This window comes from Apodemus sylvaticus, chromosome 9, assembly GCF_947179515.1.
Source record: "Apodemus sylvaticus chromosome 9, mApoSyl1.1, whole genome shotgun sequence".
NCBI lineage: Eukaryota > Metazoa > Chordata > Mammalia > Rodentia > Muridae > Apodemus > Apodemus sylvaticus.
In genome coordinates this window covers 35,335,592-35,479,770 of record NC_067480.1, presented here as the reverse complement: position 1 = coordinate 35,479,770, position 144,179 = coordinate 35,335,592, and positions in this window count along the sequence as shown.

The following is a 144,179-nucleotide window of genomic DNA, read 5'->3' as shown; positions in this document are numbered from 1 at the left end:
GGAATCATTCAGGCATCTTGGATTCCCTGGACTCTAAAAGGGCAAGCTGATAGTTACATCCGCAAAAGCATCTCTAGAGGAAATGAAGGAACCACAGCTTGATCTTATTATCTGAGACTTTGTAGCAAGGATGAGGTGGCGTAGTACTACCTACAGCTGGAGGTAGGAAGCAATCCAGGCTCCTGCTGACACATGTTAATTTCTAGTTTCATTCAACATGAAAATGTCACTGCAATGCTTCCCCCCTGGGGAGCCGCAGTGGCTAAGTAACACGGTTGACCCATGACAAGCTCGGTACCCTACCTGCCCAGGTCTCCCTATCTGTAAAATGGGGTTAATAATACCACACGGGGTAGTGAGAGGATACATGGGATAATAATATGCAAAGCCTTTTTTGCTTTTTCCAGAAGAAAGACACTATCTAAACCCAAGGTGTTATTATCATTCATTTTAACTTCGGAATAGCATCATCTTGTCATTTTTGATCCCGTAATTACAATACATCAGGTAAGCACAGATTTTAAAATCAAGGGAGCACCGTACAACACATGGAGACGTGAAAACTTTGTCACAGAGAACAGCCTTGACAACTTTGAAAGTGCCTAGAGCTGCATCCATTTCCATATTAATGCATGCCACATGCATCACAGAGTCGGAGGCTCCTGGTGTTTGCTTAGCCTGCACCTCATATTTGACAACCACTCAGAAATGGCAAGGGTTGGCTTTGTCAGTGGTGCCTGCTGCCAAAGAATACTCTCTTTTATTAAGACCGGGAGTGATCCTGAGTTTGGTCTGAAGTCACAGAGCCCCAGCCTACTTATGACAATCAGAAAGAAGTCTCTGGCTTTAAAGCAAAACTAGGAATGGAAGGAAACATAATCTCTGCACGCTGTTCATCCATATAGCTTATCTCAGAGCTTTTGAATATGGCCGTTTTCAGAAATTCTTTGTATTGCATCCCCAGTATTTTACAGGTCAGGCTTTTTATTTATTTATTTTTTAACTTGTCGTGTTTTAATTTAACCATTTATTTGTCTGCCTTTGTCCTTCTAAGGCCCCTCAAAAAATCACACCATATTGGGAGCAATCAGAGGACCATGGCTTTATTCTAATACAATGTGACCTCTGTTTCTCTGATCGATGAAATGCAGGTGTAGAACAGAAACCCCGTATTCCTCTGCTTTAGTCAAGAATTGGCTATGACCTATGGATTAAGAACTGCGGGGATTAGACGAAATGTCCTTTCCCGACTTCCTTTGCTCAGCAGTACATTTTGAGTGCCCAGGATGATTTTTGGAATCACCATCCATGTAAGGAATGATACTGGAAAAGGCTTTGGTTATTTTTTCTCCCTGGCAGAAACCCTGGAGTGTTCTGCGGCTTTAATTAGCAGTGAGATGCTGTTGCTTTGGATGGAGACCAAGGTAAAGGCCTTTGGGTATCTTTTTGGCACTCACTACAGAGATTGTGTGGTGACTCCATCCTGATGGTCCTTAGGCATGGCAGACAGAGATGGTGAGCTGAAGGACGAATAGGAGCAATGGGGCAATCTTTACAGAAATCAGTATTTTAACCAGGACTTGCAGCTGTGTGAGAAGAGTATCTGACATGTTCTATTAATTGAGCCCATCGTGGTACCAGGTGTCCCTTTCATCTCCCCACACTCAAGTCCATGGGTCAGAGGTCACCCACTCTTCAATAGAACTACTGGGTGGATAATGTCCACTCAGCACTTTTCTCTTGTTAGTTTCAGTGGTTTAGAGTGTAAATGTTGCCGTTGGCCTGATTAATGGGGAAAAAAGGGTTACTGAATAGTGGGCATTCTGTGTGTGTGTGTGTGTGTGTGTGTGTGTGTGTGTGTGTGTGTGTGTGTGTGTGTGTAGCAGAAATCATGGGGATTTTATGCCGTAATTTTACCATTCACTTTCCTGTTGGTTTAAAAATCTAGCAATTTTATATTTTTTTTAAAAAGGAGGAAATAATGAGTCTGTTGATACTAATTTAAAATTTTTATTGATAATCCCTGAGGTATCTCTTGATTAGAAAATTATCCCAGTAATAGAAATGACTCTTTGCTTTTACCCCATATGGGCAGATCAGAGTAAAAATAGTCCAGTGGTATAATTTAGCTATTCTCTGCTGATTCAGGAGCAAGATCCATTAAACTCATTATGGGCCAGACACTGTGGAAGGACCGTTTACAGACATTTCAGTTCATTCTCTCAACCCTGTCCTATAGCATTAAGAGAGACAAGGAAGATGGAATGAGTTACTAGCCTGGCTCGACTGGGACTGGAAACCAGGCTTTTGGGAATCCACATTCAAGACTCTATTGCACACATCATCCAGGGCAAACAGTAATTCCCTGCGGTATTTTCTACCTTAAAGAAAGATTTGAACAGAAAAGAAGAAATAGGCATAGGGGAAAGAGGATTGAATCCGAGGTGCACCCCAAATACATCCCCACAGCATTAAGGCTGTTCTCTGGCAATTGATGTGTTCCTTTTTCTGGAACTCATACATTGTAGTGAAGACTGTGATCCTTTTATTAAAAATGACTTCTTTACTTTATTGATTTTTAATAAATGTATGCAGTCACCTGGCATCTCAACAACAAGGATTTAGCCAGTAATGGTGGAGCCCCTCACTTTTCTCTCTAAATCCTCTTTCCTAGATTCTTAGTAACAGTTTATGCTTATGATTATTGAAAGAGTATTCCCTGCTTTCTTCATCATTTGAACCATTGTGCCTATAGATAACACGTTTAATTTTTAATTGTCTTTTTAACCCTTCCTGAACAAATTCTTGAAAAGTTTACTCTGTACACAATTTTCTTGTAACTTGGAGGATAAATGCATAACCTCATTTATATGGAGATACTTTTTAAAATGTCAAATACTTAGGGACAGCATGGTAGTGCTGTTTAGCAGAATCCAGTGTCAGGAGAAATGAGGGGATGGCAAAGGGCACAAATTTGAGTGACACAGGATGAGTCAGTTTAGAGACCTCATGTACAACAGGAAAACTATAATTAATACTACACTCTATGTTGGAAAACCTAGTTTTTGTTTCCTTAGGAAAGCTGTGCCCAAACTTAATGGCAGATAGCATTTAACCCAGAGAAATGCCCCAAAAGTTCCTAGTAACACAGCCTCATGCTCGAAGGCTCCACAATACCTGCTCTGTTCTCTCCTACGCTTCTCTTTTGTGTTTCCCCTCTCAGTTTCTCTCTGCATATGTCTCCCTTGCCTTTCTGATCCACTGTGCCATCCATCCCTCCTTCTCTCCCTGACTGCCATTCCGCTCACGTACTCCACTCCCAATCCGTGATCCTGTGCTTCACACAGACCCCCAGGGAAGTTTGGTGACTGCCATTAATCTCATAGGGAACAGGCCCTGGAATGTTAGTGAATAAAATTCTTCATCTCATTATATAGGTTAATAAGCTCCTAGAGCGTGTTCAGATGCTATGAAATATTAACGGTGTGACCCAGAAGTTGGAGGCTGAGGGTGTCTTCCACTGAGCATATTAGGAGCCCTTGCTGACTGAACATCAATCAGATATTAAAACAAAGAATTTGCAAGTGAATAATAAAAGCCAGCAGAAGAATATCTGATTTCAAAATGTCGGCTATATGAATCAGGTTCTTGGGGTGAACATCGGTTACTACTTAAAGGAATGCATATTCAAAGCTAAATATGTACCTAAATGTCCAATGAGGAAATAAATAGCAGAAATCACTTTAGAAATGAAGAAATGAATCATGAGGTTCTTGCTTGGTGAGAGAGTCTCTCTTTACTCACCAGTATCTGTTGGATAGTGGGTAAGAAGAATATCACAGAGATTCACTTCATTTATTTTATTAAATTTATTCCTATGTATATGTGTGTGTGCATGTATGTGATATGTGGAGGAGAACACACATACACACACACACACACACACACACACACACTCACACACTCACAATCGTGTGCATGTTGAAATCAAGAGATCCACCCTGTGGATTCTCTTCTCTCCTTCCACGTTTACATGGGTTCTGAGGATTGAACTTAGGTCACCAAGTGTGTGTGCCAATAGCCTTTACATGCCAAGCCATCTTACCAGCCCAGTTTTCAGTTTGGGCTGAATGGAGTCTTGCATCTTCCCCTGAACTCATGTGAAGCAAGAATCTGCTGTACCTTCCAAAACAACAAAGGTACAGAAGTAAAACCAAATCCTTCGTGATAAAGATTGTATGTGTTTCTCAGATATAGACATAGAGTTATCCTTTCTATCCAAGTGTTCTGATTGACCTCAGATGATAAGAATGGAGACTAAAGCAAGGAAAACATAGAGGGGTTCATTTCTTGGCTTTATTGGGTCGTTTCTTTATTCTCTTTTGGGTGTGATAAGACACTTCATTGGTGCAAAGTTGCTATTTTAGGAGAGATAGCTCACTGGTTCAGCTAAGGCAAGACAGAGCCAGAAGTTTCAGGAAATTTCATAACTGTTCACTTGGATGTGCGTAGCCACAAGCATCACCTTGCCAAAAATATTTCCTTTGTGACTAGATGTCTTTTCTAGCTACACATTTGAGTTCCTTCTACAAATGTGTAGGTAGAATAGCCAAGGTTTGCCAGCGAAGGCTTAGTCAGAACCCACAAGTCTTTCCCTTTTTGTTGACTCTCACGTTTACATTTGAGGGGAGAGCCTGGAGATTTTTATGATTTTCCAAACTTGTTGCCCACATAGAAAAATCCAGAATTGTCACATGCTACAAAAACGGTTTTCCCAGGCAGTTTTTGGTAAAGGACCGGGTGAGCTCAAATGGTACAGAAAACATTTCATTAAAGAAAGAAGATCTGTGACAGATCCTACTTGGTAAATGCCATCAGCTAGGTCAGAATTTGTGTTCCTGACTGAGAGAATAATGGGTGTGGTACTTGAAACTTCAAACAGTAGACATGCATGTTCCTGGACTGACTCAACATCTCTTTCCATTCACTTTCTTTCCCAGTGTTACTAGTGGCCATAGATAGCCATTTGACATCACAATGTTACACAGGACTATGATGAGTAGAGAGAAAGGTCTTTTTTTACTAGTGGCAACCAATAAAACTTGCACATACCCTTTGGCTATGCCTTGAATCTAAACTCCATGACCAGAGATGAAAGAACTCTCTGGTCACGAGGAACCAAGGTGGAAATTCTAAAGATCTAGCATCATTGGGCCATGAAAATAATGCCAGTAGTCTCCTTCAAGGGGCATGATGATAATGAGAAGAATCCCTGTCTAGCAGATCCACTGTGGTATAGAATGAACATGAAATATTCCCCCATGGGCTTGAGACTTTAATGCTCGGGCTCCAGGTGGTTTTTTGGAAAGTTCTAGAAATTTAAGAGGTAGAGAGCTACACTGGAAAAAGCAGGTCATTGGTGGACAGGTCTTTGGGGTTATATTATTTTTTAATGTTTCCTGTGATGTTCTCATGTTACTGTCTACTATTCTACAAACAGCTGTCCTCAACCAAATCCTGTTTTGTATGCATATACATTGTCTTCATCAGAGTTTTACTGCTGCGAACAGATACAATGACCAAGGCAAGTCTTATAAATGGCATTTATTTGGAGTTGGCTTACAGGTTCAGAGGTTCAGTTCATGATCACCAAGGCAGCATGGCAGCATCCAGGCAGGCGGGCAAAGCAAATGTGGACCAGACTCATTGAAACCACAAGCCAGGATACATATTTCCTCTCTTAAGGTTTTCTGCTGCTATTTTGTCATGAGGACTTAAAATCACCCAACAACTACTTTATGATAGGTTGTCCATTACTGATGCTGAACAGACACAGTATTCCGCCTGGTACTCAGTAAAAAGACTTTGAACTAGTAAGGTGAAGAGAGCCATGGATGACAAGACTTCAAGAGTTATCTTAATAACAATTATTTAAAAACCTTCTGTTCCAACTAGCTTAATGAGATTCAGAGCTATGTACTAATTGCTTAAAAGATAGCCCCAGACCAGCCTGGTCTATAGGGTAAGCTCCAGGACAGCCAGGGCTAAACGATCACCAAAAGGTACCCTGAGATGGATAACTTGAGGCATGGCATCTCCAATTCTTTTACTAACTAATTTTTTTTTTCCGCTAAGTCTATTTGTTTCATATATCAGGACTTATTCAGACCCATCAGTGATATACATAACAACATAGCTGCTTTTTAATATTTTATATCTTAGGTCTTTTTAGCCAGGACCATCTCCTAGCTACTTTAAACTTAACCTTGCTAACTAGCCTATGTCCTGCCACATGGTTAGTTCTACCTCTCTGCTCTGTTCTGGTCCATCCATTTACCTTTGGATCCACTGGCTGAATCTCTCACGCTTCATTTCTTCTCCCAGCATCCCTCTCTCTCTTTGAAGATGCTCCCTCCACTTCCTGCTCAGCTATTGGCCATTGGATGTTTATTACAGCCAGTAACATCCAATTCTAGATTGCCTTAGGCAGGTGAGAGAGAACGAATATCTGCTAAATAGAAAGCCTGTTAATGGACAATAGAGATGGCAATACCAGAATCCTGCCAGCATTTAACTCTCTACCAGTTCATAATTAACTATTGAATATGCAGAGACACACCTGCACACGAGATACTCCGACAGTTTCAGTCCTTCATATTTCTTATCTATTGCTCTATGGCACTAGGGCTAGAAGCCAGAGTCTTCTGTACACTAAGTAAATGTTCTACCCTTGAGCTATATCCTCAAACCAACTTCCTAATGTTAATTGATAATCGCATGGGTTTTTAACCATTAAAGCTAGAGTATTATCATTCAGTAGTAGTCTGTTGAGCCTAAATGATATCAAAGTTCAAGACCCATAACCTCCTCTATCCTAAAGAAGTTTTGTTTCCCCTTCTCTTTGAGTCTGGAGCACAGTCACACAATGAGCTAAAGGTACAAAATATATAAACATATGCAGTTATCTCTATCCCCATTTACCCTTTATCCTCCCATTTCTTTAGACTCAAAACCAAGGGGAAGGGGAATGAGAAGGGTGTAAACCCTGCCCCTTTAGGGCTCTGCCCAGCTTCTTGACCTTGGGAAAGAATGGTATTCCTGCAAGGGCAGAAGAACCAAGCATCTGGGTGTATTCAGAAAACAAGATGAACGTAGGGTCACATGTCTCAGGGGGAGCTATGTGAGGACCAAATCACTAGAGATGTTTGTTTCAGTTTTCAGCTAATATAGCCTAACCCTATCCACCTAGGGCTATCAATATGCAGCTCCTAATCTGTGGTCACAGCAAACGTGTCAACACTAGTCAGAAATAGCCAAGATACAACACTATCAGCTAGAGGAAACACACATGCTGGTAAGTGACTAGGAAATGTTAACCAAAGTTCATTGCAGAAGCTCTGGCCTCTAGCTGGTGTTGCTATTTTAGAAAATCCTGGAAACTAGAAGGAGGGTTTTAGACAAGAAAAAGAGGTGACTAGGGATGTGTGTATTCAGAGCTGGATCTTGTCTCAGGCTGCTTTCTGTCTTTCTGCTTCTTGTGTGATGTGAGTTGAATTGCACAGCACAGATGTAGATGTAGATACATAAATCCGGAGAACTTTTAATCCCACCTCTGAAACTATGTGACCAAATGAACTTTCCTCCTTTTTTCGTCCAGTATTTGATCACAGCAAAGAAGGCTATGGCCAACACAAGAGGGATGAAAGATCCATTCCTAAAGCAGGATTGGAGTAAACCATAAGGCTGACTGGATACAGGGTTCAGAGTGTGTTCAGACTACTCTTTGCCTGTCACCTTCCCTCTCGGGACTGCCAGCCTGCTTTTCGCAGTGGCTCAGCAGTCACTTACTTCTCAGCTCAGACCCACGGATAAAGTCATAGAGCAAAGCAGATCCCAGTGAAAAACTCTAAGTTTGCTGGAGCCATCGAGGCCGGCCTTTGTATACATATTAACAATAACTGTTCGCAGCCACTGGGTTTCTAAGATGACAATCCATATACTGAAGTAATGAAGTAGGGTTTTTTTTTTCCTCTTCAAGCTTTTAAGTTCAAACTACAGATCTTATTATTTTACCCATAAATCTAATAAATTTTTTAAGAGGCACTTTACAATTTTGGCAATTAAAGTCCCTTAAACTGCTTTTATAAATGTAATACATATGATTTTCTTTTTAAGTACTTCAAATACTCGACTAACAAGCACAACTTTCCCAAGTATTGAGCAGTTCTTATAAATCTAATAAACTAAGCCTGGTGACTTTTCAGTTCTCTTAAACCTTTCAATGCTGTTTACAAACTTAGCTGACTGTTCTTAGAATCTTGGACTCTGAAGATTTAACCTGAAATCAACTCCTTAATTAGACACACAAACTAGAATCACATTGGCTAATTACTAAGTTGACTGTGCCAGAATCTCTTAAATATTACAGATCCTTTATAGACATTACAAACGGTTCATTTGCCAGACATGCAAGGATAGACTCATGTTTAACATGAAAACTTTAGAGGTGCGGACTCTGTCAACTTCAGTCTCTTTCTGGTTAATTCTACAACCTTCCCACGTTAGAAACATCAGAGAAGTCCCTGGGTTTTTAATTTCTAGAGCACTGAAACTTTGTTCTCCCTTGCTGCCATTTCTCATTAATCCTGGATTTAGACATAGACCCCAGAGCTCTGGAGCTAAAGACATCAATTCTCTCTGCTCAGAGTTACATGCCTTTGTAAACATCTTGCAGTCAACATAGCTGGCCTGAGTCCTACCAGTGAACTACGTTATAGTTGGAATTAGTCTCCTGAGCTGAAATTAAACTATTAATTTACTTCACCCTATTTCTTTCACTGATTTTTCATCCAGCCTGAATCATGAATTTAGTAACCTCTCTTCTACAAATGGCTTCACTGCTTGACTAAATTCACCTATCTACTTAATTGGTTTTCATGCTTGCTAGATAGTGGTCTGTAGCTATTGACAGGGATGTGAGCAACAAGAACTCTGGCAATTTGAGTTAAATGACTACCCATCAGGCTAGATGAGTTGAACATCAGGTTATAAGCCCTTTGACCCTGAGTCCTTAGTCAGGGTAAGAAGAAGATAGAGAAACAGTACTACTGGGAATGGAAAACAATATGCAGCTGCCTGTGAAGATTGTCCCTCAGCACTCACACATGTGTTCACCAGTTTGCAACCCATGACATCTACTGATGTGTTCCTCCTGAAAATCCTCTGGCAGAGGACCATCATTTACACTTGTGGGACTATGACCCAAATCTTTAATGGTTCATAAATTCTCCTATAACAGCACCATTAGGCCTAATAAGTCTAATCTCTTACCATTTCTCAGGTTTTGGTGCCTCTGTTGGCAATAATCAATGACTTACTATTCTTTCTCTACTGTGCTGTAAGTTTCCATTCATTCCTTTCTTCATACACGTGCAGATGTTTACCTACAACATCCTTTCCTGCCTCGTTGTCTATGAAGTTCCCATTATCATGGCCGGAATCCATTCCACAATCCACCCCCTTACCACCACTCTGTTCCTTAGCTGGACCATCTTCCGGGTCTCCCTAGCATGCTTGTAAGTTTACTACTTAACCCACATCTCAATGTTGGGCTGCTGTATGTCTTGTCATCATGTCACTTACCATTAAACTGTCAGATGTGGTGTCCCTATCAAGCTCTCAGGGATCAGTTCATTAAAGACCTCCGCCATGAGGCCTCTAAAACAAATTTGAAGGCAATATAGGAATGATTAAAATGAGTCCTAGTATACAATGAAAACTGGTAGCTTGTGTTTCAAAGGGAAAAAGCTTAAGAACAGTAGTTAAGTTATTGACTATCTTATCCAGTCAGTGTTCTGTGAAGAGACACAATGACCACCTCAACTCTTAAAGAAGGAAAACATTTAATTGGGGCTGGCTTGGGGTTTCAGAGGTTTAATCCATTATTGTCATTGAGGGAAGTATGGCAGCATGAAGATAGACATGATTATAGAGAAATAGCTGAGAGTTCTACACTTGTATTTGCAGGCTACATGAAGGGGATAGATGCTGGGCCTGGTTTGAGCATTTGAAACCCCAAATCATGCCAGTGTCCCTCCCAAGATACACTTCCTCCAACAAGGCAGCAGTCACTCCAACAAGGCCACACCTCCTAATCCTTATCAAGTATTGCCACTCACTAATGACCAAGTGTTCAAATACAAGAGCCTATGAAAGCAATTCTTATTCAAACCACCACAATGACAGGTCTCAGGTCAAGTTGAAATGGCATAATTAAAGGTACCAGTGAATCTATGGACTAAGTCACCTATATCTATCAACTGACACTTGAACGGTTGTATTATGTATCAAAGATCAGCCACTTTAGATTGTACACTTTAGTACCTATGTTTCTTTTACAAAATTCCTTTGACATAGACACTGCTTTTCTCATGTTTTTATCAAGGAAGAAGTCAAGATACAGAGGTTATGTAAGTTGCCTCCAGATTCACTCCACTTACCTATTAGAAACATGTAGTACTCTACCTGGGGCCAGGTAACAAGTCAGTGAATGATAAAGCTAACTAGGAAGATAGGAAAGAAGAAAGGAAAGAAGGAGGGAAGGAAGGAAGGCAAGAAAGAGGGTGTGAGAGAAAGGGGAATCCAGAAACAAAAGACACCAAGACCTGAGATCCTGTTTTTATTTACAAGCAGGTGATCACCTCTGCATGGAGATATTTATTAATATTATTTCTGTCTCTTCATATATCTGAATGAATGTGTTACTTCCAGTTCACATGGTTGCTTAATGAATGAAGTATGTTAATTGATCATACCCATGTGATATGTGTGGGCCAGCAGTCCTCTAAGGGACTTGCCAGAAATATAGTTAGCAATCCCAAAAGTCCCCCTTAGAGGTCCCAGCTACTTTCCACCTGAATCAACTGTTTAAACTAGAATATCACTAGATCAGCAAACATCACATTCTATCTGTAGAGTCACTGGCCAATCATCCAGATCTCTAAGCTATCTCCTTGTGTCCTCTTTGGGGGTCTTTCCAGCATTAAGCTATGACATTAAGTTAGGCCAAAGATTGAACAAGTCCCCATTTCCTGCCTCTAGGGTTCCTTGCTACTTTCTTTGAGTCACTTTCATAAAGACAAAGGCTGTCACGCCAGCTGATCATCCTTTCAGTGCTCAGTCCAACAATATGACAAAGTTGCTAGCTAGCCAGTCAAAAGCAATCCAATCACTGATGGCCCGACTTGACCCTCCAGACACTCTGTGGGATGAGTTTCTCTATTTGATGGCACCACTTGGCACCAGCAACAACTCTGGGAAGCTGGAATTAAGATGATAGAAAATAGAGCCTGGGAAACAATGCCTTTCTGTTTAATCATGTGCTTGCACATGTCCCTATGGTCTCTTTAGTCTCTGAAACAAGGCTATTTCCCTGGCTACAAATGTAGGATGAATATGCTTCTGTGGTTGTTAGGTTGATGAATGCCAAGTTGTGAGTGTGTGTGTGTGTGTGTTGCTTGGAAACTGTGAAGATGCTTATAGTTAATGTTTAAATTAATTTGATTTAAATTTGTAGTGGGGCTAGTCTTTCCTTTCTTGAGGCTGGCCAGATTCCTTCATATTAGGAACTGTGTGCCCATTTTTAATGCTTTGTTGTTGACAAAGCCTACTGAGTGGTCTTGGGCAAGCATCCTTTTCTCTTTACTTTTTTGGTTTCCACCTTTGAAACAAGGGGCTTGGAGCAAAGTACATATTCCTCTTTTTTAATCTGTACAGTTCTAGAATGTGAGGTGATCTACAAGTCCTTAATGATTACAAATACCTTTCAAGTCAAGCACTGTTAGAGGCCAAAGGACAAGGATAGCCATGAATTCTTTGGTTTATGCTACACGGTAAGATCGAGGCCAGGCGGATCTACATAGAGTTACTGTCTCAAGCAAAACATCTTTCCATTCATAATGCCCTTAGCTGTCAAGGACTAATTTGTTTAGAAATAACTGTCTCCAGGTACAGAATGAAAGGATGTGTCCTTTTATTTGTTGGTTGCTCTTGCTTTTTTGGCTGAGATTTAACACCAAGTCTACAGATCAAGCATATGGGAGAAGCAAATTCATGAAAACAGCTACAGGAATGGCCAGAGGTATCACAGGCTACCTCCCCTCTGTGTATCTTCCTTTATCTGTTGGAGAGTATGTCTTTGGAGCCCTTCTGAAGGCTTTTCCAGAAGGAGGTCTATCCTTCTAGAGTTTAATCCTCTTCTTTAGTTTTCTGATAAATTAAGGTTCAAAGGAGACCCTATGACTACTGCAGGCCTTTAACAAGATCTGCAATGGCTTATAAAATGGTTGCATAAGGTGCCAGCCTCTTTCTTGGGTGTTGTGACGAGATGACTTTGGCTTGTCAGGGAAGTGTTTTGGGTTCTCGCTAAGGCTGAACTCCATAGGCAGAAAGCAAGCGCACAGCATTCTCCCGGAGCCCCCGGGCACTGCCTTCATTAACTTGGCAGCTCTGTCTGTTCTGGATTCTGCTTTATACACTGCTCAGAGCTCTGACACCTCTGTTCAATATGTCTTGTCATTCTTGGCTAATAAAATTGGCTTTATGCCAAGTCAACCTTTCTCTCAAATCCTGGGTGTCCCCTCTCATCATGCTTTCCTTTTATCATCGAGCAAAGTGCCGAGCTGTTCGACCGCTCCACTATGTACTTCTTTGTTCGGTCATACAAACATAAACTTCTTCCAACACACATCAGGGCCATTTCCCAACTGTGACTCTGTTCCTTCCAGTTCTGTAAAGCTAATGTAGATTCTAAAAAAGTGATTTCTTTCTGGAGCTATGTGGTGCCTTGTTCTCTTTGATCAGAATAATCATACAAAGATTTCTCATTTTCTAGAAGTCCAACCATATGATTAAGGAACTAGAATATCACCAGTGGTCTACTGGGGCATCTCATTGGGGATTATTTTGGTGTACACTGTAGATCTGAATGTCTAACAACCTATTCAACCTTCCCGATAACTCTGCCAGCTGGGAAATCTGTATGACATAGTCCTTTTGCCATATCACTCACTACATTTTTAAATCAAATTATAAAATGTTAAATGTGATATGTATTTATAACATCACACTTACATATTTATAGCATATTTATAACATTTATGCTTATAAAATTTTTGGTCTAGGCCAGTTTAGTGTGGATTTTAATTTTTCTCCTTTCTGGCCTGTTTTTAATCTTTCATTATTCCCACCTTCTTTTCATGCAATTTCTGTATCATCTTGACCACATCTCTCTCTCTCTTTCTCTTTCTCTCCCCTGCCCCTCTCTCTGTGTGTGTGTTTGTGTGTGAATGTACTTAATTATAAAAGTGCATAGAGAGCATACAAAATCAGAAGAATAAGCCTCTACCCCAGGGCTCTTAAGATCCTCAAGTCTGAAGGAAGGAAGGAAAGGAAGAAGTGGCCACTGGAGTATACATGCTGCTAACCTGTGATGCGCAGGTTAATATAGGGAGAAGGCATATCACAGAGAGTTCAATACAGTAAACAGTATATAAGCAGATGAAGAGGGCCAATAGAAAGTGCCTCAGTCCATGATCTGCTGCTGCAACAGAATACCTGAAAGTTGCATGGTTCATAAAGGAAACAAGTTTACTAGCCTCATAATTATGAAATCCTGAGAAGATGGCTATACCATCTGCTTGTGATGACAGCCTGGATGCTCTGTCATCCCATGGATGCCCTCCCCCCAAGGGATTTGGTTTGATGTGGAAGAGAGAACACCAGGGGCAAATTTGCTTTTTTTTTTTTTTTTATTTTTTTATTTTTAATATTTACTAAGTTTATTTTTAAAATCTAAAAGATTTCTTACAAAAGAGCATTATATTTTATGTGTTTATCTATATGTATATATGTGTATCACCTGTGTGCTTGGTGTCCTGGAGTCCAGAGGAAGGCACTAGATCCCTTGGAAGTAGAGGCACAGATGTTTGTGAGCCACTATGTGGGTGCTGAGAATGAAACTTGAGTCCTCTGGAAGAACAGCAAGGGATCCTGACCGCTGAGCCATCTCTATAATCTGAATGTTAAAGTCTTTTTTTTTTTAAATATTTTTATTTTCTATATTCTTTGTTTACATTCCAAATGATTTCCCCTTTCCCAGATCCTCACTCCCCATATGCCCCATAAACCTTCTTCTCTCCATCTATTCTCCAATCACCTCCCTCCTTTTTCTCTGTCCTTATATTCCCCTCCAATGCTAGATCAATCCTTTCCAGGATCAGGACCCTCTCCATACTTCTTCATGGGAGTCATTTGTTATGCGATTTGTGCCTTGGGTATTCAGGGCTTCTGGGCTAATTAATATCCACTTATCAGAAATTGCATTCCATGTGTATTCTTTTGTGACTGGGTTACCTCACTTAGGATGATATTTTCCAGATCAAACCATTTGCCTAAAAATTTTGTGAATTCATTGTTTCTAATTGCTGAGCAGTATTCCATTGTGTAAATATACCACATTTTCTGTATCCATTCCTCCTTTGAGGGACATCTGGGTTCTTTCCAGCTTCTGGCTATTATAAATAAGGCTGCTATGAACATAATGGAGCATGTGTCTTTATTGCATGCCGGGGAATCCTTTGGGTATATGCCCAGGAGAGGTATAGCAGGGTCCTCCGGAAGTGTCATGTCCAGTTTTCTGAGGAACCGCCAGACTGATTTCCAAAGTGGTTGTACCATCTTACAGCCCCACCAGCAGTGGAGGAGTGTTCCTCTTTCTCCACATCCTCGCCAACACCTGTTGTCTCCTGAGTTTTTGACCTTAGCCATTCTGACTGGTGTAAGGTGAAATCTCAGGGTTGTTTTGATTTGCATTTCCCTAATGACTAATGATGTTGAGCACTTCTTAAGGTGCCTCTCGGCCATCCGAATTTAACTTCAGGCCAATTTCCCTTATGAATATTGATGCAAAAATACTTAATAAAATTCTTGCCAACTGAATTCAAGAACACATCAAAACGATCATCCACCATGATCAAGTAGGCTTCATCCCAGGGATGCAGGGATGGTTCAATATAAGGAAATCCATCAATGCTATCCACTATATAAACAAACTCAAAGAAAAAAGCCATATGATCATCTCATTAGATGCCGAAAAAGCATTTGACAAAATTCAGGATCCTTTCATGCTAAAAGTCTTGGAAAGAACAGGAATTCAAGGCCCATACCTAAACATTGTTAAAGCAATATACAGCAAACCGGTAGCCAACATCAAACTAAACGGAGAGAAACTTGAAGCAATCCCACTAAAATCAGGGACTAGACAAGGCTGTCCTCTCTATATATATCTTTTCAATATAGTACTTGAAGTTCTAGCTAGATCAATTAGACAACATAAGGAGGTCAAGGGGATACAAATTGGAAAGGAAGAAGTCAAATTATCACTATTTGCAGATGACATGATAGTCTACTTAAGTGACCCAAAAACCTCCACCAGAGAACTCCTACAGCTGATAAACAACTTCAGCAAAGTGGCTGGTTATAAAATCAACTCAAGCAAATCAGTTGCCTTCCTATACTCAAAGGATAAGCAGGCTGAGAAAGAAGTTAGGGAAATGACACCCTTCACAATAGCCATAAACAATATAAAGTATCTTGGTGTGACTCTAACCAAACAAGTGAAAGATCTATACGACAAGAACTTCAGGTCTCTGAAGAAAGAAATCGAAGAAGACCTCAGAAAATGGAAAAACCTGCCATGCTCGTGGATCAGCAGGATTAATATAGTTAAAATGGCCATCTTGCCAAAAGCAATCTACAGATTCAACGCAATCCCCATCAAAATCCCAACTCAGTTCTTCACAGAGTTAGAAAAAGCAATTCTCAAATTCATCTGGAATAACAAAAAAAAAAAAAACAAAAAAAAAACAAAAAAACAAACAAAAAAAAAAAAAACAAAAAAAAACCCAGTATAGTTAAACTATTCTCAACAACAAAAGAAATTCTGGGGGAATCAGTATCCCCGACTTCAAGCAATACTGTTAAAAACTGCATAGAATTGGCACAGTGACAGACAAGTGGACCAATGGAATAGAATTGATGATCCAGAAATGAATCCACACACCTCTGGTCACTTGATCTTCAACAAAGGAGCCGAAAACATCCAGTGGAAAAAAGATAGCCTTTTCAACAAATGGTGCTGGTTCCATTGGAGGTCAGCATGCAGAAGAATGCGAATTGATCCATTCTTATCTCCATGAACTAAACTTCACTCCAAGTAAAACCTTGTAACTTACAAGACCTCCATGTAAAACCAGACACACTGAAACTAATAGAAAAGAAACTGGGGAAGAACCTTGAGGACATGGGCACAGGGGAAAAGTTCCTGAACAGATCACCAATAGCTTATGCTCTAAGATCAAGATTTGACAAATGGGACCTCATAACATTACAAAGTTTCTGTACGGCAAAGGACACTGTTAAAAGGACAAAATGGCAACCATCAAATTGGGCAAGGATATTCACCAACCCTACATCTGATAGAGGGCTAATATCCAACATATACAAAGAACTCAAGAAGTTAGACACCAGGGAACCAAATAACCCTATTAAAAATGGGGTACAGATCTAAGAAAACTTGCTTTGTAACAGTCTCCCTCAACATAATTAAACCAGCTATGTAACACCATGAAGTCACTCACTAGAGATGGGCACTAATCAACTGGTTAAGAGATTAGCCAGTTAACTAGTCAACTTAAACAACTGATTAGTGCCCATCTCTGTGACTCAAACACTTTACCTAGACCCCATGTCCTTACAGTGTGGTTCTATGAACAAAGTTTCCCACACATGAATTTGGTGGGGAGTGGGGGTATAGGAGGCAATGGGTGTGGGGAGGTATAGGTACACACAGCAAAGCAGAGAGTGTGGTCAATCTTTCTGGTACTGGTGGCAATAATTTATCTTTGCTTCATCAGATTCTGAGAGCTTCTAGAACACAAGACTCTGTAGTTCATCTCCCTATCTCCAGCCAGGTACACAAAGGTTTGCCAAATGACATGTGAGAGACTTGAGCAGGACTGCCCATCTTCACACTTAACTGCACTCACCAGAGACCACAAGAAAGAAGCCTCCTGCATCTGAGCCCAAAGCAGAGAATGCCCATGATGCCACCATCCCAGTCATTGGGAATGCCATTGGGCCTTGGCTACTCCTCCTAACTGCCATCTCTTTTATTCACTGAGGAACAGAGCCTAGGAAACTAGACATCACAATGAACCATAGGCAGGAGCAAAGCCTGCCCTTGGAGGGACAAGAGAGGTAAAGGCCACAGGGGTGAGGGTGGGGGAGGGAAGACTGGTGGAAGAGCATCAGCTGGGCTGATGAGGACTCGAGGACCATGTTGATTATTTTTATATCCACTCGATTATGAGTTTCAGTGTACTATTTGCCTAAAGCATGTTCTCCCACTACGCCTGGACCTCTTTTTTCTCCCTCATTTAAAAGTAAAATTAAGTATCTCATGATGGTTCTACTTATGCTCAAAAGGTGCAGAAGAAATGAAGTGAACATCTCAGGTCTCTGATCATTGTTTTTCCCCTGAGGGAAACTTCCGGCTGTCTGTTGATTTATATGTTCGGTTGCCTTGTTGAACCAATGTGAGAGGCTATAGTTAGAGCAGATCACCCCTTTGTGAAGGGTAGAGGCCATACCTCTGTGAATGCATATGACAACAGCCTGGGAATATTTGAGAAACACTTGGTGATGATCTAACACTTGATGAATAGGGGAAGAAACGGTGCTTATTGGACATAAAGAATGGGAAGTAGGAATTTTCTCACCATCACTAATGAACACTTTCATTCTACCCCAAGAAGTCCATATTCTAAATGAGCAACCCTTGCTTGATCTTCTGGCCACATGGGTTACGAGAAATAATGAACTGTTAGCTTCTGGTAGCACAAAGTTCATACTAACTGTAAGCCCTACCCAGTTACCAAATAGAACTGTAAGAGAATAAGCCACTGTGGCTGAGTCCTGTTGGGTGATGGAGGGGAAGGTGTTTAGGGGCATCTTTTGCCTTCTGAACCATCATAACCGCTCCAGAGATAGCTGAAACCCAGGCACAGAAGCAGGTCATATGTACTCTGCTAGTGTTCTTCCTTTATCTTATTTTGATATAGCTGAATAGCCACTGTGATGAGAGCCCTGTAGGGAAGAATGGCCTTAGATGGGTGTTATTGTGTACTGACACTGTGTTATAAAAGCTTTAAAAGTAAGCAATATAGTTGGAAACTGTAGTGGGTTTGTCTGATGCTTAACTGGCCTTCACGATCTGGTTGTCCCCAATGAGCAGATCCTCACATACAGCAAGTGATACTATATAAACCTTGCTCCCCAATTTAACTGTCAATAAAAGGCTAGAGCCTGTGATTGGACAGTGGAGGGAGAAAGGAGGGGCTTGAAGATCGAGTGAGGGGGTTGTAGGTAGAGAGAAGAGAGGAAGAAAGGAGACAGAGGTGGAGGAGGCCACCATGAGAGGAGATGGACCATGAGCATATGACCAGAAAAAAACATCAAGTAACAAGGAACACTGTGGCTGAGATATAAGTTAGAATAGCTCCAAACATGCACAATGTAGGCTTATAGCTTGTCAATTAAATACCTGGATCGTGAGTCTTTTATACAGGATAGCTAGAATTATAAATTCATTTTACAGGAAGCATCAAAGCCATACAGGCTGCACTGAGAGCCCACGAGCAAGCATGGCAACAGTGAAGGACAAAGAAGTGCCAGTGACTTAGGAAGAGGCAGCCACCTGTCCAGGGATCTGTCCAGAGACTGTTCTCTGCCTGGGAGAACAATCTGATTGAAAAGTCACCATAAACACTTTCCATTTAGACTTTGTTTAAGGAAATGATTTTAATGAGCTGTGACTATCTCATGCAATCATCTTAAAATAGGATGGGTATTAAATGTTGATAAAAACAATCTCATAGAACAATGGTGGGTGGCTTTGTGCATCTCAAGTATATTGTTTAAAATAAACACAGGTAAATATGAAGAGGGCAGAACTTATTTTTAAACACTGACACAGTCATCCCTGAGTCTTGATTGAAATTAGGAGGTAAAACCCATGGTTAATCTGAGCTACATAGTGAGTTTTGGAGCAGCTTGGTCTAAATACAAAATTTCAGACTTTTCTCTTTTTTTTTTTTATTGTGACATAAACCACCAACCAACCAATCAAACAATATCCTCGATTAAAGGGATTTTATGTGCCCTTTATATATTTAACAGCTGCTTCTCCTCTGTTTCTAGATTCATATTTTATATTAGCCACTAATCTGTTAGTCTGAAAAATATTTATTGAGTATTTATACAGAGCTAGTTATGTCCAATAAGATCCAATTATAGATTGTGAGCATGTCTCCCTTTAAGGTGATTATACTCTATTGAGTGTTGCAATTAACCATACATAAGGTACTTTGGTGATTATGGGCTCAATTCTAACTTGGGCTTTGTGCATGGTGAATTTTACCTTTGATGCCCACCAAGACTTGAAACACTCATCAGCTGGAAAAACTCCTTATGTTTCTGAGAATATGCAGATGCTAAATAGGACTTGATCTTTCATTTAGAAATGAAGGCAAGATTAAGCTGCAAAAAGAGCATTCAGGATTGTTGGTAAACCTAACAAAGTTAACTTTAGCTGGATTAAACAAGAGGGTATGGTGCCAGAAGGTTTATGTGAAGCTGGAGATACTGGGTTCTAGAGCCATCTGTAAGCCAGTGTAGAGCCTGTAACGGGTGGACACGGGTGGACACTTGTTGAGCATGAAGCCTCCCAAGCTAAGCAGAGCTAGTGATAAATACTCAAATAATTTTACTGTAACTCTGGTGGAAGGAAAACAAAGGAGCACTGGGTGCGGCCATAAATACCCTGGGAGAGACACACAGAGAAATGGGATTCCCATGTGTGAGTTATGACATCTTTTCAATCTTCTGGATTAAATGTCATTACTAGATGATAAAATTAATCTGTTGGTTCAGAACCAGCATCTTTTATAAGAGAAAGAAAAGGAAGGGGGGAATGTATGCATTCAAGGTAAAAGGGCTACATTTTCTTCAGTAAGCTCATTTCTCATTATATTATGCATATATGAGTATATATGCATGCATATCATCTATTAATCTATCAGATAGATGATGGGTAGATTTATCTTTGGACATGTGTCACGATGTTACAGATACTCAGAAGTTATTGATCAGAATTTCCCTACAAGGAAAGAGAAACAGTTCACATAAAGACACGGAGTGGGAGATGCCCAACCCGGTAGAGAGCTGCAAAGAAGTTGGTCTGGCTGCAGAAGAGGTTCCTGGAAGAAAGAGAATCAAGTGTGTAAATCTTTTATCACAAAGGAAAAAAGTTTACTCCTTTTTAAAAAAATCCTTGAATGCATACATCCCCCTTCCTTTCTTTCTCTTTTAAAAGATGCTGATTCTCAATCAACAGATTAGTTGGATGCTATGAATAACAGAATAGGCAAATGGTCCCTACAAAAGGTGTCCTGATCAGCTGGAAAATTTGTGCTTGGGTAAGGACAAGCTAATGTAGAAGACCAGAAGAGTGAAAGACGAGGGAAGAAACCCAGTTTAGAGGGAAATATTTATTTTGAGTCATAATTAAACAAGTTTCCATTCATAGCTACATAGTTGGTTGGCCCACAATTTTTGGGCCCATGGCAATACAAAACATCATGGTGTTTAGCAGTAGAGGCTAAGAAAGACAGGAGGAGAGAACCAGGTTCCTAGTAGTCCTCCAGAGACCATCGCAATGGCCTCACACCCTCTAACTACACCCTACCACCTAAAGGTTCATCCAACTCTCAATAGCACCCCTAATTGGACACAGAACCTTTTTAGCACATGGACCTTTGGGGACCACTTAAGACAATATTCATCTTAATTCATTGGTTCTTTGTTTTCTATTATTTGTTTTCTCCTATTTCCAGCCTTTTGAACAACAAAATTCTATACTAAGAAATGCATTACAGGGCTGGAGATATGGGGTTTGATACTCTTTAAGAGGTCCTGAGATCGTTCTCAGCAACACAGAAGGATCTGAATCTTCAGCTAAAAGGGGTCCAACCCTCTACTGGCCTTGGTGAGCACAAGCACAACCTTACTCGTGTGTATATACATAAAGAAATATTTTTAAAAAGCAAAAAAAAAATGATGTAAAGAAATACATTGCACATAGCCATCCCATGTGCATATCACATACAAATCAAATGAAACATTTTATAGAACAATAAATAATGTTCCTCTGTACAAGTCCCTCTGTCATTTTCCTCTCTTTTCTATTTATTTAGTTTTTAAATACCTGGAGCACACTAAATTGATTTCATATCCAAGCACTGGCTGGTGACTAATGGTTTGAAAAGCAGTATTAGATCATATGCAACTCTACTGAGATGAATAATAGGGTGAACAAGTACAGCTTCTTTTACAGCTAAAAGGAGTAATAGCCTTCGTTGCGGTATAGATCTACTTTCATACACCCTGTACGCCAGATTTGACTTTGCAAAGCCAAGATAATATCTGTATGTGTAAGAAAGTAAGTTGCAGAGGGAGTATTTTGTATTCTGATCTCCACTTCAGCTTCCCAAACCTTGCTTAGAAATATGCTTTTAATATCATTCAGACTGGTAGTTGTAAAGCTACTTTATAAATTTGTCTCTTGACTTACAGGTTTTTCCAGTCACAATATTTTGTAAAATTGTGGTGATGGAGAGAAGTGGAGGATGGGGTGGGGATTGGCTCTGAACTGGAGGATTTCTCTACCTGACAAAGAAGATTGAGAGGGATCTCCCTCCTTTTTTGGAAACAGAGAGAGTTCAATGAACATTCCCAACAGCCTCACCTAGGGTAAGAAGGAGAACACATTCGCTAAGCTTTTATGACACATGTACATGCATTCTGTCTTGGGGGCTGAAATGTTTAAAAGTAAGAATGACAGTTTTGAATAATTGAATAATTACTTTGTTCTCTTTTGAGAACTTTGCAAATAAAGACAATTAGATGTTATTAAAGTGCTTTCAACCCCAGGTCATAGTTAAGGCCTTGTGAGTAATCAACATCGGAAAAAGCATTTTAAGAAAATATCTGTTTTATTAAGTTTAACTTAAGATAAATTTGGGCAAAGATTTTTTTGAGAAGTCAATATATTTCCTTGTTTTTTTTTAATTGTTGTGAAGGATATCAGCCCTTATCCAGTTGAAGAATTGCCATGACTTATACAAAATTTATATGAATAGCTTTGTACTTCTATTACCAATATTTTCAAAATATAAAAATACCTTTGTGATATTATAAATTATGTGACTATTCTATAGTTTTTAGAGGAGAACCTTTTCAGTTTTGCCTGTAGGAAGGGCATTTCCCAATATCCATGAAAACACAGTGACATATGAAAATCATATTTTAAAATAAAATGAAGAAGATTAAACATTTCTAGTGTTTAACTCCTTATAAGCAGGATAAGGCTTGTTTGTGTATAATGGATATTACTGACTATAAAACTCTCCTAAGTGACTTCTATGAGAGAGAAGGATTAAGTGACTCTTGTCATCACCTCTGCAAAGCATGCTGACTGAACATATTCACCTAGGATGCCATTCTCCAGTAGAGACATTTACTTCTGACACCTATTAATCATGTGCCAACCCAAGCCAGGCAGGCTTACTCCTAAACCCAGGGAAACTGTTTGCCCATCTTACAGTTAGAGGGAAATTCCTTTTCCCATGATTCTCCAATATGGGGTTTTCCCAAAAGCACAGTCCAAATCCTTTCTTCAGTTTATGGATGGTTAAGTTGGAAAGAACATCCAGAAAGCCTGGCTCAGCTTGGCTTCTCTTCCGAGGATGACTGTGCTGTGCTCTCCCTCAAACTTCTGGTCCCTGTGAAGGAGCAGGAGCCCAGGTCCCTTGAGATGAAGTGGTCAACTCCAGGACTCACTTCCAGCTGCACCATCAAGTTGAATAAGGTACTAAAGCCAAAATCTACATCGCTCCTATATAAGGGACACCTGGCCTTGTCATCCTTTGCCACTGTTTCATTGTCGCCAATTCAGAACCTGGGTGGGGATGGGTGTGATGGAAGGCAGGCAGGCTCCTTTGTAGGTTCCAATAGTATTAATGACATTGGGTAATTCAACTTGACTTAAAGTGGTAAAATATGAGTTTCTTATATAATTCAACTTAACTTAAAGTGGAATTGTTGATTCAACTAAGCTGAACACTCCTGAAGGTAAGACAAAGGTAAGCATTTTAATAAGTGTTATTAAGTGTGAGCCTGAAAATTATAAATGCTCACTGGAAATAAAATATGATGAAATAAAATAAAAGTGTAGAATTCTGCATTCTTATTGCTGCATCTTTGAATTCTTTTATTTGAAAATATTTGACTATAGAGCTATTTTTGTGGGTTTTGGGAATACTGAGGATTGAATCCAGGATCTTGCACATGCCAAGCAAAAGTTCTACCACTGAACCGAATCACCACCTCCTTCTACTTTTTACTTAGAGATCTTGTCTCACTAAGAAGCTATGGAACTTCTTGTATTCCCTATATAGCCCAGGCAGGTATTGAACTTGTGATCTTCCTGCCTCTGTATCAGCCTATTAAGTAGTCAAGACTATAACCCACACCCCAGGTCCAGCTTGAATCTGGAATTATTAGTAGATTTTCTTAACAGTATATGTGTTATGCTTGAAGCACAAGCTATCAATTAGCTTGTAGAAATATGTGGGTCTTCCTGTCCTCACGGACTGTCAGCTGATACAGCTCACAAGGGCAGTGGGAGCAGAAATGTTGAACAGGTTGTTCGGAAGCCCTATGAGTACATACTGTTAATGATCACACAAGGACTGCTTGTCAGTAGGCTGATCAACTTTATTTAGGGTGAGTAAAGGCTTATAAAGTTTTGGGGGACTAAGGGCAGGGACATCCAGGATGGGCAAAGGTCATTCATTGACTTGGAGCTTAGGGTGCCTGGCCTGCCTTATTAGTTAAGGGAAGCATTTCAGGGATCTCAGTGCTGGCTGAACAAGTTTTGTCAAGAGAAAGGAAATTGATCCTATAAACGATTGAGGCTATGTGACATTCCTCAGGTAGAGGTAAGTGTTGGGGCTTAGAATACCTCAGACAAGGTCAGCAAAGGAGAAACTTTGCTAATGTGGGAGTCGCCCATTTCATGCTGAGCCCCTGAAGGCTATCTGGTCAGTCATAGACTTCTACCTTAATTAGCAGTTTTCCCATAGAAACATACAGGGGGAAAAGTCTTACACCTTTATCAAAAAAGACACAATTTTGATTCTATAAAATATGTATAACATTTATGTCATTGAAAGTATGCTATGTATTGGGCAGACTAAGGCAGCCAAGCCTGAAGGTGGGGAGAACAGACAGGTGATATCATCAGTGTCCATAACTTGCCAGATTTAGAGGAAATTCTGGAGTAAGTGCTAGCAGAATGCTCTTTTAAGTTCAGCACTCACACTACCAAGATTCCCAGGAGTGATTATTTTCCCCCATTGTAAAGATTCATAAACCAAGCAGATCAATAGTTCCTGATCCTGGCTCAGAATGATGTATAGACATTGTGCACAGACTGAAGAAAACAAGAATAAAATTTATGACCTTTACTAATACATGTTAGAGTAATCAAAAAATACCATCATCACGGTTTGGATATGGCTTGGCCCACAATAAAACATCACTTGGGAGTGGGGCTTGGTCCTTTAAGAAGCGATAATGATATTTTCACATTAGTTGTTGCATGTAGTTTTAAGATCATACTACCAGCCTGAGCTCAGGAGCTGATGCCCAAGCTCTGTCCCTTCCTAGCTCCTTTTTGTTTCACGTGGCTTTGCAGAATGATATCACAAGCGACCCACTCCTGGCTGCCTTTTCTACAAGGCTTTGCTCCTGGAGGAGTCAAGTTACCAGCCCACTCCTGAGACTCTTGAATCCAAGGGTAAAAAACAAGCAGACAGCTCCCTTGCCTTCAGAACTTGCTTCTGGGCACAATTGCTGGGCACAGATACCTCATGCTTGGAAATGCACACCCTTATCGATTTATTATCTCCATCTCTCTGTCTACCTTAAATTTCGTGGCATGTATCAGCTAGCCTCAACCCATCGAGAAGGCTGTAGGCCCCAGCTGCCCTGAGACCTTATATGATTCCTGTTTTCTTCTCATTCCAAAGCTTTGTGGAAAAGTCCCTCTCTCTTGCCCTGCATCTCCTTTTCCTCTTGGGACCCTCAAGTCCCACCTGTATCTTCTGTCTAGCAATTGGCACTTGGCCTTCTTTACTGACAAGTCAAAAGCCAATTGGGGAACAAGACCTTAGTGACAGAACCTCCTCTTATATTAGTATGGCTTGAAAGAACTGGGTTATTTACCATAGGTGTGAATTTTTAAAAATTGAGCCTTTGGTCTCTTAAGCATATCCTCACCCCTTACACATTCTCTTATGCTTTCTCTTAGGATGAAGGTTGCAACATAAGACCTTCTTCAGAAGCCAGGAAGATGCTAATTCTCTGGCCTGGACCACCAGCACTGTGTAGGTCCATTTGGTTTTTTAATTCCTTACTGAATTTCACATAGTTTATTATAGCAATGCAAATCAGGCTGAGCCAGCTGCAAATATTCCAAGGGCTTATGAAGCAGTATGACAATAACAATAGGACACATCCCACAATGACGACATGAGGAGTAGGACACCTGCAGGGGTGGAACAATGCCAGGCATTCAGTGAGGATCCCGGAAGTCTTAGATGTTACTGTAATTACTATTATTATAACCATTACAACCAGTAAAAATTCCAAAGCCAATCAGTTATAGAAATAATTGAAACCTGAATTCTATACCAAATTTGGCAAGAGATATCTTCTGGATTAATTATAAGCACAGATTAAAGAAACAGAGATTTATAGGGATAGTGCAGACATATAAGTACTTGGTCCAATTGACTCTGAAATAAATAGCCCAGCAGTCAGAACCTTACACACACACACACACACACACACACACACACACACGGGATGGGTTGTATCAGGTTATAGAGGTGGGGAGTAACAGCAAGTGAGGGGTATGGTGAGCTTCTTTTTACCATATTTTCCCTTCATCCAACCCCCCACAAATAACCTAAATAGCAAAGAGGGAAGAGAATGATGGTCTTCTAGGAGCAAAAGATATACTCTCTCTTTGTGTCCGAAGGATGCTTGGATTGTATCTAGAACAGGAAGGCAACACTGAAACCATTAATTCCCTCTGAGTGTCTGGATGAGAATCAAAGGAAAGTGCTTTTAAGGCAACACAAAGAGCTCTGGTTAGTTATGTGATCCCACGTACACAAGTCTAAAACACAAAGCTGGATATGGTGAGCACAAGGTTTTGCTAGCTTCCAGAAACAAGCTAAGTATGGGAAACTATCACATGCCTTATCACTGTCCCCCCACCACTCAAGTGAAGTCTGCACATTGGTAATGTAGGTATCAACTATGAGTTTGGGACAAATACAGTCTTGGGCTCCACCAAAACCTCCTAAATTGCAATCTTCATTTTGATACGGTCCTCAGATAAATTATTCATATAAGTTGTTATTTTGGTCTAAGAAGCACTGCTTTAGACCATTAAGAATTAAGCCAAAGCTGGGAAGTGCTGGCTCATATCTTTAATCCCAGCACTTGGGAGGCAGAGGCAGGAAGATCTCTGTGAGTTCAAGGCCAGCCTGGTTCAAGACAGCTAGGGCTACACAAAGAAACCATATCTTGAAAAAACAACAAAACAAAATAAAACAAAACATGCCTGCTCTCGCAAAAAGAAATAAGTTGGGTGAAGAAAAGTTATGAAAATTCTTGCCAACTATCTGTAGTCTATAAGGGGCAGAGATAAACAATGGGATTCCATCTACATCAATAATGCAAAACAAAGTGATTGGCCAGTGATACATAATATGATCCCTTAGTCAAGTAGCCGTGGTGTCAGTGAACAGACTTGGATGAACTGATCCTCTAGAAATCCTCTTGAGCTCTTTGCTACCAGCAGGAGTACAATGTAGCCAATAATATTGAACAGCATTGCTGTCCTCTTTCCCAGAAGTCAGGGGAATGGTTTCACACAACACATCTGGCCCAGCATCACACATGGTTCTAAAAATGTCTACCTTTATTGCATAATAAACTAAGGCCCAGAAAACAAGAAGCAGGGTGTGATTTTGCAGCTTACCCAGACTAGTCTCTGTTTCATGATAAGGCAGAGTGGAGAAGGGAAAGCATTTACTAGGCATGGATGATGGAGGGGAGGGTAAACTGGGAGACCAAGGTCCTGCTCTGTATACGAAGGTGTAATGGCATCCGTCTAAGCAAGCTTTCTGTGGTTTTAAGTATTTCCCCACAGGTACTTTTTCTGACCTATACAGAAACCTTCCTGCATATATTTTTATTGCTTTCACCAATTTACAGTCACAGAAAATATAACTTTGAGAAATAAATCATAAATCAAGTTGCTTTAGATGTCCAACTGTAAAGCCAGTTCTCAGTCAGGTAGATAATTGAGGAGATGGTGTTTTTAGTAGAACAGAAAAAAAAAAGAGGAAGGGAGAACAGTAAGAAGAGAGATGCTTTAAAAACTGCTAGGAAAGAAGAGTAAAAGAAGAGAACAAGAAAGATCAAAAGAGAAAAAGATGCTAATTTTTAATTGTGATTTTGACTAACACTTAACCATATTGCATTAAAAAGCTTTATTTACCATTTATATATGGGCACTTTGCTTATATTTAGGTAAGCATACTGTGTGTTTGTATGGTGCCTTACGGAAATCAGAAGAGGCTGTCACGTCCCCTGGAAATGGAGTTACAGACTGTGGTGTGAGAACTAGAAAATAACCCAGGTCCTCTGCAAGAGCATCCAGAATTCTTAACCTCTGAGGCATCTCTCTGGCCCCACTTCTTCTCTTTTTAAATGGACCTTTTGCAATGTGGCCCTACTTCCTGTTACTGTTGACCTGACGTAGTGGAATTTCAAAAACGTGGCCTGTCCCTCCTGCCTAAAACGACAGAAACGGAACCAAAGCAGGTTTTCCAAAAATCTCTTTCTATGACAGTTTGCAATGGAAGTCCAGTTTGGATTTGCTTAATCCAAAACTTTGATGGCATTTCATCTCAACTGGATGGTGGATAGTGGTTTTACAGTGATTACTCGGGGTCTGACCTGCAGAGAAGGGACCATTACTTAGTGAGAATGCATTTAAATGGAGGGGCAGCCATGGTGACAGCTTCCATTCACAAAGAGAATCACAATCTTAAATTGTTAATGTTTTCTCATTCATCTATGTCTTGTATGGGGGAGGTGTGCACATCACACACAGAGGTCAGAGAACAAGCTGGGAGAGTTAATTCTACTTCCACTCTGTGGGTCCTTGGGACTGAACTCCAGTCATCAAGCTTGGAAAAGCACTTTTACCTGCTTAGCCATCCTGCTGGTACCTAAATGTATAGATTGGCAACAAAGAAGGAATTAGAGATGACCTGGTCCAACTACAAAGGTTTGTTTGCAGGCATGGCAACTGACAGAAAGATTTGCTCAAGGTCCCCAAAATTATGGCTTTATTAGAACATGACCCCAGATATTCAGTTTATAGAATGTAATGATATTTCAAACAAGCTGAAGGGTTTCCTTGGTTGTTGGAACCTAAATTATTCCCCCTGCCCTCTCATGATAGAACCTGCTGTTCTATTTTTAGCCTAGAAGATCAAAATAAACTATATCATGTCACTGATATATTTCTTCCCTCATGGAACAGCCACGGGGCCCCAATAGTTTCCATGGCTTTTGTTTCTTCTCATCTATTTAGATGAGAAGATTCTCATCACTTCTTCAAGCTCATCACAGTCTATCCCTGAATTCAGCAGTGGACTGATAGACTTTTTATCTGGGACCCTTTGATACCCTCTTCTACCAGGTCTTGAGTAGGATCTGATGGTGTCCGTGTATTCTCAGGACCTGACACTAAGGCAAAGCTTTATGGTCCTTGCTTGATTGACAGGCTTTGCTTAGGACAAATACCTCTAGGATTATAAGAGCTTTATGCAGAAAGTATTAACTGAGTGAAGGAGGACCCTCCGTCACAGTGAGTGTCCCTGTCCTCTTCAATGGTCAGCCCAGATATAGAGATCAGAGGCACAGAGCAGCATGTACCTGCCTTGTCTTCTCCCTAAGGGAATATGGAGGTACTGCTGTTGCTCTCTGCTTCTGAAACAAGGCTCTAGCTTCCTTAGCATCCTCCCAAACCCCATGAGCGCAGTACTCACAGTTCTCCAGGGAACTTCAGGTCTTCAGCATCATGGACTGAGGATCCATTTTATTCACATTCTCTGGCAGGTAGAGGGCCATTGTTGAGAAACCTAGCCCCAGTCATGGAAGTCAAGCTATTAGATGCCCCTTTGTAATATGTTTGCACATTTTACTATTTCTATTCCTCTACAAATATATCTCAGAATATATCCTCTGAGCATATATTCAAAGCCGGCTATTAACATTTTACCAAATGGTAAGATGCATCTACCATTAAGTGGTAGAATCTGCATCTACAGAGGATGAAATGGAGGGTCCTTGAGGTGGACCCACTTGCTTAAAGGAACCCCATTAGAACACTGAAGAACCCTCTCTGAAACCCAGCCTGTTGCACCTATACCTTTGTAGCTTCCCTGCTGGGAGGAGCCAGGAACACTGACTGAACCTTGATGAAAACGGCTAATGTAGCATACAGAAGGATCCAGTGGAAGATATGTCACCAACCTTTTAAAACTCTATACCAGTTTGATAGCTCAATTGCTTGCTAGAATCACCTTGAAAGAGAGAAAACTGCTGGAGGGTATTGCCAGAGAGATGCTGACTAGGACTGACAAGAAGAACATTGCTTTCCTAACCCCCACTGCCTCCAAGTCCCATCAAAGCATGCAAGGCCCCCATCTCTTACACAAGGCCACCAGGCCAAGTGGCTGGCTGCCAGCCTGCTGTAAATCTGCTTTTGAATTTAACCTTCTCTCTGGCCTCCCCATTAGGATCGCTGCACAAGCAAAGAAAACAAGGGGCATCCCTCTGTGACTGTTACCACCGGAAGAAATTCAGAGGATGAGACAGAAAAGGAAAATCACAGCAGCAAGGCAGGGACATGCATTTCAGGAACCAGCGAGGGGCTTTCTAAATAATGAAGAGATAGAAACAGGTTAAAATGGAAATAACCATGGCCTGCAAAATTATCAGTGTTGCTCTACAAAGGAAATGTTTAAATACAGCCAGAATCTCTGGAACGTAACCAAAAGACTCCTGTTGTCTCTGAAGCTATTCACAATAAATGGCCCCAGTGACTGCAATGTGCCAATTAAATAGCTTGTTTCTGCCTCAGCCTTAATTTGGCAGACAGCTCTGTTGTAAATCTGCACTCTGGGACCAGGGTAAGTTGTTTCTTAGTGGCATCCGCCCCCCCCCCCCCCCCCCAGAGTTGACTCTTTGCTTAACACCGAATGTAAATATCTCACTGTGTTGACTGGGAGTCAAGTAAAAAAAAAAAAAAGCCAGTTGAAAAGAAATAGCCAAGTCTCAAATTAAGAATGCTTGAAATGTTCTAATTTACTATGATTTAAGTGCCAGAGAAGGTACCAGGACCAAAATGGCTCTGATGATATGGAACAACTTCAGGGCTTGTTTTTTTGTTTGTTTGTTTGTTTTTTTTGTTTTTTGTTTTTTTTTCAACTTGTGCTTGTGTGTGTGTGTGTGTGTGTGTGTGTGTGTTATAGTGGAGGATGGGCTGTTGGGCTGTGGTGGTCAAAGGTCAAAGGACAACTTGGAAGTCAGTATTCTCCTTTCACCACTTGGGTTCCCAGTATCACACTCCTATCATTAAATTTAGTTGAAAAAAAAAGAAAAACTTTTCCTGCTGAGCTATCTCATTAACCCAACTTAAGGACATCTTAAATTAATTAATTAATTATTAATTATTTCTTTCATATATTACATCCCAACTGCAGTCCCCCTCTCTTTTCTCTTCCCAGTTCTGTCTGTCTCCCCCAGATCTACACCTCCTTTGTTTCCCTTCAAAAAAGAGCAGGTCTCCCAGGGATATCAACCAAATATGACATAAGACATTACAATAAGACTAGGTACATCCCCTAATATCAAGACTGGATGAGGCAAACCAACTTATTTTTGAAAAGTTGAACATTTGCAGGAAAACTGAAAAAAGAATACAGAGTCAGAGATAGCCCCCATTCTTACTGATAGAAGTCCCACAAGAACACGATGCTACACAACTAAAACATGTATACAGAGGACAGAGGTCAGACCCAAATAAGCTCTCTGATAGTCATTCAGTGAGCTCCTATGAATCCTGGTGGGAGGTGTTCTTGTGGTGTCTTTGAAAGGGGGGAGGAAGGATTGTAGAAACTAGAAGGGTCAACAACTTCAAGACTTTTAAGGTAAGATCTAGCAACTCGGCATAGCCACCTCATCACCAATGTACAGAGTTACATCTGAAGACTAGATGATGTCCGTCAAGAAGTAAGACACCATCAAGGACATGAGGAGCTACTTGACATAATTCAACCTTGCAAAGTAACCATATTTAATATTTTTTGCATATTGCTCATTTCTATTACTGATTTTGGGTTTAGCTATGTGAACCACAAATGCTCTCAGCTGGTTGGAATGTTGTTGGCAGCCTTTATGGAGAGAGTCCTAATTTCACTACAAAGTACTCTGAAACAATCCTCTAGAACTCTCTAGAACACAGAGATCTTTGTTGTAAACTGTAAATGATTTTTTTTTTGAAAAGAAGAGAATTGAGTACCTTTCACCATGATTCCTAAATGAGCAGGCACAGTAAATGTCGGTTTACACTAGGAGGGGGTGCATCTCAACCAGCCAGTGACCATGTTAGACTAAATCACAAGCAGCTAGGAAAATCTGGTTTCCATTTATCAACTAAAGACCTGACATGGGACAGAAATGAGAATGGGGTAGTTCAGCCTGGATTCACATTCTAATTTCACACGAGTCTAAAACTACTCCTAAGCCACAGTCCCCTCTGCTTGGTCTGTGAGTGAAAAATATCAGTGGGCAACTGCAACAAAATTATTACTTTATTTTTGAAAAGTTGAACATTTGCAGGAAAACTGCAAAAGGAATACAGATTTCCTATACAGTCTAGTTTACATAACCAAGGTATCTTTGTCCAGCATAACAAATTTTCTATAAGGAAAATTTGTCCTTCTTTTCTGATTTGTTCAATTATTTACTTATATATATATATATATATATATATATATATATATATATATATATATATATATATAAATACACACATATATATATATATATATAAATACACATACATATATATATATATACATATATATATCAAACTATGGGTTATAGCTCAATACTATTATGGTTATTAATATTGCCATTATTCTGGTTGTTCAAATTTTAACTTTGGCCATCTAGAGATCTTTAAGTTAACTCCTTTATCTCTTTCTTAAGTCCCATTCCTATAAGATTTTGAGCCCTTTTTTGCTGTCTGTTACTGTAACACAACCAAGGCTCATATTATCCATGCCAAAGTCCCAGAATCACGCATTTCTCTAAAGAGTCTTGACTCTAATTACTTGGAGAAAAGTATTTTAAAAATCAAGATCTTCTTGTTGAATGCACTTTTAGCTATTGTGTGTCATTAGTTAACAGAATGAAGTACTACATAATTGTATTGTATGTTACACAACTGTGCAACTGCACAACGAGAGGTAAGTATGTGTACATCTGTCTATCTATGCTTATATGAACTTAAACATGAGTTCATACTTATGTCTCAGACTAATCCAGTAAAACATGGCCCTCCTGACCCTCCCTCAATGTTTATCTTCCTTTCCCACTCCAATAGCAAGAAACTTGGCTTTCATCCATTCTCCATTTACTTACACATCTAATACCAATATACATATCATGCACTTTCAGAATTTAGCTCGCATTCTCAGAGGCAAAATGACCAGCTAGAACCCAATGTTAATCCTAATAATTTCCAGTGCAAACATTGCCTTCTCAAGTCATTTAGGGGCAGCTCTAAATGACTTTACCACCCAGTCCCATAAATTCATCATATACCATTTGTGATACAGTTTGATTTGTGTGATGTAATCTCTACTGCATCCTGGTTATTGTTTGATCTTGCATATATTAAAGTTCACTTGTCAAGATGTATTCGTCTGTTGCTTTGAGACAATATTTTATTTGTATTTTTGTTTTCTAAACACATGTAAATTTCAAATTGGCTAGTAGAAAAAGGTGAAGTTTGAAGGAAATCCTTTGTGGTTGGAGGTCTGCTACCATCATCTGTCTGACTCAGATTATTTGTAATAATCCCATCTACAGTCCAGGAATAAAGTATGATCTGAGCTGGCATACCACCTATGTTAGTCAGGGCTCTCCAGAAGACTTTAACTGAGAGAAATTATTTATACAGATGTGTGTATGTATTTTCACATATATATACTTCATATTATATATATATATATACATTATGTTCAAATGATGTGGTCTTGGTATTCTAACAATGACTCTCTTCATTCACATTGAATAAACTGAAATCTGATAGCTCTCCAGTCCATGAGGCTGTTTGTCTAAACAGTCCCAATCTAGAGCTAAAGGCCTAGAGGATCCTCAAAGAACCGGTCTTCAGTTCAAGTCAAAATGCCAAAGAATCTGGACTTTGATATCAGCAAAGACTAGCAGTAGCAACAGCAATAACAACAACAACAACAACAACAACAACAACAACAACAGTGTAGACAAAACTCATTAGCAAGATGAGAAGACATACAGGGAAAAAAAAAAAAAAACAAATGTTTTTGCTTTGGTTCTTCTTCTATCAGGGTTGATACCAGAACAACCTCCTATATTTAAGGAGGGTCTTCTACTTCAATTAGCCTAATTAGAAAATCCCTCACAGGGATGACCAGAGGCTAACAGTTAGCCACTAAACTAATATACATAATTCCCCATGGGTAATTCTAGATCCTGTCAAGTAGACAATTAATATTAACCGTCACACAACCCAAAGGGAAAATAAAAGGCATCAGTTAAAAATGCTAAACAAAGTCTGGGGAGATGACTCTGTAGATAGAGAGGTCTCCTTGCCATCATGAGAATGCAAGTATGAATCTCCAGGACATGCTAAAAGCTGGATGTGATAGCATTTGTCTGTAATCATCTTAGTGCTCCTATGGCGAGATGGGAGGTGGAGATAGAGAATTACCAGAAGGTTCCAGGTCAGCTAGCTCGGCACATACTGAGAAAGTAAGAGAGCCTGTCGCAAACTATGTGGAAGTGGGGGCCATGCCACAAAGACATCTCTGGCCCGCTGAACCAATGCTGACTTCCAGGTCCAGCATGGATCTCATTCTGAGACTCCGCTCTCTGGGGGTGAAAGGTCCCAAAGTGAAGGTGTGTGCAGTAGGAAGCATGGCAGGAAGAAGCGAAAGAAACACTGGGCTCCGGATAAGGCGTTCCATTCCCACTCTTGCCCTGAGCTACTCAAATATTTTAGGAATGGGTCATGTGCTGGTTAATCTTGATTGTCAACTTGACTACATCTGGAGTTAACCAAAACCCAAGTTGCTGGGCATTCCTGTGAGGGATATTCTTAATCAGATTACTAAACCCACCCTAACTCTAGGCTGCATCTTCTCTTGTAGGTCTACATAAAAGGACATGGATGAAGGAAACTTTGCTTTTGGCTTTCTTGCATTCACTCTTGCTGGCAAATCTATCTATCCTGTTGCTGTCAACCCTTTTAGGATTCCAACATAAACTAGAAATTATCAGCTCTCTCTAAATTCTCCAGGACTCCAGGTCCAGAATGGGATTGCTGAGACATGCAATCTTGTGGACTGAATAACTATCAGATTCCCAAATTCATCACCTTTTCATTAGTACTCAGTGATTGTTTACATATGCATACACATACACATACACATATGCATACACATATACATATGTAATGTAAGTTCATTCTTAGTTACAGTTCTTTAGAGAACCCTGACTAATACAGTTGACGTGCTATGCATTTGCAATACCTTATTTGACCCTTAAAACACACCTGCATAGTTTACACAAAATATTGAAGAGCAACAAGATTTAGAGTTTGTGTCCATCATGTAAGAGACACAGCGTATGCACAATGGAAGATGGGGTATTTTGAGGAAAAATTCTGTTAATTAAGGTTGAAGTCTACTATGACTGGATAGCCTCAACACAGTATTAGAGACTCCCTTTCATTAGCAGAGCTTCTCCTTCTCTGACCTTGTCTGGGGAATTCTAAGCCCCACATAAGCCTCTACCTGCGGAATGTCATGAAGGCTCAATTAGTTTATAGTGTCAATTTCCTTTCTCCTGACAAAACCTCTTCAGCCAATTCCTGAAAATGCTTCCCAGTGCTAGTGAGCCATTCCAGGTACCCTAAACTCCAAGCCAATGGCCTTTGCTCATCCTGGATGTGCCTACCCTCAGTCCCCCAAAACATCATAAGCCTTGAGTCACCCTAAGTAAAGTTGATCTGCCTAATGCGGCTAGCTCCGGGATCTTCTTTCACCATAAGTACTCACGAGGCTTCCAAACATCCTACCCCTTCCATTACCCATCTCTGTTCCCCTTGTGAATTGCATCAGCTGACTCTCCACAAGACTAGGGAGACACATAGTATTTATTTAACTGTGCACTTAATCCTGTGGCTATACCCTTAGTTTATGTTTCAGGACCAATAGGTTACATGACTCCACTATTTTGGGCCTGTGTATTCCAGACTTGGGACCACACTACCTCTGTACCTATACCAGGTATCCTTGGCTGTCAAAGAAACAAGCGCATATTCACACAACAACTGCATGGTCACTGTGCCTCTTGCCTTGACCCTCCTTCTTCTGCTATTTGAAATTGTCATTAGCCAGCTGTGTGGGCTCTTGACCTTTACAGCATCAATGGTCCATGTGTATGCTTACACTTTAGAATCCATGTGTCTTTCATCCTGGAGGTTTAAACTGGGTACATTCATTCTTAGGGAAATGACAGGTAAGCCCTTCCAGGTGGGAGGGCATGACATTTCTGCCGAGTGCCACCTCAGCCCCTCTTGACTCCTCCACAGAGAAGTATTTTAATAGAAGGTTAATGGAGGGCACGCAGAACAAAAGGAAAACCAGACCATCGTTATTCCATGTTTTACTGTAATAGAGGTCAGCCCTCCTGGTTCCTTCCTCATATCCATCTTCAAAATGAATTGTTTAGCCTATGAAAACAAAACTAGTTTATTTATGATGCCAGAGAAGCTGTAAATGTGCTTCTGATCTATGCATTGACTAATTAGATTAATTAAGTCTGCATGCATTTTGGAGCAGGCAGGCAGGTGGCAAATAACTTTTGAGATGATTTATATGATATATTCCATCAAGCTTGCGGTTGATGAATAATATTGCATTCATTCCATTAAGATATCGAAGTGGAGGAAGGAAACAGTGCATTCTTGGCTCTGTGTTCTTACCATCAGAGCAACTGTTGGGGTTACTATAAGAGACATAATTCATGCTATTTAAAACAACAGGGAGAAAACACAAAGGCCAAGTCTCAGATTCAACTTAGTCTTGGGAATCTCTTACCTTAATACAGGCATGATTGTTTACTGTGGATTTTGGGAAGAGAGATGGGACCAAAAGCTTAGCAAGTTATGACTGTTTTGCTATCAAATTTTACTAGAAATTTTTATGTCAGGTTTTTTACTAATAACCTTACTTTCTCTGGATAGCTCTAGGAAATGAAGGTGATATTGGGCAGATACCAGCTCTCTTTCTCTGTGGTCCTAAGATGCTAATATACCTAGAAGTGACTATCAATGCTTATACAAGTACACAGTCCTGAGCCCTGCTCCCAAGGAGGTCTGTATGGAGCCCATTCCAGTATTCTTTTTGTTCTTATTTTTAACCAACACCTAAAATGTCAATATTACTTCATACTATTTGAATCTTGTCATTTGGTCTTGGCTTGCTGGATTCTCAAGTGTGTTGGATATTTTAGCCCTATTTCACTCCACGAATACTGAATATTTATTAATTACTATAAAATAAATACAAATAAAAATTCAGGGTTTCAATCTTCACTTGAAAACTCTGAATCAAAAATCCATATCGAAAATAAGGTCCTCTGTAGTAAAACAAAGCATTCAGGTGATTCTTATGTGTACTAAAATTCAACATCCACAGTCTTGGGGCAAAGAACACTATATATGGTTGACACAGAACCTGGAAGAATGTGTCCTGCTTCCTCCCTATAGGTACCATCTTACTTAGAAGGCAAAGATACATGTCTCACCCAGCCTAGGCCATCATGTCTCAAAGGATAAACTTAGACATTAGTGCTGGAGTGGCCTGACCTCTAGATCACCTTTTGCCTTCCTGCACTTTCTGGATAAGTCAAGAGGCCTGCACAATTGCTTCCATCCTGTTGAGGGCTGCTCCCAGCTTGCCTCTAGGACAGACAATAGGGAGGGAGTGATTCAACAGGAAATCCCACCATCTACTGCTGTGGGAGTATAATATTGTAACATTTACATGCTGTTATAGAGACTGAGAGCAGAAACTGATACTTGAAATGGACCCCAATGCAAACCTGATATTTTACCCAGCCCAACTAACCTCCCCCTTCCCCCCCAGGGTTAACAGGGAAAGTGGAAAAGAAAAGCCTTCACTGAGGAAGCTGGAATGTGGCAGAACCAGATAACAGAGGAAAGAGTAGAGCCTGTCTTCTATAGACAGTAGAAGCTAAAGTCAGCTATCCACCAAAGTCATTTAATGATGTCTGTAGTAAAGCTTTGTACCACTGAAACAGGAAGAAAGGGTAATCCAAAAGCCATAATGAGGAATCTAATTATAAGATGCTATCTTATCATTCCAGACTGCACCAGACCGGCACAAACTGGATGGAAAAAGAGAACTTTCAAGACAGAGAGGGAACATTAGGTGACCTAAGCAAATGGTTCTCTTTCATCCTTCTGGCTAAATGGTTACTCTCCCTACAGCATGAAGAAACAATTGCCTGACTGGAGATCTTCTATATATCCTGTATCATTGGGGCATTAACAGCATTCATAATCCATGTAGGTACTTCTATCAGCTTCCTAAAGAGGAAATAGCAGCGCATCTAGGGACCTGAGGTGAGTATAGGATCTTTCTCAATGGAAGCAGAGAAGATTCTATCACTCAACCCTATAAAAATATACCCTAGGGATAGGGAATAGAAAGAGCCCATGGTGTAGAGCATCCCACCCAAATGCAGATTTCTTTGAAAAGTGAGAAGCCCACATCCCTAAAAACAAGGAAGCCCAAGGAGAAAAATAAACTGGGCTGCATGAGGACTCAAGCTTTTGGGTTAGGGCTGGTAGGCCAGAAAGCAACAAACCATGATCTGCAAAAACAGCCTTAGCAAAGAGTGAGGATGGGAACTTTTGACAACTCTTTCCTGATTGGCTGGATGTGGTTTGAGATCAAGCCATCAGGGTCCACCTGGCCTTTTTTCCCATTGGCCATCTTCCACCTTCCATACTTTCTCTCAAAGTCCAAAGTGGAGGAAGAAACAAGGATGCCAGGACTTGGCTGCAGCCACAAAAATAGCAAAAGACAGACTTGTAGGCTCCCTGAGCCTGAGGTAGAGTTCCCTGAAGTCAAGGATGGCTCTCCTGCATCAGAGTGTTCTGCTGGGGCAGGGAACTCCTCTGAGACAGCCTCCAGGAATCCAGCAGCAGCTACATACATAGGGACTTATGGCTTCAGCCACCAGAGTCCTTAGACCCTAGTCTTCAAGACCTGCCTAAGACAGGTGACCTACTCCTTTTATTTCTGAGTGACCTACAAACTTTCCGTGCAAAGTGTTACACTGGTACACTGGAGCCCTCCAAGTGTTTCCAAGCTACAACCAGCCTCTCATTCAGCACCTCAAAGCTTCGGGGAGTACAGTACTGTTTAATCTCTCAACTAGTCACCCCAAAGCCAACTTTGGACTGGAGCTGAAATAGCTCTCAGCTGGCATTTTCTTGCCAAGAGGGTTTTGGAGCATTTTCTTCCCATGTGGCAAATAAGTTACTTTTATTTTCCCTTTCCTGTCTGCCCACTCCATTCTTGGAGGGGAAGGCAGACAAGAACCCAGTGGGAGACAGAAGACTGTCTCCACCCACCACCTGGTTCACTAGCACATTTTAAATGCCTACCCCATGAAGCATTGTCATGGAGATATTCTGTATTCAGCTGTAATTTCAGGATTATTCACAGTTAAACTGCTTTCCTTGATAAACAAGTATCTGCTGGAAAATGAATTCTTGAAAAATCTACCTATCTGGGTGTAGCCTTTTCATAATAGGGGGTCTCACCTGACTTTGGACCTGTCTGGCAGTAGAAAACCAAACAATCAGCCACAAACCCAATGTTGTACAGATAGTGCTTTCAATTGGAATCACTCTCTCCTGGAAAGAAGAGGAAGGTTTGATAGGTCTCAGGAAGTATATAACAATTACAAAACTCAGAAAGTAAACAAAACATCACAAGTCTCAAGTTCTTGAAACTTAGAAGAGTCTCAAGGCCCCTTCCCAAGGTTATAGAAGTAATAACAATTGGTGGGAAGAAGAGACTTTCTGACCAGTGGAGTTGTCTGCAAATGGTCCAGGGACACCAAGGATGTCACTGTCATGCGCCATCACTATGCTGAGGTTGGCTTTTCAGTGGCCTGTGCACCTGTAAACAATGCCAATAATCTCACTAGTTTACTAAGTTGAATTTGAGCAGAACCATTCCTTTGGTTTGTCTGCGCCTTTTCTGAGATGGATAGATGTTTGCTCACATCCCCCCCTCCCCCCCAGGAAAAGGCGTGCAACACCCAGGCAGTTAAAACAAATAAAACTAACTCAAGAGAGCATGCTTTGATTTTGTTCTGTTCTTTTAATTGTTGATCACAAGTAGGTTCCTGTCTCTTTATAATTTTATGTTCTGACAGTTCACAAAATGTTAAGTATCCTAATAAAAGATATGCAAAAGGTAAGTTTAGAAAAGATCAAATGGAGAGTTTCATTCGCACCTATATAAAGTGCACTCACTGCTGATCCAAGGCATTCTTTGTTACTATGATTGAGCACTAAATTTAGATGTAAAATTTTTCCAAGTAAGGCCTAACAGAGATAAGACACATGTCATAATTCTTAGCATTTAGAGGGGGGAAAAATCTATCAAATCTTTAAAGCACAAACTGTAAATTTGTTGCTTAAAGTCTGAGCCCCGACAAATATATGTATTAAAATTTATGACTATTACCACAGCCTGTACAGTGGCCCATCACTCCTCAAAGTCCCTTATCCCACAAAGTCTCAACAATTTCCTCCCATGAACCCCAGTCCTGGAAGGATTTCTGCTTTAGTTCTTATATTTTTGCATTTTCCATAATTTCACTAATGCATAGTCATACTTGTTTAAATGACTAGTTTCTTTCACTTCTCTTATTTCTGAAGGTTCGGGCATGCCATTTCATGTGACAATAACTCATTTGTTTTTCATTGATGAGTAATGTCTCTTTGTAGAATTCGATCAGGGGGTACTTCCCATTTACTAGTTGAATTCTTTTGCCACTTTTTGTCTTCTCAGCACAACCACTGTAAGTTCTCAACTCCCAGTATTTGTGTGAACAAATGTTTGCATTTCTTTTTCTCTTCCTTCCTTCCTTCCTTCTTTCCTTCCTTCCTTCCTTCTTTCCTTCCTTCCTTCCTTCCTTCCTTTCTTTCTTTCTTTCTTTCTTTCTTTCTTTCTTTCTTTCTTTCTTTCTTTCTTTCTTTCTTTCTTTCTTTCTTTCTTTCTTTTTTATAGAATAGTTTATTCAGGGCAGAGGATGGGAGTTAATTGGGTAGTGGAGGCAGAGAAAAGCAGAGAGAGTAGAGAAGTGGAAGCCGGCCATGACCACGTGGAGAGAGATGGGAAGGGAGGAGGGCCCAAGAGGGTCAAGAGAGAGTAGTAAGAGCTAAGAGAGGGTTAAGAGCAAATGTTTGCATTTCTTTTGGGGAAATACTCAGGGGTTGCTTGCATCCTTGTGCCCTGTGGCTTAGCAATCACAGACACTGAGTAATGCTCTCACCTTGCATTTTTATCGTTCATTTGTGTGGGGTGCTCTGAGTTGAATCCAGGGCTTGTAGGCCATGCAAGGACATCTTTTTTTATTTTAATTTTGAGGTGCAGGCTTCTTGAACTCTTTCTTGTGGTTTTAAGTTGTATCTTCCTAATGACCAACAGTATTAGATATTTTCCTACGCACCTTGTCACACCTCCCAGGTACCTACTCCGATTCTTTTCCACTTTACAAATCGAGTTGTTTGCAACACCAGAAAGGGAACAAGAAAGTCACAGATTGTAAGTAAAGTAAATATTTCAACTAACTCTAAATATTACTGAGAGTCTCAGGAGAAAAAAAATGATTGACTAGAATTGAAAATATATCTAGGTTCAAGGATCAAGGTGGACAGTGAGGCCTCGGCTGTGGATTCTGAGATGAACACAGGGGAGTAAACTAACCGCCCCATCAGGGACCCCAGGGCATGTGGGTACTTACAGAGCACTCAAAGGCAAACACAGAAATACATTCATGTATCCTTGTCATTGTTTGCCCAGAGACCAATCCTGGTATCATCTGGTGACAACCTTCCCTCTGCATCGTTCCTTTATAGCTCATAGGGAAAGCAACATCAAACCAGTGGCTGACTTCCAAGAGGAAAGGCACAGCTGACCAGCCAAATCAGAGGTGATAGCTGGTATAGAGTGTATACCATCCAAACAGGGTGTTTCCATTCTTTGTCTTCATATGTTCCTTAATCTGTGGGGTTGGAAAAAAAGATGTAGGACCATGGGCTATCAAGCTGGATATCTGAGGGCATGTCCGGGTGAGCACAGAGTGGAAAAAAAGCTCTTGAGAAAATGCTGAGAATGGAGAAGGGGAATGTACTCCGTATCTCCATAGTAACTGGAAGCTGGGTGGGTTAGTGGTATTCTTTCACCAGGCTGCTTCTGTTTCTCTTCATGGGTAGATGTGAATTCAGCTGGAGGGAAAAGATGTTTCGCTGTTTCAGGAAACACATCTTAATGAATTACTTTGATGATGTCAAGCAGAATTTTGAAAAGGAGAAAACGAGAGCCCTCCCAGTTGAGCCACAACAAAAAGCCAATGACAAAACATCCCTATATAGTGTGCTGGGAGAAGGATCCATGTGTGGAGTCCAGGCACAGCAGATACAATTCAACTTTGTGATCAGTCTTAGAGTATGATATCTTTTATATATACATATACATATATATGTACATGTGTATATATATATGTATACATATATGTATGTGCATATGTGTAAATATACATTTACATTTTAAATTCTCCTTTTAAATTTTTTTCATGTATGTGTAATGTGATATGCACTTGAAACATACACATGTGTGTAGGTGTGTCTGGGTGTGTGTGTCTGTGTGCACATGTACATGGAGGCCAGAGGTTGACCAGGGCTACCTTTTTCAATTGCTCTCCACCCTATTTACTGAAGCAGTCTCTTCCTGAACCTGGAGCTTGTCAATTCCAGGTACTCTAGCTAGCCAGCTTGCCTTGGGATCCCTTTGCTGTACCTCCTTCCCCAGTAATCAGCAGGGTGGGGGGCGGGGTAACAGGTTTCCATATCTGCCATGCTTTTTCATGGGTTCTGGCAGTAAACTCTGATCCTTCTGCTTGCAGGACAATCAGTTTATCCACTGAGCCATCTCCCGAACACATATAGTGTCTCTATTTGTATAAAAATGAAACAAAATTAAAACTAAGGAAAGACGAAGTAAGTATGGACTTACATTAGTTGCATTAATTACAATGATCACCTGTTTCAAAAAAATATCATGCTGTTATTCATTTTCCTATAACCATTAAATCATTCTCAAAATAGAACCTTGTTTTTTAAGGAACAATGTTTTCTAAAGACAATGTCTTCTAAAGCCCTAGACTGGGCTTGTCTAGGATACTGGGGTGCACAAACATTGCTTCCTTGGGATCTCTTTTCTCTGGTTAGGTTTACCTTCACCTGTCTGAAGAAAAAGAGAAAAGGCAGAGTGAAGAATTACTGTTGTTGGTCATCCTGCAAGGCCTCAGGTTGGCAAGAAGAATGTGGCTGGTGACATGATGCATGCCGGGAGCTGCACATAACTTATGATGGCTTCCCTATTCAATTTTTAAAGCAGTTGATTTGTTCATAAAGAAGTCAAAATCATATTGTTTTGATTATTCTAAGAGCACATTAATTCTTTGATTATAATCAATGCATTCTCATTTTTTAGTAGCACAGAATAGCCTGTACTTGTATGTCCTTGCTAAACAGATTAATTTAAACCTTATAAGGCCACTGATGAACACAAAGCAGTAATGTGCTTAGTATAAGAAAATATAGTCAGCTAATAGTCTCGTCAATTAGTTATAACAAATGTTTGTGACATCTTTTAAAATGAACTGCCATTAAAATTACTAAAGCAATTAAGTAGACACCACAGATTCCTCCTGTTGAGAGCGTCTCCACCCAGGCAAAAATATTAAAAGGTTTTCAGTTCAACAAGCAAAAACCATATTTTGAAAGATAAATTTCCATCTTTTTGACATCCTTGTCACTCAAAGATAGAAAACTTGATTTAGGGGTTTCAAACTCTGTCACTTAGAACAAATTTCAAGCTGTGACTGTCTATGTGAAATTTCAGCAATAGTGTTTTCCTGGCCAAGTCATTATGGCCTTCAAGATAGAATTTGTAGCAGAGACTCTAGCAGCTTCTAAATGGAGCAGATTGAATATTGATGCAATGTTAAAAGTTCCATAATTAAAGGTACTTTTTTATTGGGTTTCCTTTATTCCATTCATTTACTCAGGAAATGTTTATTGAGCACCACCTATTTGTCAGACACTGCTTTAGCAATTCCTCTCTGCTTCTTGAATGAGAAGTTACCTGAATGAATTAGCGAATGTATGAATGGGGGAACCAGGGGATGGATGGATGGATGGATGGATGGATGGATGGATGGATGGATGAGTGGACAGCTCAGCAGGTAGATGAACAAATGGATAAAGGGTGGATAAGTGGATAATGGATGAGTGGACAGGGTTGGCAGGTAGATGGGCAGATAGATAGATGGAAGGGTGGATGGGTTAGAGTTATGTTGGTATCAAGGGCTGGTCCATCACTTTTTATGGCTGTAGTTTCTGTTTACTTAATTAAAACTTCTATTATGAAGAATTTAAAAAATTAAACAACAAAATAGAATAGTTCATATAAGCATCATATAGGATCATATATGTTCTTATACATATCATATATGTATCATATCTGCAAATGCTGTCAACCCAGGGCTGACCCTAACCCATATGACCCTTCATCCCCTAACCCTAGGCTGATCCTATCCCAACCTTCCTCTTATCCTGTACCTCTGAAATGATACTGCTTCAGCCATCCTTTTGGCCTCTAACCAAAACAGAGCCTGCTCCATCTGTTTCCCCAGCCTCCTACTAAGAGCTGACCTCTCCCATCCATCCCTTATCCTCTAATCTAAGGCTGACCCTAGCCCACTTATCCCTTCAACCTCTAACTCAGAATGGACCCTGCCCTGTCCAGTCCTTCGGGTTCTGTCCACACTTAAATAATATTATTTTGAAGCAATTCACCCAGAATTATGCATTTTCCATTCAACCTTCCTCATAATGACACAAAATGTTTTTGTAAGATTTCAAGCTTTTTAAAGTAGCAAAAATAATACTATTTGTTTACAACAGGACAAGTGTGGTAGGTAAAAGGGTAAATGAAATCACCCCAAAACGAGAGGGAAATGCAGGAGGATGTTCTTAGTGGTGGCAAAACCCGAGACCAGAAACTACACATTGTTTTCTTTTTGCTTCTTGTCTCTGTCTCTATCCCTTTCCTGACCTAGTGGATCCTGAAACATGGTGACACATGAGACAAGCCCTTATTTCCTAAAATTCATGATTCTGGAGGAAAAAGATACTTAAGGCCCCAATCTAAGATGCCCTGAATAACTCTAGGGAACACTGTGATTGGTTCAATACCTTGCATGAAATAATCATTAAAATCAGGGGGCTGGACTACGCCCTGACTGATGCTAAAGGCCCATGCCTGGGGCTGGTTCACTGTGATTCACTGGAAGGAGACACAATCATTATGGGAAGTAAAAACAGGTCCTGTTTATTGAGATCCTCCTTTGACACCAGAAATGTGATTTGCATAAATGAAATTAACCTGAACAATAAGTATGGTTACTTGCCATGCTAATGAAGAAAGTGAAATTCAAAGAAATTAGGAAGTTCACCCTCCATTCAGCTCCTTCAATATATCTCCTTTATACCTTTCCTTCTGGGTCAGATGCTCTGAAGTATAGGACGGGTAGACAATAAGTAAATAAGACACTTCAAGACCCAGACTATAAGTGATTTGGATGGTTGTGATTCTTAGATACAGCAATATGAAATTCTATCCTTAACTCTCTCGTGTCTCTGTTTCCTGATATGGTAAGTCCTGGTCACAATATCTGTTTACCTTGCCAGGCTGGTTGTAAAGGTTGCAAAGAAGAATGTATGTGATGTGATGTGTCTCAGACAGTGCCCAACTCAGAGAAGGAAACAAGTGAGTGGTTGTGATTGTTATTATTAGTAGTATAATACACTGCTCCTGGTGAGCACGAAAAGATGAATATTGAAAATAAAAATAAATCTGGGGTCACCGACTGGGATAAAAGGCCATGATTGTGAAATGAAAATACTTTGCCTTTATTAGTTCTAAAGAAGGGAGATCCAAAGAGCCATAAGCGCTTATTACTTTCCAAATCAATTGAACATACTTTGCCCCGCCGCAGGAGTTCATGAAAGTCAGACTGAGGAAGGGAAAGAAAGTTACTAAAAAGGGAAAAACTGAAAAGAAATAGAAAGAAATTAATTGAAAAGGTGAAATGTTTGAGTGGTTTCATCAAGTTAGGGTGGATATTACATCTCTGCTTCCAATTCTAAAGAAAAGCCAATAAAATTGCTTTAAAGAGAAAAATTGTCCCAGTGAATGGTTCTAGCTTTCTAACTCTACCTGACACTCAGTGTCTGTATTTGATGATGTATTTGTACTTCTGTTTGCACAGCTGGAAAGAATTCGTCATGCAAGGAAAAAGACAATTCTGGAGAAATACTATACTGGGAATATACACCTTGGACTCTAGATAAAGTTGTCTGTCTCAATCTTTACCTTTCCAGTCATGTTTCTTGTTATAAAGGCATAGATCACCAGGGGTCTCTCTCTCTCTCTCTCTCTCTCTCTCTCTCTCTCTCTCTCTCTCTCTCTCTCTGTGTGTGTGTGTGTGTGTGTGTGTGTGTGTGTGATATGAAGCAATCTAAGTGGGAAGTTTCTACAATCAGGGGATTCTTGTTAAAGGAAGATCCAAATAGATCTGTGAGTCCCTTTTCCAACTGAAAATTTTCTATCGTCTTCTGACACAATCAATAAAATCTAGTGGTCTATTTTCAAACAATTGAAGAAGAATAGATCCTCCCTGCTTTTAAAGAAACTTATGTAGGGCTAGAGGGGTGAATCTATACCTAAAAGTATAGGGTGCTCTTCCAAAGGATCTGAGTTCAATTCCCAGAATCTACATATAGGAGCTCACAACAGCTATCACTCTGGGTCCAGTGGTTCCAATATCATATTCTGGCCTCTAAAGAGGACCTGGATACATATGACCCACACCAACCCACATTTACACACTCATGTACATACACACAGATCATATATATATTTCATGCAGATAGGATACTGGGGGATAAGATAACAGGGCTTTATAAACTTAAAAATGGAAAATCTAGAAGAATAAGAATCAATCCATTCTTATCTCCTTGTACAAAGCTCAAGTCCAAGTGGATCAAGAACTTCCCCATAAAACTAAATAGACTGATTCTAATAGAAGAGAACACGGGGAAGAGCATCGAACACATGGGCAAAGGGGAAATTTTCCTGAACAAAATCCAGTGGTATATCCTCTAAGATCAACAATGTACAAATAGAACCTTGTAAAATTGAAAATCTCTGTAATGACACCATCAATAGGACAAAATAGCAACAAACAGATTGGGAAAAGATCTTTACCAATGTTACATCCAATAGAGGGCTAATATACAATATATACAAAGAACTCAAGGCAGACTTCAGAGAACCAAAAGGCCTTATTAAAAATGGGATCTAGAACTAAATAAAGAATTCTCAACTGAGGAATATCGAATGGCCAAGAAGCACCTAAAAAAAATGTTCAACATCCTTAATCATCAGGGAAATGCAAATTAAAATGACCCTGAGATTCCACCTCATACCGATCAGAATGGCTAAGATCAAAAACTCAGGTGACAACACATACTGGCAAGGATGTGGAGAAAGAGGAACACTTTTCCATTTTTGGTGGGATTGCAAGTTGGTACAACCACTCTGGAAAATCAGTCTGGCAGTTCCTCAGAAAATTGGACAAAGTACCACCTGAGGACCCAGCTATACTCCTGTGCATATACTCAAAAGATGATCCAACATATAACAAGAAAACATGTTCTACTATGTTCATAACAGCCTTATTTATAATAACCAGAAGCTGGAAACACCACAGATCTCTCTCAACAGAGGAATGGATATAGAAAACATGGTACATTTATACAATGGAATACTATTCAGCTGTTAAAAACAATGACCTCATGAAATTTCTAGGCCAATGGATGGAACTTGAAAATTTCTTCCTGAGTGAGGTAACCCAGTCACAAAAGAATATACCCAGTATGTACTTGTTGATAAGTGGATATTAGGCAAAAAGCTCAGAATACCCACAATGCAACTCTTAGACCTGATGAAACTCAAAAAAGTAGGAAAACCAAAATGTGGATGCTTCAGTCCTTCTTAGAAGGAGGAACAAAATATTCTCAGGAGGTAGAGGGTGGGAAGGACTTGGGAGGAAGAGAAGAGAGGGAGGTGGAAGGGGAATCAGATATGGGAGGAGATGGGGATGATATGCAGAGGGTCAGGAAATTGAACAAAGGTGTGTAGCAATGGGGAATGGCAAACTTGGGGTAGCTACCAGAAGGTCCCAGATGCCAGTAAAGCAAGAGACTCCAAGAACACAACAGGGATGACATTAGCTGAAATACCCCACAAAGGGGAGGAAGAGCCTATAGAAACCCTATCTAGAGGTTAGGCAAGGCCTCCCAGTTGAGAGATGGGGCCACCCACTCATCTCCAAATTTCTAACCCAGAATTGCTCCTCTCTAAAGGAAATACAGAGACAAAGTGTGGAGCAGAGACTGAAGGAAAGACCATAACAAGACTGCCCCATCAGGCGATCCATCCCATATACAGACACCAAAACCAGACACTGGATTTGCAGATGCCAAGAAGTGCTTGTTGACAGGAGCCTGATATAGCTGTCTCCTGAGAGCCTCTGCCGGAGTCTGACAAGTACAGATGCAGATGCTCACAGTCAACCATTGGACTGAACATGGGGACCCCAATGATGGAGTTATGGAAAGGACTGAAGGGGCTAAAGGGGTTTGCAACCCCATAGGAAGAACAGCCACATCAAGCAACCAGACTCTCCAGAGCACCTGAGGACTAAACCACCAACCAAAGAGTACTCATGGAGAGACTCATGGCTCCAGCTGCATATGTCGCAAACGATGGCCTTATCTGGCATCAATAGGAGGAGAGGCTCTTGGCTCTGTGAAGGCTCAATGACCCAGTATAGGGCAATGGCAGGGCGGTGAGGTGGGAGTGGGTAGGTGAGTGGAGAGGGAGCATCCTCATAGAAGCATGGGGAGAGGGGATGGGACAGGGGGTTTGTGGAGGGGAAACCAAGAAATGGGATAACATTTGAAATGAAAATAAATGAACTATCCAATAAAATAGTATTGGATTAAGTTGGAGCTGCAGAATTGTAGTAGCAATTCTGTTAGGGTTCTATTGCAATGAAGAAACACCATGGCCACAACAATTCCATAAAAAAAAAACCATTTAATTGGAACTGGCTTATAGGTTTATCCATTATTGCCATGTCTGGAAGCATGGTGGTATGTAGGTAGACATGGTGCTAGAGAAGGAGCTGAGAGTTTTACATGTGGTGCAGTAGGCAGCAGGAAGAAGGAGAGAGACCCTGGGCCTTCCTTGAGCATTTTAAACCCCAAAGCCTGTTCCCAGTGACACATTTTCTCCAAACAGGCCATATCTACTCTAACAAGACCAGACTGCCTAAAAATGCCACTCCCTATGGGGTCATTTTCATTTAAACCACAACATCCAAAATGAGATTATTACACCTGCTCAAGTACTTAGGCAGTGGGGAAAGATGGGGAAGAGCATGCATTAGAACTACAAGAATGATTGATTGACACTCAAATGCATGACTGCCATTTCATCTTGGTTAGTACCCCACCCACAGGTTCAAAAATAAACCGGTTGCTTTGCTATTGCTACCCAGAATCTGTTGAATTCTTTGTCAAGAGGAAAGCATCTCGGTTCCTATCCTGTCGGCCATACAAGTTCAGAAAATGTACTCAGGCATCTGGAAAGAAAAATCAAATATCTGTTAGAGGTAGTCAAGGATGGCAGTGTGTGTGTTCCATGTGCGCTTGCACGTGTGCATGTGCGTGTGCGTATGCATTTGTGTGTGTGTGTGTGTGCACGAATAAAGAGTCATATGTTGAACGGCCTTTGGAATGCTTCCAGCTCAGTCATTTTTCTTATTATGTTCAGCCACGATCTCAAATAAATGCTTTCTATGGCAGAGATACAAAATTTGGACGGATCGAAATGAGTAAGGTGGGAGCCAGCCTTCTGCACCTAGCATCTTGGACTTTAGTTGAACTTTGAGAATAACTGGGAGCATTTTCCTTAATTTCCTGTCCTGATGAAATCCCTAATAATATTCAGAATGGAAGAACTGTAGAGAAATAAATAACACCTATCGAAAATCTGTGATTAGGGAACAGGCTCCTTTAAGAGAAAAAAGGGTGGCCAAATTTAAAAGTGCAGCAGGGAAGTAATGAGAGAATTCTCAAGTGATGACAATAGATAAATTAAAAAAACATTTAAGATGCTTATCATTTTTAGTTAGAATGTAAATGGAAATGTAAACTACTTTGAGATTTCATCTTACTCCAGTCAAAATCTTCAGGATTAGTAAAACAAACAAAAGCATATGCTGGTGAGGATGTAGGGAAAGAAAAACACTTTTTGCTGCTGGTGAGAATGCAATCCTGTACAGCTAGTATCAAAATCAATGTATAAGTTTCTTAGGAAGCTGAAAATAGATATCTCTATACCACTCTTGGGCATGTACCCCAAGGACCCTATATCTCACCACAGAGATACTTGCTTATTCACACTCATTTTCTACTTTTATTCATAATTCCTCTGAACTGGAAACCACCTAAATGTCCATCAGCTGATGAATGAGTAATGAAAATATAGTATATTGCCTGAATGGAATATTATTCATCTGTTTAGAAAAATAAAGTTATGAAATTTGGAGATAAATGGATGGAGCCAGAAGCAATCATCCTGAGTGAGGTAACCCAGACCCAGATGACAAACACTGCATGTTTTCTCTTAGACGTGGATGTTAGCTTTTAATCTGTAGATATTAGATAGCTGGTAAGGGACAAGGGAAGAGGAAGGGGTTTTCCAAGGAAGGGAAATAGAATATAATGCTATAAAGAGACAAAACAGAAACTAGAACAAGAGGGTCAAATGGGGAGGAAGATGGAACAATAGCAGAGATGGGGATACAGAGAAGGATAAATAATGTTAAAGGTCTTTTGAAAAGCTACAAGGAAGCCTAGCACTGTAGAAATTTCCTAAAACACATACACATATAAAGGAATTTAAATGAACTTACACCATAATTTTGAAGACAATGCCCTGGCTAGATATTATATGCTACCTAATCAAACCCTTGAATGGGTTACATATTTTTTGAGTAGTTGGCCAAAGGGCTCTGATAGACCCCACCAAATACCACGGGTTTAATGCCCATGCTATTGGTTACTCTTCACAACCTTATGGCATGGTGCTATTGCTGAAGACACGACATACTTATGTCAGAGAAGATGGAGAAATTGAGCTGGTGCCCAACTCGAAGCGTCACACCTATTGGCTTCTTTCACGGTGCTGGAAGGTGCTGTGCACTTGACTGGAAAGGAAAAGGGATCATCAATCATATTCAAATACAAACCCTGTTAGCTACAATATTTAGCTGCCTGCAAGGTATAACCCATGGTGCAATAGTGGTGTCCCTTCCCCCCACAGCATTTAGCTGTGACCCTCCTGGCTGGCAACCCCCACCCTTCCCCAGGTGTTATCTCCGGCCTATTCAAGCTGCAGCATTCCTGGCCTACAGCCTCCACCCTTCCCTGGCGTTATCTCAGGCACTAGTTCCTTGAGAACAATACAGCCGATTTCACCTCAGCGCAGCTCCACCCAGAGACCAACAGAAAACTGCGTGACTGAAAGCAGACAACCTGCCGAGAAGAAGATCTAATGAACTCTCAGCCATTTGGGGGGCAGGGTGGTTTTTCCTAAGGTTATAAATATTGGCTTAATGATAGTAAAGTCGGTCTCAATGGGCAACTGTCCTCTTGACTCATTTCTCTTTCGCCCCCTTCCCGTTAACCTCAGAATTCTCTTCCAGGTAACCCGGTTCGTATGTGGCCGCTGGCGGTCAACAAGTGGTATCAATGTTATGGATGTTACTAGTCACTTTAGTAACCACTAACTAATTAGATTCATGGTCATCAAAAACCTGAGGCTAGGCAGGCCATGGGTCCTAGAGCAAAATGCACTGCTATCATTGATAGTGAGAGACTCCGGAATACTCAGCCTTAAATGGGATGACTCTGTTGAACCCCTTCCTTTGAGGCTCAGATATCTATAAAGGAGAGGGTGAACTCTTACAAGAGCCAGAGGTGGTGGATTACTCCAAGAAAAAGTATCTTCCAGATACAAAAGGGATGATGTACGTATTATTCACAGGGACCATGGTGGCACACATAAGACCTGCACAGATTCAAACCAGACAAAAGTCCAGCATTGAATGTGGAAGAACAGACACACAAAGTCCAATCACTATCTAAGAAGCTTTTTGCATTTGGTACCTGCTGGGAGAGGGGAAATCAATTTTCTCCAGGGGAGTGTCCCTGGGTATATCAGCTGCACTCGAGAGCACTGGCTGTGCTCAAGAGTAGTCTGACCAACACAAGAGAAACTCCATGGTTTTCTTATTTATTTTGTGCCTCCTTTTATTTTGCTTTGTAAAGATAAAGAATATGAAGGGTGAAAGGGTAACTGGGAAAATTTGGGGGAGGGAAAATTTTATATATATATTGTTGATTTGAAGGGTGGCAGTGCCTCCTATACAAGAAAAAAAAATTCCAGCACAGAATTTTCTGCATTTGAAATCTAAGTTTACACTTGGCCCGGTGTATGGTCATGTGTTAAATAGGACTTAATGACATCAGGTCTAGCTACAGTACATAACTACTGTTGTCAATTTTCCTCAAAAACGCTGTTACTAACAACCACTTTAAACTTTTCATTATGGAAAATATCAACTATTCATGTAAATGGGAAAGGATCATACACTGGCCTGCACCCACAGACAGCTTTCTGATTAATTTCAAGTTTGCAACCATAAAAAAAATAGTTGCATAGTTAGCAAATTACTGTGATATTGCACAGTTACATTTTCAACTAAAGCCGTATTTGCAACGTGGCAGTTTTGGCAGCCCAGACTTTTAAGACCACATCCTGCCTGGCTTAGTAGGGATGGATCCTGCCATCATGACTGAGCTGATCTTATCTAAACTGCTGAAGTGAATCTACTCAAGATATTATGCATATGCCCCTTTCCTTTAAAATAGAATGTGATTTAGAAAGGTCATAAACATGTTCCTTCTTCAGGTTGCTCCATGAAGACCTCCTTTCTGTCTCTGATAGCAGCTTGGCAAGAGAACACATTTATTGCTTCTGATCTCACCCACAAAAAAAGAAACGTCAATGAGGTAACCCAGACCACGCCAGGCTCCCCCAGTAATTCATTACACAGCCCATGTGTGAGTTTATCTAAACATTTCATGAAGCTGTTTCTATTTCTAGCTTGTACCAGTTCTGGATAAGCCTGCTATAGGCCAGGAGATAATCTAAGAAAATTATGAGGTTGTGGTTAAATAATAGAGCCCACGGGCATCGGTGGCTCTCCACTAGGCACAGTGTTGCTTAAATGGACTTGAGAGGCAAGCAGCAAAATTAGTAGGCATATCAGCTAAATTTTTCTTTATTGCTAAAGGACTTATCTTCTAAACCAATAAATCCTCACATAGTTGAAAGTGAGTGCATTTTTTAAATACTCCAGATGCTTTGCGGCATTTTATATATCCAAGTGCAATCTAGACTGGTGGCATTAGGTTTTGTTGAAGAGCTCTTACAAGCCTTATCGTCAATAACCACTATCTGGACATTTATCTTTATTAAGGTGAAGATGGATATTGTGTATATATGTGTGTGTGCATGTATGTGTGTATGTGCATGTGTTTTCTGCTGTTTTTTCTCTAGCCTAAACATAATAATGTAATCATGAAGAAGATGACTTTGCACTTCCAAACACACTTCCTACTAGCACAAGCAAATCAATGTTAACAGTGCTGTAAGGCTAATCTATATAGTTATCACCTATACTTCCTTTTTCTGATGCATTGTATACTCAACCTTGATAAGAGGGCAGTGATGAGGGGACCCTCTTGGAGATAAAACTAGGTGACAACTAGCACAGGGTAGAAAATCTATACCAAACAAAAACCAACCAAACAATAAAGCTTAAGTCCTCAAGAATTGTACCTTACCAGCCCAGCAGTAAATGCTAAAACATGTAAAAAATGACAGACACTTGTGTGTTCTGTATAATCAGATTTAAACCAACTTGAATTGCATTAGTTATAAGAGTCTGTAAAATACTAATTGAGTCTTGTTTCATGGATAAATTTGTTACGATACAAATAGCTTTGAATTAAAATTCATTGGTGATAGCCTGTGTTTGTGCTTTTACCACTTAATGGTACTGTTTTTTACAAATATATCAAAATAGCTGTCACCCATCAGGAGGCTAAATTTTGAACCCAATGAATTTAAATGGGATATGATAGCATCTGTGGCACCAAACACAAAGCTGCATATTGCTAAGAAAGATGTTTTCTTCAATAGCACTGGCTTTTCATAGGTGACATCTTGAGTTTATGTACTAGAAACTGCAGGTGTTTCCCTAGTAGACAGAGAAACATTGAGTCTGTCTGTCCAGGTACTAACTGAGACACCATTAGTCAGGCAATAGCCTAAACAAAATCATTGAAGGAAGTCAGGATTTTTAGTTAATCTCAGAAGGCACTTGACCTGCAAGTACTAAGTATATTTCAGGGATAAAGATCTTATGCCCAAGAGAAAGAAACCAAAGAATGTTCAGTTTTTATCATAGTAGAAGACATACCTGTTTGGACTATACACATGCACCTTGCTCTACAAGGCATTGGTTCTCCCTTAGGGCAGGTGCTACACACCATGTTTGCCTTTCCTGTTGTTCTGTCCCTCCAAGGCAATCTCTCCAGTATGTGGACTTCAGCTTCCCCAGGGTAGTTACCTTCTTAGCCTGGGCCACATAGTATATAATCTACACATGGACAGAACTGTAGATAATCAATGTCGTCTATGAATTCTTTGTAAATGTAGTATCTGTCCACATTGGGAGATCCAAAGTTCAATCCAAACTGTGATACTTAACACTGAAAGGTAAGTCAAAGATCAAATCTCCTCTCCAGAAACAAATACATGGAGGCTTCATCCATCTCTACCTCTAATCCACTACAGATGGTGTACTTTAAAAATGCTGCTTCATCAACAAAAAACCCAGGATAGCTAAAACTATTCTCAGCAACAAAAGGAAATCTGGGGGAATCAGTATCCCTGACCTCAAGCAATACTACAGAGCAATAGTGTTAAAAACTGCAAGGTATTGGTACAGTGACAGACAGGAGGATCAATGGAACAGGATTGAAGATCCAGAAATGAACCCACACACCTATGGCCACTTGATCCTCGACAAAGAGGCTGAAAACATCCAATGGAAAAAAGATAGCCTTTTCAACAAATGGTGCTGGTTCAACTGGAGGTCAGCATGCAGAAGAATGCGAATTGATCCATCCTTGTCTCCTTGTACTAAGCTCAAATCCAAATGGATCAAGGACCTCCACATAAAGCCAGACACTCTGAAGCTAATAGAAAAAAAACTGGGGAAGACCCTTGAGGACATCGGTACAGGGAGAAAGTTTCTAAACAGAACACCAATAGCGTATGCTCTAAGAGCAAGAATTGACAAATGGGACCTCATAAAATTACAAAGTTTCTGTAAGGCAAAGGACACCATCAAGAGGACAAATCGGCAACCAACAAATTGGGAAAAGATCTTCACCAATCCTACATCAGATAGAGGGCTAATATCCAATATATATAAAGAACTCAAGAAGTTAGACTCCAGAAAACCAAACAACCCTATTAAAAAATGGGGTACAGAGTTAAACAAAGAATTCTCACCTGAAGAACTTCGGATGGCGGAGAAGCATCTTAAAAAATGCTCAACTTCATTAGTCATTAGGGAAATGCAAATCAAAACAACCCTAAGATTTCATCTTACACCAGTCAGAATGGCTAAGATTAAAAATACAGGAGACAGCAGGTGTTGGAGAGGGTGTGGAGAAAGAGGAACACTCCTCCACTGCTGGTGGGGTTGCAAATTGGTACAACCACTCTGGAAATCAGTCTGGCGGTTCCTCCGAAAACTGGGCACCTTACTTCCAGAAGATCCTGCTATACCACTCCTGGGCATATACCCAGAAGACTCCCCACCATGTAATAAGGATACATGTTCTACTATGTTCATAGCAGCCCTATTTGTAATTGCCAGTTGCTGGAAAGAACCCAGGTATCCCTCAACAGAAGAGTGGATGCAAAAAATGTGGTATATCTACACAATGGAGTACTATTCAGCCATTAGAAACAATGAATTCATGAAATTCTTAGGCAAATGGATGGAGCTAGAGAATATCATACTAAGTGAGGTAACCCAGACTCAAAAGGTGAATCATGGTATGCACTCACTAATAAGTGGATATTAACCTAGAAAACTGGAATACCCAAAACATAATCCACACATCAAATGAGGTACAAGAAGAAAGGAGGAGTGGCCCCTGGTTCTGGAAAGACTCAGTGAAACAGTATTCAGCAAAACCAGAACGGGGAAGTGGGAAGGGGTGGGTGGGAGGACAGGGGAAGAGAAGGGGGCTTGCGGGACTTTCGGGGAGTGGGGGGGCTAGAAAAGGGGAAATCATTTGAAATGTAAATAAATTATATCGAATAATAAAAAAAAAAAAAGAAAAAAAAAAAAAAAAAGAAAGATATACAAAAAAAAAAAATGCTGCTTCATTAGCTTAATGAGTTGTGGTTTTAAAACTAGGATGAGGTGTGGGAAAGTAACTTGCTGATAGAATGCCTATCTTGATGAGTGAGACACTAGGTTCCTTTACTAGCATCACACAATTAATTAATTAATAATTAATTAGTTCATTATTAATTAGTGCCAAGAAGAGGTTTCAGTTGATACAGTGGTTGCTTTGAAAGCATAAGAACTTGAACCTAATCCCCAGAACCTATGTTTTTAAAAAATGGAAACTTAGGCTTGGTGGTGTATGTCTACAAATCCCAGCATCAGGGAGGCAGAGGGCAGGCAGATCCCTGAGGCTCACCAGCCAGAGAGAATAGTCTGTTTGGAGAACTGAAGATCAGTGAGAGACCTGTCTCAGAAAACAAACAAACAGAAATTAACAACAAAAAATACCAATAAAGTGTATTGCTCCAAAGGAATAAACGCCAAGATTGTCCTCTGATATTTACACCTAAATGTACGTACACATGTACACATGAATACAAACAAACACACACATACACAACTAAGATGGAGAAAGACACCTACACTCTGAAAAGATCAGCAGAAGGCAATCTGCTTTGGGTATGAATGAGGGCAGGGGAGGCTGATGGACAGAATCATCCTGGTGGAATCCTGTCACATTGATCCCAAGGGTCTGATTCCCACCACATACCTTGTCACCACATCTAAAAGCCAGCGATGTGAGTGTGGTGTGGAGACAGCAGCATCTACCATGGTCTCAGACCACCACCACCACCCCAGCTGGACCACATCTTTGCATGTCCTCCATGATCTCCGTGTACAAGGTTCAAAAAGCACTGCCTGTCTTCAGCAACTGGAGCTTAGACTTCCTTAAGCATATGGACCAGGATTTATGAGGGCAAGGTCTTCTTTTTCCATTTCAATGTTAGTGTACCGGCCATCACTTGTGTGAAGGGATGACTCTCATTATAACTGACATCAAGTAAAATAAAGGTAAATGAAGAGAACCACAGATCTCCAAATTGTGTGTGTGTGTGTGTGTGTGTGTGTGTGTGTGTGTTCATCTGTCATAAATAACCCAGTCACTGGGACCTGTCAAATGCATTTCTGTGGGGTTGCAACTCCTCTCAGTCTTCTTTGGTTCTTTGTCCATTCACATGAAATTGCATGGTCAGCACAACTTTGCTGCTGAACCATCGGTTCTTTGTAATATACTCCCTCAAATTCAAATATTTTCCAGTCTCATATATCTACCAGGATGGTAGAGCACAGGGTGTGAGGAATTAATCATAAAAGTCCATCTGTTCTTCCTTGCTTCCCTTCCTCCCTCCTTCCCTCTCTCTCCCTCCCTTCTTCCTTCTTTCCTTCCTTTCCTCCCTTTCTTCTTCCCTCCCTCCCTTCCTTCTTTCCTTTCTTCTTTCCATCATTCCTTCCTTCTCCACACTATTTCCTTTCTTCCTTTCCTTCTTTTCCTCCTTCTTTCCATCCTTCCTTCTCCCTACTCTTTCCTTTCTTCCTTCTCTTCTCATTTCTTTGGTTGGTGCATGCTAATCAGGGAAGCACACGCTTAACAAGCATAGGACACACAAAGTCCAAGGCGACACTGATGGGTTATCTCCACCCATTTTGGTACTTTTTTCTCTGGGCTGGGGTGGCCATGGAATGACACCAGCAGATGATGACAAGTGTGCCTTCTCCCAACCCAAGTCTTGTAAAGTAGAAAATCTTACCAGAAATATGTAATCAATTTAAGCTTATTTTATGCAAATTACACCCTATTAAGGAAGCTTGTGAACAATCTCTCTGAAAACAAGTTTCTGTGGGCTTTTTTGGCACAGCTGTGATCGACAGTACTAAATGCCAGCAGACTTTGCATATTTAAAATATTTAATGATGGGGAGAAAATATAAAATTAATTATCTTCGTGAGGAAAAAAAAACCTGTCAGACAGCTAATTTATTAAAAACTAGTTTAGAAAATTACTACATAAAACATTTCTAAATAAGAGAAATTGATCTACCTAATAATAGCTACTGGAACTACACCAGTCATGCTGAATTCAAATTTATGTTGAGCTCTAGTCCAAATAATAGATGACATAAATTATACTTATAATATACAATCAGTTGCCCATGGCAATCTTATGTAGAAGGAAGGCCCTTCAGACCAGAGTCACAAGTCCTAAGGTTTTATGCCAAAGGTATTTCAGGGAAGTCAGGAAACTTTAATACTTCAACTATGCCTGTAAAATATATTTTTTTTCTTGTGTGCACTGTGGTTTCTATGGTTTATTTCAAGACAGTTTGTTTCCCACTGTATTCATCATTTTCTCCTTTTGGAAAACAGGCGCTCTCTTCCTGTTTTCCAAACTATGTGTATTAAATATAGAAATGTGTACACCATCGTAATACACGGGTGAGGCAGATGAGATGGTTAAGCGATGTTGCGTTATTAAAGCGCCACATTTGTCTGAGACTTTCAGCTTCACATAAGGAGCTACTGTTTGAAAAGAATGAAACTACACGATTTTATTGCTTGAAGATATTTATGCACATAGCTCCCTGAAATGGAAAGGCACACACTTTTATCACCCTGCTCCCATAACTCAAAACTGTTGAATAGATTTAGTATTTTTAAAATGAATTAAAACCAGACCTGGGCGATTTAAGCTCCAAAGCTGGTGGTTTCCATGAAGTGTAAGAAGAAAATGGTGACGATGGAGAAGCCCCCACCAGTGCAAGACCATGGGCTCCAAGAAACCAGGCCATGGAGAGCCAAAGTAAGACCTATGGTCATAATGGAGAATGCAAGCCAAGTTAAATGGCAGAGAGCAGAGGGGAAGGAGTCAGCTTTCTAGACTCCAGAACATTCTTTCTTTAAAATTGAAGCAGTCTATGGCAGAGATTTCTTCTGGGGACCCTAAGATGGAAAAGCTTCACTTTAACTTGTGATTGCTTCAGTAGTCCCCTAGAATTGCTATTTCTGGTCTGGTAGAGAAAGAGTAACCCAAATGGACCACTCTAGCCTCTGGCCTTATTTTGCTAACAGGAGAGCAGAGGAGGGCAGCCTCTAAGGCTGTGTTAGTTTGTCTGCAGCTCCAGAGCTGACCTCTCTCTCCTTGCCCACCTCAGCTGCCACACTGAATTCCAGTCTTGATTCCTCAGGAAGATGCCGTTGCTCATTTGGACTCCTGAGGACTACGGAATGGTCCAGAATCTTCATAGGGACTCCCCACACTGTGCCTTAACACTTACCTCTCGTTACGCCTTTAAAGATGCCTTCGAAAGAGAAAGTTTGAATTATCATCTCCTCTAAATCATTTGATAGGTATTTGGTCCATGCCTTCTCTAAGAAGACAAAGAGAGAAATGCAAAGCAGAGTGAAATCATAACAAAATGGCAAAATCCTAATGGACAAATGTGTGTGCAGCACAATGAGAATCTTGTAGCTACATACATGTGACTGTTAGTTAGCAGGCAACAATCATCTTTTGTGGGATTGAAAAGGAAAGGTTTTGCTGTGGAAGCTGCCACCAGCTGAACAGGGCTATTAGCAAACTGTTGAACCACGGGCTATTCCAGACTAGGACCTCTTTGGGGGAACATTTGCTCTTCTAGTCCTCTGACTTTTCCATACTTTTCCTGTCCTGGTTTTACTCTGCAGTCATCTGATCCTGATCCAGATCCTACATTCATCTTCTAAGATCAGAGCTGTGAGCCCTCTTGTTAACACTAGGGAAAGCAACGTGCTATCAGATTGGCTTGTGCTCATTCACATTTGCACCAATTCCACAGCTACTTCTTACTGACAGATTTTGATGCACCCACGATTACAGAATGACAGAGATATTGCATATCTATATTGCTTTATCTCAATGCGCTCGGTTTTGTAAATAGAAAATCGGAACATGGGCACTCTTCTATATTGTAACCTTATACTCACAGAATATTCTCCCAGTCTGTCTATTAGTAAGAATCCTGCCTCATTTTTATTCTGTTGTGTGGTGTGTGTATATGTATAGGGAGGGAGTGTGTGCTGGCAGTGTATATGTAGGGGTCAGAGAGGGTGTGTCTTCTCTGCCATCTTCCATCTTAGATCTTTGAGACAAGGTCATCACAATGACTAAATCTTGGCAGTATGGCTACACTGGTTGGTCACTGAGTTCCAAGGATGCATATCTCTACCTCCTACAACACTGGCTGGGGTTACAGGCACGTACTTCCGTGCCAAGCTTTTATGCGGGTGCTTGGAATTTGAATTCATGCCTTTATTTGCACCTCAAGCACTCTTACCCACTGAGACACCTCCTTAGCCTCCTGATCCTTCTTTTAATAGCTATATAATATTTCATGGTCGAGACACACTGAATTTGCCATCCATTGCTACCAAAAGCTAGAGCAGGCCTCCAGATTATTCTTTTTCTTTGCTGCAGTTAAATAATAATGTATTTATATCCTTAGATATTTTCATTTCTCTATTGTTGGTTTTTAGGAAAAGAATTGCTAGGATAGAACACACACACACACACACACACACACACACACACACACAATTTTAATAGAAATTTCCAGGCAGGTTGCTTTCAAAAACTGTTTTAATTCACACTACCAATGTGTGAGAAAATATTCTTTCTGTATTCCTGTCAGTAACAGATGTTTATACTTTTTCTTTCAATTTTTAGGAATTGCTTTCTTGTTTGGAATCTATTTAAATATTTAACTCTATAAGACATTTGAATGATTCCAGATTGATATTCCTGCAGTCAACTATATTCAAAGGATCCCAATCCTTTCCAGTGTCCCATGCTTTCTTTTCCCATATTCAATAAGCTTTATGAACTTTGTGTTTATTCTTTCATAATGGTGTGTGTGTGTATGTGTGTGTGTGTGTGTGTGTGTGTGTGTACATGAGTAAAGGTGCTCTCAGAGACCAGATGTATTGGACTGCTTTGGAGCTGTAATTATAGGTATTTGTGAGCTATTCAACATAGCTGCTAGGAACCAAATTCAGGTCCCCTGAAAGAGCAGGGAATGCTCATAACCACCAAGACATCTCTCCAGTCCTACATTTAGTTTTTAATCCTTTGTCTTTCACAAAGGCTACTATTTGATATTGCTTTTTTACCCCTTTTTACTTAAGATGTATCTTGTTTTTCATCTGTGTGACTATGGAAGGCAGCCTTCCTAGATGGTCCTATGGATACCAAGCATTCTGCTGCATGAAGGCCCCTATGTTACTCAACAAGTTCTCAATTAAAGAATACCAAGGTCACCTTCAATTTTCAACTATTCTAAGAGATGTCCCTGTGAATAACCATGAGCATAAATCATCTCATACTTTTGGCATATTTTAGACTAGATTCCTAGAAATTAATTGCTGTGCAGAGGGTATTTTACATGAAGGTGTAATTGTCTATAGATATTACCAGTATCCCTCTATTGGAGTTATACAACATTTCATTTCTACCAGAAATAAGAGGAGCTGCTTTTGCAATATTTCCAAAATTCTGCACTTCTAAAGCCTTAGATTTTCATCAAGCCAACACATGAAAAATGGTAGCTTCATTTCATTTGTCTTTCATTGTTAGTGAGATTGTGAATTTTCTCATGTATTTAAATGCCATTTCTTACAAGTCTTGGGCCTTTTTTTTTTTTTGAATTATTTTTTCATGTATTTTATCCACTTTTTTTGGATGGTTGGTCTTATCTCCCTTCAATCTTTTTAGCTTTATGCTATTCAGTGATCAATCTTTTCATGATTAGAATTTCGAATACTTTCAATTTTTGCCATTTTTAGCCAAGAGTTGCCTGGCATCACCCTATTGCCTTTTTCTAAACCAGAATTGTAAATCAAACTCCGAAAAACTTTTCCTACTGTCTGTGTGATGCTTTGGTCCTATCAAAAATTCTAAATGCTTCAACTCAAACCCTAAACTAAAGGCCCCTACCCACAATGCCTCTCTGTCGATGGAACTAAATGCACAAGTTATCTGCTCCAGACATACATCATACATTGAAGGGGCAGGTGCAGGATAGTAACTATATGCAGTTATATTCAAATAGGGATCAAAATGGAAGGTAAAACATCCCCTGTGCAATGTAAGCTGAAATTCTGGCTGGACAAACTGCCCTGGGTGTCAAGTGTTCTGTGGTTTCAACTCCACTCTCTGCCCCTTGCTTTACTCTGTAAGTTCTTGGCTCTACCCGCTAGTGAATTCTCCCTGCTGCATGAAAATGAGGCCTTGCATCTCAGCTGAGTAATTTTATGGCCTCTTTCCTGTCAGGAGAGTGCGGTGCCTAAAAGCCTTGTTAATCTCTTTGAATTCTCAGCCCAACCTGTAGTATTTCTGCTAATGCAAAACCTCTCCAAGCTTTTCATTCCTGTGCTTGTTGGCTGCTCAATCCATTCGATCCTGTGTAGACTGTATCATCTCTGTCTCTGGCTTCTGCTGAAATGCCTGAGATATGTTGTGTAGAAGTTCCTAGGGCCCTCTAGTTTGATAGAATAATCTATGATCCTTAAATTCATTACTGAGTACTAATCTCATTCTTCAAAATTAGAGCAAGAGGATTCTGTAAAATATTTCAGTTCCTGTCCTTTTCTTCACATGATGCCATCAGAAGTATTTTCTTAATTTATGCATCATCTACCATCCAGAATAACTGAAGAAATACAAATCACACCCTAGCTCCTAATATCACAAACTACAAAGAAGAGTTCATGATGTTTTAAGAAACTTACAGCTAGAGAGGCGTGGGTAAAGTACTTGTCATGAAAACAGAAGGGTCTGGGTTTGTTCCCTAGAAGTCATATAAGTCACATATGGCCACATATCTCTGTTACTCCAGCTCTAAAGATCTAGAGATCTAGAGAAGTGAATCCCTGGAGCTCATTAACCAGCCACTGCATCAGTAAGCAGCAGGGGATGATGGAGGAAGACATCCAGCATTGACCATGGGTGTCTTCATATACATGCATTCAACACAACATTCTCTTCTCTTCTCTTCTCTTCTCTTCTCTTCTCTTCTCTTCTCTTCTCTTCTCTTCTCTTCTCTTCTCTTCTCTTCTCTTCTCTCCTCTCTCTCCCTTTCTCTCTGTCTCTGTCTGTCTGTCTGTCTCTGTCTGTCGCTGTCTCTCTCTCTCTCTGTCTCTCTCCCTCTCCGTGTCTGTCTGTCTCCATCTCCGTCTCTCCTTCTCTCTCTCTCTCTCTCTCTCTCTCTCTCTCTCTCTCTCTCTCACACACACACACACCCACACACACACACACACACACACCACACAAATGTATCCACACACCTCTTGGGAATTTAAAGCATATTTTGGCCTACTTTGGAAAACATCTAAGTCAATGATCCTCAATTAGTACATTTGCTCTCTGGGAACTTAATGATTACTTATCTCTGAGGTCTTCACACTGGGGAAAGAGCCACCATAGGCAATACAAATTTCTGGACAGTGGAGGCCACAGATCTGCTAGACATCTGATGATGTCCAGATAGCCCCTGTCTCCCAACAAGAAGTTGTTTGTCCTCAAGTCTCAGATCTGCTAATATTGAGAAGTTCTAACTTAGACAAACCTTTGTATTTTGAGACTGAAACTCAGCCCTGATGAACGGAAGGGGCCTCTTTAGAATCTCTGAGGTCAGAGCTAACTAACACCAAGCAACCATTACTCTCTGATTGCCAGCCACTCACTAACCACAGCTCACTTAGTCAGCACTTGACACATAGGCAGGCCACGCATTTTAAGCATATGTAAACATTTTCACCATTCTGTCAACTGCCATATTTCAAAATCGAAAATAATGGTAGCAATCACTCCTCATTGGTGTATGGTGAACACTAGGAATTCCCAGAATTACCACCAGCTCATTTGTCGGCATATTGATAGCAATCGTAGACAGTCTTTGATCTGCTTCTACAATCTTGACAATTCAGGATGCTTTCTTCCTTTGCATATTATTTTTGACAATATAGATAATCCAGGTCCACAATATAAGGTCTGTTTGAAATGTCAAACAGTCCTAAAACTTCTGATAAAAGATGGATCTAAAAGTTACACTTATATTTTTACCCTGGGCTATTTTTCCTCCAAAGAAAAATTTTCCGATTAAAAAAAGCGCATGTTTGGCCTGTGAAACATCTCATGGGCAAAGCACTTGCTGTATAGAACCCTTGTAAAGCTGTACACAGAAGCTGGGCTCTGCAACCTTCATGCTCTTGTAGTGAGATTGAGATAGGAGCAGAAACACAACACTCCCCAGAAGATTATTGACCAGTTAGCCGGGAACCATGGCAGCAAACAACAGGACAGGATACACTGTCTCAATTGAAGCAAAAGACAAGGGCCAGTACCCAGGACAGGACCCCAGTCTAGTTATAGAAACTGGGACGAATTAAATGACACCAAATGCCTTTAGTAGCGATAGCAACGGTGGTCCTCACGAGGTGTTTGCTCTGTTTTCTTGTAGCTCTTGCTTGGTTGGTAAGAGTGAATTCACACCCTCTGCACATGAGTGTTCTCAAATAAATACAGAGCAAAGTAGTTATCATACCTTTACATCTAATAGCTTTCTTAGACAGAAGAGGTTTTTCCAGTAGCTAATGTGCTGCCTCTCCACGCATAATATTGACTATTCTGCTTCCTGTGCTTGTCAACTGAAGCATTCTGACAGAAGCAGGGCTTTGATTTCTGTTTTGTCTTCCTTTTTCCCTTCCTACAAAGAAGAGGGAAACCCTAAATGGTCTTTTCTGGAACTTAAGAAGGAAAATTTACCCATTGAATGCCTGAGAACATGATATCATTGCTGTTCTGGGTGTGGGGGGAAAGGATTAACTTTCCACTGTCACAATTATACTTCAGAATGATAATAATTTATAATGATATAATTTGTCAGCCACTGTCTGATATGAAACAAACAAAGTTTCATATCAAAAGACTGAAACCTTAAAGGACATGGAAGTTTGATCCAACAGCATCAGATTGTTCTTCTGGCATCTCTTGTTACGATTTGTACTTATCTTCTCAGCTTAGGAAAATTTGGAAACTCTGTTATCTGGACAGGCACAGTACGATGCTGATGCTCAAGCCCCGCTCACTATTTATATTTCCACGATTATTCCAAGTTGGGGCTTTAGCTTAGCTGTTTCCTTCACTTCCCTCATGCTGTAGCTAACAACTGTGGAGCCACCGACTCTTCTTTCTTTTTTTTTTTTAAAAAAAAAGTAAATACTTTTTATTATTATTTTTTAATCTTTTTTTCACAATCTAGTCACCAGTTCCCCTCAGATTTATCCTCGGACCTTTCCCAATCCCACTCTTCCCCCCCTCAACCTTTCTGACTCCCAGTCTCCAAGAGGACATCCCCGCCCCCACCTCCATCCCTCCAGACCTCCCTACTCCCTGAGGCCTCAAGTCTCTCGAGGTTAGGCACGTCTTCTCTCATTGAGGCCAGAGTCAGTCCTCTGATGTATATGTGTGTGAGGGGCTTGCTGGAGGTGGGGCGCCTATCAGCTAGTGTACATTGCCTGGTTGGTGGCACATTGTCCAAGAGATCTTGGGGGTCTAGGTTAGTTGAGACTGCTGGTCCTCCCATGGGGTCCTCCTCCTCCTCAGCTTCTTCCAACCCTTTCCCAATTCAACCACAGGGGTCACTAGCTTCTGTCTATTGGTTGGGTATAAATATCTGCATGTGACTCTTTCAGCTGCTTGTTGGGCCTCTGGTAGGGCAGCCATGCCAAGCTCTAGCTGGGATCTCATTTTGGGCCAGAGAATCTAGCTCATTAGGGGAGTAACAGTGGACAGTGGGAATCTTAGAAATTTAAATGAATATATGCAAATGAGATACCAAATGAGCTAGTCAAGATGACTGCATCTCATTGGTTCAATATACCGCCAGGGATAGATACCAGGATGCACTGTCCCTTGTAGAGTGAGCAAAGACTTCTAACATGTAATCATTTGTCATAGCTTTCAAACTCAGGGATGCTGAGAATAAAACATCTCTTTGAATTGCTCTTAAAACCATCAAACTGCCAGCAGAGAGTGTGAAAGATGGATAGACTGACAGACACCAACAAATGACTCTTGAAGTGATCTGTTCTACTTAACGTTGCTTTCATGGCACACCCCAAGTAACGATGACACAGGTACCCATCTTGCTCCCGGACAAGTATCCAAGCACAGGCTTCTGAACTTGCTCTTTGATGCTGGAGGTCAGCTGAACTTGATCACTTGCCTTAGTGATATTCAGGTATGCTGAAGACAGATTTGTAGGGCACCCACTACTCCACATCACTTAGTCGGGCTTATTAAGTGGGTCAAGGACTTTCTCTCATATTCTTGGACTGTTCACAGAATAGATGCCATGAGAATTAGCATGAAATTCAGCTGCACTTGAAGGGATCTGTCTGAAATTAGGGTTGTTCAGGCTAATGCCTTGAGCACACCAGGGATTCCAAATTCTAACCCTGATTCTGAAAACCACTTATAAGAATTTCACTAATGGCGCCACTTCTTTTAACTCTGTCCTGTCTCCCTTCTGAATGAAGGAAATGATGCGGCATCCGACAGGTAGCTGTGAGAAGTCTAAATAGGGCTGGGGAGACAGTGCAGTTGGGCAATGCACTTGCTGTGCAAAACTAGAGTTTAATTCCTGGAGAAAGAGAACTGACTTTTGAAAGTTGTCTTCCAATCTCCATATACTCTGTGATATAGCCATGCACACACACACACACACATATATACACACACACACACTATGTACTACACAAGCACATATGTATACTGTGTACTACACATACACACCCAGACATACACCACATACAACACACACACATATACAAATATACAGCATAAAACATACACACAAACATGCATACACACATACATACACACATAAACACACCCCATGCACAGACTAACGCACACATATCAGACATACACATAACAATAAGTAAGATACCTTCCAAAGACAAAAATAAAAACTATCCTTTATATAAAACAAAGATTTGAATGGTGCTTGATATGACCCGGCCATGTGTGTGTGGTAGCCTGCATCTATAAGCTCAGCACTCTGGGTATCAAAGCAGGAAGTCGAGCCTCCATCCCAGTCCAAAAGGAAAAAAAAAAGGATGCTTTCTGGGTTTGAATAAATTTTTTTCTTCTCTGAAGTGTGTGTGTCAACATTTGATTGGCATGTGATAATGTTATAAATTAGGACCTTCAAGATATGACCAGGTTGTGAGGAAGTTAATGTTTCTTTCAAGTGACCAGGTCAGTTCTCATAACAGTGAATGGGTTATCAGTCTCAGGACACTAGATTAGTCACCATGTTGATGACTTTGTCATAAGGCAAGGCTTTTCCTTCTCTTCTGCACTTCTTCGTCTCCACTGACATACTTGCCCCCTGCTTCTCCATTAGTCAAAGCAACAAGAAGCTCTCACCAGATGTGGCCTCACATTTTTTGCACTTCACAGCCTCAGAAAGTCCAAGCCTAATTAACCTCTTTTCTTTATCGATTACACAATTCAACTCAATATATTTGATTATAGCAGCAGAAAACAAAGAAGATTCCCAAATAGTTTGATTATAATGACTTTTAATGTTAAGAACAACAGCTGAACTCATCGCTACTGAAATAATCAATGTTCAAAATGACAGCACATTTCCTCTCCTCCCTGACCCCTTTCTATTCCCACGCTGAGTGGGAAAGAGAGCCTTGAACACCTAATTTACACCTAGTGATGGTATAGGTCTAGGGAGAGGCACCTGACCAGTTTCATAGTTGTGAGGTGCCATTGATGATGGTCGTTCCCATTTGGGGGGAGAGATAGTGCAAAGTTTTCATTGGCTCTAATTTCAGGAAGGTTAAGTCAAAAATAATGGTAGGGGTATAGTTGAGAGATAGGGTGTGGAAGTGTGAAGGAGGCCAAGACAGAGCATATGTCGTGATATTCCTGTAAGAAGGTTAAGTCTGATTGGTGTGAAAAAGTTGAGGTGTAAGAGGTTGAAGGAAGGGTATTCTTTTGTACAAAGTATGCAGCCTGGCATGAACTGATAATACATACTTTGTGCCTAAGAAAGTGTCATCTTGGGGAGCTCACTCTATGCCTCCTTACTGTACCTGCCTGGACCTGAACCTCAGTTCTAATACTCTCCTTCTGTCCTCAGCACTAAGGCTCTGACCATTCCCAACTCTGGCCCTTCGTGACAGAAGGCACCTCTTAAATTCTCAGGGCTCCCGGGTCAGAGCTCTGTTTCCCAAACAGATTCTCACAGAGACCTTCAATACACTTTTTTTAATAGCTTGAATATTTCTATATCAACACTGGAGACACTGAGGAAAAAAAATAAGTGTTTATATAATAAGATGCAATTTCCTAGCAGCTCAAAGAAAGCATGACACGCCTAAACAGCATTTAAGTGGTTTTTATTTGGAAGGCAAAAAAAACCACTTTTCTTTTGGTAGAAGTTTAAGGGGTGAAATACTTTTTAGTCATATGAACTTATCCTTTGAGCTTTGATTTCTAAATTTGGAATAGAAATAACCATCTCTCTGTCATATATACCAGAACATTTTTTAAGGTGAGGAATAGGAAAAAAGAAAAGAGAAAATGACTTCTATCTCTATTTGTGTGGGTGTTTAAAAACAGTCATCACTTTAGTATGAAAGTGTCATTGTATCTGCACCAGATGACAAATTTCATTTTAATTTCCTTATCTAGTCACATATTTGAATAGTGTTAACAAGTCATTTCTACTCTGACCTGATAGAGACAAGCACAAAACTCATAAGAAAAACAAGGAACTGCATTTTTACAATACCCACCCCCCCCATCCCCAACCTACCCTGCTTCTGGGAAGGAGTGCATGCTCTGCATGGCTCTAGATGCATCTGGTACTCACAGCTCATGAACCAGACTGTCAGGTCATACCTTCCATGTTGAGTTGCATGTTATACCTGCCCAGTGGCAGTAGGCTCCCATCCTTCAGCCATGCACTTCTGACCAGCAGAACATCCTAAAACAGACATAAGGTACACACCTGATAGCAGGAGGACCAGGAGTTCAAGGTCATCCTCAACTACAGAGTGAATTTAAGGCCAGCCTGGTTTACATGAGATTATATCAGAAAGGCATGTGTGGCGTGGTGGTGGTGATGATGGTGGTGAGTACAGAGAGGAATAGAAAAGAGAGTCAAGTCTAAACTATAGATACTCCTAAACCTTCTTCTCAATAAAGCCATCACAAACTGAAAATGTGTCAAAAGACATCAGCTGTGCTGTTGGAATCAGAACCTTTCCACTAGCCTTGGGCTGGGCAGAATCAACACAACGATTATTGTAAAACGTAAATTATTCTTGACTCCCTTTGTCTTGTCTTCTATAGTTTTTTTTAAATTAAAATCAAACATGTTGGTTGCATTTGCTGTTGCTGTGCGGGGGTGTGCAGCCAATCGCAAGCACGCGGAAGCCTGAAGACAACTGTGGCAGTCAGTCCTCTCAGGTGGGTCCCGAGACTCAGATCATCAGGCTCATCAATACCCACCTTCATCACCCGAGCCATCCTGCCAGCCCTGCTTTTTATAATTTATCAGATACTGCAGGCAATACAGCACACTCAGTGTTGGGTCTTGCCCCTTATTTTGGCCTTATCCTAGAGCTGTGAGTAGCTTACAGATGCTGGCTAGTCACTCAGGGGACCACCATAGCACATATCTCCAGGCAGAAAGAAGATGAAAATTCAATACATGTTGTATGAAATGCATATTGCTTTCATGCCACCTTAGATTCATATGTTGAACCCCATGAAATCAAGGACTTTCCACAAAAATATCCAGGCTGACAGAAAATATCCAAAGAAAGTAAGATGATCAGGGAGGCCCAGGGGAGGAAGATGGCTCTGGAGGAAGTCAGAACACTGCCTAAAAGACCGGAACTGAAGCAAGAGAAAGAGCTGGTGAGCCCAGAGGGGCAGGGATTTGGTTTGTTTCTCATGGAGTGGGTGACAAAGGTATTGGGGGGAAAGGACAAACTCTCCAAGAGAGATAGGAGCATTTGGAAAGCTTGCTTCTAGTATCTTAAGGATACTTCTAGGAAGGGGTCAGAGAGTACAGTTTTGGAAGTTGAAGCAAGTTGGATGGGTGGATGGATGGATGGATGGATGGATGGATGGATGGATGGATGGATGGATGGATGGGTGGGTGGGTTGGTGGATGGATGAGTGGATGCAATGATGGATGGATGGATGGGTAGATGAATGGATGGGTAGATGGATGGATGGGTAGATGGGTGGATGGATGGATGCAGAGATACATGGATGCCACTCAGTCTTAAACATATTCTTAACAATAAATAGGAGGCCTAATTTGTTTCTAGACAAATACTTCTAACTGTATGCTGTTCTGAAAGCCCACTGGGGTATCTGGAAACAAATAAAAGACATGAAGCCAATTCTCATCACAAATTCCCATGACTAAAGTATTATTGCAGAACTTGGCACCGGGAAGAACCCTCAAGGGGTGGCTTTAAATAAAACCTGCATCATCCACTGAGGAACCTTCTCTGTGGGGAGTCTGGGTTTGTTCCACCAACATCCCACCTCTATAATATCAGACCATTTCTTTCCATTATAGCAACTTGGAAGGCCGTAGCATCTGCAGACTTAAGTAAACGGAAGGCAAATGGCTGCAAGGGATTAGAAGCAGAGGAGAAGAAAGAGGGGCATGTTTTCATCCAAACCACAGATGCTCAACTGTCTCCTACGACGCACTGGAAAATAAATAAAGCCATATTGCTGTTTAATATTCCGGGGATTACAGGACTGTTATATGATCCCTGTGATCCAGTAGCTGAGGTATGTCATCCATTTAAATGACGCTGGTTTATTACACAGCCTCTTGTAGGTGGGCTGGGGTTATTGGGCCTGGTGCCTTCACAGCTTGGCTACCTTTCAAGTCACAGTCCTCATTTTCACTGCTCAAAATATTTCATCTTCTCTTCCCATCGTGAAATCAATGACCATGAGAATATGGTGTCTGTTCATTTTCACCCTTCAATTCCTTAACCTAATTTATCTTCCTTAGGTTTCTCTGGTCCAGTCTCCCCCACCTCTCTCCATCTTTCTCTCATCTTCATTGCTTGATCCCTATGCAATGAATCAGGTATGTCAATGCTCAAAACTTTGTATTGGTCCTGTGTGCATGATGCACATGTGTACACATGTGTTTGTGTGTAGGTAGGTGGGCATGCGTGTGTGTGTGTGTGTGTGTGTGTGTGTGTGTGTGTGTGTGTGTACACATGCCTATGTGCATGGATATGTGCATGCATGTGGAGCCCAGAGAACAACTTCAGGTATCCTTCCTCAGGTGATGCTAACCTTTTTAAGGCAGGGTTCATTGCCCTCTAACTTACCAAGTAGGTTAGGCTAGCTAGCTAATGTCACCACAGATCCATGCATCTCTCTGTCCCCAGTGAACATGACCAGTCCTGGCTTTAAAAACCAAAACAATTTCTAAGAATTATTCATTTAGCTGATTAATTTTTTTTTTGCTGCTCTTTCCACCACACAAATTTGATGCCTGTCATTTCATAAGAGTTTCGTGCTTACGCCCTCATGCCACCTTGTGCAGAGGATCATCAACCTACCCTCGATTGCGATGCTATTTTCATTTGACAGGTCCTCATACTTTTTTCCATCCACGTATAGATAGCGATGACTCCATAGATCATCTTTATGTCACCTGCCAGGGAAGAATTAACTCACCAGTGCTTTGTGGCTCCTGCGGAGTCTAGATGCTGCCAAAGTAGAGGCTGGCTCCTTGATTTACCAACTTTCTTTCCCCCATGACTGTGCCTTGCAAAGCTTCACCCTTGAGGACTTTTATTTTAAAAGGAAATCAAGCAGCTTTGCAAGGGCATCAGCTTTGATGGCTCGGTGGGAGCACATTGAAGGAACGTGTTATAGAGTGGGAGACATATATTCCTTTTATGTGCTGCAGATAATGAGGTATACTGATTAGTCTAACTCGCTGAAGCAAATCGCTACATAGTTTTAAAAGGTCTACTCTTCAGTGCACAGTAATTAAATTAAAGTTAAAATACTGTAATTATTTAGAACCAGGATGCCACTTTTTTTTTTACTGACTTTGTGAACTTATAGGCTCAAATAAATGCAAAGATAAAATGCCATAGCACAAGTTGGCTATATATTATCTTGTCTATCTTGGATTTGGAATTAAATTACTCTGGAGTTCAGAGGTTAATAAGAAACACAAGATCTATCCTCCATATAATGGTAGCTTTATGTTGGCTGAATTTAAAATATCAATAGAGAAGATTAATTTGATTATTGGCATACAGGCATGAAGTTTTAATGTTCACATAGTTATCCATGCTATACTAGAACTGTCTTCTTACAGAAGGCATCTTCTGCAGCAAGGACTGTATATTATATACCCTATGTATGTACCCACAGCCAAGTCATACTGTCTAGAATTATTTTAGAGACAGTCATGCTATTCACTACTTATTTCTTTTCTTTTTACCATCCTCCCCTTTTCCTTTCTGTATCTCTATGGTCAATCACTTTATTGGCTTTATCAACCTTTATTCCCCCATGCATCTGTTAAGTCCCGTAACTGTGTCAACCTTGTTATAAATTCGTACCAAACCTCCATCAGACCTAGCTGGACTCTAGCCGTAGCCCCTGGCTTGTCTTCTGATATTCCTTCTTCCTTTAATCGATGCTGTTACAGCAAACATGATCATGCTGCTTTGCTGCTTAAACCATATCCATACTTTCCCGTATAGGGCTCTTATTTGAAAATACCTAGCACAGCCCTCAAAACCTGGCAGGATTTTGCCTCTTTTTCTCATCAGGCTCAAACAGCTGCCTTTAGAATGCACAGTGACTTCCTTCTGGTTCTTTGATTTTCAGTCCTCTGACTTGCCTCAGTACCTTTGTATAGCTTATTTTCTGGCCGTCTGGACCACTTTTCCTCTACAATGTTTTCCTGGAGAATGCCTCAAGGACATCTCCTTTGATCTGACTTGTTATAGTTAGCCTGTCCTGTCAATCCAACACAGCCTAGAGTCCTCTGAGAAGGTACTCTCAATTGAGGAGATACTCAGACCAAATTGGATTATGGGTATGTCTTTGGGGGGTTGTCTTGATTGTTAATTGACTGTAAGAGAACCCAACTCCCTGCCAGGAGCGCAGTTCCTTGAGCTAGAGGTCCTGGGATGTATGGAAAACAACAGAAAACCAGCTAAACATGAACCTTTATGAGAGACAGCTCTCCATGGTTTCTGCTTCAAGTTTCATCTTGAGGCCTTGCCCTGACTTTGCTCCGGGATGGACTGTAATACGGAAGTATGAACCAAATAAGCCCTTTCCTCCCCCTTGGGTGTTTTCTGTCAGAGTGTTTTAGCACAGCAACAGGACTGTAACTAGAGAGCCACCCTAGGAAAGATATCCTGTCACCGCCTCATTGCATACTGTTTCTTTCTCTCACAGTATTTAAGGTAGTACATGAATATGCATTTCTGTAGGTAGTTATTTGACTACTACATCTCCTATCTCCCTCATTTTCCTATAAACTCTGTATACATAGAAGCCTGTCCCCCACCCTTTTTTTTTTTCATTCTACTGCAGTACTATCCAGTGCTTAGCAAAATGCTATGTTTAGCAAACACTTTGGCCAAATGTTTGGGTTTTTTCCCTTACTTTAATAGCCTCTCTAATTACTAAAGACAGGAGGAAACACATGTGTTTCAAGAAAGAATAGAAGAACAGGTGGAAGCAGCTTTACAATGTAAAATTGGCTTCCTGTTTGCTGTATTTTCATGGGAAGAGGAAGAGAGTGTCATTGGTATTTCATGATGTGTGGAACGGCACACTCTCCTGTGAACGGATTCACATGTTCTCTCCTTTGAACAGATTCACATGTACTACAAACTCAGAACAGACAAGAAAATTTGCCAACTTGATTAAAACAGTCCACATGAAGCTAATAAGGAGACATAAGAAAATAGACTTTCAAGGAAATGATAAAGAAGATAGAAAAATATTTAGACCAAGAAAAAGGAGTTGGGAACACATAGAAGTGCCAAAGCTTGGGAGACTGCTTGGAAAAAGCAACACATATGCTCCCTATCCATGCCCAGAGATGTAGAAGTTGACCATCTACAAGAGGGAGACTCCTGGCCCCGCCCCTGATAACCAGTGACATGGGCAAGGGAGAGATCACCTCCCCCCTATCTTGCCCCTTACCCCCTGCAGCAGCCAACAGAACTGGCCCTGCTCTCTTGCAGGCCATAGTACTCAGGGAGTTCTTGCTTAGGCAACACTGTAAAGCTGGCTCCTGATGGCCCGAGCTTGGATTAGTTTCGAGGCCCTAGGAGTAGGAGAACTGCCCCTTGTTGGCTGCCATATTGGTTGAGCTAGTCAGGGTCCTGCTGGAGAGCTGACCCTGGAGGTGTGGCTTTAGGAGACCGGTAGGTTGATCAATTCAGCTACCACTCAGTCTCAGATCCAGGGCTTTGAGTTGGCTCACCCCAACGTCAAACTCATCTTCGAACTGCTGAAGTATGTAAAGGGACTGGTCCTACAGAGCCAAAGCTACAGGATCTCCATGACACAGGGCAACAACAGGATATTCAAGAAGAGTCCCAGTGTTGATGTTGTAGCGGGAGCCAGGGGTGCGAACCAGGCCAATTGCAAGAAACCAAGTGAAGATGTTTGGACAAAACTGTTACACTGTGCAGTTTCCACGGAGAAATGTTTTTTGTTTGGTCCTTCCTTCCTTCCTTCTTTCCTTCTTTCCTTCCTTCCTTCTTTCCTTTCTTCCTTCCTTCCTTCCTTCCTTCCTTCCTTCCTTCCTTCTTTCTTTCCTCTCTTTCTTTCTTTCCTCTCTTTCTTTCCTCTCTTTCTTTCCTCTCTTTCTTTCTTTCTTTCTTTCTTTCTTTCTTTCTTTCTTTCTTTCTTTCTTTCTTTCTTTCTTGTTTTCTTTTGAGGTTGTAAGAGTGGAGAGTGGATACAAAGGGATGGGGAGATGAGTGGGTTTGGGGTGCATGAAATGAAATTCAAAAAGAATCAATAAAAAGTTAAAAAAAAAAAACTAAATAGGGAGCTCCTAAGCACAGCTGAGTATTGGGTAGGTTGGGCTCATCTGAGGGTCAAGCTCTACTTCAGGTGCCATTTAAGGATCTCAGTTCAACATCAAAAATATTTAAAGAGCATTAGAGCTCCTGCAGTATTTTCTTAAACTGTGAAGCGCATTCAACATGTAAAACAAGACTTCAAAGTCCTCATTGCCACTTCAGTCTCCGTGTCAGTCACATGTCACAGGTGTCAGGTGACTCTACCCCTCACCTTGTTTACATTGCGTAGATGAAGGAGCTGAAGTCTCTTGTTTGCCCCTTCCCCAAATGCCCAGTTCTGCAGCAGTTGATTGAAAATTATTATAATTGAATGATGTAAATTGAAAAATTACTACCATAGTCCATTTTGTTGAAAACATACAATTTCAAATTATGAGGAAGCAAATAAAAATCCTGACTCGAGCCTTAGAATTTGTGGGGTAGATTTCATGTGGTGTCCTATTTTAAAATCTTTTGTTTCTCCTTCTTCTGGGAATCTTAAAACAGTAAAAAGACCAGTGATGTTGCCCCACTGACACCTGGAAACTATATATTGTCTGAGTGTAACATGTCTGCATGGGATATGGCCCCAATGATCAGTTTGAGAGCTGTTGGGCAGCGGGAGATAATAGGCACCAAGATACAGAGTCAGAGCAGATACTTGAACAGAGAAATATAGCAGACAAAACAAAACAAAACAACAACAACAAAACAAACCGGAAAACAACCTACCCAAGTTGTCACTATATTTTAGTTAAACCCTGCATGGAGGTTTCAGAGAGGAAGACAACTGAGTCATAAGTCATTTATACAGCCCCAGCAAACTGCCTAGAGATAAATAAGGGTCAAAAGCACTTATTGCCATCAATGGGTACAAAGAAGCCAAGGACCACATCTATTCAGAAATGAGTGATTCTCCCTCGATGACCTTTTCCCCAAAGCCTATTTTCACACTGAGAACCAGCCCCTCAAGTATGACACTTCAGGTAAGGTAGGTAAAAGCATAATGTGTTATACCATTCCTTTTGTTGGGGAGCCCACTGAAGATTTTCTCTTTCGCCACCTAATGAGATGTCTTTGACTAATTACAAGCTTCCTACTACTCTTTGAAATATCTAAGCAGTGTTCAAGAAACAAACTATGGTGATGATGTCATGCTAGGAAGAAAGAAGTGAGATTCTACTTAGTCTTAGAAACCTTATATCTTAGGCAGGGTTTCTATTCCTGCACAAACTTCATGACTAAGAATCAAGTTGGGGAGAAAAGGGTTTACTGAGCTTACACATTCACATTGCTGTTTATCACCAAAGGAGGTCAGTACTAGAATTCACACAGGGCAGGAAACAGGAGCTGATGCAGAAACCATGGAGGGATGTTACTGGCTTGCTTCCCCTGGCTTGCTCAGCTTGCATTCTTATAAAACCCAAGATTACCAGCACAGGGATGGCACCACCCACAATGGGCCATCCCTGCTTGATCACTAATTCAGAAAATGCCTTACAACTGGATCTCATGGAGGCATTTCCTCAACTGAAGCTCCTTTCTCTGTGGTAACTCCAGCTTGTGTCAAGTTGGCACACAAAACCAGCCAGTACACTTTGTGTAAAAAAAAAATGTAGAAACCAAAATATACTTAATCTCATTGATAAAGAAAGTCTTTTTTAAATAAATGACAAACTGTTATAGTTAAAACCAACATACCTTACTGGAAACCTGACCATGCAAAGACTAGCTGGATGTTAGCCATCATAGGCTATGTTTTAATAGAAATTTCCAGTGGAATCATTCTAAAATTGGTTGTGAACTTTCACTATACAGTGCAGCCATTACCCCAGGTCTGTTGGGTCTGTAGATTATTTATAGGCTATTCTATAATTTGCATCATATTAACATATTGTAAATATTTACTTATGTAAATATTTACCTACCTATATATTTGTGTACTACTTGTATTTCTATATCCCAAGGAGGCCAAAAGAGGGTGCCATATCCCCTAGAACTGGAGCCACAAATGGTTGTGAGGCACCATGTGGATGCTGGGAGTCCAACCTAGGTCCTATGGAAGAACAGCAGTATTTCTAACTACTGAGCCATCTCTCCAGTCCCATCAACATCATGGCATTCTTGACATAATACTTATACTAATATACTCTTATCTGATATATTTGAAATAAACGGATTCTGTTTATTTTTCTCTAAATCTTCACAGTAAAAAAGAAATTGATGCTATTTGTTCTAACATCCTGACTACTTTTTTTCCAAATGACTTTCCAAAGAGAAATAGGAAAAAGATGATTAAGAAGGAAGGGGACCTGCTAACATTTAAGGTAAATCTACAGTTGAAGAGACTACTTCAGCATATATCTATAATTCGATGGGATGATTCCATGTGTGGGTTTCCACAATCAGTTGTTTTTTGTTCTTTAATTGAATGCATATGTCCAAAGATGAAGTGTTGGGGTTCAGGGGGCAGGGGATTCATTAGAAGACGTTCCTAATAAAAGTGATTCAATCTTTGTATTTAGCTTTTAATATAAAAAATTAATTAACATCTGCATTATGAGACTTGACCTCTCCAGGGAAAGATAATCAATTCTCCCAATCTACAAGAGCCTCTACAGAGGACGTAATTCCTAATTGTGGTGCTGATCAATCATGTCAGGGGCTCAGGGGGACTGTAAATGATGCACAAAACTGTTGGACTTAGGGCTCCTTAAAGCCAGTTGTCAACTCCATAGTATAAATATATACTTATAGTGGGACTGTTTAATTATAATATTGATTAAATTATTGCAGCTCTCGGCATAATGTGTGAAGGCAGCATGCTCTCTGGAAGAAATACAAGACAAATGAAAAGCCCATCTATAGCTTCACAAATCACAAGGAAACTATTCCTTGTAGCCCCACAATACGTACTTTCACTACAAAGGATGCTTGTTTTACAGAGGAAACAGAAGGTTTTTAGTTAAAGATTAGAATGCAGAAGGAAAGAGCCTATAGTTTAGAAAAATAGTTCTGTCAGTATGCATCAATATTGGATGCATCAATATTAGGACCTGAGTTTTATTTCCATATAACCCACATATAAAGCTAAGTGGGGTGGCATGCCCCTATAATGTCAGCTCTAAGGGAAGTGGAACAGGAAGGCACCTAGAGCTTACTGGTCTACCTGTCTAGCCTCCTCCCTCCCCCCACTCCCTGAAGCCTCAGATTCAGCAAGGGACCCAGTCTCAGAAAAAAAAATAAGATGGAAAGCAATCAATGCAAAACCCAACATCAATCTCAGGACTACACACACACACACACACACACACACACACAAACCATGTACATAATGCACAGGCATCACATAAAACAAAAAAGAAAGTAGAGCTCAGGAGATAACTCAATGAATAGTGTTTCCTGTGCTTCTGTGCAACAGTGAGGACTAAAGTTTTCTTCTCCAGAATCCACATAAAAGTTGGGTAGGCATGGGAGCTGCATGTAATTCTAACACTTTGATAGGATTGCCAGCTAGACCAGTTAGAACTGGCAAGCTCACTGCATTCAATGTGAGACCCTGCCTCAATAAATAAATTGGAGAGCGATCAAGTAAGATACCTATATCAACTTTGAACCAACGAATGAATATGCACATACATGCATGCAAACCCGCACACACACACATACAAACACACACAGGCATGCACATACCACACACATACCTTTTTTAAAGTTGAAATTATGTGGCGTCATTTTAAAGCCATCACTTTCTCTCTATTTCGTGTTTTTATTTGTGTGTGTGCATGTGTGTGTGTGTGTGTGTGTGTGTCTGTATGTGGATATGAGCATGAGTGAAGGTATCCAAGGAAGCCAGAAAAGGGTATTGGATTCTTCAGTTGATAATCATTTGAGTTAATGCCAACTCTTTCTTCCTTTCCCTCCCCTCCCCTCCCCTCCCTCCCCTCCCCTCTCCCCTCCCTTTCCTTCCCTCCCCTCCCCTCTTTCCTCCTCTCCCTTCCCTCCCTCCCTCCTTCCCTCCCTCCCTCCCTTCCTTCCTTCCTTCCTTCCTTCCTTCCTTCCTTCCTTTCTTCCTTTTTCCCACTACAAATTCTCTTGCTGTGAATATGAGCACTGCGCATAAGGTTTGGCTTAATTATCACTGAACTAATTTCCCACTAAGGATGCACCACTTTACATTCCCACCAGTGATGATGAAGGTTGCAGTTTTCCCTTGCTGTTTGCGATTTCTCTGCTTTTGAAATGACCATCACTGTAGGACGGCGAATGGTGCCTCGCTGTAGCTCAGGGTGTGTTTCCTTGGTGAACAAGGATGGTGAGCAGCAGCAGCGTCTGTGCAGTCCCTGTCCCTTGTAGACCTTTTTTGGAGAAATGTCAACTCTCTTAACCATGCTTTATCTTGTTCTCTTATTCTTTCTGCTATTCTATTATATATGTTCTTTATGAATATAGGATATTAGACCTTGTCAGGTTTATATTGCAAATATTTTCTTCCCATTCTGAATTTGGGCTTTCTACTTTCTTCATAGTGTCCTTTAATGGACAGGAGATGTTTTCAAAAATGTGTATATGTGTGTGTGTGTGTGTGTGTGTGTGTGTGTTTGTATATGTGTGTGTATGTGTGTGCAGTAAATATTTGGGTGCATTTGGTGTGGCACATAGGTATGTACATGCATGTAAATGCCAGACGATTGTGTTGTATGTCTTCCTCTGTTAGTTTCCATCTTATTTTCTGAGACAGGGTCTCTCACTTCTTCTGGAGCTTGCCACCGTGTCTCTCCTCCACTGGGGTTATAGGCACACACTGCTGCATCTGCCTTTCTCATGGTGCTGGGATTCTGAACTGATGCTCTCATGTCTGTACAGCAGTCTCTTTGCCCACTGAGCTGGCTCCCCAGGTTCTGCACAGGAGTTTTTAGTGTTAGTGAAGTCCAACTTGCCTACCTGTTATTTTACACTTACACATCATTTGCAGAGACTTCTGACAGAAGTTATGTCCAGCTATGCTTGTTTCTGAGAGTTTTGCATTTCTGGTCCTTTGGTCACCAATGAAATTTGCCCAGCAGAAGCACGTGGAATGGTTTGTCCATAGCTGAGATCTTTAATTCTGTAGACACCATGGAACTGTCCAAAGAGAGCACGAAGCTGGGCTTCACTTGCATACATTTCCCCTCCTCCAGAGGTGCCTGATCCAGTAGGATTAACCAGAAGGTCTAGCAAATCTCTCATGTGGCACAATAAATGTGAGGGGCATTTTTCTGAGATAGATAAAATATCAAAGATGGAGGTAAGATTAGAAATGCACGTGGTTCATTGGCAAGTTGGCACTGATAAGATTTGGATATTCAAGAACATTCTAGTCACCTTAACATGAGAGAGAGAGAGAGAGAGAGAGAGAGAGAGAGAGAGAGAGAGAGAGAGAGAGAGAGAGAAAGGGACAGAGAGAGAAAGGGACAGAGAGAGACAGAGATAGAGAGAGAAAGAGACAGAGAGATAGAGACACAGAGACACAGAAGGAAACTTCTGGCAGGCATTCTCTAGCTCCTTATAAATATGGAAGACAGAATAGTATCCAGAGATTTTAGCAAGGTCTGGTCGATTACCACATGCACTGTAAATCAGACTATAATAGCTCATTGCACTGATGAGACATAAAACATGTTACTGAAATATCCACCCTTTTCTCTTTTTAAAAGAAAGTATTACTATCATATTTTCACACTTACAGTTCTTTGTAGGAAAAAAGAAACGTTCAAAGTAACTATTAGAAATATCTCTGTGAGGCAGATTAAACATTACATACTTTTAATATAAAAGCATTAAGTGCTCTTAACCCATTTGTTCTGCAAAAGCTGAGCTGTGCGTGGATATGCCAGGCCCTGTGTGGGTGGCCCCACTGCCTTTGAAATACATTGCAGTCTCTGTCATTGCAGACATTATTAATGGACAGGGAATGAGGCTAGGGGAATCAGCAACTGCCTTACATTAGGGAAGATGTTCTACAGTGCATGAAAGACTGAAGACCAAGAATGAACCAAGTGGGATAGAGGCTGAGAACCAAGGATGGCTTCCTGGAAGAATTGGTGGCTTGATACCTGAAAGCTCACTAACAGTGAATCCTGGGAAGAGAACTGTGTAGCCTGGGTGTGCATTCCTGTCAGAAGTTAGATGATATGTGAAGGCTTTGAGGTCAAAAGAACACCTTGGCCTGGGGAAGTCAGTATAGTTGGTTAAGTGCTAACCACATAAGCAAGAGGATCTGAGTTCAATCCCAGCACCTACATAAAAATCCTAGCATATGGGTGTATACTTTTAATCCTAGAACTAGGAAGACAGTGCCTGGAAGATCCCTGAGGCTTGCTGGCTAGCTGGCTTGAATTCTAGGTCAGAGAGAGAGAGAGAGAGAGAGAGAGAGAGAGAGAGAGAGAGAGAGAGAGAGAGAGACAGAGACAGAGACAGAAATCCCATCTCAAGACAAACAAACAATGAATACCTCTTGAGGATGATATCTGTAGTTGACCACCTCTAGCCTACACACACATGTATACACATACATGCATGTTCAAATACACACTCAGATATACATGCACATACACACACTGCATTGTTATTCATAGCATATGCTCCCTTTCAGATGTTTCATTCCTAAATTTATCACTTGGGAGAGTTCTGAGTTAAAGAGGGAGGTCGTGAGGTAGCTAAGGCATTTATTCAAAATCTTATGATAATTTATTTGTTTTTGTTTTGTTTTTCTCTGATCTCATTCAAATTCCTCTGTAGCAAGAAGTTTAATGGGGGGAAATACACTTTGAAGATCCTCCCATGACCAGCCAACACAGCAGGATTAATTTATTTCAGAGCTACCCCATTAGTTACAGCCCTGCAAGGAAATTGTAGTGGGCTGCCTTTGCTATGATTATAAAGAAATAACTCAGTATCTTCCTTGGATTAAATAGAAGAGATTTCCTCCTCCATGAAACCTCCATTTTCAGGAAACTCCGACCACCTATGTGGAAAATCCTAGAACAAGTCAACCCAAATGAAAGCAACTGACAAGTGTCTTCCAGAATACTGGCCAAGGTCTCCTGCTCCCCTCCATCAGCCCATCACTGGGGAGCCTTATCTGAGAATCGTTAGGGACCATGTGGGAGCTAACAAGCTCTGGTCTGACAAGATCCCATGGTCACAGCAGAGTTGACAGGAACCAGCTGACAAACAGGATACAAAAATGCTCTGGAGACAAGAGCCTGAAGTTAGCGCAAAGAAGGGAAGTATCACTAGTGACTCTCACATCAAGATGACAGACTACTAGGGCCAGGAATAGAGAAGACGAAAGTAAGCCAAATCCCTCCAACCTGTGACCAATCCTCTATCCTCTCATAACCTCTTCATCCATGTCAAATTATTGTCTTACACAACTAGCTGTAGACATGAGCTTACAACACCTTGAGGTATAAACATGAGTTTCCAATACCTTCATGCTCCCCATTCTTCCTTCTCTGGAACAGCTGAGGACACCTGAGGAATTTCCCAGGAAGATATTCAAAACCATTTTCAATGTGAAATTAGTGTCTATCTTGGAGATGGGTTCCTAAAAAATATATTATTCCTTCTAGCTTTTACATTCCTAGCTTCTTCACAATAAATATACATATTATAAAACAAATACAAAATTATGTAAATTTCACTCTCTAGCTTAAAGCTATGTTGTTTTATTACTTTTTTCCCAATAAAGTGAGGAAGAATTGAAAACCTTTGTAGCAACATCTGCCTTGGGGGTTATGGCCAATGGGGCTGGAATTTTTGTAATGGCTTATTTTATTGAATTGTAATTTTTACAGTAGATTCTCCAAGTGGATGCTACAATGTTTCTAACAAAGGCTTGAAACATAATAGGGCTCACACTGCATCAGCAACAGAACTTCTCAGAAGAGCCATTTAGTGATATCTGAGATGCTTAGACAACTTTCTATACAGAGAAAAGAAACCCTCAGAAATCATACCATTCTGGACTATATATTGTTTTGTTCTTTCCCATTCCCGAACATCACCTGTTGAATCCCTAACCCCCAAGGTGATACTATTAATAGCATGACACATAGTCCTCACAAGTCAAATATTATGCTTATTAAACAAGGCTGAAAAGTTCGCTTCTACATGAAGTCACAGAAGAAGGAGGCAGAGGAGGAGGAAGAGAAGTAGAAGAAAAGAAGAAGGAGGGGGAGGAGGAGTAAGAAGAAGAAGAGGAGGAAAAGGAGGAAAAGGAGAAGGAGGAGGAGGAGGAGAAAAATTCCCAAGGCAACTTGGTTTTGAAATACATAGTTCCCCAGTTTTTCTATTGCTTATAAACAATTTAGCATTTAGAATTTTGTTGTAACAGTTCTAACATTGTCTGACACAATCAAATTCCCCTTTCTACCCCACCTCTCCCCAAATTATCTGTGTTCACTGGCTTAGCTGCATGAACCCCACTTGAAAAACTTAAGCATTTTAGGAGCCAACTCTTTCTCTTGCTACTTTATGCCATTCATTTATGTGAAAGGAAAGTATTTTCCTCTTCACATGAGAATTATTTGAGAAAGAAAAGGGAGATTTTTTTTTTTGGTCAAGTTTGAATAGTCAAATGCTTAAAATTTATTTTAAAAACACCCATTCAAGATGTATTCCAGGACTGCAAGGGTAGTTTAGGAATTAAGGGCACTTGCTGCTGTTGCAGAGGACCCGGGTTTAGTTCCCAGCACCTATATATAGAGGCCTGAAAGCATCAGTAATCCCAGTTTTAGGGGATCTAATGCTCTCTTCTGGCCGTTGTGGGTACTGTATACATATGGTGTACATACATACATGCAGGCAAACAGACATACTTCATTAAATCTTTCAAAAACCAAATTTTATTCAAACATCATAAATCTAAAAGCCTCTGAATGCAGTTTGCCCCCACTCTGATTTATGGAGTACACATCCTGACCGCCTTCAGTCCAATTCAGACCTCTGAGACCAGATGTGCAGAAGAGCAGTAGGTACACCCTGGGCATGGAAATCATTCTCCTGAGAGAACTTTAATAAGATTTAACAGGATATAAACCATTGTAGATCAGATATTTATGATTCTTATTAGGTAAATCAAAAGTTATAATTATCCTCTTCTCTTGGCCAAAGGGGAACTGTTTATATAAACTTAAATACTTCTTTGAAGTATGAAGTTTCAGAAAAATGGAACTGTATCTCTATAACAACCTATCCACTGTAGGCACATATTGCAAGATGGTGACTGTGGAATTCAGTATAGATACAATTGTCATTTCATTCATGCCTAATCTAAGTTGGAGACATTAAACTGCAGAGGTCAAGTGACCTTCCCAGGATCAGATAGCTGATAAAAGAAGACTAAAAGACAGGGTTTGTTTTGACCCCAAACCACCAAGTCTTTTCTTCTATATTGTTATAGAGGGGAATACTTAAATTGGTTCTAATAATTGATGTGAATTTTAAATCATGTGCTTTTTGCCTCAGGAGGAAAATGGCAGTAGAGGACATAAAACAAGGAAAGCCAAAGAGTATAAGAAATTCAGCAAAGCAGCTTTGCAGCTCTGGCCTGACTGATGACTATAATATCTATATGACATATAGAGGATAGATAGATAGATAGATAGATAGATAGATAGATAGATAGATAGATAGATGGATGGATGGATGGATGGATGGATGGATGGATAGATGGATGGATGGATGGATGGATAGATAGATAGATAGACAGATAGATAGATATGTGTGTAGATATATATTTCTCTTTTCAAATGCCATGAACAGAGCTGAGACCATAGTTCAGCAGGAGAACTCTTGCTCAGCCTGTATGATACCCTAAGTTCAATCCCTGCTACTAACAATAAATAAGTAAATCAATTAATAAAAACCCAAAATGCCACAAATAATCCTTTGTGTTATCTAAATGTTCTGAAGCACCTTGAGTAATTTCTCTTGTGATTTAACACCTTTCGAAAGGACCTCCCGATGTTGCTTAAAGCACATGGGTTCTCCATTCTGATACTTGTATAAATCAAATTCACTCATTCTCCGTATTCTCTTTCTTCTCTGTTTGACTCATTTAACAGAGTCTAAGCCAGATTTTCAAAATGGCCTTTTGCAGTTTTTCATCTTTTGAGATTTAAATTTGAGATTTATGTCTTGCACTCCGGGCCTTCTCCTTTCCTAATTTATTTCTCACTTACTTCAAGCTATCAACATATCCCTGCCATCAGGTTTGATTTATGTTGCCCAGGAACATAATCCAATCATGAATCTTCTTGGGAATGCCATCATGGCACCAGAGAGAAGTTGCTTTAATGATCTTTCTGGAAGAGAAAACAAAAGGCAAAAAAGTGGGTGGATTTTAAATATGTAATGAAATAAACTCTACAAGCTGATGATAATATGGGAGAAAAAAAACTTGCTCTGACCCAAATCCAAGTGGGAATTAACCCCCTTACACAAATAAGACTGTGAATCAGCAGTCTTTTTCTACCTCCACCCTAAAGTTTATATGTACCTCCACTAATGCCAGGTACATCCTACTTTAGGCAAGTAGATAAATCTATCTGATGTCTTTGACTGTATTTCCCAGATAAATAAACAAAGATGTGTTGAGCTAAGGGATGATGATGTTGGCTCCTTCTTCTGTCAGTTCCAAAGAACACTGCCAATGACCCAAGAGAAAGTTGTTGGCTACATCCCATCCCTAATAAAGCGTCAGATAAGGCAGGAAACAAAGATCTCTGGAGATAGCAAATAAAAGATTTTTTTGGTTTTCTAAATATTAGTCTATATTGAAATGACTCTGATTCAAAGATATTTCTGGTTTGTGTATGGAACTAATGGCTGCCTTCTCTAGGTAAGGTAGCTTATCACTGCAGCCTGGGACATGTGACTATTCTAGGTCCCAACATCTTGCTCAAGATCCTTGAATATACAAATAGCCACCAAAAGTTAACCCTTAGTCCTGGGCAATATGGCCTATAGACGTAAAGTTGCTTTGTACTTGTAATTGTCCTAAAGGAGACTCTAATACAAGTAGACTTTATCCCAATGAGCAAGTCTACTGAGGTCACAGGTAGCACCCCAAGTTTTACTTGCAAAGAACAAGTCAACAAATGTTCCATGTATTTTACTTAGTTTAATTAAACAAACTTCAATACAACATTTACAGTATATAAAACACTATATTAAATATATTTCTTGTAAAAAAAGGCAAAAAAAGGAAAGAAAAAGAAAATGAAAGAAATGACCTTTATCCCAAAAGCCAATGTTTTCTTTATTTGACCAAGAATTCTTTATTTGATCAATCGATCAATATATATATGCTACCTTTCTCTTTGTGACAAGATATCAGAGAAAAGCAACTTGTGGGAGAATGAGTTTATTTTGGCTCACAGTTTGGAGATATAGCATCATAGGACAATGCATTTTAACAAGAATGAGTGTGAGGTGACTAATTGCATAGCTTTTGCACTAAGGAAGCAGAGATAGAGAGGTGAACATTAATGTTCAACTGCATTTCTTCTTACTATTCCTTCTGGAACCTCATTCTATGGAATGGTTCCACCCATATTCAGGGTGCATCTCTCATTTTTCTGGAGACACACTAGACACATTCAGGGGCTTGTTTTCATAATGATTCTAAATTGAGGCAAGTTGACAATGGAGATAAACCACAAGATATTTATTGAGCTTCAAATATATATCAGGCATTATAGACCAGTACACTTGGCGACTTGGTAATGAACCCTTTGTTCCTACCTTCATGGAGCAATCAATGAAGAGGGCCACCATTAAGTCATGGTTTAGGGACTGGCTGTGTATTGGGACTTTGCCACTTAACTAGGAAAGTATGTGGATGCCTCTGGTGTTTTTTCCCACTTTGACTGAGAATGACAATAGCACTTGACTCATGATGTCTTATTTACAAACTGTCATTGTCATCCTTGTCGTCGTCATCGTCATCATCATCATCATCATCATCCAGTGATTACAGTCATATCGTCCTCCTCTCTGGTCCTAAGGCCCAAGCTTAAAGTTACCCTTCTCAACCCCATTGTGCCACAAACCTCTGTAGAAGTCAACAGATGGGACCTCCGTGATTATGCAAAGGGCTCTGCTGGGTTCACCAGAAGCAGACTGTGAAATGGACTGTGAGGTATAAGATGGTTACAGGAGGAAAGAAGCAAGATGAGGTAGTGCAAGGAGAGGAGAGGTAACCAGGCTCCAAATTCTCTATCTGTGAAGGATATTTTCTGATGGGTATAAGAGGAGTGACTTTCTGAGTTTCACACTATCATTTTCTGGAGAACCTGAAGGCCTGGACTCAGATGTCTCTATCTGCTGCAGACCAAGGAAAGTTTTATAAGAAAGAATCCTGGACATGTATCATAAGAAAACTCACAGTTGTTAGTGAGCAGAGATGGCAGGGATGGTGGGAACAAAACTCACACATCCAGACCAAGAGCTATGCTGCTGTGGACTTTTCAAAGTAGAAAGATTGCTTCTGTGATAAGAACACTAAATAATGCAAGTTAATTCTGTTTACACTTTTGATTGTATTTTATTTGATTGATTAATTTGGGAAGGGCACATGCATGCCATAATGTCCATGCATAGGTCCAAGAATAACTTGAGGGAACAGGTTCTCTTCTTCTACTATGTAGGATCCTAGGAAAGAACTCCAGTCTTCAGACTTGGCGGTAAGTGCTTTCCTGACTGAGCCTCCTTGGCATCCCACATTTAGCTCTTGAGGCTATGAAAATGTTAAAAGACAGACTGAACAAAAAGTAAGAAACTCTTACAAATCAGTATTTTAGGTCTTCTCTCGTTGAATTTTATCTTTTCTGTATAAATTGGCAGGAGAGTTTGCATTAACTTACAGTTTTAATTAATTTACATTTTTACATCTGTTTGTCTATCTGTCCGTTTGTTTATTTGTGTGTTTGTTTTGACAAGGCCTCACCGTGTAACTCTGGTTGGCTTAGAACTTGCTAAGTAGGTCAGATCATATTCACAGATATGCATCTATCTTCCTAGTACTGGGACCAAAGGCATGTGCCCTCAAAGACAGCTATATCTGTTTTTCAGATAGATACAATAGATACATGTGTTTCTTTACCATGGAGATAAGAGCATCTGTAAAGAATCAAAACACATCTATAAATTATTTAAACAGATAATGATTTTATATGAGTCCAGCTGTCTACTAATGCTCACTCATGGGTTCTTTCATTTGTTTTATCTATGGAGATGTTGCATTGCAATGGGTACCAACAAGTGAAGCAAAGCCAGTTGGCATCCTCATAATGGCATCAAGGAAGGAGCAATCTTATGATAACACAGGAGTCGGTTCAAAGCACGTTATGAAGCATGAACTCCTGACACTCAAGCTGTTTTGGTTTGTTGGTTTGTTTGTTTTAATGCTGAAAGATTCATACCAAAATGTGTGATGCTAAAGACTTGACCTTTCTATGGAGTTATCATGAAGATGTTTTCGAGGAGGCTACTCTGCCTCCGGGCCCTTCCACTCAAGCTAAGAAAACTCTCAGCCATCATACATTTCTGTCATCTGCTTGCATGTAAACTCATGAAAAAAAAAAAAAGAGGGCCAACGCATCATGGAGACAATGAATTAAATCCAGCACACAGAAGATATCTACTAAGAACATAGGGATATATAAAAGCATGGAAATGAAATGTCTTTTAAAAATATGTTTGCATTGGCAATACAACAATTAAAATTCCCTACATTATAAAGTTTTAAGCATAGTGATTCTAATAATCATTGTTAGAGGAAGATTTTGTTTATGTCATTATAGGCTTAAATAAAATATTCAAAGAATCTCTAATGTAAGCAAAGTATGTTGCACTATATCAGTGTATTAACTGTTGTAAAAAGAGTCATATCTATCTAAAAGAACCCAGCAGAATTGTGGGTCTTTGTTTCCTTGGTTTTTTTTTTTTTTTTAAATGTGTTTTGGTTTATTTTGGTTGTTCTGGGAATCAAACCTAGGGCTTTAAGAACAGTAGGCAAGCCTCCACACTTGCTTTATATTCCCACCCTAAGTTGTAATCTTTCATTGTTTTGCTTTTAAGTGAATGGTGGCTTTAAAATAAGAGTTTCTTCTCATCTTAAAACATAGCTGGAGACAGGTTGTCCACAGCCACAGGAGGAATTTCAGAATGTACAGTCTTGATCTTTTCTATCCCTCCAGCCACAGTACATAGCTCTTAACTTCAGGGCCTCATGCAGTATCCCTTCCCTGAACATCTATCTCCCTTGAGCTCAGGTTTGGAAGAGGATGGCTGACAGGGGTCAAGGTTCATTCCAGCAGAATCAATTCCTTTAACCAGAAAATGCTTTATCATGGAAGACATTCCAAATAGCCATGTTCTCACACCTAACTGGACAGACTCTCCCAGAACCCTGAGAAGTTGAGTTTTTTTTTTTTTTCTTTTGAGTTTTTTTCTTTTAAAGCTGGAAAGCTGGTCATTTTGTTGTGTGTGCATGTACACACTCTAGTAAGGGTGCTATCATTAAGGAACTGATGAGGCCAGTAAATGTGGCTCAGTGATAGAGTACTTGCCTATCATATGCAAGGCTCTGAAGGATGATAGATAGATAGATAGATAGATAGATAGATAGATAGATAGATAGATAGATAGATAAATAGATAGATAGACAGATAGATCAGAGATCAGTAGTGACTGCCTATGTGTGTGTTACTAACCTTTTGCATGTGATGAGAATCAATTTTCATGAGGTTAAATAATTTTTAATATCATATAGTTGACAGGCAGAGAAGGAATTCGCACTTGTCTGTATTCTCAAAACTGCTATCTGTCCACGGAGATATTAGTGGGGGACAGTGGCCTCTGAGAGCCAATGTTTAAACATAGGTAGTCTGTAAAATACCTACTGAATTTAAACAAGGATCATCTATAGATTGAACTTATAAAATGCAAGGAAAATGAATGTCTGAAATGCTTCTTTATTCAGTTTATATGCCCAACAAAGTAAACTGTAACTTGTCAAGATGTTGAGAGAACGTCCTCCATCCGGGGCTGTGTTAGGGCAAGTGTTTGGGCCACAGTGAGAAGACATATTTCCCAAAACCTTCTGGTCCCTTTTCAGTTTCATTAAGATACCTTTCTTTGAGCCCTTCATGCCATTCTCTGCCCATTTTTTCCATCCCCCTCTCCAAGTGCAAAGACCATTCCTCAAGCCCTTATCCCCAACTCACACACACCCTTTTCAATATGCCCTCTGTTATTGGAACTTTCAAGAGTAATTTCTCTACATAGAGTCCAAGAGAAAATGATGGGAAGATATAAAAATGACCCTCAGTCCTAGCAGCAGGAAAGCTTTGTGTTGCTAGGATACCAGAGGTAGGTGCTAACCATTCCTCACTAAATGAGGGCAGCTCCCAGCAGAATAATGCTTTTTGTGGAAAAACCTGGACCATGATTTCACATCCTACCTCCAACTGGCTCTGTCCAAGTGTAGGCTTTTATTCTCCAATAACAAGCTGCAGAAATAATTAAAATTAATTTTAGGAATGTGAGCTGTCGCTTGTAAGGAAAGCTGGAGGTGCTATATAGTGAAATATTCAGCTACAAGGTTGGATCATTGTTTTCTTTTTTATTCTTCAGAGGTTGAGGCAATTAATGAGAGGAGGGGAGGGAAGGAAGAAAGGAGAGAGAGAGAGAGAGAGAGAGAGAGAGAGAGAGAGAGAGAGAGAGAGAGAGAGAGAGAGAGGCAGAGAGGCTGTGTAAGAGACACAGCCCAAATGCTGTTCTGCATTGGAATGAACTAGAAAATATTTAAATTAGATTTGGGTTAAATATATGATGTAGAGACTCTGGCTAGGAACTTTTACACTTCAACAGAAACAAACAGATACATGGCAGTAAATATGCCATCCCCTGTGTGTAACATATTGCCCCATCATTCACAAGGTGTGGCTGTAGAATTGATTCTTCTCACTGTGCTTGCCACAGACATATGTTGAAGGGGGTTTATTCATGTAACTTCAAAGGTAGCTAAACTTTAAGGTCTTGAATTATATCGTTGAGGGCTAAGGTAATGATAATAGAGAATTGCAGGATAGTTTGCAAACCATTGGCTTATCTAGTCATAGTATGAATATTTGCATGCCAATTTGTACCAGGCTCTTTATAGACATTGAAATAAAAGATCTAACCTCAAGGATCTCATGTTATAAAGGAACAGATAACAAGATAAGTACTCTAAAGATGAAGATGTATGTGAAATGGTGCCAGTAAGTGGGAGGGGGCTACACTGAGGCATGTGCAAGGTCGTATTTCCAGCTGGGATTGGATAGAAGTGAGGGGTAATTTAAGGACTATCAAGTATAGTGGATATGCAGGATAAGAGGCCAGGCAGTAATGCAGCTAAACCAGACAAAAACTGGCACATCAGCCAGGGAAGCTAGAGTCCTGGCAAGGAGAGGGGGACAATGGGAATGTAGACAGAAAGCCCAGCATACAGAAAGGGGAAGGCACAAGAAGATTCTGGAGCATTCTTTAGCAAAGTCCCACACATCAATGACTTTGGCTTTTCCTCTAAGAAAAATGTCCATGAGAGTCCTCCCCAAAACACTGTTCTCTTCCAGACATCCCAGAGTTCTTTGCAGCTGCACACACACACACACACACACACACACACACACACACACACACCATAAGAATATGATTATAAGCAGTTGGGACTTGCAAGGCTGCCAGACCAGGGCAGTGAAGACAAAGTGTGTCTCTTGCACTTCTCTTTGCCTCATTCCAGGACCTTCAAGTTGAGGTGGATGACATAGAACCCTCTCACCCACATCAGACTTCACATAGTAACACTTAAAGCTTGACTGTCAGAAGTCCCTGAGATGTCAGGGTACATTTGCTGCTGCAGCAGAACTTAGCCGACCTGACTGATACAGACTCAGAGAAATCAGATGTACTGGGACAAGCAATAGATGCAATCTGTCTTCTGTTTTAACAAGCTGAGTTCAGCTGCCATGGGTAGCCTATGAGATGATGAAAAGAAGACGGGCAAATAGTAGAGAGAGCCCAGAGGGAGTCTATTGAACTGGTTCAAATGGAAAACAGTGGTGTTTGATCATAGTGGCAGTGATAAGACAAAGGGAAATTCCATGTCTGGAATTGTTGCTGAGAAACTGAAAGTCGGTAGTGTGTGTGTGTGTGTGTGTGTAGGAAAAAATACACTTATTGAATAATGCTGTCACTTACATTAGGAGTCTTAGCACCTGAATGCATGCTCTCAGTTGTCTTCATGTACTGAACACATGGCCACATTGGAAGAAGGACCATCAGACTGGCTCTGTCTTGCCTCTAGAGAACAGCTGATACAATGGCTCTTGAGTGATCAAATGTGCACTGACTACGTATTTTCTTCCACTTAGTGATCCATGTCACCCTTCAGTTAAATAACTACATGTAGGCTTGTTCACAGTTGGGGTTTCAGGATGTGCTAAGTAAGCTGCGAAGTAAGTAGCCTTACCACCTTTGTGGCAGAGTATGTGCTGAGTGACCTTCCATGTTCTGGTTCTGTCATCTGGCTCCACCATTTTCTGGGACTTCAGCACTCCATTAGATTTTCTAGATCTAGGCAGAGAGGGAAGAGAGGAACTGCAGAATATTTCATAGGTAGTTTCAGGTTAATAGCCTATTAACAATGCTCATTGCTTCCTTGCATTTTGGATGACCTAAATTCAGTTCAGGGTCTAGTCTAACTTCAAGGTATGCTGCAAGAGACTTGTCCACAGGGAGAAGCATAAGCATTGAATCTAGCTTCCCAATTGCACGCTAGTCCTATTGTCCTATCAACCGTCAACTTCATGCATCTGACCTCAGATCCATCATTGTGATAAAACAGACATAGGCAGAAGGCTTATCTAACACATGGTTGCTTGTTTCCATTTCAACCAAGCACAAGACTGAGGTGATCTTTATTTGGAATATGATCTTGAAACTGCTCTGAAATGTTTGGCAAGAAGTGAGTATGGAACTGAACACACCCATTGAGCAGCTGTAAATGTTGGTAAGAAATAGTGTATTTTTCAAAGGACTCATGGTTGAGCATGAGAAACAAACACACAGAACAAACTAAGAATAGTATGGAGGCTAATTTGCACGACAAGGTTTAGGCCAGAATGCTGGGGGAATATGTATACCAAAATGGTACTTAAAGTGAAAGAAAATGATGAGAATTCTCCAGACAGAAAAGCAAAGGAAGAGAGTTATCAAAAGAATGAATCTAAAATTCACATTCTAAATCATCAAAGATGAACTTCTGAGTCAAGGGGCCTGCACGAAGCAGGTAATTGTGAAATTGGGAAGGCATTAGCTGCTGGATGAAAGAATTCCAACATCATTCCATATGCCAAAAGGGACCTATGCATTAGTTACTTTCATGTCCCTGTGACAAGACCTGAAATGAGCAACTTAAGGAATGAGAAGTTTATTTTGGCTCATGGTTGCAGAAGTGTTTATCTATCAGGGTAAAAGAGAAAAGTGGAGTTTGCGATAGTAGTGGAGTGGGAACTCAGACACCTCCCACCTCAGCAGACCAAGAGGCAGAGAGCGCTACTTTAGGACCATAGGTGGATGACTCTTCCAAAAGTCTGTCCTGATGACCTAAGTGAACCAGCATGCCCAGCTCTTCCAGGTTCCATGGTATACCCAAACACTGCTTCCAGCCTGGAAATGATAACCCAAAACATGAGGCTGTCAGAGGCCTTTCCTATTCAAACCATGAGGTAGAAGGAAATAGAAAAGAAGAGCAAGTCATTTCTCATGCCTTAGAAAGATTGCCTAAAGGGGGATTGGAGATTGGAAATGGAAGGAACAGCAGACAAGCAAACAGTTAAGAAGGTACTATGACCACACATGTAAAGATGGAAGAAAGATAGGTGTCATACGTTTCAACTTTGAAATATAAAATCAATAGTCCCTAAAAATTGTCAAGGGAGGGGAGAATGGAAGGTGGAAAGTTAAAAAGCCCATCACACTTACCTCTGTGTCCCTAATCCTTGGCACAGTGCCTAGAATTTAGCAAGGATTGCTTTGTTGTTTCTGCCCAAGGGAAGTGGTTTTAGAAGAATTGAGAAGGTTTTTAGATATAACATAAATTCTTTTCTCAAAAGAGTTCTAATCCTGGAAATTTGTTTAATAAGGATTAAGAGCCTTTCATTATAATACACTTTGTTGTCCAGGCAGTAAGGAAATGGGTGCTCCCATACATCACCCGTGGGAGAGTAAATGGTTACAAGACTTGCAGAGGGTGATTTGGCAGTATCTATTAGAATTACGAATGTATACACTCTTGGACCCAGTGATTTTGCTTCTGGGAAAATTTCTGGAAGATGTATTTGCACATGTTCAAAATGGCTTGTGAATGTATTCTTCTTAAAATTCTTGTTCTAAAGCTGAAGTTTGAAGTTAAGTCAAAAGTCCATAAACAGAATAGTGAGTGAATAATTTATTTATGTTCATGAAATGGAATTCTATGTGGATGTTAAAATAAAAGAGAATAGAAGCGCATTGCCCATGCATTTGTAAAGACCCTCAAGATGCATAAAGTAAAGTTAGAAAAACATAAAAGTATCCTCAGCATGCTGTCTTGGGAAGGGAATCCCAGTGATCAAAATTCATATTTATTCTTACTATTTACAGTTATTTTCTTTTATGAAAATTGTCAAATGGTAACAAAAGTTTCAAAGTCATATGGATGATTCAAGAATGCCAAATTAAATATACTTCATAATTGTTTAAAATATAAAGCAACAAAGCACTTCCCCAATCCATCCTTCCCCCTGTCTTCTATTCTCGGGTAACATGTTGATTTAAATTTGCACCAAGATATACATAGTACCAGACCATTCCTAAGAATGTTCATTGAGAGAACATTAAGATGCAGGGAAAAGAAGGGATGTGTCTTAAGAATTCAGAAAGCTTAAGGGACTCAACTAAGGGGAGTTCATGCTTGAAAACTCACTTTGGGTGAGGAAGAGCACATCTATGAAGATCCTTGCCAGCATCACAATGGGCAGTATCTTGGAGCACATGCATGGTTTATTGGGCTTTGGGCTGTGTGTGTGTGTGTGTGTGTGTGTGTGTGTGTGTGTGTGTGTGTGTGTGAGAGAGAGAGAGAGAGAGATGTGCTCCTTTATAGGGGACTCTTACTGATCACATAGCTATTTGGTTAATCAAAAATATTGTTTTCTGGAAGAGAAATATTAATGAACTTGAGGTTTGTGGTTCCTTGAATTTTTCTTCCAGGTGTTTCATAAAAATTGTATTACTCTTAAAAAGTAAAGGAAATTTTGTCTGGATCCTCTGACAATACACCAACAAAGGAAGGCTCCATTTGTAGAATTTTGAGAGACATATCTATTTGAATATGATGTTTGACATTTATCTATGGACTCAATATAATTAACTAATTTACATAAAACTGTGACCCATCAAATCACAAGAGTGTTTGTATTGCCCTTCTTACGCAATCTACTTTTACAAAGATCCCTCTACAGCTAGAGAAGACATTGGACAATAAGCCCCCCTCACATCCTTATAGCCACACATAGATTCTACATCAGAAACTCAAAAAAAGGCTCATTTTCCCCCAAAACCGAATTGAATTGTTCATTTTACTCACTAACAAAACAGTAATGAGTAGCTGAGTGGAATATAGTCAAAGGGGAAATGAGAAAATATGTAAGAAAATGAAGATCTTCTTCTTCCTCTTCTTCCTCCTCCTCCTCCTCTTCTTCTTCTTCTTCTTCTTCTTCTTCTTCTTCTTCTTCTTCTTCTTCTTCTTCTTCTTCTTCTTCTTCTTCTTCTTCTTCTTCTTCTTCTTCTTCTTCACCATTTTTGATTATTTCTTTTGATTTAGAGATTATTATATAATTATCTCATATCCCCCTTCCCTTTCCTTCCTCCAAATCCTTCCATACACTCCACCTTGCTCTCTTTCAAATTCATGGCCTCTTCTTTCATTAATTATTGTTGAATGTATAAATGAATATGTTCCTAAACATAAGCCACTTAGTCTATATTATGTTACCTGTATGAATGTTTTCAGGGCTAAGCATTTGGTACTGGATAATCAATCAGTGTACTCATCTCTTCGGAAGGTTATTCTCCAACTCCCAGGATTCCTTGGGTACCTGTGATTCTTTGTGTAGTCTTGAGGCTACCTGGGCTTTTCTCCATCTGCTTTTGCATTTCCATTGTTTTTGCCCTTGTTCAGTTCATGCTTAGGAGACACGCTGGTGAGATTTTATTATACAGCTTCTGGCATTCCTAGGAGACACAATTCCACAGAAAACTCCATAATCCTCTGGCTCTTAAAATCTTCCTGCCCCCTCTTCTACAACCTTTACTGAGCCTTGGGAGTAGGAGTTGTTTTGTAGATATATTCATTGAGACTGGTCTCCACAACTCAACATTTTGATTGGTTTGGGTTTTCTTCAGTGGTCTCTGTCTGTTGCAAAGGGAAGTTTTTTTGATGAGGAGTAAGGACTAGTCTTAGCTATGAGTATAAAGGTAAATATATAGAATCAGAGATTATGCTAATTAAGTAAAATGGCAGTTTCAGTTCTCCTCTAAGATTCATGACTTCACTAGCATTGGGTAGTTGGCTAGGTTTGCAGTACCAGACAAGGTTTCTCTCTTGTTGAGAATATCTTAAGTCCTATTAGAGAATCTAAGTTAGCACCATGGTAGGCCTGCCACCACTGTACTCTTAGGCTTACCGTGCCATTCTGGTAATTGTTGTGGTTCATTGGCATCATAGCTTGGTAGAATCATTGCTTGCTCCTCTCCTTTGAAAGATTGCAGGCTACCTTCTGGTACCATTAAAGCTAGTCTTTAGAGAGGAGGCATTCAGGTTAGTTCTCTGGGGTCCTGTGTCTCAAGTATATAGTGTCTCAGTAATAGGATCTACCCTCTACTTCTGGGGAAAACAAAGAACAAAAACAATTGTCTGTAATGTTTTAGGAGTCTTTTGGACACCACTGACCAACAACTCAAAAGAGAGCTTCTCATGTCTAGTGGTAAGGTTTTTGTTGCACATTTTTGGCTTTTGCAGGGAATGTCGGCATCCCAGATGAAAAATTTTCATTGAAACTATGTTTTCTCATCTGGAGTTGTCTCCTGAACACACACCCTTAGACCACAGAAATGGAGACAATGAATGCCAATTCCATGGATTGACTAGAAGAAAACTTGGGTCTCACAAATGCCTGTACCCATGAAATTCTGGCAGGTTTTGAATTCTGAGTTTGCATTTGCTGCTTCTGTATAGAAGCCTCCTACCACCCATCTGTCCACACTTCAGCCTTTGCCTCTGTTGATCTAGGGGAATGTCTTTTCAACATTAACGTCATTCTCCATGAAGAAAATTTGGCTCTGATCTTGCAGAAGGGCAGAACTTGGAGGAACAGCCTTTTTGGGCTAATGACATCTCTCTTCCCTGAGCTCTTGGGATTCATACTCAAGGCATTGTCTACAGGTGAGATCCTCAAGTGAGCTAAGTGGACTTGGCTAATGACTGAATAGCTTGGAAATCTTCTAAATCTCTCTAGTGGGATCCAATCTCTCATGTTGTTGTGGTACCTTTTCATTCTACCTTATAAAAATTACTATGTTACAATCATTCTCACCCACTGAATGTTACTCCTCCTGGCTCACACTCTTCACAGCTCCCCCCATGGCATTGTGGGAGGTAAGCAAGGGGTTCTAATAAAATATCCACATACATTTCTAGGCCCATATACCATGATCCTTCCTTTGAAACCCTCACCGAGAGCTGAGATTTACACCAGAGAGCACCGTACCTCTTAAAATATGTCTAGTATTGATTCAGATACTTTTGCTATAAATACCTCACTTGCCAGTATTTTTGTGGCTTTAAACACAATTACATTTGCTTGTCATAATTACTTATGACATAATTGTTAGTACTGGGGACATGTTTGACACTGTTTCAAAAGTGCAAACCTCCAAGTTGGAAGACTCCCCTTCTCTGCTAGTTTTCTTGGTGAAGAAAGGAAAGTTAACATTTCTTGCTTCACTTGAAGCTGCTGACTGCTCCAAAGGCTCTTGGGTTTATCCTGGAATTACTCAGATGATCAGAAAATGATACCCCAAAGTTTGGAACTCTGGCAAACTGACTACTTTAAACTAAAGCATACTGGGAAAACTTTTTTTACTGAGCCTCATCTGCCGCTCCCCAGCCCTCCTGATTTTCTTTCTTCATAAAAGCAACACACAGAAACCAAACTTCTCCCTCTATGTAAGTCATTGACTGGAAACTCTCTCTCTCTCTCTCTTTTTTTATATTTTTATTTTCTATATTCCTTGTTTACATTCCAAATGATTTCCCCTTTCCCGGAACCCCCCTCCCCATATGTCCCATAAACCTTCTTTTCTCCATCCATTCTCTAATCACCTCCCTCCTTTTTTTCCTCTGTCCTTATATTCCCCTCCAATGCTAGATCAATCCTTTCCAGGATCAGGACCTTCTCCATACTTCTTCATGGGAGTCATTTGTTATGATTTGTGCCTTGGGTATTCAGGGCTTCTGGGCTAATTAATATCCACTTATCAGAGATTGCATTCCATGTGTATTCTTTTGTGACTGGGTTACCTCACTTAGGATGATATTTTCCAGATCAAACCATTTGTCTAAAAATTTTGTGAATTCATTGTTTCTAATTGCTGAGTAGTATTCCATTGTGTAGATATACCACATTTTCTGTATCCATTCCTCCTTTGAGGGGCATCTGGGTTCTTTCCAGCTTCTGGCTATTATAAATAAGGCTGCTATGAATATAATGGAGCATGTGTCTTTATTGCATGCCGGGGAATCCTTTGGGTATATGCCCAGGAGAGGTATAGCGGGGGTCCTCCAGAAGTGTCATATCCAGTTTTCTGAGGAACCGCCAGACTGATTTCCAAAGTGGTTGTACCATCTTACAGCCCCACCAGCAGTGGAGGAGTGTTCCTCTTTCTCCACATCCTCACCAACACCTGCTGTCTCCTGAGTTTTTGACCTTAGCCAATCTGATTGGAGTAAGGTGAAATCTCAGGGTTGTTTTGATTTGCATTTCCCTAAGACTGGAAACTCTCTTATAAACGTCTCCCTTCTTTCTGTATGAGAGGAGACGATAAAACCTCCTCAGTCCATCTTGCATGGTAATAGCTATAAACCCTCAATTCTAGAAAGTATCCTACATCGTAAAGGATGGCATACATCATAGAAAAGCGGAGAAGTGATGTAGGCAGGACTGTCTGGGTTTCCCCTCTCAGTCTGCGATTCTTGTAAGTCAGAAACTCTTGACAAATAAAATTGGCCTGGATGCTCTGGCAATCTGGCAGCCTCTGAGGACAACATTTGAAGAATTTTAATAGAAACGTCTTTAGAGATATCATCTAATCATGTTTCTACATAGTCACTTATCCTTTACCAAGTATAATACTAAATTGTCTTGAGTTAATCCTAAAGTTGGCTGAGTCTCATAAAACTGTGATTCAGTGAATCTTCTATACTTTGTCCTTATTAGCCTGTTTCTTGTTATAGATATGCATTGGGATCAGAAGACCATTAAGGCCAGTTTGTGTTTAGACAATGAGACTGATATAGATATCAGTATGAGTCAGCTAAAACATGGTTGACATCAGATATCTGGGAGTCTATGAGTCAGCACAAAATGATTGACTATGGATGACTAAGAAACAAAGTGAACAGTGTTATAATCTCTTCTGTAAGTATTTTTAGCAAAATGCTTCCTTCTTTGAGTGTCCTCTACAAATATAGTCTTGAAATCAGAGACCCGAGCCTTCGCCTCGGCAGTTTGCCTATGGGTGTCTCTCTCCGTGCATTTGTTCATACCTATAAGCAGCCTGTGTGCCAGTTTACACATGTGTATCTGCCCACCTAGATATGGTCTATGTGTGTTGGCATATGCCTCGGTGCTTGCCTAGTGTCTTATCTATCTTTAAAAAAGTTTGTCTCACCTCCTTGTGACTCCTCCCATTCTTCCCTTCAGTCACCCAGCCTCCCATGACACTCCTCCTTCCCTGCCATAAGAGCATGGAGCCCACAGATGCCATCCATGATTTTTATATAGATAAAAATTATGGAGGAATGCCAGACGAAGCATAGACCAGAGAATGAACTCTGCCTACAGGAAGCTAACCATTATTCCAATGTGTTAGTAATGAAACTTACTATTTCAAAGAACTGTTCTTGCTTCCAGGAGGCATTCTCAATGCCAGGAGAGACTTAATAAAACATTAAGCATATTTAAATTAACAAGGCCTATTCTCTATTATCTGCCTAATAGTTAAAGGGTTAACCATGATCTACAGGCTTGATACACATCTGTCTGATGCTCACAGCCTGCTGCTAAACACTCTTTTTCAGGGTCCCTAGCTCCTCTGTTCCCATGACAGACTTTGCAATACTCAATTGCCTTTGTTCTCAAACCCACAGGTGCCAGTTGTATAGTTTATTGTAAATCAATAATTTAGATATGTATTATATAACTCCATGAAATATGGGTTTGGGGAAGGGCTGCTTTTTTTGTGTGTGTGTGAAAATGATATGAATGCTAGCTAACAACACAATCAAGACAAGATACTAAACTTCATGCGAGCAAGGAAACTGTAAAACAAATAGACAAAAATAGAGAGAAAAACATAAAATATAAAGGGTTCTGCTTTCAGGTTGGCTATATAACATGTTTTAATTTTCTTTACTTAAAAGAAAATAAAGCATTGTGTTTGGTGAACATGAGAAAGATGCTGGAGGATTCAGTCATCAGACCTCAAACTCAAGGTTGGAAAACTGATTTATATATATTATGCACTTTATTTCCTCCTTTAATTTGGGACTTTAAAAATCCAAATTAGCTTAGTGTTAGTCTGAGCTCTTCATATAAAAGTGTGCCTGTCTGAAAATGGTTGTTCAAAGCTTCTCCTAGCCATGATGGTCTTCATTCCACTTCATCCAAAGAGTCATCAAGCACTCATTCCTGGAGGGAGTTGGCCTCCAGACTGATGTGTAAAAAGTGACAAAATAAGAATTATAGTATAGGGCCTAGAGAGATGGCTCAACAATCAAGAACACTTGTTGCTCTTGAAGAGGTCCCAGGTTCACAGCATCCACAGGTTCCTTAACAACCATTCTTAGCTCTAGTTCAAGAGGATTTAATCACCTCTTTTGATCTCTGTGGACATCAACCTCCCAGGACTTTCATAAATTGTCATCCATGTAAAGGGGGGGGGCTTTCTGTGATGTAGTTAACATTGGGCTATCCATACTTCTGAATAAATTCTCAGGCTCACCAAGTTAGAGCTCATAAGTATTGTTACTTCATTCTCTCATAGGATTCCTCTCAAAGTGTTAGACATTTGTTCATACAAGCCCAGGAACAGTGTCACAAATGTTTCAGGAGAATTGCCTGAGATGGCAGGATTAAGCTGTGGCTTCAAGGAGGTCTAATTTGAGCATTTGCAGGTCCTATCAGTGCTGCACCGTCTCTAGAAAACATGGTTTTCTTGTGTCATATACTATCACTGGCTCTTACAATCTTTCTATACCTCTTCCCCATAGATCCCTGTGGGAAGGGTATGATAAAGACATCCCATTTAGTTCTGAGTGTTCCAAAGTCACTCACTCTTTACACTCTACCACTTTCTTTCATCCACCTCATTTTTATATGTCCCCATACATACAGGTATAAAACAGAGGTATGCAGCTGAAACATTAGTAAATAAATCATAGAGAACTTTATTTTAAGGCAAGTCTTTGGTAAGCATATAATTTTACCACTTTCTAAAGATGAAATCAAAATTGCATACACAGGTGAGCCCCTTGCCGAAACACCTTGAATTCATGCCACATTTGAATTCAAATTTATTTTTATTGTTGTATGATCTTAAAGCCTTGACTCTTATCAAATTGCTTGGCTGCCCCACATTGAGTTGCAGAACCCCACCATAGGGTCTATGACCTGCCACTAGAGAAGCTGTGGTTTAAATGAACTGAACGGGCTATGCAATTACAATATGGAGCAGAAGGAAAATGAACGTTAATATTGGAGAGGTAAAGACTAGAAGACTGAGAAGAAAGAGTATTCTTGGAAACTGCTGCAAGGAACAGGGAGAAAACACCAGGCAGGAGCTGTCTTTCTTTCTTTCTTTTCTTTTTTTTTTCATTTTTATTTTTATTTATTTATATGTTTTATTTACATTGCAAATGATTTCCCCTTTTCTGGGTCCCCACTCCCCACAAGTCCCATAAGCCCTCTTCCATCCCCCTATTCTTCCATCTACCCCTTCCCACTTCCCTGTTCTGGAATTCCCCTATACTCTTGCACTGAGTCTTTCCAGAACCAGGGGCCACTCCTCCATTCTTTTTGGACATCATTTAATGTGTGGATTATGTTCTGGGTATTCAAAGTTTCTAGGCTAATATCCACTTATCAGTGAGTGCATACCATGATTGATCTTTTGAGACTGGGTTACCTCACTTAGTATGATGTTCTCCAGCTCCATCCATTTGTCTAAGAATTTCATGAATTCATTGTTTCTAATGGCTGAATAGTACTCCATTGTGTAAATATACCACATTTTTTGTATCCATTCCTCCGTTGAAGGACATCTAGGTTCTTTCCAGCTTCTGGCTATTACAAATAGGGATGCTATGAACATAGTGGAGCATGTGTCCTTATTGCATGCTGAAGAATCCTCTGGATATATGCCCAGTAGTGGTATAACAGGGTCCTCAGGAAGTGACAAAGAACCCAGAAATCCAAATAACCCCATTAAAAAGTAGGGTATGGAGCTAAACAAAGAATTTTCACATGAAGAACTTCGGAGAGCTGAGAAACACCTTAAGAAATGTTCAACATCATTAATCATTAGGGAAATGCAAATCAAAACAACCCTGAGATTTCACCTCACACCAGTCAGAATGGCTAAGGTCAAAAACTCAGGAGCTGTCTTTCGTTTATAGAAGATGTACAATGAAACAGCAAAAGGAAGCCAAGGCCAATGGAACTAACTTCCTATAAGTGAGTTGACCCTATTCAATCTATTTTCTGAACTACCAAAATTATGGTGTCTCAGCCAGCTCCAGGTACATACAAGATTCTCATGCCTGGATTAAAAATCAAGAACTCCCAAACCAAAGAACAACAACAACTGCAACAAAATCCCATGAAAAGCAACTCAGCAGAACCACCATGTGTTGGGATTACAAGTGACCTAGCAATGGCTCAAACTATGCACGAGGAGATGATATGTGTAAGTTATCAGCCAATACAGTGCTATTTTGTATGTGAGCCTCTGTAGATTTGGGCATTCATGGGGGTTGTGGAGCCAATCCCCCATAGATGCTGAGGCAGAGCCTCTCTGCAGAGAAGCTATTCCTGTAGCTTCCCAATTGCACTGCCACTCTCCAATCTGCCACCCACACTGACAGCGCCATTCTTTCGGCTACATCAGTGTCTGCATCAGCACCACACAGCTCCTGCCTGCATCAGAACAATTCCATGTCACTGCCCTCCACTCAGCTCTCTATTCCCGCTGCGACTTCCTGATTTCACAGATCTTGATGCCTGCCATTACACACACCACACACACCACACACACACACACACACACACACACAACACACACACACACAACACACACACACACATTAATTTTTAAAACCATTTTTAAAAAGAAGAAGAAAAGAATCAGGCTGACAGCCAAGAAAAGTTGTTAAAGCCCTGTCCACTGTAACTTCACAGCACATTTGCTTTAATACCAAAAGAGGATTCATCTTGGCCAATGAGAGACCAATGAATATGCAGTGATTCGCCACTTGCTATAAAGGCTTGCCAACAATTCCCACTGCCGAGTTCTCTTCTGTTTTTATAATCAATTAAAAAGGCTCAGTTCGTTAGGGGCCCTTTCCCTCCTCCCCTCCTGAATATGGAGAGGGAAAGCAAGTGGCTCACAGAAAAGGCACGGGGCTCTTCTGAGAATTGTCTAGCAGGCAGCCTTCTTACAGTAACACTCCATTTTAATGGTCCTGTAATTCGAAACTGACAATGGAACCCCCACTGAAGCTCTCTCCGCAGCCTCACTCGCCCTAAATAAAAATGATGGTGCTGCCAGAGATAGGTCACAGCTGAGATATGAGCCTCAGGCAGCTACCCCAGGGCTGGGAGCAGCGAGCCAGGATCCTTCCCCCAATTTCAGGAAGAAATCCACTCTTCATCCCAGCCTGAGGCCATCCAGCTCTCCATTTCCTCCTTTAGGTGAACCTCACTTACACACTGAGAGAATTACCCCTCAGTGGAGAGACACAGTAGGTGTCAGCTTTCTGAGAGTAGGATTGTTCTTCCCAGAAGGCAACGGAAGCCTACTTGGTTTGAATGTTCCCTTGTGGGTGAGCCAGGGACATGGGGGAGGTAGCTCCAACTCACCAGCATGACACCATTCACATAAGTACCCAGCATCCACTCATCACTAGCCCAGATTGAAGGTAATGTTTTAAGAGGGTTTTCAAGCTGCTGGGAAATTGTGAGCTTGAGAAATGTCCTTTAAACCTTTTGAAATTCAAATTCTATTTCAGCAAAGATGTGGAAATGGGAACCAGAGGAATAGACGGAAGATTGACAGTTAGCCCATTCACCACGGTCACCCCTTGCTACCCCTGCCACCCACTGAGCCCTTCAGAAGGGCAGTTGGGTTGCTTTCCTGAGCCCCTCCCAGGGCCGGGTGTGGGAAGAAGTCACAAGGGGCAGAGAGAGTTGATGTTAGGAACAGATTGACTGAGGGTCTGCTGATGAGGTGCATGACCTGGTAGGGTATGCAGGAGGGATGCCAGACTGGTTGGTAGCTGAAGCCAGAAACAAATGGCTTTAAGCTACAGAAATATAAGGAGCAGTAACTGTACAGTACTGCAGACAACAGTCTAGGTGATATCCTGCTCCCCCAGTTATACCCAATCTGATGGTGATGACGCTGACATCCAGATGGTGATAATGCTGGGTAATAGAGTAATCAGGATGACCAGGCTAGATCCTGAGAAAGTCACAAAGTTTAAAAATATCTTTTAACCTATATAAGTAGATGATAACTAACTGGTGGAGGTCTAAAGGACAAAAACACAAAAAGGGGTCATTCTACAAAAAAAGCTGCTGTGTGTCCCTCAATTAGACAAAGCAGAGTTCACAAGCTTCCCTTATTAGTGAGTTACTTCTCTATTAACTGGAACCCATGGTCATAGCAACTAGCTTATTAAGCTGCCTGATATGTTAAATAAGACAACCTATGAAAATGTAAACCCAGTGCCTATTATAAATACTTAAAAACATGTCAGAAATTATTGCTCTCTATAGGAAGGGCAATATATAACCCTTCCTACCAGGTATGTTTGTCCTTACTGCCCCTTGACTTCTCCCTTACTTCTCCAGAGAGAAATGTTAATGATGCAGGGTCCCCCCGCCCCCCGCCCCATAGCTCTATTGTACATGCCAAGAAACTTCTGACAAGACCCATTAGCATTCCAATGTAACTGTAAGAATTACATAGATTCCTTATTCTCTATCATTGATTTTTTTCCATTTAATTTATCACCTTCCAAATCCTTCTCAGGCTAGATGTCATTTGATATTAGCTACTGATTGGAGAGAAAGTGGCTGTTCCAGATCAGCCAGTATTAGCTTTGGATAAGCAAGAAGGTTGTCTGTAATGACTGATGGATGATCCAGGCTTGAGTCTAGTCCAATATACAATTCCATGATGAAGTAGAAATACACCAGATCTAGGCTTATCCTGCCTCTCTTTAAGAAGGCTGAAAAGGAAGTACATGGATTGAGAAATATCAAGTCTCCTGTTAGAAGAAGAAGGAGAAATAAGGAGGCATTTTCAATGCACAGACTTTGAGTCCTTGTTTCAGAAAGGGCATTTCCACAAATTCTGTGACAGGAAGCAAGTGCTGGTTAGGCTTGCTTTATTTTGGTAACAACATTACTAAAGTAGAAGTCATATTGTCTAATACCAACCTGGGAGAAGTGCCAGTTACAACAGTGAAGTATGTCATAATTATGTAATTATTTAACACTTTTAGTTGACTAACTCACTTTGTTTATAAACAGACTAAAAACACCCAGGGAAATAGTTTACTCAAATAAACCCAAGTGTGAACTGATAACTCTTTGACCCACCTCACTGATTGAGTACAGCAGTGCCTGGAATAAATCAATACTACACGTCATCATGGGCTCCACATCATCCTTTATCAAAGTCACCACTCATTTACCATGTTTGAATTTCCCACTCCATAGACAGAGTGCTCACATCCCTTCTCATTACCATCTCAGTAGTGGTCCTCCAACATTCTTTTGTCCATGACTATATTTTCTAAAGAGTAACTTAGAAAGAAATTCAGAGAGGGAGGAAATGAGGCTACATTCCAGTTCTTCAGGCAGAGCTTAAAGAAACTAAGATGTTTTGTAGTGGTATTTATATACCCTCCAGATCCTCACTTGTCCTCGGTGAAGAAGTGAGCAGAGGGTTGAGAAACTGACTCAGTTGGTGACATGCTTGCTGTGCAATCATGAGATCTAAACTCTACCTTCAGCACTCAGGAACACCAGGCACCAGGTATGATGTAATAAAACTGCAATCTTAGTGGTGGGGGATAGAGACAGAATAGATCTCTGGGCTCACTGTACAACCAGCATAGATAGACTGAGGAGTTCCTACTTCAGTGAAAGACCCTGCCTCAAAAAATATGAAGACCAGCTAAGAAAAAAATCGCCACATACACATGCATCTACATGTTCATGTCCCACAGGATTACATACACAACTCTCTCTCTCTCTCTCTCTCTCTCTCTCTCTCTCTCTCTCTCTCTCTCTCTCACACACACACACACACACACACACTCAAATGTGAGCCCACTTGAAGTGGCCAAGGAAGGATGTAAGAACCTGGATGGCAGCTATAAGAAAGGTTTGGATATGGATTGGTGAGATATAGGGGCTCTGCACACATCATCCCTATATGTAAGGGATGCTGATGAATGAAATGAAACCATCTACCTCATGACATAGGCCCATGCACCTCTTGCCATGCTCAAGACATTGTACCTCAGCAGACAAAGCCTCTGCGAACTGCCCATCCCCCACCCTCTACTTCCCTCTGTAGGCCACACACACCTTCTCTTCTGAGAGTAATCTTACACCCTCTCTTCATTCTTCTGATCTCAGTTTCCTTTAAAATATTCTCTGGCCCACCAATTCATTGACACTGTGTCTTTTTTACAGGACTCTGTGCAGAGCTTGCACTCCCACTTCCGTATTTATCATAAATATGTTAGCTATATCCCTTTAGTTTCAAGCTAGTGAAACCATCTTGAGGGGATGTGAGTGATACAGAGAGATAGTGTTGTTTTAAATAATCCAAGGATCACACTGAAATTGGGTCTTTGGAAAGGACTAGCGCTAATAAGTGAAAGTTCACACTTTTGTTCACCTCTATATATCTGCTTCATTCTCTGCCACTATGATAAAGCGCACATCTTGGTCTCATAGCCATACGGAAGGAGACAATCCATGGTTCCAGCCATTTACATAAAACTAAATGTCCCTGGATGGCATCCCCAAATCTCTACCGTAATCTTATTGGCTCCATTTAAGTTAGGCATATGATAGAGTGATACATCCAGCGAGGAGAGCAAGGACTATAGGATGGGCTTTTATTTCCAAAGCTGAGCAGGACAATAGGGTTTATAATTTCTCATTCATGTGTCTATAGCCCCCGCTATAAGTAGGCTTTCTAAAAGTAGGTCAGTCTGCCATACCTATTGTGTTACCATTGTAACCTTACAAAATCATGTCAGACACATAAAAGTGCTCAATTTGTGGTATGAAAAAGAGCTTGTATAATTCTTTCCACATCAATGACATCTTCCAACTACCAATCTCTTTCTATGTCTCCACCTCTCCCTCTCTGTTCCTCTCTCTCTTCTTTCCCTCTTTCCTTCACCCCTCCATTCCTCCCTCCCTCTCCCACATAAACCAGTGCCAAGTGCATTGATTTAATACCATGTGTATCTTAACCTCTGTAAAAAGTCTTCTCTTATCCTTCATAAACACTCTCAGAGACTGCACTTTGTAAGTCTTTCTATGTGAACTAAAAATAAGAAACATCTATTATTTATATCTTGCACTGTTGCAGGCATGGTGCTAGGCATGTTACGTATTTTATCTCTAATCTTCATGACACTTAATATTTTCTCCTAGAGTTCAGACTTATCTGAATAACTTGCTCAGGGTTACAACTAATAAATATCCCTCAACCATCGGAATGCAAACTCTGATCTCCTTCTGCTTCCCAACCTGTCTGCTTATGAGACTCATTAGTCTACAAGCCTCTCAGACCCAAATGTTCTAGCTAAATTTATGTCTATCGCCATAGACTCTAGCACATTGCATATTTCATATGAGTATACTAAGTACACTCAATAAATATTTGTTAAAGAATGAATAAATTGAACACATGAATGGATGTATTCTAGTTAGAAAATGCAGTAGCACTCAATACAAGAGAGGTTTTCCTCTACATCAACAACGTTGTAGTCTTAAGTCTATAGCAACAAAATAATTTGCATGAAGAAATAAGTCAATTCCAGGAAAATGTAGACCCACAATGTGGCATGTTAAATAATAAAGACTTCTAAAGGGATACAGCATCTTGACATATACCTGTAATCGAGGCATTGGAAAGAGTAGGGGAGGACAAGTAAGAGTTCTAGGCTAGCCTTGACCCTGAAGTAAGTTCTAGATCAGCCTGAGCTATATAGAAAGATGCTGTCTCCAACCAAAGAAACAAGCAAGCAAACTTTAAAACTTATAGAAAAAATATTAACAAGTATATGACCTTCAGAAAAGCAAAATAGTCAAAAGGGCTCGAAAAAAAGAAAGAAAGAAAACATTGATAAGGTTTGTTGTATAAAAGATGCCCCAAAAGAGACCCAAAGCAATAGAGGCTATAACCATTACTCTTGGCTGCCTAGCAAAACTAGATGTTAGGTCCTTATCACTGAAGGCAGCACACTATTTTTAATTGTTTTACATTTATAAATATTAATGTAATATATTTATTAATGTTTTGCCTACATGCTTGGGTTCAGCATTTGCATGTCTGGTGATCATATCTTGGCATCTAGAAGATGATATTGAATTCTTTAGAACTGAAGTTAGGGATGGTTCTGAGCCATCATCAAACCCAGGCTCTCAGCAAGAGGAACATATACTTTGAACTGCTGAGCCATCACTCCAGCTCCCAAACACACATTGACTGCAGGATATAGAGGAATCAATTTTGGTCCCACCAGGAAGCTTTCTTTCTGATACCTAGCTTGCATAGCACTGGAAAGTACTGTGTAGGTTGCTGGGGGAGACAAAACATCAATGCTCATATCTAACACTGGACTCTGTGTGCTGCAATCTCAACTTATGAGGCAAAAATCTCCTGTAATGATGGCAAGTCGGTGTATGTGGTCAATCAACTGCTCTCTTAATTGGACTTGAGGCCTGCTCCACAGGAAAGAATTTATGCTGGTACTGCAAATACAGTCAAAACTCACAGCTAGAGAAGTCAGAGGTTCAAATGGAGAACTGATGAATATTGTTTTACTAAGTGGCCAGGGTACCAAACTGCCTTCTAAATATTTATGCTCACAGATGTGTAAAGCTCTCAACTGTGGTCTGAGATGTTTCTTATTACAGTGGGCAGGAAGTGCTGAAAAAAGGGATTGTGAGCATTCAGTCATAGATGGGGTGTCTCTACCAATCCCCCCACTCACAGCTCACAAAATATCATGAAGAGGGAGCAAAAAGAATGACAGAATGACATATAGAGCCAGAGGGCAAGAAAGAAGACTGTAAAATGTTGATCTCTGGACATGGAGTGACATGATGTAACATGACTGCTGCATGCATTAAATCACAGAAGCTCTGAGTGCCTATCTAAGATCTGAAGAAGACAGTCAAATTCTACTATGCAATGAGAACAATGAGAAGGCGCTTCCAAGACCCCTCACCTAGTGGAGGCGCTACTGACAGCTATCAGCTGGGGAAGGGTTACTTTTCTTTAGTGGGGTAGCTACCAGGAGGGGTTGTATATGCTCCAGTGGTTGGCCTCACACCTATGTGCATATGGAGAGAATGAACTGGAATCCATGGGTTATTATTTTTAATAGCATGACATTAAGAAGGAACGTGTTAGAAGAGGCAGTGTCCCATGGACATTAGGCAAGAGTAGAGCAATAGATGCAATTAGGATACATTGTATACATGTGTGAAATTTTTCAAAGAATAAACAAAAACTTTTTAAAATTATGAATTTCTAAATACCAAAAGCCCTCATTAAAATGCCCACGCACTTGGTAGAGTAGAGGCTAATATTCAGAACTCATATCCAGAAAAATGACCAATCAGCACACTCAAACAAACACATGCCACAGCAGAAGCAAGCAAGGGCTATGGGAAGATCTAATGAGAAATGGACACTTAAGCATCAAATTGGGCACAGTGTCATCTGGTACAATTACTCAGTTAAACTGATCTTTGTGCAAACACACAGCAAAATATGTTCTCAAGACTAAAAACACCTCCCACACTTACAATGCAACAGATGAATAAATTGTGGTTCTAATCAGATAGAATGCCTTAGTTCAAATCCTCTGAAAAGCAAAATGATCGAAAATGTTAAGAGCCCAAGATGGTTTTTAAGGGCAATGTTTATGAAATAAGTCGGTCAGGATAAGGTTTCAAGCCATACTGCAGACCTGATATTTGTGCATGTGGGAGAGGGAAAGGAGGGGTGGCCTCACACTATATACAGGGTCACGAGGATGTCTGACTTGGTTTAGCAAGGGCATCCAAAACAAATATTGTCCACGGAGGGGTCCCAAATATAACAAATGGGGCTAAGGCCCAAATTCTTCCCCCAAGCATCTCAAGTATGGGCTAGTTGTTGCTCACAGAGAGCATGTCCTATACTTGAGTGCTTCAGCAGATTCCAGAGACCTCATAGCTAGAGTCTGCTGTATAGTAAAACACTGTAAAACCAATACAGGAAAACAAGTAACTACAGAATATGACAACATGGAAAGGCCTTACAATCATAACACTGAAAAAAATGTAGACTCAAAAGATTACAGAATCCCATGCATAATAGAACTCAAAAGCCATTCACAAATAATTTATGCATTAATAGGAATGCGTGCCATATAAACCTAAAGAACAAAAGAACAAAAAGAATAATGGCCTTGTAGACATTTGCAGGGAGTTGTGAAGAGAATAAAATTCATTTGGCACAGAAGACACAAATAAATGGATCAAAATAGTTCTACTATTGGTAAACTTCTATTGTTCATAGGAAGGAGGTAACACACTGCTGCTTTGCTTATTTATAACAACTTTTTGATGGGTTAATAATGATCATATTTTTTATTCTAGAAAGTTCTGGGCAGATGAGTAATAGCTTAACACAGCATTTCTCACCTTGTAGGGGACACAAGGAAAAAAAAAACAAGAGAAACAACACACAATAGTCCTTTTAATTGGGTTTCTGTTTTTCTTTGCATAATAATCAATGTCTGTTTTATTTAAATATAATCTCCCTATAGCTCTTTCCCACACAAAGCATGCCATTCTCCCTTGGCAAATTCCAAACTATGAATATCCTCAAAGTGATAGTGTAGTGGGAGAGAATTGGGGAATGTTGAGAACATTGGACAGCAGGAAGGGAAAGTGCTGAGGAACAGAAGGGAGCTGTCTAGGCTCACAAAACCCAGGAGCGACTTATACAATTGGTGAACAAATTCCAGAAGTTTTTGCGTTGTTTGTGGTTGTTTCCATTCCTGTGCAATGACACACAGGCTAAAGACAAATTAACCCATAAAGAAGGAAGCAGAGGGTGATAATGGAATGGGACGTAAATGAACTGATTTTGATCTTAGTATGACTACTATATCTGGGCCTTTGTGGTATTGGGCAAGTAGTTAAACATTCTGGGCTTGGGTTTCAAGGTTAGAAACTGAAGGAGCTCAGCCACACACTTTCTAAACTCCCTCTGATAACTTGGAGTTCTGATTATGAACGTTATGTATAAGTCTTTTGATTTGAAGCAAATTAACATGTTTTTAAGTTTAATGAGATGGTCATAGCAGACACCTTGTCTGGGATATCTTTCCTTTTCAACTTTTCCTTCTCTAGCAGAAATCCAATTTTACGACTTCCAGCGGCGGCGGCGGCAGCGGCGGCGGCAGTGCAGCAGTGGCTAGTCCAGCTGAAGGGCCATCAGCAGTGGAACCAAGGCGACACAGGGTCCAGTTAGGCCCTGCGCCCACGACCAATGACCTTCGCTGACCAGCCGGGCGGCAAGCAGCTGCAGTTGTGCCGCGCCTTTCCTGCACGGAAGCCACTTCAGAACTCGGCCTCCCACCAGTCAGGAGAGGTGCATCCATCTTGGTTTCGGACTCCAGGGATCGGACAGACTGAGGTACACAAATATAATCCGAGGCCAACACCACGGTGGTCTGAGCCCGACGGGCGTTGGCCTGCACCCAGGCCCTGGGCTGGTCGGGGGGCCATCGGGGTGCCAACCCAGCCAGGAGGTTTTTTGCCCAGGCCAGCGCGCGCGCGCCGCCATTTTGCCTGCAGGACCTCAGAGAGCTCTGGCGCGCAGACCTGTAACAGGCATAGCCTGAGGCTAACAAAGCAGGGGTCTAGGCTCCAAAAGGCACAGGACTGACCCCAAGAACTGGGCGGCTTGGTGGGCCATCTGTGAGTCAACCCGCCCAGGGGATTGTTAGCACAGCAGACTCTCCCGGCGCTTTCAGGGAGCGTGGGCGCGCACGCCCACCATCCTAGTCACCTGGCAGAATCAATTAACAGTCATAGCCCTAGGGGAACTTTGCTCGGACCTTGGCCTCCCAGGTTTTTGCCTGGACTCAGGGCCTGGGCGGCCAGGCTAACCTTGTGTGCGCCAGCCTGGTTGGCGGATCGGCTGCCCAGTGGAGTGAGCGGAACACAGGGGAGGTCACAGCAGCATACTCCGTCGGCACTCCCTGGGGGTGCACATGGGCTCCATCTGGTCCACAGACACAATCTGAGGCAAGGCCTCAGGCGGAAGCCCTCAGCTCTACTCTCTCCGCTTCTGGATCCAGATCAGCCTGGGCGGCAGCACCACATCTCCAAGTCCTGCAAGAGGCTAGCTGGGCTTCCGGGCGGCCAGCTGGGAGAAGTCAGTGTGCTCCAGTGAATCCAGCGGGCCCCAGCGGGAGCCTTCGGGTGCCTGCTTTGGGATCTGAACAGCCTGGGCAGCAGCACCCTGTCTACAAGCAGTACAGGAGGTAAGCTGTGTACCAGAGGCCAACTGGGAAGGGGCAGCTTGCACTGGTGAGTCCAGCACTGACAAGACAAACTAACACCAATGAGAACTAGATGGCAAAAGGCAAACGCAGGAACGTCACTAACAGAAATCAAGGCAATATGGCAACATCTGAACCCAGTTCTCCTCTACGAACATGTCCTGGATACCCCATCACACCAGTAAAACAAGATTTGGATTTAAAATCACTGGTCATGATGCTGGTACAGGAACACATGAAGGACATACTTAAAGAAATTCAGGAGAAAATGGATCAAAAGTTAGAAGCCCTTGCAAGGGAAACACAAAAATCATTGAAAGAAATCCAGGAGAATACAAAAGCCAACAAGGAGGAAATGCAAAAAACACGTAAAGAAATACAGGAGAACTTTGGTCAACAGGCTGAGGTCATGAAAGACGAAACACAAAAATCTCTTAAAGAAATACAGGAGAACTTTGGTCAACAGGCTGAGCTCATGAAAGAGGAAACACAAAAATCTCTTAAAGAATTACAGGAAAGCACAAACAAGCAAGTGAAGGAGCTAAGCAAAACCATCCAGGATCTAAAATCAGAAGTAGAAACAACTAAGAAAACTCAAAGGGAGACAACTTTGGAGATAGAAAGCCTTGGGAAGAAATCAGGGGGCAGAGATGCAAATATCAACAACAGAATACAAGAAAAAAGAAAGAATCTCAGATGCTGAAGATTCCATAGAAACCATGGACTCAACAGTTAAAGAAAATGCAAAATGCAAAAAGCTTGTAACCCAAAATATCCAGGAAATCCAGGACACAATGAGAAGACCAAACCTAAGGATTATAGGCATAGATGAGAGTGAAGATTTACAACTGAAAGGGCCAGCCAATATCTTCAATAAAATTATGGAAGAAAACTTCCCTAACCTAAAGAGAGAGATGCCCATGAATATACTAGAAGCCTACAGAACTCCAAACAGACTGGACCAGAACAGAAATACTTCCCGTCACATAATAATCAAAACACCAAATGTTCTAAACAAAGAAAGAATACTAAACGCAGTAAGAGAAAAAGGCCAAGTAACATATAAAGGAAGACCTATCAGAATCACAGCAGACTTTTCACCTGAGACTATGAAGGCTAGAAGGTTCTGGGCAGATCTCATGCAGACTCTAAGAGAACACAAATGCCAACCAAAACTACTATATCCAGCAAAACTCTCAATCACCATAGATGGAGAAACTAAGATATTTCATGACAAAACCAAGTTTACCCAATATCTATCCACAAACCCAGCCCTAAAAAGGATAATAGGAGGACAACACCAATACAAGGAGGGAAACTTCACCCTGGAAAAAGCAAGATAGTAATCTTTCATCAAACCCAAAAGAAGTTAAGCATTCAAATTTAAAAAATAACGTCAAAAATGATAGGAAGTAACAATCACTATTCCTTAATATCTCTTAACATCAATGGACTTAATGCCCCAATAAAAAGACACAGACTAACTGACTGGATATGTAAACAGGACCCTACATTTTGCTGCTTACAGGAAACACACCTCAGGGTCAAAGACAAACACTACCTTAGAGTAAAAGGCTGGAAGACAATTTTACAAGCAAATGGTCACAGGAAACAAGCTGGAGTAGCCATTTTAATATCAGATAAAATTGACTTTCAACCCAAAGTCATCAAAAGAGACCCTGAGGGACACTTCTTGCTGGTCAAAGGAAAAATACAAAAAGAAGAACTGTCAATCCTGAACATCTATGCCCCAAATGCAAGGGCACCCTCTTTCGCGTAAAAGAAACTTTATTAAAACTAAAAGCACACATTGCACCTAACACAATAATTGTGGGTGACTTCAACACTGCACTTTCCTCAATGGACCGATCAGGAAAACAGAAACTAAACAGGGACACAATGAAACTAATTGAAGCTTTGGACCAATTAGATTTAACAGATATATATAGAACATTCTATCCTAAAACAAAAGAATATACCTTTTTTTCAGCACCTCATGGTACCTTCTCCAAAATCGACCATATAATTGGTCACAAGACAGACCTCAACAAATATAAGATGATAGAACTAATCCCATGCCTCCTATCTGATCACTATGGAGTAAAAGTGGTCTTCAATAGCAACAGAAACAACAGAAAACCCACATACACGTGGAAACTGAACAATACTCTACTCAATGATACCTTGGTCAAGGAAGAAATAAAGAAAGAAATTAAAGACTTTTTAGAACACAATGAAAATGAAAACACAACATACCCAAATCTATGGGACACAATGAAAGCAGTGCTAAGAGGAAAACTCATAGCCCTGAGTGCCTCCAAAAAGAAAATGGAGAGAGCATACATTACCAGCTTAATGACACACCTGAAAGCCCTAGAACAAAAAGAAGCTATTTCGCCCAGGAGGAGTAGAAGGCAGGAAATCATCAAACTCAGGGCCGAAATCAATCAAGTAGAAACAAAGAGAACCATACAAAAAATCAACAAAACCAGGAGCTGGTTCTTTGAGAAAATCAACAAGATAGATAAACCCTTAGCCAGACTGACCAAAGGGCACAGAGAAAGTATCCAAATTAACAAACTTAGAAATGAAAAGGGAGATATAACAACAGAAACTGAGGAAATCCAAAAAATCATCAGATCCTACTACAAGAGCCTGTACTCAACACAACTGGAGAATCTGGAGGAAATGGACAATTTCCTTGACAGATACCAAATACCAAAATTAAATCAGGACCAACTAGACCATCTAAACAGTCCCATAATGCCTAAAGAAATAGAAGAAGTCATAGAAAGTCTTCCAACCAAAAAAAGCACAGGACCAGATGGCTTCAGTGCAGAATTCTACCAGACCTTCAAAGAAGAGTTAACACCAATACTCTTCAAACTATTCCACAAAATAGAAACAGAAGGAACACTACCCAATTCCTTCTACGAAGCCACAATTACGCTGATACCAAAGCCACAAAAAGATCCAACAAAGAAAGAGAACTTCAGACCAATTTCCCTTATGAACATCGATGCAAAAATACTCAATAAAATTCTTGCCAACCGAATCCAAGAACACATCAAAACGATCATCCACCATGATCAAGTAGGCTTTATCCCGGGAATGCAGGGTTGGTTCAATATACGGAAATCCATCAATACAATCCACTACATAAACAAACTCAAAGAACAAAACCACATGGTCATTTCATTGGATGCTGAAAAAGCATCTGACAAAATTCAGCATCCTTTCATGCTTAAAGTCTTGGAGAGAACAGGAATTCAAGGCCCATACCTAAACATAGTAAAAGTAATATACAGCAAACCGGTAGCCAGCATCAAACTAAATGGAGAGAAACTTGAAGCAATCCCACTGAAATCAGGGACCAGACAAGGCTGCCCCCTTTCTCCTTATCTTTTCAATATTGTACTTGAGGTACTAGCTCGGGCAATTCGACAACATAAGGAAGTCAAAGGGATACAAATTGGAAAGGAAGAAGTCAAACTATCATTATTTGCAGACGACATGATAGTCTACCTAAGTGACCCAAAAAACTCCACTAGAGAGCTCCTACAGCTGATAAACAACTTCAGCAAAGTGGCAGGTTATAAAATCAACTCAAGCAAATCAGTGGCCTTCCTATACTCAAAGGATAAGCAGGCTGAGAAAGAAATTAGGGAAATGACCCCCTTCACCATAGCCACAAACAGTATAAAGTATCTTGGGGTGACTCTTACCAAACATGTGAAAGATCTGTATGACAAGAACTTCAAGACTCTGAAGAAGGAAATGGAAGAAGACCTCAAAAAATGGGAAAACCTCCCATGCTCATGGATCGGTAGAATCAATATAGTTAAAATGGCCATTTTGCCTAAAGCACTATACAGATTGAATGCAATACCCATCAAAATCCCAACTCAATTCTTCACAGAGTTAGAAAGAGCAATTATCAAATTCATCTGGAACAACAAAAAACCCAGGATAGCTAAAACTATTCTCAGCAACAAAAGAAAATCTGGGGGAATCAGTATCCCTGACCTCAAGCAATACTACAGAGCAATAGTGTTAAAAACTGCATGGTATTGGTACAGTGACAGGCAGGAGGATCAATGGAACAGGATTGAAGATCCAGAAATGAACCCACACACCTATGGCCACTTGATCCTCGACAAAGAGGCTGAAAACATCCAATGGAAAAAAGATAGCCTTTTCAACAAATGGTGCTGGTTCAACTGGAGGTCAGCATGCAGAAGAATGCGAATTGATCCATCCTTGTCTCCTTGTACTAAGCTCAAATCCAAATGGATCAAGGACCTCCACATAAAGCCAGACACTCTGAAGCTAATAGAAAAGAAACTGGGGAAGACCCTTGAGGACATCGGTACAGGGAGAAAGTTTCTGAACAGAACACCAATAGCGTATGCTCTAAGAGCAAGAATTGACAAATGGGACCTCATAAGGTTACAGAGTTTCTGTAAGGCAAAGGACACCATCAAGAGGACAGATCGGCAACCAACAAATTGGGAAAAGATCTTCACCAATCCTACATCAGATAGAGGGCTAATATCCAATATATATAAAGAACTCAAGAAGTTAGACTCCAGAAAACCAAACAACCCTATTAAAAAATGGGGTACAGAGTTAAACAAAGAATTCTCACCTGAAGAACTTCGGATGGCGGAGAAGCATCTTAAAAAATGCTCAACTTCATTAGTCATTAGGGAAATGCAAATCAAAACAACCCTAAGATTTCATCTTACACCAGTCAGAATGGCTAAGATTAAAAATTCAGGAGACAGCAGGTGTTGGAGAGGGTGCGGAGAAAGAGGAACACTCCTCCACTGCTGGTGGGGTTGCAAATTGGTACAACCACTCTGGAAAGCAGTCTGGCGGTTCCTCCGAAAACTGGGCACCTCACTTCCAGAAGATCCTGCTATACCACTCCTGGGCATATACCCAGAGGATTCCCCACCATGTAATAAGGATACATGCTCTACTATGTTCATAGCAGCCCTATTTATAATTGCCAGATGCTGGAAAGAACCCAGGTATCCCTCAACAGAAGAGTGGATGCAAAAAATGTGGTATATCTACACAATGGAGTACTATTCAGCCATTAGAAACAATGAATTCATGAAATTCTTAGGCAAATGGATGGAGCTAGAGAATATCATACTCAGTGAGGTAACGCAGACTCAAAAGGTGAATCATGGTATGCACTCACTAATAAGTGGATATTAACCTAGAAAACTGGAATACCCAAAACATAATCCACACATCAAATTAGGTACAAGAAGAAAGGAGGAGTGGCCCCTGGTTCTGGAAAGACTCAGTGAAACAGTATTCGGCAAAACCAGAACGGGGAAGTGGGAAGGGGTGGGTGGGAGGACAGGGGAAGAGAAGGGGGCTTACGGGACTTTGGGGGAGTGGGGGGGCTAGAAAAGGGGAAATCATTTGAAATGTAAATAAATTATATCGAATAAAAAAAATAAAAAAATAAAAATAAAAATAAAAGAAATCCAATTTTACTCCCTATCACATGCTCCTTGGAAAAGAAAAGAATAGACCTCTCTATCCTAGCTCTGGCTGTGATGTCTATTTAAACTGCTATCCATAAAAGAGATCCTTCACGTGCATTTGCTTGTATACATGGGCCCCTGACAGATGCCCCATGAGAGGTAAACACATGGAGGAGACACATAGCAGATGGAGGTCTTTTAGGTTCTAGGCTTTATTTTATCTACATGTGACCACTGGAATTGTAGAAGTTAATTTGGGGCCCTCAGGGAAGCTAGTCTAAGGTGAGGATAATACTGGCACCTGGTAGATGACAGGCACTTGATACCAAGTACTGGATACTTGATGACATTCTAAGCCACAGATAGTACCATACCCCTATGAGATATGTCTGCTCATTGTTGAGTCCAGCTTGATCCATTATTTTCTCATTTTCTGCCAAAAAATCCTGATCCAAGGAGCATTGAATATTTACCATGCAGAAGGATTGTGAATATGCCTGGTGCCAGAACTTATGAGTAATTTAATTTAATATATTTATAGAAAAATATATAAATGTATTAATTATATTACTGACATACATGTTAACCTTTAAATTTGCAGAATTTTATTATAAAGTTTAGCATAGAAGGAGCTGGAAAGATGACTTAATTGTTAAGAATGCTTTCTGCCAAGGTCAGTTCCCAGAACCCACATTTGGCAATTTAAAATCATGTATAATTCCAGTTCCAGGGAATCCAATGCCATATTTTTACCTTCATGGGTACCAGCATACATTTGTCATATACATACACATGTATATATAGACATGCAAAGTAATAAAGCTTGTTTTACAAAGAGTAATATATATCACTTACTAAAATGAGGTGAATTTTACGATTAAAACAATGATCAGGCCAGCAATTTTTCAATTCCCAAAGCAAGATTGGGAAGCTACTTTGTCTGAGTCTGCCTTCTTGCTGTCTCTAATACTATCTCCTGATAACTAAGGCAGCTGAACAAGTCATCCATAGGATTTTTCAATTTGTTGTGTTTGTAGAAACTGAGAAAAGAGAAAAGAAATGAGGGACTTTGGAGCCCGGAAGCATGAGCAGTGATGAGGCATATTTGTTGCTAACAATCAAATTACAAAGAAAGTACCAAATCTTGAGAAAGCACATTGAGCTATGTAGACCCTTCTCACTCACAAAGGTGATGTATTCACTGTCATGTTACCTGGAAAACTATTACTCTCATAGGGCTTTAGATTCCCTAGGCCTGGAACATGCTGTTGTCCTTCCTATTGACCCTGTTGAATGCCAGGTAATTAATTGTTTGTGTCAACTATGATCCTCTGATGGGCTGAGTAGTGGGAATACGTGGTTAAGAGGGCTTACTGGGTAGGAACATTCTCTTTTTGTTCTTCTTTTAAAATTTTTTATTAAACTAATAAAATTTATCTTAAAATATACAATTTAGCATTGACATTTTTAAGACATCAAAATAATTTATAATAGTTAAATGCCTCTTAAATATATATGATGTCTTCTGAAGCTAAACGTAATATACACTCAACCAGTTTTTAAAATCTATTTGGAACATTTAACATGATTGAAGTGGAAAAATAAAACTCTTATGAAGTCCTCTATGAAAGAAAATTGTGACAAGTTTCTGATTAAACAGAAACCATTCCTTCTTCAAGGGAGAATACTCAGCGTAACTGTGGCTTCATAGAATGAATTGGGTAGCATTCCTTCTGTTTAATTTTGTGGAATAGTTTGAAGAGCATTGGTATTAGGTCTTCTTTGAAGGTCTGATAGAATTCTGCACTAAACCTATCTGGTCCTGGGCTTCTTTTGGTTGGGAGACTTTTAATGACTGATTCTATTTCTTTAGGGGTGATGGCACTGTTTAGATGGTCTATCTGATTCTGACTTTGGTATTTGGTATCTATCTAGAAAAAAAATGTCCATTTCATCCAGATTTCCCAGGTTGTTGAATATAGGCTTTTGTAGTAGGATCTGATAATTTTTTTGCATTTCCTCAGTTTCTGTTGTTATATCTCCCTTTTCATTTCTGATTGGGCAGGAACATTTTAAAAGTCCAAAAAGATGAAACCAATCAGTTCTAGATGATGTCCTGCCCGCCCCCATCTCTGTGGTCATCATCTGACCTGTGAGAAGCAGTGAGAGAATTGTAGTAAACATTGGAAAGTAAGTGGTTCTTCAATCAGTCATCATATCAGTGAGCTCTGGGACTCCATTAAATCCTGAGAACTATCTAAACAGAAAACACAAACATGGCTTCCCTCCAACATGTTTATCAGCTGATTTTAAGCAAAGTCTTTTTGGCAGTGACTAAGGTCAGGATTATAAAAATGGTTTCAAAAAGAGATTGCTGCTTGTGACAGGAAGTACTTCCACGTCAGGATTTATAGAAGAGACCAGAAGTCCATCCAGATAAACCTGTCAACCCTTCACTTTCTTTTTGAACAAAATGGGTGAGTTTTGTTTCTTATCTTCCCTTTTCTGTGTAAATGTGGCTCTTAATTAGCTTACACTTCTTGAACTAAGCACCACTTCAGCAAATACTTAAAGCACAGAACAGGGTAGCTGGTCTCCTAGACTCTTCCCCTTTCATTTCAAAGTCATAAAAGAAAGAACTTTGTAAGACTATTTAAGGACCAAGTCACACCCTTCCACAGTCAGGAAAATCAATTGATGATTAGTGATGCACACAGTGTACTCTCTAGAGGTTAGGAAGCAGGAGGTAGACCTGTGCAAAGAAGGAGACCAGAGAGTGTGAGAAAAGAGGACTAAAAGGGAGTTTCCTGAGTGTGTGTGAGTAAGTGTGTGTATTTGTGCACTCATACATGCACATTATCAGAATATATTGAACATATTTGAAATTATCAAATATATTTTTTACAGTTTTAAAGAGATGCCCATACCTGTTCTATAGGTGAGGACCCACTGACTGTCTTCACAGCTAGCTATCTTCCTCCTCCATCCACTTGACATAGAAAGCAAGTGATGACATCACTAGGACCTTTTCTTTTTAAAGAGCGCCCACATGATGCAATCTCTACCCTCAGGACCTAGTGGCTTCCCAAAGACCCAGTTAATACTGTCTCTTCAGGGGATTAGGATGTCAAGGTACAAATCTAGGAGGGGCACATTCAGATCACAGCATGTCCTTGAGACCAAACCAGAAGGCTGAAAAGCTCTGCCTTCATACTGCTCATTACATTAGAAACAAAACACTGGCACCCAAGAAGGATTTGAGTAAGGCAGAGAACAGCTTCAACAGGACACAAATCAAAGAACTTGCAACACTTATTTCTCAGCATGAATGTAATAGCTCCTTGAGTAGCAGTATAGTCTCCCAGAGGGGTAAAGCTCTCCCTTCTCCACATGTTCTCAAATATACTTAACACCAGTGCCTTGAGACTAAGTGAAGAAGTTACTCATGGTGGCTGAGGACCTAGTTCCAGCAGTAACAGCTTGTTTTAGTCATAAGTGTGTATGTATCTAGATGTACACACATAAACAGGAAGAGGCTAGTTTCTTTTACATTAATAACAAGTTGAACAACGAATGTTAAAATTGCAAATAATTGTAACTTTTAAAATACTTCATTTGAATATTTACAATGTCAAAGAATGTTAAATGTAACAGTAGGGGTGCAAGCACCCACAACGGCCTGGAGAAAGGTCTATAGAACATGTAAAGTCACCTCTTCAACACACAAATTACACATGACAGACAGACAGAGAGGAAAACCTAAGATCAAAACAGAAGACATCTCAATTGATTAAAATGTGTGACTTTGCAATGGTTAATTAATGGGCTGAGTAATAGAAGTGGGATAAGGGAGGAAATAAATGGAGATAGCTAAAATTAAGGACTCCCTGTTAGAGTAGGTATGTCCTTGTTGGAGGAAGTGTGTCATTGTGGGGGTAGGCTTTGGGGTTTTAAATACTCAATCCAGGCCCAGTATCTCTCTTCTTCCTGCAGATCTGGATGTAGAACTTACTTCCTCCAGCATCATGTCTGTCTACATGCCGCCATGCTTCCCGCCATGATGATAATGGACTGAACCTCTGAAACTGTAAGCCAGCCCCAATTAGATGTGTTTCTTTATAAGAGGTGTCATGGTCAGTGTCTCTTCACAGCAACAGATCATTAACTAAGACACTGAGAACCTGTGGGTCTCTGTGTCTATATCTGTCTCATGTGCCTTTTCTTGAGTTCTTTTCCTTCTGTCTGTTTTGTCTTCTTCCAATGTGTTTTGTTTCGTTTGTTTTATCACCCTTTAAACCTGTTTTCTAATGACGAAAAGAGGTGTATCCAGATGGGAGGAGAGGTGGGGAGGAACTGGGAGGAATAGAGGGAGAGGAAATAATAATCAGGATTATTTATAGGAAAAAAACTATTTTAAATAAAATTTTAAAAATCAAAATTATAGGTATCAACCTCAGTGGTCCATGATATGAGCAGTGGTCCAGAATGTCTGAAGAGACTGTGGAAGTAAGATTTCTCTCCTCTCTGTTCTTTATTTCCTGTCTCTCTCCCTGCTATATATTGCTCTTGATTCAAACCAACAATTTTTAAGGCATGAACAATTAGAGATGATCAGAATGCAAACATTTGTTCAATATTTATTTACAGTGAATAAGTATTTTCATGTTTAGAGCATGATAATGTAATAATAGTTAAATACATTAAAATTTTCTTCACTTTGAAAGATAAAAGCAGACATATTTACAGATTAAATGGTATGTAGATGGTGATTTATTAAAAAAATAATCAAAGGCAAGTATTAAAAGTGACTATCATGAGCTGGCCCATTACTGAAGCTAGAAAATGTGTATACAAGGATTGTAGTCTGTTTATTTTACTGCACTTGAAATTCTCCAGAGGAAAATATCTTTTTTAAAAAATGTATGTAGAACTTTAAAATTCAGTTTAGAATAATTTTATCTAGAATTATGACAGTCATCACTAGCTTGAGTCTTGGTTATAATCTTGGTGGACAATTTTGCGCAATCTACAGGACCATCAAATTCTTGAAAAAAGAAGATAAGCAATCCTAGCTTCACAATGCCTTACACTTACTAGAATTTATATGTTTAATAAGAATATCAAAAGTATTATGCACCCTTAATACAAATGCATTTTCGTGTTCATCCTTTGTGCTATTGAGAATGAATACTACAGTGAAAGTGGGAACTATAACAGGGCGGTTCAGGAAATGTTGAAAAGCAAAACAAAAATATAAATTTTCTGAATGGGAAACTTGTTCTTTAAATTTCTTAATATTGAGAACAAGCAAAAGAATAGACTTGTGTAGAACATCACACATAAAATTATTTGACAGCATATCGTATGTCTGATGTAAGTATTCATCAAAACAATGAAAATGGGTAAAATAACTAGTCATTAGGCCCTCAGTTTAAATTAATCTAACCATATCCCTGCCTGCTCACATCCTTGGTATCTGAATACTTATGACTTGCTCATCCCACCCACAAGCATATGAGTGCTCAGACTCTCACCCTGGCCCATGCTGGCATGAACTGATGGGGACAGTTGCCAAGGTTGTGACAACTGTCATTGAACAGTACACAATTTAGAAGACTATTACCCCTAAATGGTTCAAAGCCCTTTCAATGATCGAGAATATAATACAATTCTGTAGCTGCAATGATTTTAAATATTGGGAAAGTCTTGGGAAAGAGAGGGTAGTCTTGGTCTAAGGATTCCATTGGCTGGACTGGAGAAAGGAAGTCATTACAGGTTCATAGACATGCAAGATAATACACACAAGAATGAGGTGATCACATAGTCTATGAGACTCTGATTAATGGAATCAAACTCCAATCAATTTTGGCTTTGAGAGAAAATCTACACTGGCTTAGTTTCATCCTGTTAAGTACCTTGTTCAGGAACTAAAACATTACAGTCACACCATGGCTAGCAGAGGAAATGAAACGGAAGCCTATAAATTGCAGAGTATAACAGGAATGCAAATTCAGAGAACTAAGTACGGTTTTATGTCAGGCTTGTACAGTAAAGGTGACTTAGGTAGACCCAGGGGCCAGGGATCTGTCTGCCTGTGTGCGGGCCTCTAGTGGTCATTAACTTGGGAGAGGGAAAATATGTTACATAGCCCCTGTAAGTAAAAAATGATTAAGGTATTCCTTGTAGCTATTTCTGTATGTCATAAAACCAGCAGGATTTTCAGAATGGGCTCATAGGTTTTATTCCAGTCCTCCCTGGAGCGAATTAAAGGGCTGAGACCTGTAGAAATTTATTGGTCTGACAGGGTGAGAACAATACCAAAAGGGGCACACACACTCCCAGTGACTCATTTGAGTCTGTCTAAATGCAAAACCTGGACTCACTGTTTTGAAGTCTGCTTTTGGTAGACTGTTTAAGAGCAAAGGGATTAGAAGAAGCAGTCATTGATCTCCTGCTTCTAAGGCTAACAAAGAATTCCCCATCACCACGCCCAGAAGCTATGCTCTACACCCACAGCATTTTAGCAAAGGCAGCATACAGGGAAGGCACATTGTTTTCTCGGTGATAACCAGAAAACCGCACAACATTCTAAGTGGGGGGAAAGCTGGGAAACCGAAACCTCTGAGAATATTTTTTTAATATGCCCTTGTAATGGGCAAGTTAGAAATTGTTTTGGATGGTGTGCTAAGAGGAACCAAACCACTTTAAAACAATGTCCTGTCCTCCAGTCAAGAGGTGTGACTTACAGAACAGGGAGATACAAATGTTCCAGTTTGAGTGGTTGCAGGTGCAAGATAAGGTTATCTTCACGGCTTTGGCTGTGAAGCCAAGTTAAATGAGTATTTCACAACCTTCTGGGATGAACGTTGTGATTGTAGAAATTAGGGATAGAGCAAATGTGATGTTGATGAAGATATGATACAGTGACACTGCAAAGCAATTGGTCTTGAAAACAAATATGCTGACCTCATATGTCTCAAGGAGTGGTCCTTGCACAAGGGAGTTATCCTGGGGAGCTGTGAGCTTAAACAGGTTGCAGCATATTCCTAAGAAGAGTTTTTGTTCCTTTTGCTTAGTCATTAGGGATAACAGTCTTGTTCAGAACATTCTCAAGAATACAAATGCTTTGACACATAAAAAAATGCGCTTTTGTTTTTGAAAAATAAAAGTTTGTTGAAAGCAAGCCTAGAGACTGAGGCAATGAATAAAGCTGAAGAATACTGGCTTGATTTGAAAATAAGTTGTGAATAGACTATAACAGGGTAAACTTGTAAGTCCTTTGAAACTTGGTCTGAAGACAATTACAGAGAACTACAAAAAATAATAATAATTATAATTTGCTGAAATGGGAGTAAAGAGTGACAGTCATGTTTTGGAGGTAAAATAGATAAGCCTCACTTTGTTACAAAAATGTTATATATAAAAGTATTGCACACCTGTTGTGAAATGGCAACATACATTAGAACACAAAATGTATATGTCCTTTGACTTGGCCATTTTATTTTATAAACCTATGCTTAGACACTAAGCTAAATATGCAAAACTATTCACTGCTAAATTGGTAAAAAATTGAAAACCTACCAATTAGTTAGGTACAATACACTATAGCTGCAGCGGGGGACATGGAGCTGTTCAAGAGTGAAAAGCCACAGAGAACACACATCGTTATACTACGTGTCAACTACAATCAAACGCTGGTTTCAGAGCCATCGTGAGACAGGCTTTCATTTCAAAGTAGGAGAGCGGTTATTGGTTAGTGATGCCTACAACATCAGGATGAAGAAAGCAATGGCCTGAAAGATTGGGCTCTTGCCTACCTTCAGTAGCCATGAGTTGAGGACTCGTAAATCTGTAGAAGAAATTTAAGGGGAATTTTCAATTAGGAATACACTTGTTAGAAACGTTGAAAGAGGAGATAGAAAAAGCAGGTCCACTCAAAGACATACAACTACAAGAAGCCACTACTATCCATAGAACTAACATCAGCTGGACAGTTGTGTCCCACAGTTCCCAAATAAACGGAAAGCCAAAGCCTTTGTGGCTTGTGTTAGAATTCCAGATCTCAGTGAAGCAGTATAGGGCAAAACCAGAACAGGGAAGTTGGAAGGGTTGGGTAGGAAAACAGGGGGAGGGAAGGGAGCTGATGGGACTTTCGGGGAGTGGGGGTCTAGAAAAGGGGAAATCATTTGAAATGTAAATGAAAAATATATCAAATAAAAAAAAATTCCAGATCTAGAGATGGTGTTCTGCCAAAGAAGGTCTTCCTGGTGTCATATCCATGTCGTCACACAGAGCCTTTACACAGTGAAGGCCCCAAGGCATATTTGGGTTCGTGTCCTCTGCTCTCCATTTTTAGATGCTTTAGTACTTTTGAATGGGCAAGTCTTAATTATGCTTGTTTCTAAGAAACAAGTGAATCAGCCTTCAAGACTTTCATCTGACAATGAGGGCTTGTTTGTAGAGCCAATAGCTACAGCTTATCGTTTTTGACCATTGGGGAAGCTTTGAACAGACATCCACTTGTCAATCCAATCTTGCCAAATAGTGGGGAGAAAGCTGAAGATGAGAATTAAGAAAACAGAGCTCTGATTTGGCATCTAGGAGCTCTTTGTGGAGACTGGGAAATAGAGTGTCAGTAAATGATTGAAAACTGAACTTTGTTTCTAGGTTTGGATGAGGAACTGTAAGTAAAAATTGAAAAGTTACTCCTAAGAGACCAAGCAAAGGAAGCAGTACATACCATCATCCCAGGGTATTGTGGCCATCAGGGGCAAGGGGTGTGGCTTTATGCTTACTAACTAATGCTAGCCCAGAATCCTTTCTGGAGTAGGCTTAGAGAATTGAACCAAAAAGTGGTTCGTGATAGTTTTGTTTTTCTTTTCAATGGTCTGCTAGTTGTGGCGGTTCTTTAGAAAGACTAGTGCCTGGGCTGAGAGTGAGATACACACCACATTCTAGCCCCATCTTTGCTCCCTGTCTCCTGCCCTTCATCACATCTGGATGTTGCTGTCTAAATTGAAGGAAGCCTCCAGATATCCTGAATGACGTGGTACACGCAATAAAAAAAAATAATATAGAACTTTCATTCTTAAGTTGATTTAATAACATAATATATGTGATTTATGTGGCATTTTTTAAAAGGAGAAAAGCTTCAAATGCTGAATAAATGATGGTTCAAAAGCCAATTTCAGCTCAAAGCTTCTAGATTAAGGAATTATTATCAAGAGTTTGAAATCCACTACTCTCAGCTTTTAAAGGGGCTTGAAGGTTTTTACAGATATCAGGATAGAGTGTGTTTTTATAATGCTTTGGAAAAACCCATTTAGGAGACAATCATGCTTTTCCTTTTTCTATCATTTCTTTCCTTTATTTTTAATGCCCTGAGAGACATTGCTACGTAGGAAGAAAATGATACTTGATGCTAAACAGTGGTAAGACTATCTTCAAATGAGTAACTCCCCCCAGATTCCTTTCTTAGCAAAGAAACTAGAAACAGGAAAATGTCCCTCAGTTCTCTATGTACTCAACCATCAAAGGAAATATTCCACAAGCCAACAAGACTTTAGAATTGAGAGCAGACAGCATATATGAGCTTCGGTTAATTTCATACCAGTGATCCCAGGAATACAATCCTAATCTGTGTTAACTCACTCTTCTCATAGAGAATCATTAACCCCACGTTCTTCTTTTTGTAAATGCGCACAGGAGTTCCACTGGGTGTAGTCCAGTTTTCCCCTTCTTTATGATGCACCACAGACAAGCCTGCCCTCCCCTGAGCTCTGTTTACCTGCCCTTATCACCTATCTGCAGTCTGCTCAGCTGCAGAGGCTCGAGACTTGGTGACAAAGAACCATAAACACGGTGTTTGCCTTGAAAGGTATCAGTGAAATGTTACATTGTTGCCCCGATTGAGGGCAGAAAAGGAAGATTCTTGAAAGGGTGTCAGATTATCTTCTTTTGTCAGAGGTGAAATGGATAATTAATTTGCATCTCAGCCTTTCCACAGCCAGTTTACACCTGTCTGGTAGAATAAATTAGAAACCATGAAATATCATCAGCTCCTTTGTTTAGATTTTGCTCAACAAAGTCTTGGAAAATGTCAGTGTTTCAAAAGTATTTAAAATGACAGATATCGGGTTCCTGCTGCCACCATTTTCAGACCCACGGTGGGTTTTATCATAAAGGCTTGCTTGAGTGATTCCCAAGGAGCCGGCTGAATGTGACCTCTGAAGATGCAGAACAGACAGGGATGTGAAACAGAGAGAGGGGCTGGGGAAGACTCAAGGCAAAGAACACTGGAGAAAGAGAAGCTGTCGTTAATGAGATGTGAAGAGGTGGCTTTGTACAAAGAAAATCTGGGCATTTCAACTTGTCTTTGAATTAGGAATCTGATGTCAATATTCCATTGCGGCAGGGAAAGGAACGGCAGATGGCAGGATGAGCGAAGGGTAGAAAAGGGAAAGAAAAATCAAAAGGCAGTCTGGGGATGTATTCCAGAAGACTTTAAAAGGCTTAAAACGTGGCTGGGGAGATGGTTCAGTAGGTAAAAATGGGTATAACAGTCTGAGTCTAATATCAGAATCCCCACATAGAAGCCAGGATTGGTGGCATGCATTTACCGTCTCAATGCTGGGGATATGGAGACAGGCAGATCGTAGTGGCTCTCGCTAAGGCAGCCACTCTAGCCTACTCTGAGCTCCAGACCAATGAGAAACCCTGAGAAAATAATGTGAACAGCTCTTCAGGGACAACATGTGCATGGTCTCTACATGTGCACACATGAGCACATGAGCACTTGTGTGTACACAGTTATACACACACACACACACACACACACACACAAAGGTATAAATGGGTCTGAGTAGACTCTTTAGATAGAGGGATACAAGTATTCTTCAGTATGGAGAAATGCTACTATGACAACCAAGTTCAGCAAAGAAAATATCCTGACATTTTGAAGGGCAAATTGTGAGGTGCAATAGTCTTGGTAAGCATCCAGAGAGAACTAGGTTGAGATAGCTATGAACTGGTTAGCCTGGGGCTAAGATGGAGCAGGGATACCCATGTATGGGCAGAAATAACCAAAACAGAGGGTGGGAGAAATCTAGGGTCTTTGGAGAACAGTGATCAATGACAATATAAAAGATAGGAAGAGCGGAAAGATACCACTAAGGTTTTAATGATGCACGCTGATGCTGTCCTCTAAATCAAGGCGGACAAACTGAAGAAGGGACTTTGCAAAGGCGGAGTATCACCTGCTGTGCAAGTAGATAGGAACAGGATCCTTGAAGAGAGGATGGGATTGAGGTTTTGTGATGGGCCATCTTTGTTGTTGTTGAAATGGGGTTTCTCTGAACTGTAAGACAAAAAAAAAAAAAAAAAAAAAAAAACCAACAACTTCCTTCCTTAAAGCGAATCTACTGAGTATTCTGGTACAACAATGAGAAAAGCAGCCAATACAAATGTATATTTTGGAGTGCACTGTTTAAATACAGAAATGAAATAAATCCTCAAGATTTCCTACTGCTGAGTCATATGGAATGCCTGCCCTTAGAGAAGGGGAGAAGGATGGATATCTTGAGAAGATTCCTTTGGGTTGGGGAGGAAATAAAAAAAACAGACAAAATTCTGATGCCTTATAAGCCGAAGGAGCATCCTCCAGCCGCCGAATAAGGCTTTGCCATAGGAAAATCAGAGGAATCCAACGGACAACTCATGCTACAGAAATGTAGCTGTGTGAGATGAATGAGCTGGTTAGTTGGGTATGAAAGGCAGGCACAATGTTTAAAGTATGCACTTAGAAAAGGGGAATTCCATATAGATGAAGCCAGAGGAGTTTCCAAAGACAAGACCAGTCAGCAGTCAGCAGCTCAGATACATACTGCAAACGGCCTGCATGGAGACAGAGTCGGTTCCCAACACAGGTATTGGCACACCCTGTGGTTTTCACTTGAACAAAGTTATGTCCTGCCCCTGCCCTCCTGTTGGAGCTGGCTGACATCCTGAGCCTATCTCATCAGGAGGTTCATGAATCCTAGAAAACAACCTTACCCAAGCTGAGATGGCTCAGTCGAGTTGCACAGGAAGAGAGCAGGTACCTGGCAGAGATCCAAACATGATGCAGCGGGGCAGCCAAACAAACCGACTTTAGCTCTGGGGACCCTGCAAACATGGAAGGCCCCCATGGAAGGTCTGGCTTGGAAGAAAGACATCTCCGGGGAAGAAGCTAGCCGCTAGAGCAACCCTGAAATGGAATTGTTCAAAGTAGCCCAGGCCCCCATTAGCCAGAGAACAGGAGGCAGGGAAGGGGAAGGAGGGCAGGGGGGCAGGAGGGTAGGGGGGAGGGGAACATATGAATAACAGTTTCTGAGCAGCACTGGAGCCACAGTTAAGATCCGGAAGTCCTGATTTGTAGCGCATCCATTTATATATAAAAATTAGACTGTGTACATGAATACTGGCTGTCTAGCCAAGAGCTAATGCACATATGCAATATTTTGTCTCCAGTAATGGTACTTAAAATTTTTTTTTTAGTAAACTCCAACAGTCAAACACGATTTTAAATTGACCTCCCTCCTGGTGCTGGTGCATTTAGCAAATGCCTTTTCCTCGCTCAGCATTTCTTGTTAGGTCCTAAAAACCAAACAGAATTGATTTGTTTGCCTCGGCCAGTCTAGAATCACTCCATTCACGAAGTTGTGTTTGGAAGAAGCGAAAGGGGCAGTGAATTTTCATCTTGAACTGGCTTTGATTTGGGGGCAAGAAAAATAACCTTTTAGATATATATCTTGGAGGCGGTGGGTGGAAAGTAACTCGCGTCATCATCATGAGTGGCCCACATAGAATCACTGGAAATCGGTTGGCTCTAGACCTTCATTTGTCCTCGGTCTGTGATGGCTGTCAAACTCCTACCTGCCTCTGAGCCCCTGCCCTCCTGTTGGAGCTGGCTGACATCCTATTGAAGAGCAGCAAACGCAGAAAGGAGGGTAAACAGATGGTGATTTGGAAAACATTTTTCCCCAGAGGGGAGTTTTAAAAAAATCCTATTCTCACATCATCAGATAGGAAGCTCCCAAACTATTGTATATAAAACAAATGGGCAGGAGACGAAGACCGTTATTTGGGAAAGGGGACATTTTTTAAATGTCTCCATTTCCTTGTCTCTCTTTATAGAAAGCTTAACAAGCATTTCCCAGTGAACCTTCACTGAGGACCCCAAATGGCAGGCATCCCTTTGTGTTAATGGTCCATTAGGGAAGGACCATTGGTTTCTAATACCAAGATGCTTGTCTTCAGGCCTCTGGTAGAAAGCCCTGAGACTCCTGCTGAAGAGGTCAGAAAAGTCAATAGTAAGGCTCGAGAACACACTCAGCTTCCAGCTCTGCGTCTACACTCAGTCTTTAGGACGCCAGCAACCGAAGCTCATATTTCTGAGCTCTGGATCTGACCCCTCCATACTCTTATTCAACAAATCCTCTTGGCCTTCAGCAGGAGGAGATGTTATTCTGGTATTCGTGGGAGGCCGTGAAACCACACAAGCATTAAATCGCAGTGCCTAACAGTGGCGGTGTAAGAGAGAAACCAGACCTCAGATGAGATTGGAGCCAGAATTCAAAGCAAAAAGCAAAGCCTCTTCCCCATGCCATCCCCAACCCTCCTTTTAAATCACACTCTCAAGCACTCTGCCTTTCCTTCCTCCGCCCGAAAGGTTCCAATTTCTAAACAGTGGTTATGACTATTATGTCTTTTTTATCGATGCTGTTATAATACAAGAAGCTCCGGGTGCTGTGCAGAATCGAATGCCTTAGAGCTGATGTCCTGTTTAATTTTCACTTGCCCTGTGAACACGTGGATGTGTGTAGCAGCTAATGCATTTCAAATGTAATACAATCCACCATCCACACAAAACCTACGATAGGGTCACCATTAACTTCCTACCCTTCAATCTAGTGAGCTGGTATTTAGAACAAGAAAATGCTTTTTTGGCTTTTGGCCACCAAAACCTATGGGGCATACCTTAGAGAGTGACAAAGCAGAGGCTCCGGCATCAGTCTGAACCCACTCTGCGCTACGGACATATCCTAACTTCTTTCTTAGTGTTTTCTGCCATGGTACAAAGGAAATAGCCAAATACAGATCTTTTCCTAGGACTACAGAATAGGAGGAGGTGTGTTAGCATGCATGACTGACCAAGGAATAATTTCAGGTTTCCTTTTAAATGAGAGCCTTTCAATTATATAAATATAACATCAAAATGAATCATATACACTGAAAATGTTAAGAGACATTCAAATCTGTGAAGATGTGTTTAGCCCATAGCCGTCTTCTCCTGACTCCATTCTTGACTATACTTGTACTCTAATATTCACAATAGTCAACATCTGAAGATAGTTTAGGACCAAGGAATCCTTAATCCTTAGTGACTCTTGTTAATGAAAATGGGGATGTTGTTCCATTGGGGGGAGTGCTTGTATATTGTACTTGAGGCTCTGGATTTGATTGCTTAGCACTGTATAAAGCTAGGCATAGTGCTATATACTTGCAGTTCCAGCACTTGGGATATATTGAGCAAGAAACCAGTAGTTCAAAGCCATCCTTGGCTATATAGCCAGAGCCTCAGGGTTTAATATAAGTATATTTTGAAGACAAAATACAACTATAATTTGAAGACAAATACTTGGTATGAAGGACTAATGCAATAAGGCATAATAAACAAAGCATCTTTATATATATATATATATATATATATATATATATATATATATATACAGGAAAGTGGATCTCATTTAGTTTTGTTTTGATTATTTGATAGAATTCTTCTGTACTGTCCAGGCTAGACTGGAATTCATTATCTTCCAACAACAGGAATCTTGATATAACTTTACCTCTCTAACTCAACTTCACATTTCTTACCCAATAAAATATAATACCCTGTTTTCTTATCAAATAATTTTTAATGCAAGTATGACTAATAAGAGGCTCAGTAGACAAATGTTCTTGATGTCAACCTGACGGTAACCTGAACTGGATCCCAAGAACCAACATGATGAAAGGAGAGAACCAACTTGTGAAAGTTGTCCTCTGGCCTCAGTGTGTGTGTGTGTGTGTGTGTGTGTGTATGCGTGTGCATGCACGCGTGTGCACATGTATATGCACAGAAAGACAAAGCACAAATAAATGCAATAAAATCTGCTTGAAAACTAAAATTTGTTGTGCTACCTACATGCAAATTGTCATCAACCTTTTATGATATTATAATCTATATTTTGTTTCACAAAACATATTAACTATGTGTTTATAGTCATTCTTCCTAACATCTGATTGAAAGAAGCAACATTTTCCATTAACAAACCCATTTAGTTTTTTTCTTCTCTGTTATAATGACAAGCGGACACTGAACAGATGATCTGGGAACACTGTGTCCTGCCAAACTAGCTCAGAGGGTGAAGGTGTTTGAAAACCACATGATCAGGAGAAGGTCAATTCTCCACTCTTAGCAGAAGAGTGGATTTTCAAAAGCTATACTTTCATAGAAAATGAAGACAGTGACCACTGATATAGGTCAGCTGGTAGAGGACTTGCCTCCCATGTACAAAGCCCTGTGTTAGTTCTCCAGCTCTCAGAAAGCAGACAAGGCAGCACACACCTGTAACCCCAGCAGTTGTGACAGAGAAGTGGCAGGATCTGAAGTTCAAGTTTGTTAGTATTACATAGTGCATTAAAGGATGCTCTGGGATACATAAGACTGTATTGAAAAACATCAACCAAACTAAAGAAGAATATGAACAAAGGTAAAATGTGCTTTACCATAAAGCATTCTCTTATACTTCAACCTGGACATAATCTGGCCTGCTAGAGCCACAACATACCCAAATAGGCTTAATTTTAAAAAGAATGAATGAGAAGAGCCAAGAAAAAGTCCTCTAAAGCCAAGTCCAGCTGCAAGGAGCTACACTATCTCCAAGGTTACACTGGCAGATTTGCAATAGCTGCAGTAGGACTAAAGCTCTTCCATCCCCAAGTCACTGACTGGTATATTTCTCAATGCATTAGATTATCCCTGAACTACTCTCACACTGTTTTAGGTGTTTCTAGTGGCATTTTATTTCTTAAAAAGCATCAGAAAGCCTCTGCTGATAAAGAAGTTTATTGTGGCTACAAAAGGGTTATTTTTTTAATTTAGACAAAAGACACACACATATTATGAACAAAAATTATTTTTGTCTGACTTTCTTCTATAAAACCAAACCTCCCTTATCAGCAGCAAATGCTGGGAAGTTTGGAAAGCAAATATATTTATACAATAGATACTCATGCAAAGAGAGGGGTTGTAAGGAAATTATCATGACTTGAAGGACATTATTCCTGAAATGTCAGTCAGTCATTACAACATTTGCTCCTCTGGTGGTATTCTCAAAATGGATTATTGTCTCTGAATTTTTAATAACAATTTGGTGGTTCAAAATACTGACAGTGATATATGACAATGCCTCTAAAGAAGTCTTCTGGCTTTCTATATTACATAAACAGAACACATTCTAGGCAGTATCGGAATCATTCTCAATGAAGATAATGCTGAATCCATCTGCCAAGAGAAGGTCAAAAACATATATAGAAAATAAATCATGACTAATATAGTATTGGCTAAAGGTTAAAGATTCAAAGGACAAACACATATTTGGAAGCACAAATCACCCCTCATATGATATTGATTTAAACATCCCTACTTCGGGAATGGTAAAGAACTGACTCACATAACTACCCATTTTTTACAAATATACTATAATGTTGAATGGAATAATGAATGAAAAATGTAGCTCTGAAGGACACTGGGAACTCAGAGTTCTTTCAGAGTTTTGATTATTTTGACAGTGCCTCAAGACTAGCTTTTAAACCTCTTTTTTTTGCATTCATTAATAATCTAATCAATGTGTATCTTAACTCTAAAAATGTCATTCTAGTTCCATTCTAAAGATCCATAAATAAATTAGTTATAATCATAAATATATATATATATATATATATATATATATATAACCATATATGACAGTTGCATCACTGTGAATAAAACATATCGGATATACATAGTTTAAATCACTCACACAGTGAGTGATTAGGTATTTCCTATCAGTTTTAGAGGGTTCTCTTCACAAGTGCTTGAGCCCATGTTCTTGTGATGAACATATTGATGACAGGGCACATGCTGGAGGATAGCAGTTTGTATATAATGATAGATAGAAATCAGAGAATGAGATAAGTACACAGGGATTGTATACTCCTAAGAATCCATGTCTAGTGACTTACTTTCTCCAGCTCTGTCCCACTCCTAAGTGTCCAGAACATCCCCAAACAATATTATTAACCAAATACCAAACGTTCAAAAACTAAATCTATAGGGGAATTTCAAATTCAGACCATACAGTGGCACCCAGAAAGAAGTCATGGTAGTGGATTCAGACCATGAGGACCAGAGGATGTCTTGATATCTTCTCTGAAGAGGACTCAGTTTTTCATTCTGAAGACTTTAATACTGAAAAGGGTTGAGATCCTTTTCTGTTTGTGGTATCTCAATCTCTATAAAGCAGTGTCATTCCCTTCTCTGGGCTATGGTTCCTCTAGGTCACCTTTGGTTTGTCTCTGTTTCTTCTGAGTTTGAAATTCATTACTTCATGTTCTTTTACAATTTGGAGTGGGTGCTGCGGGCAGAGGGAAAGAGTATGTAGTGCATCCACTGAACCTATATAGATTTACATAATGTTGGTCACATTGACTAATAACTGGATACTCATAACCAATCAAATTTTAAAACACAAACATTCTATTCTGGCCAGGGATACTTTCTTGTAACTGTCTCAGGCTATGACAGACACTGTGTCTGGAGATAATAAACTATATGTGAGTCTGTCTCTGGAATATCACCATTTCAGTGTCTTCTAATAATACCTGCCATGTTAGATGGGTTCTGGTATAGTAGGGAAGCAAATTATACATTATCCTAATAGATTAAGAAAATAATATCCCATTTGGATCATTTCCTGGGCCTCTATCCAAACCATGAGATAGCTTTGCTAGTCATTAAATGTATAGGAGGAAGGTGGGCTCTTTGCTTATAACTATATTGCGTTTCTAAAAGGCACTGCATTCATTTCTTTATGAGTGTAATTTAATCAGGAAAATAATTGATTCATAGGAGAATTGCTCCCTTGACAAACCTGCCATTGTTTTAGACTGCAATTGCAATCCAAATCCCATTTGAGATCTTTAGTTTACACATGGACACTAGTAAACAATTATTTTCAGGAAATACTTTAAATATTTACATTTGCTTCTTTAACCATTTCATCAGTTTGGACATTTTCCAATGTTGGTCTATAAGCATTAGAACAACTAAAGGGAACTAAGATTTGGGATGAGTAGACAGGCAACTCATAACTAAATGAATAATCTTCAAGGCCTGAGCCAACAGCAGATGAAATAACTACCCATTATTGGGACATTTACTCTATGCATCCATTAAATAATAATGACAATATGATAGTGACTCATGAGCATGCTTTGTGGGTTATTATACTGCTTTAATTTTATGTCTGTGTGACAGCCAGTTCTGTCACAAAGACAAAGGTATTTACTGGCTCTGAATCCAACATTTAACATGTAGATTTTTATAGTTAAATTCATAATCAGAAGACCCATGCCCTTATGCAGAATAATGCTTGACTAATAATTTTGGTTATTGTTTAGATTTTTAGGTATCCTTTTCATTCTTTGCAAGAGTTGGTTACATGCCATGAATCTCAATTTCTACTGACTAGCTTTTCTAAAATGTGCCAACATCTTGGATAACCATCAAATTGTGTTGATTTAATGTTTTTTATGAGTTCATTATCCCAAATAAATGATTATTATTAAAGGGTTCACTGAAAAAGTATTTTAGATCATAGTGTCAAAAGAAAAAGCTTTCTTTAGCTTACAATGCGGGTTTTTACATTAACTGTATATGTGTGTGTATGTGTGTGTGTGTTTCTACATGTATGCATGTGTGACATGGCACGCATGTGTAGGTTAGAGGACAACTGTGGAGTGAGTTCTCTTGGCCTTGGGATCAACCTTAAATCTTTACCGACTGGAAAACAAGAATATTTGCACATTAAGCCACCTCAATGGCCCTTAGATATTTTTTTAAAGGCAAACTTTATATAGAATTTGATACTTCACAACTTGAAGTGGTTTCTGTCTAGGTATCAGGAAGTAGGATCTTTGAATTCTTTTGTTTGGTCTTTAAAACAACCCATACACTAAACATCATCCTTATTTTATAGATGAGAAAAAGTGAGGTCTCAATATAAAGAAAATGTGTCCAAAATGATGGAGCTAAAATGTACAGAGCACTCAGGGCTGTCAGAGACCAAAGTAATATGGAAGACATCACTATGAAACACGGTATTGGTTAAGATGTCAGTCAGTCAACTGTGAGCCAAAGCACGCTCCCCAATATGCAAAATGGTGGTTGCAAACTTGATATACTTAATTCTCATTTTATTTTTATTTCATATTTCTGCATCTTGTCTGCTCAACTAGCCTAGATTCTTCTTCAAATTACAGACTTCTCCTTTTCATGGGTTTTTATTTTTTTGGCTTTTTAAAAAATATAATTCAAAAGATCCAGTGTCAATAATTCAATAATTGTTTTGGTCAGTTCATTTGTCTCTCTTTTGTTCGGATTTTGCTTTTATTGTTGTTTCCTTTGTTTCTGATTTAAGATAGGGTCATATTATGCAACCCATAATAACCTATAATTAGTGGCAATCACCTGCTTCAGCCTCCCAAGTACCATTTTTTACAGGTGTTTACTACTACACTTGGCTCAGTAAATATTTACATACACACACACACACACACACACACACACCAAATACTTCAAAATATATTATAAACAAAATGAGCTCTTTCACTATTAAGCACTTTTCTCCATGGTGAAAACTACTGCCTTAAACAGTGTTAAGATCTATGCCTCAGTGGGTGGTGGTGACACATGCCTCTAACACCAGCACTCAGGAGGCAAAGCCAGTTCAACATGACCTGCACAGTGAGTTTCAGAACAGCCAGAGCTAAACCAAAAAACTCTGTCTAAAAACAAACAAAAGAGGAGGAGGAGGAGGAGGAGGAGGAGGAGGAGGAGGAGGAGGAGGAGGAGGAGGAGGAGGAAAAATGTGACTCAAATTGGGTGTGGTGGCATACACCATTAATGCCAGCACTTAGGAGGCAGAGTCAGGTGACTCTGAGTTTGAGGCCAGCCAGGTTTGCAAAGCAAGTTCCAGGATAGCCAGTGCTACACAGAGGAAACTCTGTCTCAATCCCCTTACCCTACCCCCCCATCAAAAAACCGAAAAAATAAAATAAAATAAGAAAGATTTGTGGCTCAAGGATCATTACTAGAAGACAAGACTGAAAGACAGTAAAGGTCAGAGGTCAGGGCGGACTGGGGCAGCATGCGTCTTCTGGGCTTGACAGCTCTGTTTCACTCATGAACTCATAGCAGTTGCAGAAGTCCACACAAAACTTGTGTAAGATTAAGACAGTCATAGTTCTAGCATGGATGAAAGAAACGTAAGCTTTCTTCACCCCCAAAGGAAAACTATGGGCAGCTGATGATTTCTGGAGGAGGTAGAATAAATTTTCTTTAGGACTTTGGTACCTAGAAGGCTGGCCATGCTGCAGATGGCCCTGTATCCATGTGTGCAGCAGGATCAATAACTGGATTCAGCATATTTTTTTTAAGACATAAAGTTGGTAGGATTACATGGGAGGTGATGCAGGAGAAGCTGGAAGTGGTGAATACAATTGAAATCCCTTCTATCTATGCATGGAAGTCTCAAGAATAGATACAAATATATTTTTTAAAAGTCATGTTTCTTCAGCAGAAAAGCTCCAGTGGCAAATTGCACTGCCCTTGATAGCTTGGAGTACCCAACCGAAGTCATGTAGCCATATCTTAACTGATTACCCTGTCCAAGAACAAAGGGTACTCAGTCATCTGTACTCCTTAAAATGAAGATTTCAACTCTAAAATTTCCAGAAAAACTAATTGCTGTAGACAAGGAGCAATCTCCCCAACGAAACAAGCAGAGCATGTGGAAAAAATAGTATAAAAAACATTGTACATTGTATGTGCTGAACTTTCTTTTTTTTGTAATTTTTTTATTCGATATATTTTTATTTACATTACAAATGATTTCTCCTTTTCAGGCCCCCTCACTCCCCGAAAGTCATATAAAGAAAGTTTCTAGACATTTATTATAATAAGACATTGAGTCTGACTTGCTCCATATGCAGACAACTTACCTGAGGTCCAAAGAGGAAGGGGCTTCCCCATGGCCATACAACTTGATAGGGTTGCAGATACACACTACATTATGAGGAACTACCTCTGATTTTATTGGATTTGAGGCAGTGATTGTCAGAGAAAATGAAGATGACCATAGCCTTTATATAAGTCAATGCTCTCAACTGCATCACTGAATTTAGTTTCTATATATCACTGCAAAAAGGGGACAGTCTAGAGGGAAATCAAATTGCTGGATGAAAAGGAACGCTAACATGTTCTCCAAGGACCATTCGCTTCAAAGCAAATTGAGTCTGGCACTAAGATGGTTATAATAAAAAGGAAGATGATAACAAGTACTAAGAAAATGGGAAAACTGAAATGTTCAGACATTGCTGATGGAAATGTAAAATGCTTTTTTTCTGCTTAAATATGAAGGCCCACAGGAGTATTATTCAAGTAGCCAAAGACTAGAACAAGTCAAATATCCATGAACTGAAGATTGGATAAGCAAAATATGGTATAACCATATAAAGGAATATAATAAAGCTATAAGAAGCTGTGAGGTGCTGGTACTAACACATACTATAACATGGACACACCTTGAAAACACCACATTTTGTGTTCAGTGAAAGCAGCCAGATATAAGAGACCATAGAGTATATGATGTTGTTTATAGAAAGTGTCTAAATGGGTGGTCTCCAGGGCATGAGGCAAAAAGAACAGAAAAGTATGTTTGATTGAGTTTTATAATTTTATACATATTTTCAATATATTATGAATATATACACCACCCACCACCATCTTCTGTCTCCTTTATATTCCTACAGACCTATGTTTTGTGATCAGTTCCTCTTCTATTTTTCTGTCTTTTATTTTTATTTAGCCTACTGAGTTTAATTAGGACTGCTATAAGCATGTGTGATATGGTATTACTGGAACATGGGCAGTTTACCATTATGTACACTGCTGAAGAAAGTGAAAGTTTCTTCTCTGGTAACTATTCACTGTCAACAGCTCTTCATGAGGGGTGGGGCCTCATAAGCACTGGCCCTCTCTTTGAAAGACTGTTGAGGTGGCCAATCCTGTGCAGGTTGTATGAAGTGTTCACAGCTCACATGTGTTCATGATTGCACATCATGTAACATGATTGCCATGTTACATTCAGAAGACACCTCTTCTTAGCACTTCTCAAATGTTCTTGAATTAGATAATGGTAATGGTTGCATATTTTTATAAATATAGTTAAGAATAATCTCCTTTTGTGCTAGGTAGATGGCTAAATATAAGCTGAATGACAGCTGTTGAATAGAGGATAGATAGATAGATAGATAGATAGATAGATAGATAGATAGATGATAGATAGATAGACAGATGGATAGATGGATGAAATTGCAGTATTAAGAACCTACCAGTACTACATCTTAGGTTGCCTGTTCCAAATACAGACACAATCAAAATAGCTATGGCCCCTGTGCTTGTGAGGCATATGGTCCTAGGAAGGTAAACGAGTAATAGAATCTAAGAGCAAAGTAGTCTTCTTGGTTGAGAGATAGTTACCCCAAAGTTTCCTTTAGAAGCACACCAAAGATTTCCTTCTGTGATTGTATAATAGCTACTCTTTTATCAGATCTTTAAGAGAGAAAGACAGCCCTTCAGCAGAGCTGCTGTGAGAGTGTGACACAACTGTAAACAGTGATGCTCAATAGAACCCACCAGGGAGGGCATCACGTACTGTGCCCTGTAGGGTGATGCCTCAGAGACCCACTGCCTTCTAACCTCAGCAGTATCATTGCTACCACTATCAGGGAATGTTACAGGATATTTGATCACACAGTGAACCCCAAGATTGTGTTATTTACTAGAAAAACCTGGTTTTAGTTGTAGTCTGGTTTAGCTTTAGCACACACCTTAGATCCAAGTGCTTTCTGCTTGATTATTGTAAACAGGATTAAGAATATTGTAATATTGCATTAAATAAAGTCAACCATAGATCAAGAGAAGGAGCAAGCAACCAGTTGATAGGAAGTGAGCATAGGACTATTAAGAAAAAAAACCAGAGTGAGGGGAAGTGAGGAGGATGGATAGAGAAATGCACAGGAAGCAGAAGGAAGGGACATGCATTTAAAGGAGGTGGGGTGTTTTTAAAGACACCATGAGAGAAGAAAATTCCTTCTGGGCATCAGCTAAGGAAGAAGGTCAGCTGAGTGCTTTCTCTGCTTCTCTGAGCTAGCAGGCTTTCTCCCCAGCATCTGGCTACCGAGTCTTCATTGGTTAAATTGAACTATTAAGATTTTGTTACAACACACACAACAACAACAACAACAACAACAATCACAATTAGTAAAGTTCCCATTACTCTGGAAGGAGTCTCAGCAAAGAAGAGAAAACATATACTGTGGAGATGGGAGATTGTCAATACATATAGGAACCATCCACTGGACTTCAAACAAACCTATCTAGCAATGGGCAGAAAGAATATGAGACAGACATATTTCAGAAAATAACCCAGAGAACCCAATATAGAATCTCTTCCCCACCATGGGTTCAACAACCCTATTTGTACCAGGAATTTCCATATGAGTGAATACACTGTCAACAGAAAATGGCAGCCTGTGTGGAGATTGTTTGTCTAAATATTTGCCTCACAACGCCCAAATCTGCAGGCTTTACAAATAAGCAAATAAGCACTGGCATATTCATATCCCACTTTGCAACCTACATGCAGGAACAAATTCCCCTTTCTACCCACAAGGCCAAACTTTCATGAGGTTGAGGGTGTAACATTATGGAATCTTCTTGACATAGGAAACACCCCACTTTGTGTATCATTTTGCACATATCTGGAATATCTTTCGAGGGTTCCCTTTACTTATCAGAATCAGGTCATGATTTATTTAAAAGTTTAGTGCAAAAAAAGTGCACTTGGCCTTTGAATGTGGAGTGCCTGCTCAAGTCAGTGCCTGTGAGACTC